We start from the raw sequence: 143695 nt of genomic DNA, 5'->3' as shown, positions 1-143695 counted from the left end.
TGGATGGGCCATTGGCCTGATCCAACATGGCTTCTCTTATGTTCTTATGTTCATTTTATGATTTGGGTTTAATTTGCATCGAAAGGGATGTGGGTTTGTTTTTTTTAAACCTGCTGAAGGGACATGTTGGGGAAACCTCTGCCTTGCTGTTTTAAGAACCCACAGATTCAATCCCTTTCTTTTTGTGTGTGCTTGGTTCCACAGAGGCCTTCACCACGAAGAAGCAACAGCCCTGACAAATTCAAACGCCCCACGCCTCCTCCTTCTCCAAATACGCAGACCCCACTGCAGCCTGCTCCACCCCCTCCACCGCCCCCCGTGCAGCTGCCGGTCCATTCCTCAACCTCCCAGTCAGCCTCTTTCCCACACTCGATGCATCCTTCATCTCAGCCTTAGTGCACGCGCTCAGCAAATCTGTCTTCAGAGTCGGACTCATGACACCCGAGCAGTTTACTACAAGCCAAAGGCTTACAACGGCATATTCGGATTTGACTTATTTGCACTGAAGTTTATCGAGGCTTCACTGTTTAATTGTGTTGTACATGTTTTTTTGGGTGGCGGGGGGTTTCTCCGCAGGCTGCTTCAAAACGGTCACATGTTTCGTACACAGAAAGCACTTGAGTGTCGGTGATAGCGTGAAGCTTACACGTAGAGGATAAAACGTGGCAGCCTGCGTGGCCGTGCTTAGTGTTACACAGATGTGTCTTCCGTGCAAGAAGCGTGTTGTATTTTGAAGCGGTCCTAACATGCAGCCAGTGTTGTGGATCTACAACACTAATTTAAAGAAACAAAGATTCCATCAGTGTTTTACTTGAACTTAACGTGTATGTCCATTCTCTTGGCTGGAACGTTTGCTCCTTTGTTTGATATTACGGCATTTTGTTCTGCTGAGACCCCAAAGCTTTATTCTCCCCCCACCCCGGGCTTCTAGGTTTGTAAGATGAAAGGGACAGCTTTTTATATTTTTTCATGACGATTTGCTTATAAATTTACAGGCATGGGCTGTATATTATGAACTCCCAAGACAGTACAGTTGCATTTTGAGCTTATATGTTATATTAGCACTACATTTTAGTTAAATGACAAAAAGTGCAGCTTTTTAGTGCAAAAGAGAAAGTCAGACAGCTCCATGCCCAAGCTCACTTTTTTTCTTAACATCATCCCTTAATTTTCAGATACATCGTTAAACTTTGAATACTTTTTTTTTTCCTCCAGTGTGTGGTACAGTCGGAAGTTCAGTGTGGGAAGCCTGACTTGTCGAAGTATATAGAATGTATCGATCCATGAACCTTAAGAGTTGATTGTTTTCATTTCTCTTTCATGTTGATCTGTAAAAACTGTCCGTACTGTTGTTTTTTTCCATCACAATGATCTTCTGTGAAGTGTGGTGCTGCCAACAAGATCCTTGTGGCTGATTCAAGTGTGTTCTCTGATTTCTGCCATTAAAAAAAAAACAATTTGCATTAAAAACAAACAAACAAAAAAAGGCTGATCTCTCCCCCGGCCCCCCGGTTTAAAAATATAATAATTGTGTGACACTCCCCATCCTCTCCACTCTGGAAGTCTGAGCAACTGTTGTATGCATTCAAAGAAGAATCAGAAAGAAGATATGATTGAAAGTGCACATTTATAGCAGCGTATTGGTATAACAGCCGAAAAATGTTATATTGCTTGGTAGGAAAAAAAAAAAAAAAAGGACAGATTTACAGAGGAAGTTAAGTGATGATAGCAGATGCATATTTAGCAGCATAAGCCGGTACAATGTATAAAGAAATGTATTCTGAAATACATTCTTTCCATTTAACACAAATAAATTGTTTGGTTTCACTTTGCAGTGGAACAACAAGCGTCACTTTTTATTTTTGCTTGATACGGTGTTCTCTTCAGCAGATCCTTTCCCCAAAAGTTCCTGAGAAGTTATTCGCTTAATGGCTTCATTTCCCATCCTTCGAGGCATGATTAACTGCGATGATGGGGGCGTATATCACAATCCATTCGGAAGAGCCATGTTACAACCCCAAAGTGCGCATGCTTTTGCATCACCACTGACAGATTTAAAATCAGACCTTATTCAACAATAGCTTATTTAACGAGACACCTGTTTTGAACCACACTCAGTTTGTTTGTGAAAGCTTTTGTGGCATACCTTGGCTGCTTGGCCGCTTACATTCTTGAGGACAAAATGTATCCAGTTTTGGAGTCGAATATGATCTTGTCCCTTCTGTGAATCTCTTTGATTTTTATGCCTCTAACTTTCCCGTTAAAACCAACCATGATCGGCAGATTACCCTTGTCTAGTTCCTGTTGATTTCAATGATGTGCTTGACATTCTCCCATTAAAACTGAGAGGGCTTGGACTGGGTTGTTCTTCTGGTATGGAATATCAAATACTAAATCTTTCATGAGAGCCAAAGAAATCAGGATTGCGTCCTGACTTGCTGGATTAGGTTCTACTCTTGGACTGTGATCAAACCAATGCTCGTAGAGGGCTGGTTCCTTGTTGGACCAAGGTTTAAAAAAGGGGGGCCCAAACCCCAGGAAGTTATACATGCTTGCTTCCCACAGTCTCCTACCTCCTTGGAGCAGATTCTTCCCTCATTGCTTGTGTGTGGTTAAACAGTTCTTTAGGACCGTAGTTTAAAAGTTAACAAGGGATCCTGTTAAACCAGGAACTAAAACTAAGATAACACCAACTAATCTGAGGAGGCAATTTTGGCTCTGATTTTTTTAGCCGCCAAGGAAAAAAAGGACACTCTATAGGTGGCAAATGGATCAATATCGACTTCCCACATCCTGAATTTAAACAGTCCTTAGTCAGCGCTGACCGTGCGGTTAAAAGACAGGCAGTTTCTTCCAGAGGTGGAAAGGTCACTGAATAAGAGGCCAGTATTACCTCCATGTCAACCCACATTATTAAACCAATCAAGCACATAATTCTGTTATGTTTGTAGCTTCAGAAAATGTCACAAGTCTACCTTTTGAAAATCCGATCCGTTTTTTTTTCCCTTAGAAGTTATTACTTCATGTCCCCCCTGTCCAGTTAATATAGTTCTGTCAAAATGACTTTTTAAGTAGAATCTGTATTCTGAGCAGGTACTTCTTGGCCTTAATAATTTCAGTTTGTGAATTCTTGGCAGTGGGGTTGAATTTATAGGTTTATTAAATTTATACCCTGCCCTCCCCGCCGCGGCAGGCTCATTATTGGGAAAGTTTACAGGAGTTGCAGGTAACAGATCTCTGATCAGGCTGTTAACAAAATCAACATAAGTTTTGACACTGTGTTGGGGGGAAAACAAATAGAACAGGAGTCTCTACCACAGTGCCTGCTTAACGTCTTTTTCTGGAGCCCGCCAAGTGTTTTTAGAAACTGGGCAGGGTCAGAGGGGGCTTTTGTCCAGCAAGGCTTCTGATTGGCTGTGAAGATTCAAAAAGGCATTGCCTCAGCAGCAGCTGCTGCCCACCACAGCATAAGGTTCTTCAGAAGATTTATTGTATGTGGCTGTTGGCTTTATCATAAAAAGTGGTCAAACAGAAATAAAGAATGATCAAAACAACAGGTTAAGTAGGTTATAATGCAACAATTACAGCCTTAAGTACATTGCGAAAATACCAAATAAAAGCACTTAGGTTTAAGCTGCTAAAATATTAAAATAGTTTAGATAATAGCTAAACTACTAAGTTAAGAGTTAAAAATTCAATAAACCAACTTGTAAGTATCAATATAATATAAAATTATAGACATCTAAGATAACACCAACTAATCTGAGGAGGCAATTTTGGCTCTGATTTTTTTAGCCGCCAAGGCAAAAAGGGGCACTCTATAGGTGACAAATGGATCAATATCCAATAACAAGAAAACCAACTTATCAGCGTCAGAAGAAAATTTACACCCTGCTAACAGATTATCAATAAATTTGGCTCTAGCCTCTCTGTACATGGGGCAAAATAAAATATAATGGATCAAATCCTCTTAAACTGTAGCATCACAGAAACAGAAACGCTGAAGGTTCTTCAGTTCACTACATGACTGAAGATAAGCTTGTGGCTTGCTTCACCACCCACGGCAGCCATTTTGTGGTTGTGGCTGCCATGCTGTGTCAGAATTCCAAAAGTGCCTCAGGCTTTAAAAATTAGGGGACTCCTGAAATAGAAAAACATAAATCCTTAGGAAGGTGTAGCTCATTTTATGTTGCTGATCATTTTAAGATCTAGTTAATATTTCATCGTTTGTCAATGATCTCAAACATTTAGGGGCAGAAAGAGGGCCCTGAATGTTTGGAGTTTTTAAAAATTTGACTTATTCCTCTTGCATGCTGGAAGCTAATATTGATAAAAGAGCATAATAGAAGCATAATATTGCCTAAATGAAATGACAGTACAATTGATCTGAAGTTGCGGCTCTCTCTCAAACAGAGGTTATGTATTCCACTTAGACTGTCCGATGCAAATGTCATAGAGGACTCTCTCCTGTTTGCTTCTCGTTCCCATCTGACAGCAAAACACTGGCAAATTTGTATTTGTTCTCTGGTGGGTCAGAGGTTATGCTGGGAAAATCCCTTCCATCCTGAGCCCTTCACCTCAGTCTGATCTCTGCCCCCAGGGTGTTTTTGAAGGTGTTTGGTGACATTGATTGTGTTTTATGCCAATAGGGATAGCAACCTCATGTTCAGAGGGGAGATGTTCACTCAGAAGAATGCATTTTGCCCTGTTTTTCTTACAGGAGGACATCTTTGTCTGATGCAAGAAGTGCTTCACAGGAAGTACAGCATTGGCTCTTTGTCTACAGTCACCCCTGGGTGAAGCACCTGTTGTATCAGTGTTGACAACATTGTCTTTTCATAAGAAAGGCAACAGAATCATAAAACCATAGAGTTGGAAGGGACCTCCAGGGTCATCTAGTCCAACCCCCTGAAAAATGCAGGGAAATCACAAGAACCTCTCCTGCCCGCCTCCTCATGATCTGCCTAAGTTCACAGGCACCATGATGATGGTGCTCCAAAGAGTCTTTAGAGTAGTTAAGCATCACTTTTGGCGGGAGGCTGATTGCAAATAGTAGGAGTTAATTCCCCACAGTCTTTCCATGCTGTAGAAACCTGCCCCATCCTGAACTGGTTTTCCCGCCCATGATGGGCATATTGGAATATGGAATCTAGGACTGAGTATTGGGTTAGGTTTGATGGGAGATGCTGCATGCATTTTCTGTAGCTCTACACAGTGGGATATCCCGCTTTTTCTTAACTCTGAGGTGTGCCCAGTTGGGCCAGTTTAGGCTAATTATCGGGTAGGGGAGTTTCGAGGATTGGGGATTGTTGGGGAAGCCCCTCCATCGAGGTCATCGAAGCCTGAGAGTCCTGCCTGTTGACTGTGGGAAGAATTTTCCCCACAGTCGCTGACTGACCTCCCCCCGAAACTGCCAAGAATGAAAATTCACAGTAAGTAAGCAACATTGTGCTTTTACATTTGCAAATGTAAATAGGTCCTTCAAGCTGAATGAGCATGCTCTGGAAAGCAGAGAAGAGATTTTTGCATATTCTGGGCCTAATAAACTTCAATATTTTCCCCCTTACAGTTCTGCTTGTAAATTTAGCTTATAACTGTCCTTTTCTCCTCAGCTGTGTGGCTCATGAAAACCATATTCAGTCTTGGCTCATCTATACTGGCTCCCAGTATTTTGTACAAAATCAGAAAGATGGATGGATGGATAATGGATAGAGGATGGATAAACAGAGGATGGATGGATAGATGATTGATAGATAGGAAAAACTGTGTAATACTTCCTGGATTCATTGACCCAGCTGATGGAGCTACAGTCTGCAAGCCAAAGGCTAAAAGTCAAGGGCCAAGAATGCTTTGCTTCATGCTTCTGGCTATACCCAGGCTTAACTACTACCTGCAACAAGGAATGGACAGTAGTTCAGCCCAAATTTCACTCAGCTGGCCAGGGGTGTGCCACGACTGAAGCCTATGGGCTTGTACTGAGCTTCCTGTAGAATCCATTGTAGGCTACAGAAATTCACTCCAAAGACAAGGTTCTCTCCTCTTAAGTTTTGGCTGTCTTCTCATGCCGCTTGGTTTATCATTGCTGTGGGAACAGTCTTGTGAAATGCACAGCCCTAAGGATTTGTGTATCTCCTTCAGTTCACCCTTCCATTTCTGGCCTTGATCCAACATAACCCCACTTAAAATTGCAAAACCGCAGCACCAGCTGTTGCTCAGTTTCCCACAGCATATAAGAAGTTCTGTGAAGGTTCTAGCTTCCTGTTTTCATCGAGATCCTAGAATGAGTCATTGTTCCTTTTTTTCAAAAAACGCTTCAAACTGCTAAGGCAGGTGCCATCTGATGGTCTTTAAAAGGTTTGAATGGAACAGTTCAATGGAAGGAAAGGAAAGGTCCCCTGTGCAAGCACCAGTCGTTTCTGACTCTGGGGTGATGTTGCTTTCACAACGTTTTCATGGCAGACTTTTTACGGGGTGGTTTGCCATTGCCTTCCCCAGTCTTTTACACTTTCCCTCCAGCAAGCTGGGTACTAATTTTACCAACCTCGGAAGGATGGAAGGCTGAGTCAACCTTGGGCCGGCTACCTGAACCCAGCTTCCGCTGGAATCGAACTCAGGTCGTGAGCAGAGAGTTCAGATCACAGTACTGCTGCTTTACCACTCTGGTAAATGGACCAAGACACAAGTTTAGAGAAGCTCACTTTATTTGTTCTCAGTCTGATTGCCTTTCATGGTGGTATTCTTTCTCAGGTAACAGTTTCATGGTTTAATCTTAGCCCTCATCAGAAACTAAAGCAACTTGGGTTGCCAGTTCCCCCTTTGGCCACTAGCAGAGGATTCGGGGTGGGATAGGGTTACCATATCCAGGTTAGAAACTTCTGGAGACTTGGGGGTGGAGCCAGGGGAGGACAGAGACCTCAGGGGATACAATGCCACAGAGTCTACCCTCCAAAACATCCATTTTCTCCAGGAGAACTTATCTCTGCAGGCTGGGGGGTTTATCGGTAATTCCGGGGATCCACAGGACTGGTATCCCTAAAAACAACGTATGACCAGTATTCACTCATGCTTAGTTCCAAGGCGCTACCCTTTCTGTGTTTCCATCTCCTTTGTCGTCTTGGGGCAGGAATTCGTCTTCATCAGCCGAACTTGGACTCCCTGCTGTGTCCCTCCGCCCCCTTGCCTATCCACTTCATCAAGGCCTCCGGAAAAACCTTTACCCTTGCCTTGCTTTGCCTCTGGCTGGAGCAAAAACTGACCTATCCTAATAGGCCTGATAGAGTTGAAGAGCTGATTGGTCAATAGGTCTTGCTGTTGAAGGCCAGTCTTTCCAGAGGACTTCCTAGGGTCTGCAGGAATTGAAGAGCTGATTGGTTGATAGGTCTGGCCTCATCCTACCTGGCCCCATTATTGCTCCCTCCTCTGCCAATCAGCCAGGTAGTAACTACGTTGTTGGTGCCCAGCCGATCCGTGGGCAGTCACATGGCCTTTAAGTCAAAGCAGTAGTCAAGTTTCACCTTTAAGACCAATTTAAGTTTTATTCCGAATGTAAGCTTTCGTGTGGTCTAAGCAGACTGCATGAGACAAAAATGGAATGGCAAGCAGTCCTAAATGTAGAGAAAGCGGGCAGTGGGAATTAGTATGTAGAGTCATGGAAATGTTTTTTAGCAGATTAAAAGAATCACAAATTGACCACTGCTTTGTTCTATTGCTTCAGACCAACACGGCTGCCCACTTGGATCCGTGGCCATTAAGTGTCTCTCGCCCTTTGGCATTTATTCTGCTTATGTTGCTCACGTCCACACCTAGCCTTGTAGGTATAGGTAAAGACAACACCCAGAAAGACGTGTGCTGGCATTGTTTTCAGCTGCCGTGTTGATTCTTTGAGGTGCCCCGTGGCGCAAAGCGGTAAAACTGCAGTCCGAGCTCTCTGCTCATGACTTGAGTTCGATCCCAGCGGAAGCTGGATTCAGGTAGCCGGCTCAAGGTTGACTCAGCCTTCCATCCTTCCGAGGTTGGTAAAATGAGTACCCAGCTTGTTTGCGGGGGGGGGGAGTGTAAATGACTGGGGAAGGCAATGGCAGACCACCCCGTAAAAAAGTCTGCCATGAAAACGTCGTGAGGTGATGTCACCCCAGAGTTGGAAACGACTGGTGCTTGCACAGGGGGCTACCTTTACTTTCTTATTGATTCTTTGTGAATGGCTTTGCAGATGGGAAGGGACTAGGGAGTCCCCAACTCCAAGGTGGGGCCTGGAGATTTAAAGAATTATAACATCTCCAGACAACAGAGAAATCAGTTCCACCAGAGAAAACAGCTGCATTGGAGGACGGACATTATACCCCGCTGAGATCCATCCCCACCCCAAGCTCCATCTCCAACTCTCTAGGAATTTCCCATTTGGGGGGTTGGTGACCCTAAGGGGGTATGAGAATTGATGTGAAGTGGAACAGCCTGGGAATGTTTGCTTTGCATACAGCAGCAACTTCTGGGCTCTTTGGATCCTGGCCAAATGTTACAAAAGTAGTTCGACACTAATTATAATGCTGGAGGAACAGCTTAATAACAGAAGCTGTCAAAAGCATTTCCTTTCTTGGATGAGATGTTGTACGAGTTGTGTCTCCAGGATAAATGCTTTCCAAGAAGCTGTGCAGCACCTCTTTTTGCTTGTTTGGTGCACGTGTTAAGTCTAGAGCAGGGGTGTCAAACATGCAGTTCGGGGGCCAAATTAGGTCTCCGTAGGGCTCCTATCAGGCCCCAGAGCAACTGGCTCTTGCTTCCTTTTTCCTTCTGCATCACAGCTTGCTTTGCAAGGCTTGCTCCGTTGCACAGGAACTACAGAGCAAAACCTCTGTTTTCTCCATTGGCTGAGGCTCCTCCCTTGGGGAAGAAGGTGGGGGAGGGAGAGCTTTCTTTTCCAGGCTCTCTCAATTGCACAGCAGAGCTACTGAGCCAAGCCTCTCTTCCTTCTACTGGCTGAGGCTCCTCCCCCTCCTGGTCCCCTGGGAAAGGAAGGAAAGAGCCAGAGCTTCCTTTGCCCAGTTCACTCAATCTCATGGGAGAAATACAAAGAAAGCATCATTAAGATCAATGAGTGCTAACGTTTTAAGCATGTTTTAAGTTTTTTTTTTTAAAAACATATTTGTGTTTGTCTGTGTTCTTTATAAAATTTATATCTGTGCTACCGATCTTAAATAGGTACACACATGGCCCAGCCTGACATGGCTTGGCCCAACTTGACATGGCCCGGCCTAACAAGGTCTCATTTATGTCAGATCCGGCCCTCATAGAGGTCTGAATCTCCCTTCCCTACAGTAATTCAGCCCCGATGCATTCATTACCCAATGGCCAGCTCCTGAGGATTTCAGTGGAAAAGGGCCATTTCATTGATGTTTGCAAAAAAGACAATTACTGCAGAGGGCTGAAAGTCTGTTTGTATAAGAGGCATTGCACATTTTCAAGGCCTTAAAATAGGGGATGGTTGGAGCTGGAAAAAGATTGAAATGCAGCATCTCCCCCGCCTCTTTTTTTGTAGCTTTTCGCTACAGAGTGCTGGAAAAGACATCTTGCTCTTCCAAATAGTGCAGCAGTATATCTGCTGTTGTTCAAGTTTAACCACATTTCAAAAGGGGTCAAGCGCAGCCTGTAATTTAAAAGATCCCTTGAAGGCAAAAAGAGCCCCGTGGTGCAGAGTGGTAGAGCTGCAGTCCTAAGCTCTGCTCACACCCTGAGTTCGATCCCGGCAGAAGCTGGGTTCAGGTAGCTGGCTCCAGGTTGACTCAGCCTTCCATCCTCCTGAGGTTGACAAAATGAGTACCCAGCTTGCTGGGAGGAAAGTGTAGATGCCTAGGTAAGGCAATGGCAAACCACCCCGTAAAAAGTCTGCTGTGAAACCTTGTGAAAGCAACGTCACCCCAGAGTCAGAAATGACTGGTGCTTGCACGGGGGACTACCTTTACCTTTTGTATAAGGCAGGGGTGTCAAACTCTTTTGTTATGAGGATCGTATCTGACATAAATGACATCTCGTCAAGCCAGGCCACGTGTGTCATAAAATGTAATGCCAGATAGCAGAGATATAAACTTTAGAAAGGACACAGAAAAACACAAAGATTTTTTTTAAAAAATTTAAAACTTGCTCAAAAGATAAGCACATTTTTTAAAAAAATTTTTAACAGTCTCTGATAACTGTCACCTCTCGCTCTGAATTATTGCATCAAAATCTGGAGATAATGTCTGTGCTGTAGAAATCTTGAGTATGCAGTTCAGGTCTTGTATCTGTAAGGTTGCAAACCTTTTGATTTATTGACATTCATTACAGAAATCTCATGGTCAATGCTTTGAGCCTAAGACCCAGAGGAAAACATGAAATGGCTGGGCATTGCAAGCTTTTGTACATAAGTTGCTTTATGTGCTGGTCAGCCAATGGAGAAAATGGAAGCTGTTCTCTGTAGCTTGATCGAGCAAGCCTGGCAAAGCAAACTGCGATGCAATTGGAAGCAAGGGAAGGAAGCAGACGACAGTGAGTTACTCACGGGCCTGATAGGAGCCCTCTGGAGGCCTGATCCGTCCCCTGGGCTGCATGTTTGACACCCCTGCAGTATAAAGGTATTTTTACAAAAATAAGATTATACCCCTTTCCTAAGTAGAGCCTTGGAAAAGGGGTCTACTGTTTAAATTACAAGATGCTGTTGATCTCTATGGAGCGCAAGCCAATTCCTGAGATTCCATGGCACTCTAAGAACAAAAGCCAGTAAGAGCCCATGGAAATGTGTGTGTCAAGTGCTGTCAAATCCCAGCCAGTTTATGGCAACCCCAGCAAGGGGCTTCCAAGGCAAATGAGAAGCGGAGGTGGTTTGCCATTGCTTTCCTCTGCAGAACCTTCCTTGGAGGTCTCCCTTCCAAGTACCGACCCTGCCTCGCTTCCAAGATCTGATGACCTCAGGCCATACCTTGCCAACTTCCCTCCCAGGGACCCGAAATTAGTACAGTGTATGTACGTGAAGTGCCATCAAGTTGCAGCTCTTTGGGGGTGGGTGGAATGCAACAAGGCTGCTTCTTCATTTCCCCTGACAACGGCACAGATCTGCACGTGCAGGAAGACGCAGCTGTGGTAGCCTCTGCGACAGGGTGGCTTGGACGGCATTCCAAGCAGCCTAGGCAAGGAAGCAAGGTCTACCTGGGGGCAGGGGGGTTGTCAGGGCGTGGCTGTGGAGAACAGGAGCTGGCTAAGGCACAGGAAACAGGAAAGAGCTTAACCCAAGAAGCCGGGCTGTGGAGCTAAGGCTATAAGTAGTCAGGAAGAGGAAAGAGCTAGAGTTAAAAGGCCCAGGAGCAAAGGGAAACCAAGGCGGGGGGAGGGGGGGATGAAGAAGAAGCCAGAGAGGGACAAGAGTTGTCTCAGGGGGGTTCCCAGGCAAGGAGGCAGGCTGCTGCGATATTGTGCCTCTTCTCCATTGTAATGCTTTGTAACCTTGAGGTGGGTGAAGATAACCACACCTTCAGGTACCTGGAACAGTCAAATGGAAATAAAAAGAATCTATTCAAGAAAGCAGTGACGGGCAGGCTGGTGCTTTCAAGACTTCCTGGACCCAGGTATGAGGTTCCCTTGCCCCCAGAGGACATCACAGATTGATTGATTGACACCCCTAGGGTTATTATTCCCCAGGTGGGGGTGGCGGAATCCCCCATTTTCATGGGCTCCTACCCACAAGCAGCTGGTGGGAGGAAACTTCCCTACTCCCCCAAACAATGATGTGTGTGATGAGCTGACATCACCCGGAAGTGACACAGGCACGTTGGTGAGGGTGATGCTCTGGTTTGGGGGCAGAACTCTATGGTTTGAAGGCAATTTTATCATAAGAGTTTTGCCCAAAACCCAGAGTGTCGCTCCCATCACTGGCATGCCTATATCACGTAATGTCCCTTCCCACTCCCAAAACACCTCCCATCCCCCACCAGCACAATTATGGGACCTGGCAACCCTACCCCCTCTTCCCAAATATGAATCTCTGAAACAATTAGAAATAAAATTAAAATACATAAATGATATTAAAAACAGCAATTAAAATATTGGCTAGGAAAGAAGGCCCATTGAGGAGAAAGTCTCCAGCCACTGGTGAAGACTGGCCACAGAAGGGGACAGGTGAATTGCCTTGGGCAGAGAATGTTCCAGAGCTTTGGTCCCATGACGGAGAAGGTGGAGCACCCAAAGCATGGCATCCCAAAGATTGGGCAGGTTCATAGGCAGGGTTACCATCCTCCAGGTGGTGGCTGGAAATCTCCAGGTGACAAGGGTGAGTTCCCCTGGAGAAAATGGCTGCTTTGGAAAGTGGGGTCTGTAGCCTTATGCCCCATTAAAATCCCTCCCCTCCCCAAACCCTGCCCTCTTCAGATACCAATCCCCAAGTCTCCAGGTATTTCCCAACTCTGAGCTGGCAACATAGGCTGTCTTTCAGATATGTTGATCCCAAACAGTATAGGCTTTGAAGGTGAACACCCAGGGCTTTTTTATAGTAGGAACTCCTTTGCATATTAGGCCACACCCCCTGACATAGCCAGTCCTCCAAGAGCTTACAGTAGGCCCTGTAAGAAGAGCCCTGTCAGCTCTTGGAGGATTGGCTACATCAGGGATGTGTGGCCTAATATGCAAAGGAGTTTCTGCTACACAAAAAGCTCTGCGAGCTCCAATACCTTGAATTGTTGCCAGAAACCAATTGGGAGCCAGTGTAGATGGGTCAAGACTGGACGGGTATGGTCCACATGACACACCAATCAACATCTTGGTTGCAGCATTCTGTACCAACTGAAGTTTCTGAATGCTTCTCAAGGACAGCCCCAGGTAGAGCACTTTGCATCAATCTAATCTAGAACATTAAACTACATATATCCTGGCCTGCTCTAGTAAGGTAGTTTTTACAAGATGCTGCCTGTTTTATGACCCTTTTACCACCTCTCTTGAACCTGGAAGGTGCAAAAGAGTTTTGGCAGGCATCTCCATCCAGAAGTTTCCAAAGCAGTTTAAAAAATACTGGATACCATGTACAGGTAAAATGTTGTTGGCCTTAAATGGAAGATTAAAAACTTCCCCCTCGTATTTATTAGCAGCTCATTCAGGTTACTTCTGCTTGTCCAAACATATCTTCTGGGAAAGAAATGCCTTCTTTTTGACCCAGGTTTTTTAGCAGTAAAATAATCAACAGGCATTCTCACATTCTGACATGTTACTGTTTTATGGTTTCCCATGCTAATTCAACCCAGATCAAAGGTTTTCTGAATTTGTTAATTTGACTATTCTGCTGTTGGTTTTTAACTTTGTACCACTTGGCATTCCAAAACCCACCAGCTATATGTGGTTCTGCTTACTGTACCTCATTCCTCGTCTGAAGAAGTGTGCATGCACACGAAAGCTGAATAAAACTAAGTTGGTCTTAAAGGTGCAATCGACTCCTGTTTTGTTCTACTACTTCAGACCAACACGGCTGCCTATTTGGATATATCTCCTCTAATGTGAAAGGACAAATTTCCCTCTGTTTATACTGAGCAAGTCTTCGTAGATTTGTCGTGAACTGCAAGCGCCATCCAAGCTTTAGTGAAATAAATGTGTGTTTCTGTTTGGCGCTTTCCAAAACAAGCACTAACCATGACAACATATTAAAGCACGGAGCCCGTTGAAAGGTAGTGCATTCCTCAAACAGTTAAGCAAATCCTAGGATTACTACCTGCTGTTGTCTGGGGACAGCGGTGGGGGGAGTGTGAAATCATGCGCTGCTTACATTTGGCAAGTTCTTTGAATGTAGTTAGGATTTTGTTGAAGAGGCCTACCTGCTGAAAATCATCCTCCAGTAGAGTAGGCATCTGTGTCACGTGTATGTTTATTTTCCAAAGCACAGAGTTAACTTTAGGGTTGATTTATATGACCAGATAAATCCCATGGTGGCATGTTCCCCAAACTGTACCAACTAGGGTTGCCAATCCCTGGGTGAGAAAAGCAAAAACAAAGAGGAAGCCGTGTTCGAAAGCAGGGGAGAAGAAGCACAAGGCTCACGACTCCAACACACCGCAAGATTTATAGAGCAGGAAAAACAGTTGCAAATAAATCACATTTGACTGGCAACACAGTTGCAATGGCAAAACATGAACCTGAAGCCATGAAAACAATGAAAACTGACTCGAGACAGAGTGCAGCGGTTTTGCGTAGGCTGCATCCTAATCGTTAGTTCTTAAAGAGTCCATGCTCAAATTCTCAAGCAGCCATGCAAATGAAACTTCTCGAACTGCAAGTCCTGAGCAATGAAAGGTGAGTCCCAGAGAGGGATAAGAAGTGCAACGGTGGACCAATAAAGGAAGACCGTTTCCCAGATGACTGCTTCGTCAGGCGCTAGTCCGTCAGGTGGGGACCCTCTTGCAAAAGAAAATGTCTGATTTATCATTTATGATTTATAGCTTAAGTGCCGAAGCGGGTTGAGAATATAAACTTTGAAAACAATGGTGGCACAGAATGAGCTTACCATACATAGCAATCACAGTTGCTCATCGAGTCAGCCAAAGTGCTGGCGCTTCTGGAAGCTGCTGCACTCCGTCTCAAGTCAGTTTTCGTTGCTTTCATTGCTTCAAGTTCATGTTTTGCTATTGCAACTGTGCTGTGAGTCAAATGTGATTTATTTACAACTGTTTTTCCTGCTCTATAAATCTTGCAGTGTGCTGGAATCCCCAGGTGGGGGCAAGGAATTCCCCCAGTTTGGAGGCCCTCCTACCCCCCCCCTTCAGGGTCATCAGAAAGTGGGGGGGGAGAGAAGGGAAATGTTTGCTGGGCACTCCATTATTCCCTATGGAGACACATTGCCATAGGATATAATGGTGAATTGATCCGCGGGTATCTGGGGGGGGAGCTGTTTTTTGAGGAAGAGGCACCAAATTTTCAGCATAGCATCCAGTGCTTCTCCCCAAAATGCCCCCCAAGTTTCAATTCTATGAGCCCCCCAAAAGAAGGTGCCCCTATCCTTCATTATTTCTCATGGAAGGAAGGCATTTAAAAGATGTGTGGTCCCTTTAAATGTGATGACCAGAACTCCCCTTGGAGTTCAGTGATGCTTGCACACCCTTGCTCCTGGCTCCACCCCAATGCCTCCTGGCTCCACCCCCAAAGTCTCCTGGCTCCACCCCCAAAGTCCCCAGATATTTCTTGTATTGGACTTGGCAACCCTAGTGCCAGCCCATAGGAGGGATCCACCTTTCACTCCCTGCCCATGGAAATCAAGCATTTCAGGCAAATTGTTATAGCTTAACCATCTAGATTTACTGGGTGGGTGAAAGAGAGTGTGTGTGTAAGAGAGAGAATGGATATAAGAAAGAGTCTGAAATAGTCCAGTCTAAGGAGTTTTGTACCTAGTGATTTATCTGCAGTATATCAGTGATAGGGTTGCCAGCTCCGAGTTGGGAATTACCAGATTTTGGGGGTGGAGACAGGCGTGTGGGGTTTGGAGAGGGAAGGGACTTCAGTGCCATAGAGTCTGGCCTTCAAAGCAGCGGTTTTCTTCAGGTGAACTGATCTCTGTCGCCTGGAGTTCAGTTGAATTGTGGGAGATCTCCAGCCACAACTGGAGGCTGGCAACCCTAAACTGGACCCACCTATGTTGGAACCCCTCACAGTTAGGAATGCCAGCTCTGGGTGGGAAAATACCTTGAGATTTCACCTTGAGGTGGAGCCTGGGGACAGCAGAATTTGGGGAGGGGAGGGATGCCAGTAGGGTAAATACCATAGAGTCTACCCAATAAACCTGCCATTTTCTCCAGGAGAACAGATCTTGGTCATCTGGAGGTGAACCGTACTAGCGGGAAGTCTCCAGGTGCTACCTGGAGGTAGTTAACCCTACCGTGATTATCCCCCTTTCTGGATTTACCAGAATATGCATCCTATGGTGCATGGCTCCTGTTCACCTTGAATCTAAACTTTTCCAGTACCTAAGAAACGTGCAAGCTAATTAAAAAGTTAACCCTACCAAAATGGAGGAGAGCTTTTACATTGGTCACTTGTTAGCAATCCTTGGGAGTCGTTAAAGGCACATTCCATCAAAGGATCGATTCTTGTGGTACGGCTTAGTAGGGCTGCCAGCGTTAGGTTGATCCAATGTCTCCCACAGGTCAAAATGCAGATCACAATGGCTATCAACCATGTAGAACAACAGGATTTAAGCAAGTTGAATACCATATGATGGCTAAGAATAACACAATGAAACCAAAACGAATAAATCACATCAGTATAACATTCTAAAAATATCTGTATCAAACACGGAAAGCCCAATGTCTTTCAGTTGAGGAGCCAGTGATTGCTTAGGGAGAATGGGTAAAAAAAAAATGTAAAGGTATTCCCCTGTGCAATCCCCAGTTGTTTCCGCCTCTGGGGTGATGTCGCATCACACTGTTTTCACGGCAGACTTTTTACGGAGTGATTTGCCATTGCCTTCCCCAGTCATCTACACTTCCCCCCGCCAGCAAGCTGGGTACTCATTTTACCGACTTCAGAAGGATGGAGAAGGCTGAGTCAACCTTGAGCTGGTTACTTGAACCCAGCTTCCGCCAGGATCGAACTCAGATCGTGAGCAGAAAGCTCGGACTGCAGTACTGTAGCTTTACTCCTCTGCACCACAGGGCTTCTTCTGGGAGAATAGTTGCTAATATTTACTCAAATCAAGGAAACTTACAAATGTAGAGAGCAATAAAACCAACCAAATCCATACTTACAGTAATTATCTTGTTGAAGACCATCTCACCCAAATGAAATAAAAATATTTTGAAAACATGTTTGGCATTAAAAATTTAAGAGTTAGTGCAGTTTTGAGTTAATTTGAACTGATGTGTCATTCATAAAATGGCCTAGAACAAAGTAGGAGTCAAATTCACCTTTAAGACCAACGAAGTTTTATTCAGAACGTAATCTTTCGTGTGCTCCAAGCACACTTCATCAGACGAAGAATCAGTCACATTGAACAGAGCTACATATAGCTGGTAGGCAGTGGCTTAGAATGCAAAATGGTACAAATTTAAGATCCAATGACAGAATGGTAAAATGAATAAATTGAGCAAACCTTTGATCTGGGTCGCATGAGTATGAGAAAGCAATAAAACAGTAATAAGCCAAAATGTGAGAATGTCTGTCAATTACTCTATTACATAAGCCTGGGTCAAAAAAAGGGCATTACTTTCTCAGAAGTTTTTCCATCCAACTAATTTGCCTTTTCACATGTAACATACACATAGTTTGGCATTAGAAGAAAAATACATTAAAATATAGTGGAAGATGAGTTTAGTCTACGTAATGAGATAAACATGCTTGCATACAAACATGGGGACTTTTTCTTGAGACAGCATGTTTGTATGCAATGATTCATTGCGAACTTTTTCTTGACTCAGCATGTTTGTATGCAACTGAGTTTGCTATTGGAATGTTTTATATATAGTTTTTTGTAAGTGTGTTATACAATACATTTAGACTGCAGTGTATGGGTCGTGAGCCTTGAGCTTTTGGTTGTTTTCTCTCAATCACACAGAGCTACTGAGCCAAGCCTCTCTTCTTTCTATTGGCTGAGGCTCCTCTCCCTCCTGGTCCCCTAGGGAAGAAAGGAAAGAGCCAGAACTTCCTTTGCACAGTTCCCTGGATCCCATGGGAGAAATACAAATAAACAGCCAATAGCCCTATTTGAATATTTCTCTCGCTAAAAGAGAAATACTTTGCATAGCAATGTTCTTGTCCACCTAATTTACTATTTAACATGTAAACATCATTCTAGTTTGCCATTAGAAAAAAAGAATACAATAAAATATAGTGAAAATGGCCTAGTCTGTGATCCCAAGCTGTCAGAATTCCTTTGAATGTACATTTATTTTTGCACCAATACATGAAAACGAAGTCCTGTTGTGAAAGATTCTGCAACGCCTCTAAAAAAGACTTGTGGAGAGCCTGCCATGTGAGTATTATCCGACCCTCCTCTAGAAGCACAAGTGCAGTATTATCCAGCACTCCTCTAGAAGCACGATATTCTTTTTTTCCTCCAGCTTACCGAAAAAAAAAGACTCCAAGCTGGCAAACATTTTCCAAGTAATTTAGGAAAGATTCACAATGGTTTGTCTTGTTTCATTTCCCATCAGCCAACAGGACGATCTTCAACTTCCCCATCTTGGCACAAGCAAATGCTTGGAACGCAGGGCTACAAGTATCTTTACTCCCCTGGGATGGATTACACTGTAGTGACCGAAACACTACTTTTAGATGTTGCTGAGTAGGAAACGCTTTGCCCATTGCACCCCTGTATGACAATTAATCTTCGTTAGTATTTTATTTATCTTATCTTCCCCTCCTTTAGTTACAATCACTGTTTTTCTTTCAGGAGATCTCAGTTCGTGGACTTGGAACATGATGGACTTTGAGCACACTGCTGGTTCTTCCTTCCGAAAGCTCTTCTGTTCCCTGGGATCCACAAGGTAAGAGACTGCAACAAGCCTCTAAACTACAGATAATTAAAGTCTTGACAAATGGAACTGAAATAACAAGGGATTAAGTGGAACTGACACTTCAGTTGTCATCTTTTTACCTGGCAAGTCTTAACCTGGCTGACTCAGCCATTCCTTGTGTCAGTGGAGGGAAACGGGAAGGGCAGGAAAAGTATAATCTTGTTGCTACTGAACTGTCTTTGAATTGTTAACTACAGACTTGGAAAATTGCTCACTTATCTCCTAATTGTCACCCTCTAAGCCTTTATCCTCCCCTAAACAGCAAATGGGGTTGCCAGAATGTGGCAGCTGACATATTACTGTGGTGGATCTACAAACCAATTTTCTAAATTATTTTTGTAGCATAATTGTTATTGCGCATGGATGCCTTGTAAGTAGGGTTGCCAAGTCCAATTCAAGAAATATCTGGGAACTTTGGGGGTGGAGCTAGGAGACATTAGGGGTGGAGCCAAGATCAAGGCTGTACCAAGCATAATTGAAGTCCAAAGGGAGTTCCAGCCATCACATTTAAAGGGACGGCACACCTTTTCAATGCCTTCCATAGGAAATAATGAAGGATAGGGGCACCTTCTTTTGGGGCTCATAGAATTGGACCCCCTGGTCCAATCTTTTTGAAACTTGGGGGGTATTTTGGGGAGAGGCACTAGATGCTATACTGACAATTTGGTGCCTCTACCCCCAAAAACAGCCCCCCCAGAGCCCCAGATACCTGCAGATCAATTCTCCATGATTTTCTATGGGAATAAATCTCCATAGGGAATAATAGAGTTCCCAGCAGACATTTCCCTCCCCTCCCCCTGCTTTCTGACAACTCTGAAGCGGGAGGAGGGTCTCCAAACCGGGGGATCCCCTGCCCCCACTAGGGATTGGCAACCCTACTTGTAAGCCTTCTCTCACCCCGCCACTCTGTTTTTAAAACCAAAAGTATTTTTTTTTTCACTTTGGAAAGGGGTAGGACTGGATGAAGCACATTCAGGGACTGCAATTCTCTAGTCACAACATAGGAACAGACAAAGACAGAGGTCACTGCTCATAGACAGAGGTCACGCAATATGTACAATCCATATAAAATAATACATAACAAAAATAGGGCTGCCAGTCGCCAGGCGGTGGCTGGGAATCTCTTAGAATGACAGCATCTCCAGCTGACGGAGATCAATTCACCTGGAGAAAACGGCTACTTTGGAAGGTAGACTGTATGGCGGGGGGGGGTCAAACATGCAATCGGGGGGCTGAATCAGGCTCCGGGAGGGCTCCTATCAGACCCTCAAGCAACTGGCTGTCATCTGCTTCCTTCTCCATCTCTCTTGTTTCCTTCTGCATCTCAACTTGCTTTGCAAGGCTTGCTCAATTGCACAGGAGCTACAGAGCAAAGCCTCTATTTTCTCCATTGGCTGAGGCTCCTCCCTGGGGGAGGAAGAAATTGCTTTGCCAGGCTTTCTCAATCGCACCCACTAAAGAGGCAGCCTTGTAAATCAAAACAACCAAAAGCTCAAGGCTCACGAACCATACACTGCAGTCTAAATGCATTGTATAGCATAGCACACAAAAAACTACATACAAAACATTCCAATAGCAAACTCAGTTGCATACAAACATGCTTGCATACAAACATGGGGACTTTTTCTTGAGACAGCATGTTTGTATGCAATGATTCATTGCGAACTTTTTCTTGACTCAGCATGTTTGTATGCAACTGAGTTTGCTATTGGAATTTTTTATATATAGTTTTTTGTGAGTGTGTTATACAATACATTTAGACTGCGGTGTATGGGTCGTGAGCCTTGAGCTTTTGGTTGTTTTCTCTCAATCACACAGAGCTACTGAGCCAAGCCTCTCTTCCTTCTATTGGCTGAGGCTCCTCTCCCTCCTGGTCCCCTAGGGAAGGAAGGAAAGAGCCAGAACTTCCTTTGCCCAGTTCCCTGGATCCCATGGGAGAAATACAAATAAAGCACCTTTAAGATCTACAAGTGCTAATGTTTTAAGCATGTTTCAAGGTTTTTTAAAAATCTGTAGTTAATGTTCGTCTGTGTCCTTTATAAAGCTTATATCTCTGCTACTTAATCTTAAATATGTACACAGATGGCCTGGCCCAACATGACCTAATCCAACAAGGTCTCGTTTATGTCATTTATGTCAGATTCAGCCCTCATGACAGATGAGTTTGACACCCCTGCTCTATGGCATTGTACCCCATTGAAGTCCTCCCCAAATTCCACTATCCTCAGACCCCCCTCCCCCAAAGAAAATCTCCCAGCCCTGTGCTGGCAACCCGAGTTTTTAAGGCTGCTTTGTAAGCCACTAGTGCAGGGGTGGCCAACGGTAGCTCTCCAGATGTTTTTGCCTACAATTCCCATCAGCCCCAGCCATTGCTGGAGTTGACGGGAGTTGTAGGCAAAAAACATCTGGAGAGCTACTGTTGGCCACCCCTGCACTAGTGTGTACATCCTAAGACCATATCCTAAGGAATTCACACTACACGAATCTATGAACAAACAAAAAAGCCCTCCAGTCTCTGCCTGATTCCTGGCTCCTTTAAGTTTGTTGAAAATCAATTGACTGCTGCTATTTATTTGGAAATCACTCATTGACTTCAGTAGAATTTACACCCGAGTAAGTGTTAGGGTTGCCAGGTCTGTGTTGGAAAATTCCTGGAAACTTTGGGGGTGGATCCAGGAAACCACGGGGTATGGGGAGAGGGGGGGGGGGTGCTCAGCATGCTACAATGCCCTAGAGTCCCCTCTTCAAAGTAGCCATTTTCTCCAGGGGAGCTAATCTCTGCCAGTTGGAGATCAGTTGTAAAAATGGGAGAGCTCCAGGCCCCACCTGGAGGCTGGCAACCCAAGTAAGTGAGATCTATATGCAAGCCTGTACTGGAGGGGGGGGGAAGGCTTTGGGGCCTAGGACTCCTGAGTTGACCACAAGTATTTAGATAGACCTTAGGCCAGACTCAAGAAATATCTGGGGACTTTGGGGGTGGAGCCAGGAGACTTTGGTGGTGGAGCCAGGAGCAAGGGTGTGACTAGAATTATTGAACTCCAAAGGGAGTTCTGGCCATCACATTTAAGGGGGCTGCCGCACACCTTTCGAATTCCTTCCCTCTATTTGGAATAATGACACCTTCTTTTGGGGCTCATAGAACTGGACCTCCTGGTCCAATCTTTTTGGAGGGAAAAAACTCTGTGGTTCCTATTGTACAATAGAGTTCCCCCCCCCCCAAATTGCTAGAGTGTCTGGGAGAACCATCGTTTTCCCGGAAACAGCTAGAGCAGCTGGCGCGTGGCATCACTGGGGTGATGTTGTCACTGGTGGGTGACGTCAATGCACCGCTGACGTCAGTTCCCCACAACTGACCAATGTGGGCCGGCGGGTTGGGAACCTCCAGGGCAGGGCCGGCCTGGGGACCTGGCAGCCCTAGCACTCTAGTATAGAGCTGCCCCACTTTGTTTTGCCAGGAAGAAAGGGGAGCTTCTCCTAGGACCCATGAGCAAGCTTGAAGACTCATCCAGCATCTTCACAGGAGGAGTTCCTGCTGTTGCGAGAAGGTCTTCTTGACACCTGGGACTCTGCTCTAGGCTGAGCTGCAGAAAGAACACACAGTGCTGTCTGTGCCTTCTACAGAGTAGATTGTGAGTAGGACTCTGCCCTGGGACTCTGGCCAATGGGCCAGTACTGATATCTTAGGGAATGGTTTCTGCCAGGAGTCATTTAGTAGTAAAAGAGGTGCTGGAGTTCATTAGGACAATCATTGGCATAACTAATTTGCCCTGACATCACCGGGAGGTGTACTAAATTATATCAGCTCAGCATCTACCTTAAAAGGCTTATTGAATTAGAATTGCCATAATAAAACCTTACTCCCATCATATTTTAAAAACTCCTTTCTCCTACATGGCCACAGTGCCGTGATGAAGATTTCCATCTGTCTGCTTTATATGATTTGGTTATTTCCCTTCTTTTCGTGTGTGCGTGTGGGGGAATATCAGAAAGTTTGTCAACTCATAGAGCTCAGCAAAATTCTCACAGGGTGTTTGAACAATGGAGCCCAGGAACAAGCATTTTTTGGGAGAGAGAGGGTAAGAAAGAAAGCACACAATAAAATTTATTTTAGAGGTTCCAGAGCTCCACTCCTGTGAGCTTCTGCCCCAAATGAGGCTTGGTTTCCACAATTGCTTTTTGTTATATTTAAATAAATTAGATTTACACAGGGCTTTTTTTGTAGCAGAAACTCCTTTGCATATTAGGCCACACACCCCTGATGTAGCCAATCCTCCAAGAGCTTACAGGGCTCTTAGTGCAGGGCTTTGTGTAAGCTCCAGGAGGATTGGCTACATCAGAGGTGTGTGGCCTAATATACAATTCTCAATAACCTTTATTGGCATGGGCTAATATGCTCCTGCTACAAAAAAAGCCCTGGATTTTCATTTTGAGTTTATGAGCTTTAGACTTTGAACCTGGCCTGTGGGGCTGAAGGGGTTACATATGGAACTGGTACAGTGGTCGCACAAAACACAAAAAACAACCCCTGAATATTCAGTACTGTGAGGGAGAGCGTCTAGCAATATAAGAGGTTTTAATTAACAGCCGACAATTTATGCCAGCAATCAAAAAACGATTTCCTGCAAGCCGAAGTGTTATCAGGCCTAGGGGAAGTGAATAAGAATAAAGAAAAGACTGAGGGAGTGAGAGACTGAGCGGCAGCTGTAGAATGTTATGTTTCTTTCTGCAAAAACTGCAGAGACTCTAACTACGGCTAACAGTTTGTGTATGCAATTTATAATAAAACAATTAGGTTTGTATTCTACATTTTTGCACGCACTACTGCATGACTGCCTGTTCACCAGTTGCATGACGCTGCACAGAGAAGGTCAGATAAATACGTTTTCTGGAAGTTTTCAAATGGGTTTTCCCTTCAGTGGTTCGGAATGGATTTATATCGCTTTGCAGTCTCTATTAGCATGTTATTTCACACCGCCCCCTCCCCTCAATGAAAACCTTTTTGACATCTACAAAGAAGCCTGCCCAGTGAGGACTCTGTGAGCATCATTTCACATGACATTGTAGACTCTGACTATCTCTTTTAACCATCTCTGTGTTTTGGAACATGTTCTTGGCAAATCATGACCCCAATTTTGACCTGTGGGGAAAGACTGAAAATGAAGTACTATGCACACAACAAGCATCCGTATTGCCAGTCTTCAGTTTTTGTCAGCCCCCCCCCTCCCCCGAGTGTCTGGAAGTAAAATTTCTGAGTGGGGGATGGATGGAGATGTCCTGATTCAAATGCATTTGTCATATAGAGGATGGTGTGGAATTATTTTCTGTGGCCCCAGAAGGTAGGACCAGAACCAATGGGTTGAAATTAAATCCAAAGAGTTTCCGACTCAACATTAGGAAGAACTTCCTGACCGTTAGAGCGGTTCCTCAGTGGAAAAGGCTTCCTCAGGAGGTGGAAGGAGGCTCTCCTTCCTTGGAGGTTTTTAAACAGAGGCTAGTTGGCCATCTGACAGCAATGAGGATCCTGTGAATTTAGGGGGAAGTATTTGTGAGTTTCCTGCATTGTGCAGGGGGTTGGGCTAGGTCCCTTCCAACTCTATGATTCTATGATGGCTTTTTTTGAGAAGGAACGCTGTTCTGGCTGGCTTGGCATCAGGGGGTGTGGCCTAATAGGCAAATAAGTTTTTACTGGGCTTTTTCTACAAAAAAAGCCATGTGAAACAATGGTGATGTTAGGGGGTGTGGCCAATAGACAAATGAGTTTTTGTAGAAAAAGCCCTGTGTGAAACAATGGTGATGTCAGGGGTACGTCCTAGTGAAACAAAAATGCCATGTGAAATAATGGTGATGTCAGGGGGTTTGGCCAATAGGCAAATGAGTTTTTGCTGGGCTTTTTTTTTTACAAAAAAAGCCGTGTGAAACAATGGTGATGTCAGGGGGTGTGACCAATAGGCAAATGAGTTTTTGTAGAAAAAGCCCTGTGTGAAACAATGCTGATGTCAGCAGCATGTCCTAGTATGCAAATGAGTTCCTGCTGGGCTTTCTCTGCAAAAAACAAAAGCCCTGCATTTGCAAACACACAAAATCATCATACAAAACACAGCCTCCCTTTCCACATGCTACAGCTACTGAGGTTCGTTCTGAACTGTTAAATCTTACAGGACAATTATATTTTTCTAGGAGCTAAGAGAGCCAGTTTGGTGTAGTGGTTAAGCGTGCAGACTCTTATTTGGGAGAACCGGGTTTGATTCCCCACTCCTCCACTTGCACCTGCTGGAATGGCCTTGGGTCAGCCATAGCTCTCGTAGGAGTTGTCCTTGAAAGGGCAGCTGCTGTGAGAGCTCTCTCAGCCTCCCCTACCTCACATGGGCCGTTTTCCCACTTACCTTACCCTGGAGCGACGTCCCTCTTCACCGCGCTGCGTCTGCGCGGATTTCGCACAAACTGCTGCGCAGCACCAGGAAGAGCCGTGTAGTCCCGGGGCTTTTGCGTTGCAAATGTAAACCGCCAAAAAGCAGGTTTACATTTGCGACGCAAAAGCCCCGGGACTACACGGCTCTTCCTGGTGCTGCGCAGCAGTTTGTGCGAAATCCACACAGACGCAGCGCGGTGAAGAGGGACGTCGCTCCGGGGTAAGGTAAGTGGGAAAACGGCCATGATGTCTGTTGTGAGCGGGGCGGGGGGCGGGCGGTAGAGGAGATTGTGACCGCTCTGAGACTCTGAGATTCAGAGTATAGGGTGGGATATAAATCCAATATCATCGTCTTCTTCTTCTTCTTTCACAACAGCAAGCACCCTGTTGTTGTTTTTTTAATCATGTGATTAAATCCAGTCATTGAGTGAGCTGAATAAACACAAATATGAATGCACTCCTTGGCTCTTACTGGCTTCTCCTATTCCTAGGCAGTACATGTTGTAGATGTTTAAATTACAGCTGTTCCACCAGGAGTACAGTTGGATTTATTGTAAACTGACACATTCTTGGTGTGCAATTAGAGGAGTTACATGTATTCCAGCGTATCTTTATTTTCATCTGTCAAAAGTTGAAGGGTATGTGACATCCCCTACAAAGAATTTTTTAAAAAAATCCTAATTGCGATGATTTATTTATGTTAGCACTGGTGACTGTTTGCTCCTTCTCTAGCAACATTGTCTGGAATGTTTTCTGGTGGCTTATTTGTAGGAAGCATCACATACCCTTCAACATTTGATAGATGAAAATAAGGACAATCTGGTGCACATGTAACTCCTCTAATTATGTGCCACTGTGGAATGTTTCCACTGACAGTAAATCTGACAGTATTCAGTGTGGAACAGCTATAAATCCCAGAAGCGATGTCCTGCCTTTTTAGGAATTGTCAGAAACTCTGTCGTTTACCACAGAGTTCCCAGCGATTCCCACGGAGGCATGATATCACTTCCACGTTTCCGTTGGAAGTGATGTCACACAACTGTTGATTGGGGAGGGACGGCGGCTCACTGGTAGAGCATCTGCTTGGGAAGCAGAAGGTCCCAGGTTCAATCCCTGGCATTTCCAAAAAAAAAGGGTCCAGGCAAATAGGTGTGAAAAACCTCAGCATGAGACCCTGGAGAACCGCTGCCAGTCTGAGAAGACAATACTGACTTTGATGGACCGAGGGCCTGATTCAGTATAAGGCAGCTTCCTATGTTCATATGCCTCCCATGACCATACCCCACCCATGACTCATGCTGTTTGTGATGATATGGACGCCATGACTCTTGTGGAAGTCATATTGGGGGAACCATCCCCTAAAGGGAACACAGCCATCATTGTGATAGTGGTTTGTAGCTTCTGTCCTGTGGGCTGTAAACTATGATCCTCTTCTCACATCATCAACATTATGGTCTTCAAGCACTAAAGGAAATCACTGCAGATATGCTAGGGAGTTTTGCAGCATCCTAGTGTTTCACTGAAGCATATGTTTTCGTGAACTAAAGGCCATTTTACTTGCCAGGACAGTACCTACAGAGGAGCAGCCCCGTGGCACAGAGTGGTAAAGCTGCAGTTCTGCAGTCGACTGTCTGCTCACGACCCGAGTTCGATCCCAGCAGAAGCTGGGTTCAGGTAGCCGACTCCAGGTTGACTCAGCCTTCCATCCTTCCGAGGTTGGTAAAATGAGTACCCAGCTTGCTGGAGGGAAAGTGTAGATGACTGGGGAAGGCAATGGCAAACCAACCCGTTAAAAGTCTGCTGTGAAAATGTCATGATGTGACGTCACCCCAGAGTCGGAACCGAATGGTGCCTGCTTTACTGAAGCACAAATTTTCGTAAACTAAAGGCCATTTCACTAACCAGTACCTACAGAGGAGCATTTGTGATCAGCGCCCACCCAAAGTAGGCCATACCCCACTTGGAATTCCTAGCTTTCATTTAATAAGAAGTCTCAAGTCCCTTTTGTTATAGAGTTATAAGGAAATATAATGGCAAGGTGCATAAATCTCTCAAAAAATAACCAGTTCTCTAAATGCTGAGACGACAAACCCATCTGGATATGCAAAACAGTGTTTTTCCCCTGTGTACAAAGTAACCATACCCATCTATCTACCTGGTGTAAGAGGATAATTTCTATGTTAGAGGAAATGATTTGCAGGCAGATGCAATTTAGTAATCTTGCAATTCAGCAGTTTTGAAACTAATTGCTCCCTGCCCTCACCCATGCGTCCCTACCTTTCCCAACACAACCTTGAACCCTACAGTGCAGTTGTTATGCCCTTGAGAGCAGTGTTCCCTCTAAGCTGAGTTAGCCTGAGCTAACTCACAGATTTTTAGCCTCCAGCTCACACATTTTCATCTTAGCTCAGGAAAAAATGGCCCCAGGGCAAACGAATTGATGCAGCAGCTCACAACTTTAATGCCAGTAGCTCACAAAGTAGAATTTTTGCTCACTAAACTCTGCAGCTTAGAGGGAACATTGCTTGAGAGTAGAGCGAAGGTATACTAGAGCGAAGGTATACTAGAAAGTAAGGTCCACCTTCCTTAAAAGACAAGAAAATTCAATGTGAAGCGAAGGACTCCTAGGATGAATGTAAGCAAATCATACGGCAGTTCTACAGTTCCTTCTAACACATCTGTGCATGTCTCCCTGTGGCAACCGCTGCCCATAGAAGTTGGAGATGAGAAGCAGCAATCAGCCCTAAATCAATAACTGGGTTTTACATCTGGGACACAGTTCATTTTCAGTGTGTTTTTTATTTTTTAATCTGATGAAACGGCCCCTCTGTTCAAAGTCACACAATTGTGACCAGTGCTGGATTAAACCCTGACGAGGCCCCTAGGCAGTCAAAACCTTGGGGGCCCTCTTGCAAATTATCTCAGAGTCGGAGCACCCACCCTGCCACCCACGGCCCCCACTGCAGCCTGCAGGCACCTTCATAAGAACATAAGAGAAGCCATGTTAGAATTCCACATGTTAATCACCCTTTGGGTGAAGAAGTACCTCCTTTTATCCTTTCTAACCCGACTGCTCAGCAATTTCATTGAATGCCCACGAGTTCTTGTATTGTGAGAAAGGGAGAAAAGTACTTCTTTCTCTACCTTCTCCATCCCATGCATAATCTTGTAAACCTATCATGTCACCCCGTAGTCGACGTTTCTCCAAGCTAAAGAGCCCCAAGCGTTTTAACCTTTCTTCATAGGGAAAGTGTCCCAGCCCTTTAATCATTCTAGTTGCCCTTTTCTGGGCTTTCTCCAATGCTATAATATCCTTTTTGAGGTGCGGCGAACAGAACTGCACACAGTACTCCAAATGAGACCGCACCATCGATTTATACAGGGGCATTATGATACTGGCTGATTTGTTTTCAATTCCCTTCCTAATAATTCCCAGCATGGCGTTGGCCTTTTTTATTGCAAACGCACACTGTCTTGACATTTTCAGTGAGTTATCTACCACGACCCCAAGATCTCTCTCTTGGTCAGTCTCTGCCAGTTCACACCCCATCAACTTGTATTTGTAGCTGGGATTCTTGGCCCCAATGTGCATTACTTTGCACTTGGCCACATTGAACCGCATCTGCCATGTTGACGCCCACTCACCCAGCCTCAACAGATCCCTTTGGAGTTCCTCACAATCCTCTCTGGTTTTCACCATCCTGAACAATTTAGTGTCATCCGTAAACTTGGCCACTTCACTGCTCACTCCCAACTCTAAATCATTTATGAACAAGTTAAAGAGCATGGGACCCAGTACTGAGCCCTGCGGCACCCCACTGCTTACCGTCCTCCACTGCGAAGACTGCCCATTTATACTCACTCTCTGCTTCCTATTACTCAGCCAGTTTTTGATCCACAAGAGGACCTGTCCTTTTACTCCATGACTCTCAAGCTTCCTAAAAGCCCCTTTGACAAAGCAGCAGGGGAGAGGCAGAGAGAGGCAAACTTGGCGACGACACCAGCAGCAGGCAAGCCAGGCAAAAAGCGGCTCAAAGGCTGGCCGTGTGTGCTGGGAGGGCTGCAAGCAAGGGGGGAAATGGGGGGGGGGGGAGCAGCCCAGGGCCCCAAAAGGTGTGGGGCTCATAGGCCAGTGCCTACTTGGCCTAATTATTAATCCAGCCCTGATTGTGACACTATACAGATACGATGTGGCCAGCACCTAGTGAGTGCTATTAATGTAAATATTCAATGCGACATTCAGGCCCACCTGCTGAATGTCAGGAGCCTTGTGAAACCATGCCCCATCGCCATAAAATATTTTAGCTGTTTCCATCCCACTTTCAGTGGCTAAACCCTGCTAGCTCATGAAATATAGAGGGCTGTCACACTCTGGATTGTGCAATTCTTGGAGATTTGTGGGGTGGAGCCTGTGGAGGGAGGAGTTTGGGGAGGAATCTCAGTGGGCTATGATGCCATAGAGCCCACCTTCCAAAGCAGCCATTTTCTCCAGGGGACCAATCTCTTCTACCTGGAGACTAGCTGTAATCCTAGGAAATCTCCATCTACCACCTGGAGACTGGCAGCCGTATTTGTTAGACTTTAAGGTGCTACATGGCTCTGTTCTGTTTTGACAGACTATGAGGGCTACCCCAGTTGAGGTCAGTGGCGGAGCTGTTACGTTCATAACTTGTTCAGCTGTGCACTGAAAAGGAGCAGAGGCAGGGCTTTTTTTGTAGCAGGAACTCATTTGCATATTAAAACACACACCCCTGATGAAGCCAGTCCTCCTGGGGCTTACAGCAGGCCCTGTACTAAGAGCCCTGTAAGCTCTTGGAGGATTGGCTACATCAGGGGTGTGTGGCCTAATATGGCAAATTACAAAAAAAGCCCTGAGCAGAGGTGTTTGATGGGTAAGGTAGACTGTGATCCTGAGTCGGTATGCTTTATCAGAACTGTATGCATAATTGTGACCAATAGGTGTTAGATGTTGCATGCTGTCTCAGAAGCTGACCTGTTAAAATATGAAGGAATTGTTCACTTGTGGCTATGTGCTAGAATAAGTGTGATGCATCCAAAGATGCCAGATGTTACCTTTTTGGCTTAAGCCAAGAGGGTGAATTCCATCTCTAGATATTAAATTCTAAACTACCATTGAGTGATAGTGAAATAAACTCCCTTTTTTCCAATGCTATAATATCTTTTTTGAGGTGCGGTGACCAGAATTGTACACAGTACTCCAAATGAGACCGCACCATAGATTTATACAGGCGCATTATGATACTGGCTGATTTGTTTTCAATTCCCTTCCTAATAATTCCTAGCATGGTGTTGGCCTTTTTTATTGCAAACGCACACTGGCTTGACATTTTCAGTGAGTTATCTACCACGACCCCAAGATCTCTCTCTTGGTCAGTCTCTGCCAGTTCACATCAACTTGTATTTATATTTAGGATTTTTGGCCCCAGTGTGCATTACTTTGCACTTGGCCACATTGAACCTCATTGACGCCCACTCACCCAGCCTTGACAGATCCCTTTGGAGTGCCTCACAATCCTCTCTGGTACTTCTTTTTCTACTTTCTCTATTAATTACTGTTGTTGTTATTTATATTCCGCCCATTCGCCCATTGGGGGCTCAGAGCGGAGTACAGCAAACAGAAATAAAATCATAATAAAACCAATTACAATATCCCATGCATAATCTTGTAAACCTCTATCACAGGGGTGTCAAACTCATTTGTTGCGAGGGCCAGATTTGGCAAAAATGAGACCTTGTTGGGTCTGGCCATGTTGCGTTGGGCCGAACTATGTCAGGCTGGGCCATGTGTGTACTTATTAAGATAAGGCAGCAAAGATACAAATTTTATAAATAACACAGACAAAACACAAATATATATATATATATATTTAAAAACTTAAAACATGCTTAAAATGTTAGCACTCAGTGGTCTTAAAGATGCTTTCTTTGCATTTTTCCAGTGGGATCCAGGGAACTGGACAAAGGAAATGCTGGCTTTTTCCTTCCTTCCCCAGGGGACTGGGAGGGGGGAAGGAGCCTCAGCCAATAGAAGGAAGAGAGGTTTGGCTCAATAGCTCCACTATGCAATTGCAAAGCAAGCCATTCCTCCCCCCTTCCTCCCCTAGGGAGGAGCCTCAGCCAATGGAGAAAATAGAGGTTTTGCTCTGTAGCTCCTGTGCAATTGAGCAAGCCTTGCAAAGCAAGCTATTATGCAGAAGGAAGCAAGAGAGAGGGAGAAGGAAGGAGATGACAGGCAGTTGCTTGGGGGCCTGATAGGAGCCCTCCGGGGGCTTAATTCAGCCCCCAAACTGCATGTTTGACACCCGTGCTCTATCATGTCTCTCTGCAGTCGATGTTTCTCCAAGCTAAAGAGCCCCAAGCGATTTAACCTTTCTTCATAGGGAAAGTGTTCCAAACCTTTAATCATTCTAGTTGCCCTTTTAGCAGCTGAGAGGGTAGCACCCAAGAGGTTTAAATGCTTATTGGTGTACCTGGGGTGTCGTTCCCTCCCCTAGGAAGGAAGGTCCACTTTCCTTAACAGACAAAAAGCTGATGCTTGTGTATGGCAGCACCTGTCCAACGTTAGGCATTGCGCTTTTGTACTATTGCAATCGCTGTATTTTGGGCATGCTGGTTCCTGGTTGGGAAGCAGCTGGAGATTTTGGGGGGCAGGGGTGGAGCCCGAGAAGGGTGGGGCTTGGGGAGGGACTTCAATGGGGTATAATGCCACTTTCCAAAGCAGTTATTTTCTCCAGGTGAATAGATCTCTGTTGCCTGGAGATTGCTTGTAATCCCAGGAGATCTCCAGCCCCTATCTATAGACAGGCCACTTCAGCTGTGAAGCTTGCTCCAGGTAGCACAACCCCTGTCTGTGCATACACAGCCTTAGGACGCCCTGAGGGAAGCAGGGTTGGTAGCTTGTGAACAAGACGTCTTCCTACATGGTCCTTCTAGCACGGGGGGAGGGGAGGTGGACAAATTTGCTTAACGTAAGAGCCACATAGAATAAACATCAGATGTTTGAGAGCTGCAAAACATGAATGTTGGATGTTTGAGAGCTGCAAGGAAGGAGAGAGAGGGGGGAAGAAAGCAACTTTAAATGCATTCCCCAAGCTACCAGCTGGCTTGGCTTAGAGCAGGGGTGGCCAAACTTGCTTCACGTGAGAGCCACACAGAATCAACGTCAGATGTTTGAAAGCTGCAAGACGTGAATTTCAGATGTTTGAGAGCTGCAGGACAGAACAGGAAGAAAGGCAGACGGCAAACAGATGGGTAAGGAGGGAAAGGGAGGTAGAAAGAAAGCAACTTTAAATGTATTCTCCAATCTGCTAGCTGGCTTAGCTTGGAGAAGTGATTTAGCGGGGAAAGCCTTCTCCAAGCCAGCCAGTGGGGTGATGGCGACTTCCAAGGCCACACAATATGTGTGAAAGAGCCACATGTGGCTCCCGAGCCACAGTTTGGCCACCCCAGCTTAGAGTGATTTAAAGAGACAAATGCCTCCTCCAAGCCGGCCAATGGGGGGAGTGGGGGCTTTGAGAGCCACACACAATGTAAATGAAAGAGCCACATGTGGCTCCTGAGCCACAGTTTGGCCACCCCAGCTTAGAGTGATTTAAAGAGACAAATGCCTCCTCCAAGCCGGCCAATGGGGGGAGTGGGGGGTTTGAGAGCCACACACAATGTGCATGAAAGAGCCACATGTGGCTCCTGAGCCACAGTTTGGCCACCCCTGGTTCAAGCAAGCAGCCACCCAGTCTAGAGGAAGGGCCCTCGCCAGTGTTCCCTCTAAGCTGAGTTAGCGTGAGCTGGCTCACAGATTTTTAGCCTCCGGCTCACACCTTTTCCTCTTAGCTCAGGAAGGATGGCCCCTGAGCACGCCAGCTGACGCAGCAGCTCACCGCTTGAATGCCACGAGCTCCCCGCGCTCACGCCAGTAGGTCACCAAGCAAAATGTTTGCTCGCAAGCCTCTGCAGCCGGGAAGGGGACCCGGGCCCCCCTCACCTGCAGCCCCACCGGCTCTGATCCGCCGCGGGAGCGCTCGAGGCCTGCCTCTTGGGCCCTCCCGCTTTGGGCAAATTCCGGCGGGACGAAGCGCTTCCCCGGCGACGCCCCCGGGGGCTGCCAGACTGACCGGCCGGCCGGCCACTCAGAGGGCCGGCGGGAGGCTGCCGAGGGCTGCTTTCTGGCCGCAGGAGAGGCGAGGGCAGCCCGAAGAACCGCAGCAACAGCAGCAGCGCCGCCGCCGCCTCCTCCTCTCCCCTCTCCATAAGAACACACACCCGCACCGCCACCCTCGCGCTTAGTTACAACCGGTTTGCACCGGCCGCCGCTGCCTCTCTCTCTCTCTCTCCCGGCACAACAAGCGCGGGTTCTTCCCCCTCCACCTTGGAGGAGAGCCGGGCGCTGCCTGGCTGGCGAGCTGCAGGCGACCCCTCGCTTCCCTCGGCCTGAGGCGCCAATAGAGCAGGGCCCACCCCGGGCGGGGGTTCCCCTCAGAGAAAGCCGCCTCGCCTCGCCTCTGGGGCGCCCAGCCGGGCAGGGCTGTGGCAGGTAAATGCGTCGTGGGGAGGTGGAGGAGACAGCCGGGGACCCATTTTGGGGGTGGTGGGGAGGGAAAGTTTCTGTCAAGCATCCAAGACCGGGTGAGGAGGGGGGCGACACAACCAGTTCCCCCCTCAGTTGCATTGGAGGGATGCGCTGCAAGAGGTGAGGCGGGCTGCTGCAGACGGTGCTGCTCTCTGCTCCCGTTGCGTTCAAATCGGTTTTCCAAAGCGCAGCATGGGTTGCTGAGCCTGGAGTGATGGTCGCAGACAGTCCAGATGCAGAAATCGGTGTGCTTAGCTGGGAGTGGCTCTGACCAGTGTTCCCTCTGAGCTGAGTTAGTGGGAGTTAGCTCACAGGTTTTTAGCCTCCAGCTAGCACATTTTTTTTGTCTTAGCTCAGGAAGGATGACCCTCCCAGAGCGCAGTAATTTGTGCAGGAGCTCACCACTTTAATGCCAGTAGTTCGCAACTTTAATACTAGTAGCTCACAAAGTAGAATTTTTGCTCACAAGACTTAGAGGGGGACATTGGCTCTGACTGGCATTTGAACGGTCAGTTTACCTTGCCGTCTTCCTGCAGGCTTCTTGATCGCTGCCAAGATCGCAGGCGGGGGTGGCCAAACTTGCTGAAAATAAGAGCCGCGTAGAATAAATGTCAGATGTTTGAGAGCCGCAAGGCATGAACATCAGATGTTGGAAGGAAGGAAGGAAAATAGATGGAGAGGAAGGGAGAGATGTAAAGGAAGCAGCTTTAACTTCACAGGCCTTCTTCAAGCTGCTGGCTAGCTTGACTTGGAGAAGTGATTTGGTGAGACAAATGCTTTTTTCCAAGCCAGCCGACAGAGCAGCGGGGGCTTCAAGAGCCACACAATATGTGTGAAAGAGCCACATGTGGCTCCCGAGCTGCAGTTTGGCCACCCCTGATCGCATTTAAAGGAAGAGGCGGGGGTGGGGTTGCTTCGCTTTTGAATAACTATTTTTGGGGGCGAGGGTGTGTGAAGAGCAGTGAAAGGTCAAGTGTGTTCCTTGATTGCAGACTTTGTGCCTAGGGCAGGGGGGAGGCATGTGGGGATTTCGGGATCCAGAGGCTGATAGTAGTTCATATGCATCAATCGTTGCTCTCTTGTCTTCCCTTGCTTTTATATCTCTCTCTGTTGTCAAATCCTTGGCTGTAAATTCCTTCAGGTGGCTTCACTTGCTGTCTCATAAATCTCTTTGTGTGCTGATGGCCCCTATATAAACAGTAATCTAAAGTAAAAGAGTGTGGGGTGTGTATGCGCTCTTGAGACTGAAGAACTGCTCTCCCTTGTGAAATGGTTTGTTGCAGTAAATCAGCTGGTGGGATTTTGAATCTTTTGTACTCTTATCACTTTGGTTTTTAAAAAGTGTCCATTCTGTCATGGGCAGAGAGACACCTATTTTATGCCACACAGTCACTGAGGGGTATCATGTGGTGAGAGATGTGGGTACGTCAAGATTATACACGGAGGTGCCTCATTAAAACAGGTATTTGGCCTGCATTCTGAAATCTTCACCTGGGTGCATTTCGGATGAGTTTGTTGCTTTGCATCTTGTAAAATATACAGCTTAGTCCAGGGGTGGCCAAACTGTGGCTCTCAAAGCCCCCACTGCCCATTGGCTGGCTCGGAGAAGGCATTTCTCTCTTTAAATCACTTCTCCAAGCCAAGCCAGCTGGTGGCTTAGAAAATGCATTTAAAGTTAAAGTTGCTTTCTTTCTACTTCTTCCCGCCTTTCCATCTACCTTCCTTCCTTGTAGCTCTCAAGCATCAGATGTTTATTCTGTGTGGCTCTTATGTTAAGCAAGTCTGGCCACCCCTGGTGTAGTCAGACTGGAAGGGTAATGCATCTTTCTCTTGTGCTAGTAAAATACTGCACTTTCAGAAGCATATTGGGTAGTCCCCAAAAGTGTGCGTGTGTGTGTGGGAAATCTCAAACCTATTTTCAATCAATACTTTTGCAGGTTAGGTCATAAACTGATGTTGGAATCATTCCGCCAACTTTCAGATTTCTACAATGTGGCAGTGTGGGAAGTGATGTCTGACAGTGCAGTTGTAACAAGATCACAGAGTTTTAGAAGTCTAGTGTTGCAGTGCCATTGGTCTGAAGCTGTCCACTTTCCTCCAGCTTCAGACCTGAAAGACTAAGCACAGTTGGGAGCCACTTTTTACCCAGCACTATATGGGGAAATTATTAGGAGAATTGGGAATGTATCTTACCTCCGCCCATCCCAAGCCTAGAATGTTACAAATCTTTTGCAGGCTGCAAAATCTGGAGAAGCTGAGTGTGATTAATTAGGAATGGTAGAAGCGTTTTTCCTCGAGTCCTAACGAACCTCCTTGCCAAGTTTCTTTCAGCTTCTCACCGATCCGAGCCCATGAAAGCTTTTAGAAATCCTCGGCTATGGTGGGGATTATGGCCTGCCGCACAGCACATATCCCCTGATCTTAATTTTCATCTCCAAGTTACTGTAAATTCTTAGGCGCTAGAACTGCCTAGTTTTCTCTTTCTCCTTTTTTTTCCCCCTGCTATCTTAAAATGGGAAAATGCGGAACTGGACAGCATAGCCCAATCTCGTCCGATCTTGGAAACTAAGCAGGGTGGGTGCTTGGATGGGAGACCACCAAGGAAGACTTTGATGTGATGGAGAACCACCTTTGCTTCTCACATGCTTTGAAAAACCCTATGAGGTTGCTGTACGTCAGCTGTGATTGGACATGCACCCACACCTTGCTATGATGCTCAACTTCTGTCAACATTCTATGCTGCTGTGCACCCTCATTGGCCTGTTTTTCCTCCCTCCCTTTTAGAATTGAGAAATTTGTATTTTTTTGCATATCGGGGAGTCTCCAAATATACAGAAATATGAGCATAACTCGTTAGCATATGCCACCCCACTCCCATCAGCCAACAGCAACCCGACGAAAGAAAGGAGAGTCCCAGGCAAGCGAGGCCTGCTTGGGCTGACTAGAGATCCAGCCAGTCGAAGCAGGCCTCGTTCACTTGGGGCTCTCCTTGGCTGCCTTCCCCCACAGTCTAATGGCCAGCAAGCCACCTGCCACCCGAAATCACATAAGAAATGGAGAAAGGGTGGCGTGGGCTTCTCCAGGGTTAATGAGGATCGCTGAGGGTGTGGCAAATGAGGGCTCCTTGTGGCTGGCTGGCTGCCCGCTCTCCTAATCCAGGGATTGTTATGCAGCTGCACCTGCTATTCAATGGACAAGGTAGGTGGGGAGGAGGAGGGGGAACCCTCAGAAAGGTTCAGGAGCCATGCTCCTGTGAGCTCCTGCTGAATTCAAGGCCTGGTTGAACCTTAGCTACCTAGTGCTGTAGCTAGGGTTGTCAACCTGGACATTCAGGGGTGGAGCCTTCAGAGGAAAGGTTTGGGTAAGGGCAGGAGCTTTGTGTCGCAAAATGCCATAAAGTCCACCCTCTGAAGCAGCTGTTTCCTCCAGGAGAACTGAGTTCTGTTGCTGGAGATCATTCTAATTCTGGAAGATCTCCAGGTCCCACCCAAAGTTGGCTGTAGCATACTGACGTTTGGAGTGAGGTGAGCTTCAAGGTACTACTCACCTAGTCTCAGAATCTGAGTTGGTACAGCATAGGAGGGACTATCCCCTGCCCATTCTTTCTTGTATTGTATGAGATTTGGGAATATGCTGTCACAGCAAGTATTTCCCCATCCTTAATCTCTCTCTTTCTCTCTCTCTCACATGGGCACGCACATGCACACACGCACAAACATGGTGTGGATTCCATAAGCTCTCTGGGACTTGAGCAAGCTCATTTTTCCTCCGAACGGACTCTCCACTTTCCTAGAACAGTGAGGATTCTCTGTACTCATTAGGCAATTTTGCCCTTCCCCCCCCCTGCAAGTTTACAAAAAGATTTTTTTTTTTTTTTGCAGTACTTGGGAAATCCCTCAAAGTATGCAAAAACTGCTGTCTGCTCAAGGTGGCTGTGTTTCCCCACACTGCTTATTGAAACTCAGCCACATAGTTCGCTGTTAGAGGGAACGACAGGAGTATGTTCCATCAAAATACATTTGTCTTATCTTGTCTGCTTTTGCTACATGTTGTTCTCATCTTGACAAAGAGAAACCTGAGAGGTAGTGACTCTCAAGTTCCCCATGCTGAAGAGATTGCAGACTCACAGTTCCGTCCGGAAGACTCTTTCTCAGTCCTGGGTCATCCTTCTAGGTTTACAAAGTAAGCTGTGAAGCGTTTGTCTCAGAATATGCCATCACGATGTTAAAAGTAGTCAGGGCTGGCCCTTCCACTGGGCAAATTAGGCATTGGCCCGGGGGGCTCTGAATTGGATGCCCCCAACTGAAGAGGCCTTCCCCACTTTCCTGCCACCTTTCTCCTGCGCACCCTAGCGCCGGCCCTGAAAGTAGTTGTTCCTTATTTTAAGATATTGCAACAGCCATTGAATAGATGCAGCTGCACAGCTTCGCCCTGACCCTTATTTTTAAACGTTTCGTTCTAAAAAAGTTGGATTCCAATCCAGCAGCCGGTTCGGTGTGGTTAGGAGCGCGGACTCTAATCTGGGAGAACCGGGTTTGATTCCACACTCCTCCACATGCACCTGCTAATGTGACCTTGAGTCAGTCACGTGGTGTTGCAGAGCTGTTCTCTGAAGAGCAGTTCTGGAAAGAGCTCTCTTAGCCCCACCTACCTCACAGGGTGTCTGTTGAGGGGAAGGGAAGGGAAAGGAGATTGGAAGTCACTCTAAGACTCCAAGTGAAGGGCAGGGTATAAATCCAATTGCCTCCTCCTTCCAATGAGAGTTTCAGGGTATAATCTGTCGAGAGTCAAAACTCTCTTTATCAGACATCCTTTGTCCTTGAGAAAGGGAGCTTTGGTTGTGGAAAGCTTACACACCCTGAAACTCTTGTTGGTCTCTGAGATGCTCTGGACTCGAATCTAAGTCTGCGATCACACACACTAAATAATGCACTTTCAGTGCACTTTCCAACTCAGTAAAATCCAGTTGGAAAGTGCATTATTTACTGTGTGTGATCGCAGCCTAACTGCTGTACTGCAGACCGACATGACTCCTCTCTGAAACATTCTGGAAATACGAAGCGATCTCTGACTCTGCAATTGGACTCAAGCTTTGTTCGATTGTAAACATTCCAGCACGAGGGCATGGCTGTCAAACATATCCTTGGCTCACCTCGAGATAGTTTGTGCAAGTGTATATGTATGTCTAGGCTGAAGTGCATACGATCTTATGACATCTTGCAGTACAACGTGTACCCCTTGAGCATCAACATATTTGTGGGAACTGGATTACGTAGTGATCTATTATATTTCAGTTTTTGTTTCAAGCTAGCGCAGAGGTTCTGAGTCCACAACACGTGCTGTGGGGAAAACACTTCCCTCCCTGACGCCCAACCTCTATTACACTGTGATAATCCTCACTTTTGTTTTGTTTTGGTCAGTTATGGACTAAAGGAGGAGGAAGTCTTCAGCGTTAGGAAGACAATATGCCTGACCTTGCTCCATTGACGTTAGCCTTTTCCATGGCACGCTGTGATAACTTATGGTAAGTTACACTTCTTTTGCTTGTTTGCCTACAGTTGCTGCACTTGTGTCTTATTCTTTCTCCATGAACTTCAGAGTAGTGTGCCCTTTTATCCTCCCAAACACTCTGTGGGGGTAGTTTATGCTGAGGATAGGAAGCTTCTCGAGGTTGATAAGTTTCATGCTGAGTGGACATTTGACTACAGTTCTCTTGAATCCAACTCCAAGTCTGCTGTTTGAGAATTCTGGAATGTAGCAGAATTGTGCTGTCCTAAGATTAGAAGTTAGGCTCTGATCCCCAGCGAACTACTGTGCAATTTCTTGGGGACTCTCTCATGCCCACTGGCTGAATACTGGGACAGGTGGGCCTCGGTCTCATCCAAGAAAGCAGGAATGCAATGTTGCAGTCATTTAACAGAGCTGTTACTGCCTCCGAATGTGGAAGTTTCCATCTTGAGTGGGGTTGCCAGTTTGGTGTAGTGGTTAAGTGCGCGGACTCTTATCTGGGAGAACCGGGTTTGATTTCCCACTCCTCCGCTTGCACCTGCTGGAATGGCCTTGGGTCAGCCATAGCTTTTGTAGGAGTTGTCCTTGAAAGAGCAGCTGCTGTAAGAGCTCTCTTAGCCCTACTTACCTCACAGGGTGCCTGTTGTGGAGGGAGAAGATAAAGGAGATTGTGACCGCTCTGAGACTCTGGATTTAGAGTTTAGGCTGGGATATAAATCCAATATCATCTTCTTCTTAAAGGTTAAGTTGATCCTTAATACACAGTCTTGCTGGGTAAATTTAAAACAAATTGGTGGAGTACAGGGATTGTAGTTTGTTTGTTTGTTTTTAAAGCAAAATAAGAGTCAATCTTAGAAGGAGAAATTTATTCCACTATAAGCTATACAATACTTGTTGCCCATGTGATTTTACAATATGTTTGCATGGGTTTTGTTGTTTTTTGTGCTGTCAAATCTCAGCTGACTTATGGCGAACCGTGTAGGGTTTTCAAGGCAAGAGGCATTCAGAGGTGCTTTGCTCCACATCACAACATTGGTATTCCTCAGAGGTCTCCTATCCAAATACTACCCATGGCCACGCTTAGCTTCCAAGATCTGGTTAGCCTAGGCTATCCAAGTCAGGGCTTGTGTAGTATTGTCCAGGGGTGGCCAACAGTAGCTCTCCAGATGTTTTTTTGCCTACAACTCCCATCAGCCTCAGCCGTTGGCCATGCTGGCTGGGGCTGATGGGAGTTGTAGGCAAAAAACATCTGGAGAGCTACCATTGGCCACCCCTGGTATAGTCTGTGTCCCATCCCGACGGTGACAGGTAGTAGGGCCAGATTGGATGACCCGCCTCCGTCCTTGGTGTTATGCAATGCCAGGTCCATTAATAATAAGACCTCTGTCGTTCGAGAGTTTTTACTCGAGCAGGACATGGACCTGGCTTGCGTGACTGAGACCTGGGTTCGAGAGGGAGATACGGTGGCCCTCTCACAAACAGCTCCCCTGGGTTACTCAGTCTTTCACCAATCGTGGACCAGCGGGCGGGGGGGAGGAGTGGCATTGTTCATACGAGAGGCTTACTCCTTTAGGGTGCTCCCGGCCCCAAGGATCAAGGGTATTGAATGTGCCGGTCTGGCGTGGGAGGTTGGAGAGGGGTTGGCGATTTGGCTGGTGTACCGTTCGCCTAGCACACCAGTTGGCGCCTTACTGTCCCTGCTTGAGGCTGTGGCAGGCTGGGCGTTGGAGCACCCAAGGCTGATGATCCTGGGTGACTTCAACGTCCATGCTGATGACCCGGCCTCCAGCTCGGCGACGGACCTAGTGTCATCCATGGCGACACTAGGGCTCTCTCAATTTGTTACATCTCCCACCCACCAGGCCGGGCACATGTTAGACTTGATCTTTGCAGCCGGGGTTACAGTGGACGATATAATTGCGGAAGCGGTGCCATGGACGGACCACCTCGCCCTCAGGGCTCGTGTGGACGCCCCACGCCAAACCTGTGTAGGTGATGAGCGTATTATGGCTCGCCCGCGGAGCCAGATGGATCCGGAACGGTTCCAAATGGCTCTGTGGGATCCCTGGCCCTCCCCTCGATGACCTGGTGGAAACCTGGCATAGCCGGCTCTCCAGGGCTGTTGATGAGATCGCACCTCGACGCCCTCTGCAACCTCGGACTAGTCTGGCGCCGTGGTATACCCCGGAATTACGCCAGCTGAAACAAGGTCTCAGATGGCTAGAGAGGCAATGGCGGCGTACTCGTGACAAAGTGACTAGAGCATCTTATAGGGAGTTTATGAGGTCCTATGAGATGGCAGTCAAGGCCACAAAGAAAATGTACTTTGCGGCTAAGATTGCGTCTGCAAATTCGCGCCCAGCACAATTGTTTAGGACAATTTGGAACCTCACTACATTGCCACAAGGCAAACCAAATGTTAAGGAATTAGAGATAGGCTGTGAGGCTTATGCAAAATTTTTTGCCATATTGGATACAGTATGTGAACTCAAGGCTCCGTGCCTGTCTTCTGGTTTGATCCTGGATCGTTTCGACCTGCTCGGCCTAGAGGAAGTTGACAGAATTCTCTCTACTGCACGCCCAACAACTTGTGATCTGGACCCGTGCCCCTCCTGGCTAATTAAAGCTTGCCAGGAGAAGCTGAGATGTCCTATATGGGAATTCACTGCCACAGGAGGTGGTGGCGGCCACAAGCATGGCCACCTTCAAGAGGGGTTTAGATAAAAATATGGAGCAGAGGTCCATCAGTGGCTATTAGCCACAGTGTGTGTGTGTGTGTGTGTGTGTGTGTGTATATAAAAAATTTTTGGCCACTGTGTGACACAGAGTGTTGGACTGGATGGGCCATTGGCCTGATCCAACATGGCTTCTGTTATGTTCTTCTGTGACAAAGAGTGTTGGACTGGATGGGCCATTGGCCTGATCCAACATAGCTTCTCTTATGTTCTTATGGGACATCATAGATAGATCTCTTTCGGAGGGTCTTTTTCCAACCCCTCTGAAAGAGGCAGTGGTCTGCCCCCTCCTGAAAAAGGCTACATCAGACCCGGCCGAATTGGCTCATTACCGACCGGCTGCACCGGCATTGTGGAACCAGCTTCCGGAGGAGGTGCGGGCCCTGCGGGACCTCGGCCAGTTCCGCAGGGCCTGCAAGACCGCCCTTTTTAGGCAAGCTTATAACGACACTGACTGCTGAGTTGCCTGGTGTAAGAACCGCCATCTATAAGACTACCTAAACTGGCAGAACCAGCGCCATAACAGCTCAATCGCTGCCAGATACACTCATATATATCTAGGCTAACGAAAATCATGTATTTAACTTAACTGACTGGTTTTTATGCTTAATTTTAATTGTTAAATTTAAAGTTTTATCATTTATGTTAATGTCTAAGTTGTTGTTATTTTTTTTTTTTTTTCCATTTTAAATGAAGTTTATTCAAAACACATAAAAAAAATACATACAACACCACTTGGACCAGACAAGACATGTAACAACACAATCCCAGTGAAGAACATACAATAACCCCCACCATTCCACCCACATAAATAAGGAGTTAAACAGGTTCTATCAGATAACAGTATCAATGTCTTACCATCATTCCAATACTTTCAGCCCAAAGATACAATGGTTCCCAAGATTTCATACATTCTTCCCAGTTACCATCTCTTAATCTTACTGTCAAAATGTCCATTTCGGCAATATCTAATACTTTAGCTAAAAATTCTTTCTTATCCGGAATTTGAGGAAGCTTCCAGTACTTCGCATAAAGTATTCTTGCTGCAGTTATCATATGCAACAGTAGCTTTTTTTCCCCCCAGGGCAGATTCTCTTTACAAATACTCAAAAGATAAAGTTCTGGGACATGCTTAATCCTTTTCTTACAAAAAACCTTATGAATCCATATATTTACATAAGTCCAAAATTTTTTGGCGAATTCACAAGTCCACCAGATATGATAAAGTGTCCCCTTAATTTTTTTACATTTCCAGCATTTGTTGTTGTACCTTGGGTTTATTTTAGCTAATCTTTCTGGGGTAATGTACCACCTGTACATCATTTTATATAAGTTCTCTTTTAAAACTATTGCTTTAGTCAACCCGATATTATTTTTCCAAATTTTTTCCCACTCCTCTAACTCAATCGTGTAGCCAAAGTCCTGCAACCACCTTATCCAACTTTCTTTAACTACTTCCTTCTGCATCTCATATTTTAAAAGCCACTCATAAATTTTAGAAATAAGCTTCTGAGGTTCGTAAATTATATTATCAAATTCATTTATCTCTGAGTCTTTCGAGAACCCCCGACCTCTATCTTCCTGGAACATCGATTTGACCTGACACCTCACCCACCAATCCGGGACTATGTTTTCATCAAGTATTAAGTTGTTATCTCTATCTAGTAATGTAGCATAATTATACGACTTTCCCCAATCATAAATATTCGGGTGAGTAACCGCTTCCACCGGGGATAGCCAAAATGGGGTATGTAAATATACTCTCTTTTTAATTTCGATCCAAACCTTATAAATTGCCTTACGTATTCCATGTCTTAAAAAGTCACTATTTCTTTGCGGTGGATGGTACCAGATATATGAGTGCCAGCCCTTAATTAATCCAGCACCTTCCAAAACTAAGAGTCTTTTATTATCCAGCAAAAGCCATTCTCTAGCCCAGGCTAGACACGCTGCCTTATAATATAATGTCCAGTCCGGTAAGGCCATTCCTCCTCTTGATTTAGCTTCCTGCAGGACTTTTAGCTTGATCCTTGGCCTTTTACTTTGCCAAATAAAAGCCAAAACTTTTCTGTTAAGTTTTTGTAAAAACGACTTAGGTAGTTCGATTGGGATCATTTGGAATAAAAATAAAATTCTAGGGAGAATGTTCATCTTAACCGTTGCTATCCTTCCTAAAAGGGAGATTTGCAAACCTTTCCATTTTTCCAAGTCTGAATCAATTTCGTTCAGGATCTTCTCATAATTGTCTTTATAAAGGGATTTCACATCGTTTGTTAAAAATATACCCAAGTATTTAATTCTCTTTTCATGTTTAAATCCTGTTTTGGTCTCTAGTTGCCTTATCTGTTCTATGCTCATATTTTTTGTTAAAAACTTTGTTTTTTCTCTATTAACTTTAAATCCCGATACCTCTCCGAACTGTTGTAGTCTTATTAACAATTTATCAATAGCAAGAATTGGTTCCTCTAGAGTAAACAGTAAATCGTCTGCAAAGGCCTGAATTTTAAATTCTTGTTCTTTTATTTTCAGGCCCCTAATTTCTTCATCCTCTCTTATCTTTTTAATTAAAAGCTCTATTGTCATTACAAATAAAAGGGGCGACAAAGGACAACCCTGCCTCGTCCCCTGTTGTATCTCAACCGCTTCTGATATATTCCCATTTATATTTATTTTCGCTGTTTGTTTAGAATATATCGCTTCTATACATCTTTTAAAATTCTTGTTACAGCCTATCGCTTCCAGTACTTTACCCAGGAAGTTCCAATTAACGTTATCGAACGCTTTTTCTGCGTCGAGGGAAATACCTGCAAATTGCTTTCCTGGGTGTTCTTTATAGTATTCTATAATATTTAAAAAGTATCTTAAATTCCGCTGCATCCTTCTCCCAGGAATGAATCCAGTTTGGTCCTCATGCACAATACTTGTAACAATTTTCTTAAATCTCTCTGTCAGAATTGTCGCAAAGATTTTGTAATCTGCGTTCAGGAGGGAGATAGGTCTATAATTTTTTATATCTGTTGGGTCCGTCCCTTGTTTGTAGATTAAAGAAATTAATGCTTCCCTCCAAGACCTTGGGATTATAGCCGATTGTTGTATTGCCTCTACGACTCTCTTATATGGAATTAAAAGCAGGTCTTCAAAAGTTCTATACACTTCAACCGGTAGGCCGTCCAGCCCCGGTGTCTTATTGGGTTTTTGTTTTTTAATTGCCTCGATTACTTCATGAATCGCGATAGGGCTCTCCAAAATTTCTTGTTGTTCTTTAGATAATTGCTTAATATTGGCGCTTTTAATATATTCCTCTTGTTGCTGTTCAGAGATTTCTTGCTTTCTATAAAGATTTCGATAAAAACTTTGAACAATTTGCCTCATTTGATTTTCCTGTGTAACTTCTAAACCTGCATTATTTTTTAACGAGCTTATAATTCTTTTGTCTCTCTCTTTCTTAAGCTTGTACGCTAACCATCTACTTGTTTTGTTGGCATTTTCGAAATAATTTTGCTTGGCCCATTTGAGTTTCTTTTCTAATTCTTCTGTCAACCATAAATTAATTTGATGTTGCGTTGCTTGTATTTTAGCTTTTATCTCTTCAGTGTTTCTAGTCTTTTGTTGTTTTTCATGTCCCTTCATCTCGTCTACCAAGTCATTATATAGTTTCATTCGCTCTCTGTTTCTTTTAGCTGTGTAGCTAATGGCTAACCCTCTAAAAAAAGCTTTAAAAGTATCCCAAATATTTTGTATACTTGTATCCTTTTCTAAATTGCATTGAAAAAATTCCTTTATTTCTTTTTTCGTTCGTTCCAAGAACTTAGTTTCTTTTAATATCTGGAGATTTAGTGTCCACCGGCTATTTCTTGGTGGGTGTTGCAAAATCACCTGCACTGGATTGTGGTCCGCAAATGTTTTAGGTAAAATATTAGCTTGATTAATTAGAGGGACCAAACCTGTTGACGTCCAACACATATCGATTCTGGACCAGCACCCATATGGATGAGAGTAAAATGTAAACTCTTCTGCTTGGGAATTTTTAACTCTCCAAATATCAACCAAACTTAACTCTTCTGCCATTCTAAAAAAGGACTTAGGTAAGGCGCTACGTAGTGAAAGTTTCTTGTGTTTGTCAAATTTTTTATCTTTTTTAACGTCAAATACTGCGTTATAGTCTCCTATAATACAGCAATCTTGTACTTGCAATTCCACTAACTTGCCATGAAGCTCTTTATAAAAAATTTTTTGCTTATCATTAGGGGCATATATGTTCACAACGTAAATTTTTCTTTTATTAATTGTGGCCTCAATTATTAAAATTCTTCCCAATTCATCTTTGTATATCAATCTGGATTCTATATTTTGCTTGACATATATAGCCACCCCTCTTTTTTTTCCGACATCGCTTGAGTAATATAACTGTCCCAATTTTTTATTCTGTAAAAATTTGATATCATCCTCTTTTATGTGTGTCTCTTGTAGGCAAACTAATTGGGCCTTGGTTTTTTGAAGCTGCAAAAAAATCTTTCTTCTTTTTTTGGGTTCATTTAACCCATTTACGTTTACCGATATAATCTGTAATCCCTTCTTGTCTGTCATCCTAGTGACGCCTTACTACCTGATATATGCCCCTGATCTCTCTTTGTGTGCTGTCTTGTTTTAATTCTTTCTCTTTTAAATTTCTGATTATCCTCTTCCTGCTTCCCAAACGGGTCTGTGCCTTCTTCCTGTTCCTCTTCTGCATCAGAACTTTGGCCACTTAAATCAACAAAACTATTCCAAAAATCCTCCATTTGTGTCAAATTTGTAATATTTTGTCTTTTATTTTGATAGATAAAAAAAACACCCTCTGGGGTCAGCCACCTAAATTGTATTGACTGCTTTACTAACCAGTTCGTTAGCTTTTTGTATTCAAGTCTTCTCTGACGGATTGACCATGGAACATCTTTTAAAACTTTAATAGTCACACCTTGCCAGATCAATCCGTCCTCTCTTGTTTTCCGTTGTATTTTTTCACACGTCACCACTCGGGAAAACCTGATCAATACTTCTCTTGGCAAGTTATGTCTTTTTGTGTACGCTGTTGAAACCCTTTTGATCCAATCAACCTCTCTCAAATCTTCCAATAATGGATCCGTCCCTTCTACATTAAAAATTTCCAAAATTTTTTGTTCCAAGTTCTCCCCCCTCTCTTCCGGGACATTCTGTAGCCGAAGTATATATGCAGCCTTTTCTAACTCTAATCTGACGACTCTGTCCTCTAATTCTGTCAAGTCTGACCTATTTTCCCTTGCCGTCTCAGCTGTCATTTTACTTTGGTCTTCCAGATTTCCCATTTTAGCCGCTAAACTATGCAGCTGCTGGGTGTTAGCTAGAAGCTGCTTTTGCTTCCGGTAAGATGGCGTGGTGAGACACAGGGCATTTGCCGAGCTCCGGCGTGCGCTGCGACTTTGAGGGCTCCAGAGAGGCTCCCCGTTTTAAGAAACGTCAGTACGACGCTTCGAAGCTTGGGGGAGCTGGCAGGGGTTTAGTGGGGCAGCGGAGGCTTCCCTTCTTCCCCCACCTTTCCCCCGCCTGGGGCTTTCCGACGCTTCGGCGTTTTAACCAGGCCACCGGAGTAGGAGTTGACGGGGCAGAAGCGACCCAATAGACTATCCCAAATTAAAGATAACAAAGAGTTAAGCGTGGATAGAAAGAAATATAAAAAAATTTTACCTGAGCAACGGAGAGAGGACGAGCTGGCAACTTTTGTTGCGAGGGAAGGAGAAGCGGCGGCGGCGGCAGTAGCGGCCTGGAGGAGTGGCTGTGTTTGAGTTTGGCCGCGTGGGTGAGAGTTGCTAGCGGCTGCAGCGGGCGAGGCGGTCGGCGGAGCGAGAGGAGCCGAGTCCGAGGCATCGGAGGATCGGAGGCCCGCCGGAGGTGAATCGACTCGTAACAAAGGGCTGAGGCGACGGGAAGCTGGAAAGAGCGAGGATTAAGTTTCCAGAAGATGTGCTTTGCATAACATTGGAGGACTGCCAAATAGTTTGCCGAGGCTTATCAGTCATTGTAAGAACTAAGACGACGAGGAGCGGCGGAGAACACTGTAAGTTAAGAGCGGCAGGAACGAGTGACGGAAGTAAAAGATTATAGACTTGGGTTCTTTTAGTATTTCTTGGAAAGAGTCCCCTGAATTAATAATAGGGGAGAGTACTTAGTATATTTCGTAGGCTTCCTGCTGAACTATAAACTATAAACTGAGACTACCGATACATTGCTTAAGACCCAGCTACAGAGAGTGTGAGACGGTCTCTTAGACCTGGCTAAGATTTTATAGCAGACTGGGTCTCATTGGAAAGGGAGAGAATTGATTGGAATTAGAATTGAACTGAGATGTTTGCTAACTGAAATAATAAGAGGGAAAACACAGAAGAAGAAGGGAAAGAAGAAGAAAGAAGGAGAGGAAAACGGACATAATTGTAAATGAACTTAAATTTACAAATTTAATTAACTTAAAATTAATTGTTTAACTTAATTGTTTAATCGTTGGTGTTGTGAACACTGAATTACTGACATATTGATTTAATGAACTAGGGATTTTTTTTTTTTGATGCTAGAAAACGAATGGTTGACACTGTTGGCAGTACTTTTGCTGATCTTTTAAAATTCTTATGAGTGCCATACCGTACTGAAAAAGAACCTTATTGAAGCTTTGGTTGTAGAGGGAGACTTGGTATTAGTAGTAAGTAGGGTCAGACACCAGTTTGAGTTAAAAAGACTAGGCAGGTGGATATTATTTAATTTGTATTGATTTGTGAATGAGAACTATTTAAAAAATGGGAGATAAGGAGAAGAAAGAGAGACAGCTGGAGGCGAAAGTCAAGAAACTGGGGCAAGGTACATCTCCAGGAGGCCCTAAACCTATACCATTAGGAGAGAATCAAGACCCTATAGAGAAACTGCAGGCCTTGATGATGGCAGGTTTTAAACAAAACCAAGAGGCCTTGGCGGAAATGAAAACTGATCTTTTGGGAGAAATTAAAAAGACCAATGAAAAAGTCTAAGTTGTTGTTAGCCGCCCTGAGCCGCCTAGGCGGGGAGGGCGGGATAGAAATAAAAGTTATTATTATTATTATATTATTCAAACTTGCCCTTTTTGGGCAAAGTCATAGGGCTGTGGCATTGCAGCTACAGAGTTTCCTGGATGACGCTTCCACCTTGGATCCATTCCAGTCCGGCTTCTGCCCAGGCCATGGGACAGAGACAGTGTTGGTCGCCCTCATGGATGATCTCCGGTGATATCTGGATCGAGGTGGTGTGGGAGTATTGCTGTTGTTAGACCTATCGGCTGCGTTCGATATGGTCGATCACCGGCTGCTGACCCACTGCCTCACCGACGCAGGGATTCAGGGGTTAGCCTTACAGTGGCTTTCCTCTTTCCTTGAGGGTCGGGGACAAAGGGTGGCGATTGGGGGAGAGCTGTCCCAGAGACACCTACTTAATTGTGGGGTGCCTCAGGGGGCAGTTCTCTCTCCGATGTTATTTAACATCTATATGCGCCCCCTTGCCCAGATTGCCCGGAGATATGGGCTGGGTTGTCACCAGTATGTGGATAACACCCAGCTCTATCTATTGATGGGCGGCCGAACTGGCGATGTCCCTGCAAATTTGGACCAGGCGTTGCAAGCTGTGGCAGATTGGATTAAGTCGAGTGGACTGAAATTGAATCCAGCGAAGAAAGAGGTCCTTTGCCTAGGTCGCGGCAATCCGGAGGGAGGGAGCTCCCTTCCAGCTTTTGACGGTGCGCCACTGGTACCAGTGTGCAGGGTCAGGAGCTTGGGAGTGCTACTGGAGTCTTCCTTGACAATGGAGGCCCAGATAGCAGCCACTGCCAAATCCACCTTTTTTCATCTTAGGCGGGCGAGGCAGTTGGTTCCCTTCCTGGAACGCGGTGACCTGGCAACAGTGATCCATGCAACGGTCACCTCGAGGTTAGACTACTGTAATGCCCTCTGCATGGGGCTGCCCCTGTGCCGAACTCGGAAACTGCAGCTAGTGCAGAATGCAGCAGCCAGACTGTTAATGGGCCTACCTCGGTGGGAACATGTGTGGCCTAGGCTGCGGGAACTGCACTGGCTGCCAATTGTATACCGAGTTCGTTACAAGGTGCTGGTTATTACCTTTAAAGCCCTATATGGCCGAGGACCTGCCTACCTTAGGGACCGCCTCTCTCCATATGTTCCCCAGAGAGCACTGCAATCTAGTTCAGAAAATCTTCTGAAAGTACCTGGGCTAAAGGAGACCAAATTAAAAACAACTAGAGAACAGGCCTTCTCTATAAAGGCTCCCCAATGGTGGAACCAGCTGCCGGAAGAGGTGCGGGCCCTACGGGATCTTAATCAATTCTGTAGGGCGTGCAAAACCGCCCTCTTCCAACTAGCCTTCTGAGATGGAACCTGGCGTAAGCATCACGCCATCTTTAACACAACTGAGATAGTAGCACCACTAAATTATATTGTATTAGACTGTTTTTAGATTATTTAATGTTTAATTGTGAATTGTATTTAATTGTATTATCCTGTTTTTATTGTTATAACATGGCTTATGCCATGTCCTGTAAGCCACCCTAAGCCTGCCTTGGCGGGGAGGGCGGGGTATAAATAAAAAAAATTATTTATTTATTATTTTAAAAGTACTAAATTGGAATGCCTTAAAAGTACTAAATAGGAACAATCATTTACTCCTACTAAATAATCAGCTTGTCTGACCTCATCAGATCTTGGCTGCTAAGCAGGGTCAGTCCTCTGGTTAGTACTTGGATGGGAGACCACCAAGGAAGTCTGGCTCTGCAGAGGAAGGCAATGGCAACCTTCCCCCCCTGAACATCTCTTGCCTTGAAAACCCTATAGGATTCCCATGAGTTGGCTGTGACTCAGTGGCACTTTACACCCACAAATGATACTTTATTGATGCAGTTTTCTCTAAGAACATCAGAAGAGCCCTGCTGGACCAGACCAGTGGTCCATCTAGTCCAACATTCCATCTCTCACAGTGGCCAGTCGTTTACTGGAGGGGGCTAACAGTAGGATATAGGGGCCAAGGCTTTACCCTGATGTTACCTTTATGGTAGTAGTATTCAGAGGTTTTCTGCCTCTGAATGTGGAAGTTTCCATCTTGAGTAGGGTTGCCAGGTCCAATTCTGGGGACTTTGGGGGTGGAGCCAGGAGCAAGGTTGTGACAAGCATAAATAAATTCCAAAGGGAGTTCTGGCCATCACATTTAAAGGGACCACACAGCTTTTAAATGCCTTCTTTCCATAGGAAATAATGAAGTATAGGGGCACCTTCTTTTGGGGCTCTTAGAATTGGACCCCCAGTCCAGTCTTTTTGAAACTTTGAGGTGGGGGGGGTGTTTTGATGAGAGGCACCAAATGCTATGCTGCAAATATGGCACCTCTACCTTAAAAAGCAGCCCCTCCCCCCCAGAGCCCCGGATACCTGCAGATCAGTTCTCCATTATACCCTATGGGATTCTTTCTCCATAGAAAATAATGGAGTGCGCAGCAGGCATTTCCCTCCTTGCCCTTGCTTTCTAATGACCCTGAAGTGGGGGGGGGGGGAGGCCCTCCAACCCAGGGGATTCCCTGCCCCACCTGGAGATTGGCAACCCTAATTTTGAGTCCATTGCTCATCAGGTTCATTGGGCAGCCTCAAGTTCTAGCATTGTGGAAGATGGAGGGAAAAGTTCACTCTGAGATGTTCTCTTTTGAAACAGCTGTCGTGTGCTGGGAGTGATCCCTATTTACCCAGCATTGCTTATTATTGTGCCATAAAAGGTTTTGTAGTACTTCTGTTTTGCTGCACTGCCATTTTCTCCCAGCGTGATAAAAATTATGCCAGTACTTAATGCGAAAAAAGAAGGGCACACCTGGCGAAAGCCACTGTGACTGAATGGGAATTCCTGAGTACCAGGAGAACATTTGCATAACTAGTGCTGTGATTCTTGCAACAAGACCTGAAATATAAACTGTGAGTTTATCTTAATTCAGGATCATGATATAGCAACCAGCTCTGTTTTGTAAAGTGTTGGGCAACAGATATTCAATCTCTTAACCACAGAGAAAATGAACATATTCTGGGAGCCAGGCAATCTGAAAGGAGATCTGTTTGCAAGTGTCTTTAAGAACATGTATTGTTGGCGTGAACCATCATCTATACTGGTTTGGGGTTAGTAAAGCAATGTGTGTAATTTTGATTTGTTCATCATTTAGAAGACTTGTTCCCAGGGAAAAGGTGTTAACAGAATTGTAATATAAAATAGTTTCTCAGTTCCTCGAAAAACAGAACCTAGATGGCAGACGCTCAGGCATACTGAGAGATGAGTCTTTGAAAGAGGTTGGCATAGATGGTGGCGTGTAAAACTTCATCTTTCAAACTTTCACCTTTGTAGCTAAAACCAGCTTGCGGCTTGATTTAAGGGCCCTCTGGGAATGCTTCACTTGCAAGAATGACTGGGGCTTTTCTTAAGTTCAAAGGCAGTTTCCTGATAGATCCCACCTGGAAACCGTTCCAGAGAAAAGTTATGACTCAACCTTCTGGGTGGGGTTGAGATTTGGGGATGGGACAACAGCACAGTCATGAGTTTGAAGAAAATATAGAACTTTTAAAAGGAGAATTTTGACTCTGCCTCAGGGTACATCAGCTGCCTTTTTCCATGCTGAAGTTGGCTTGCCCTCAGGCACAGTTTACGCCCGCATTGCTTTAGTGAGCTACTGGAGAAAACTGCTAAAGAATTCTCCAACTAGCCACTTGTTGAATCTGTGTTGTACTCAGTTGCTGAAAGATACCCCCTGGGATGCTGGTTATATTAGGATTTTTTTTGTCACTACGATTATCAGTCAGCTCCCAGGGTCCCTTTTTGGATCACTGTAAAACACATGTCCAGATATTTATTGTAGATGGATGTTGATGCTCCAGGCTTTCCCCTTAGTTTAAACTGATCAGACAGGACCACACCAGTGCTTTTGACTTGTCTATCTTCTGTAAACTTTGTGGTGGTGAAAGTGATGTCCAGTCACAGCTGACTTAATGGTGGCCCTGTGGGGGTTTTCAGAGCAAGAGGCATTCAAAAGTTGGGATGTGCAAATTTTTTTTTAAAATCCAATATTTTTCAGGTTTCGGTATATTTGAACTCAGAAAACACAGCTGTTTCCCAATATTCCTGAATCCCAATGCTGGGATGGTGTTTGGATTCTAGAAATATTCAGGAAACACATTTTTCCTTCATTATACCCTATGAGGACCACAGTGAGCCTGAGCTGGCTTGTTTTGCAGCTTGCTGCAAGAGGAGACAGCCCCAGCTGAACTGCTTTGAGTTTGCCTGGAAGGCGTTTAAAGGGACTTAGAATCATGTGACTTGGGGATGGCATTTAAAGGGACCACAGTCCCTTTAAATGCCTTTAAGGTTGTCTATCTGATGGTCCTGAAAATCCCAAATATTTTCAGGAATTTTAGGACATGGCAGTTTCAGGTAGATGACCAAAAGCCAAAATGGCTATTTGGCTGAATCAATATCAATATTGGTATCAATACCAATAAGGTATTTTTCAGGGTTTCTTTGGCTCGGAGTTAGCTGAACACCACCCCCTCCTATTCAAGGGGGTTTGTTATTGCCTGCCGTGACCCTGGTATTCTATGCAGGGATTCTGTAAACTTCAAGAAGCCTTTACTTGTCACCTGATTTCAAACACTGCTAACTACCACGTTAGCCAGCTGTTAGTTGCAAAAATCAGAACTAGAGGATGCTCCACACTATGACCCATTTCGCTGACTTTCTTCAGCTCCCAGATTCAGGTTTCTTGCAGCCATTTTAGTAAGGCTAGCTTTGTGTTCAGGGGTAGACAGGGCTTTTTTGTAGCGGGAACTCCTTTTCATATTAGGCCACACACCCCTGATGTAGCCAATCCTCCAAGAGCTTAGAGTAGGCCCTGTACTAAGAGCCCTGTAAGCTCTTGGAGGATTGGCTACATCAGGGGTGTGTAGTCTAATATGCAAAGGAGTTCCTGCTACAAAAAAAGCCCTGGGGGTAGATAGAACCATCTGTCTTCTTTTTGATGATGACCAGCATGTTACTTCTTTGTTGGCACTTTTACACACAGAGCACTAAGAAAACCTGTCCCTAATTTTTGATTACACAAGAAAAAATGCAAGCTAGTGACCAATTTACTAAGAAATCAGTCCAAATGTCCAAAACATGTATATTCAAGTCCCAAAGTAGTGTGGTGACAAGCCAATCGATTAAGTACTTGTTTCTTTCCAGTCTTCATCAGACCTGGGACCAATATTGATTCAATTATATAGATTCTTTACACAATTAAAAAAAAAAGAGGGACGCAGAGTGTCTCCAGCAGCAATTTCACATCGGCAAGCCACATACTGAGCTGTAGCTGATGTGAAATTGCTGCTGGAGATGCTCTGCGTCCCTCTTTTTTTGAAAATTGTGTAAAGAATCTATATAATTAAATCAATATTGGTCCCAGGTCTGATGAAGACTGGAAAGAAACAAGTACTTAATCGATTGGCTTGTCACCACACTACTTTGGGACTTGAATATACATGTTTTGGACATTTGGACTGATTTCTATATACTTCTTAGTAAATTGGTCACTAGCTTGCATTTTTGTTGTTTAATCCATTATAGTGACCTCTCTCAGATTGTATTCTATTCCTAATTTTTGATATTTAAGGCACTGCTATGTGGAGGAAGGCAGGGGTGGAATTCTAGCAGGAGCTCCTTTGCATATCAGGCCACACACCCCTGATGTAGCCAATCCTCCAAGAGCTTACAAAAAAAACTCTTGGAGGATTGGCTACATCAGGGGTGCGTGACCTAATATGCAAAGGAGCTCTTGCTAGAATTCCACCCCTGGAGGAAAGCAGTGGCGACCCGCTTCTGCTCATCTCTTGCTTAGAATGCCCTGTGGATGTAGTGGTTGTAAGTCGTGTCTCGAGGGCACATTCCTCTTCAATTTATTATACTTTTAATGTTCTTTTACTTATCCCTGCTCAAGCAGTTGTGTTATATTGCAGCGGCCTTGGCCATATTCTTTAAATTTGCACTTACATATGCACATTTATTTTGGAGTTAATGGAATTAGTCATTGAGACCTCCTTTCTGAGTAACCTTGGAAGTAAAAGTTCACATCCAAACTAGCTTTCGAGGATCAAGTCTAAAGGGGCCGAGTGTTTGTTTTTTATGGCTGGCTGAAAGACTGCCAAAAAAAGATAGGCGTACAGAAACAAAGCACGTTTAGCCGGGAAAATAATTAAGAGTTGACACCTGCATGGGCCAGGCTAGCATTTCGTCAGCTTGCATAAGATAGCAGGGTTGGCCCTCGTTGTGTTTTGAATGGGAGACGGCTGGTCCGAAGGCAGTGGGTTATTTCAATGGCTTGTTCGCAGTCAGTTGAATGGGAGACCACCAGGGAATATCAGGGTCATGATGCAGAGACATCTCTGAACGTCTCTTGCCTTGAAGACCTTATAGGGGCACCGTAAGTAGGCTGCAACGTGAAGGCAAAAATACAATAGAAATTCCACCATTACTTTATCATATTATGATTAAAGGCAGAGTTTATACCTTTTTCAGCAGGCACCTTGAAGAATCTTTTGAATGATAGGAACCCCTAGGGTTATACTCAAATTAGCTAAATTTGACTGGCTTGCCACCAGAACTAGAAAGTCACACATAGCTCTGAAGGGAAATAGCTAGGCATTTTCTTTCTCTTTCTCTAGGTTGGTAGTTTTTAAAATGTTTAATCCCATTATTAACTATGTATGTTTTATAATTGATTGTAGCAATTTTACCTTTGTTCTCTCAGCACAATTTATATGAGTTACTGTAACCGGCATTGGTTTTATCTGTATTGTTTTTGCTGGCTTTTGCTGTGAATAAACTTGCTTGCTAACTTGCTTGTTTCAGCAGGCATTGGTTGACAATAAACAATCAGAGCAGTACATTATATGTAATGCATATGTTTAATCTTGATAATGTGTAATACATGCAATGTTTGGCCCTTTTCTGAAACTCCCTTGTAGGTAACACCTGTAATGACCAGGGCTTTTTTTGTAGCAGGAACTCCTTTGCATATTAGGCCACACCCTCCTGATGTAGCCAATTCTCCTGGAGCTCACAATAGGCCCTGTTCTGAGAGCCCTGTAAGCTCTTGGAGGATTGGCTACATCAGGAGTATGTGGCCTAATATGCAAAGGAGTTCCTACTACAAAAAAAGCCTTGGTACTAACACCTTTCTGTAACGTTCTGAAATGACCTATATCCTGCTATCTCCTTATCTGCTATCTTTCCCTTATTAGTTTAACCCAAAAAACAGAATGGCATCATTATATTTGGTTGAATGGCGGAATAGTCAGACCAGGGGGGTGGCTGTGAGTTACAAGGAGATCCTTTATTCTATTTAAAACAGCTGTTTTTACTTAATTAAGTAACTATAGTTTGTTTTATAAGAATTATAAGAGCTTAATTGGTTTCAGAGTGGTTCAAAAGAAGAAGACCGCGGATTTATACCTCACCCTTCTCTCTGAATCAGAGTCTCAAAGCGGCTTACAATCTCCTTTATCTGCTTCCCCCACAACAGACACCCTGTGAGGTGGGTGGGGCTGAGAGAGCTCTCCCAGAAGCTGCCCTTTCAAGGACAACTCCTACAAGAGTTATGGCTGACCCAAGGCCATTCCAGCAGGTGCAGGTGGAGGTGTGGGGAATCAAACCCGGTTCTCCCAGATAATAGTCCATGCACTTAACCATTATGCAAAACTGGCTCTCTCAATGATGATATGAGCTTCTTGATTACAAGATAGGTACAGGTCTTAGACCATAAAATTGTTATGAGCATGAGTATATTAAAGCATGTTTTGGTCTGGTACCTAAAAGACAGTACTCTAGTTGCCAGGTGAGCCTCAAAGGATAGCTATTCCAAAGGCAAGGTGCTGCCACTGAAAGTGCCCTCTCTCTAATCATCAGCTGCCTCACCTCTGAAGGTGAGCACCAAAAGTAGGGCTTGGACAATAGATCTCAATGGGCAGGTTGAACAGTATGGTGACCAGGGGCCCGACCTGTGGACACTGATGTCACTTTAGAGATGAATTTGGCCATTTAAAAATATGCTGTGGGGCCACAGCATGGAAGGACCAGGTGATCTTGTCTCCCCATGCATAACTTTTCAGGTGCCGATAAAAAAGAGAGAGCTGTTTTTGACACTTCAGAAGGCATGGAGGAGGGAGGGATAAGGTCACCTGGTCTCTCTGTACTGAGGTCACAGCAATTTTAAATGGCAGAATTAATCTAGAACGGCATCAAGTTTGGCTCTAAGAGTCAGCACTCTGAATTGCACTCCAAGGTTTAAATTCTGTTTGGCATCTTGGTGGGTAGTGTCAAACTCAAGGGTAGCGACTGCCCTAAATAACCTCACAGGGTAGTTAAGATATAACACACACATCCCGAAAATTACGCTAAGATCCTTAGGAGAAGAACGGGATAAAATGTGCATAATAATCAGAAACCAAATAAAATCTGTAGATTGTTTCACCATGAACTAAACCACCCCATTAAAAGTCTGCTGTGAAAATGTTGTGAAAGTGACACCACCCCAGAGTCAGAAATGAGTGGTGCTTGCACAGGGGACTTACCTATAGCAAGGATTGCAATGAACAAAAAGAAAATCTACTAAGACAGGTGTTAACAAATAAATACCAAACATACTAGAGTATGTTTGATAAAAGCAATGGCTTTCAAAGCTATACAGGGTGGCAGGGTGAAAAGATTCGCACATTTTATGGATAGATCAAAAGCAGAGGCAGTCACACTGGAGGTCTGTAAATCATTCCAGGGTACTGGAATATCATCATGTTTCTTATGTTTATTGTCCTCTTGGCTTTTGCTTTCCTCGCACCCAAGGCTGCTGTCAAGTTTTTGAGCGATGGTGGTGGGAGCTTGTTCCGTTGAGTTAGATAAGTATCTTTGGAGATCCTTGTGCAATAATCTTTCCTGCATCTGAATAACAGATTTCCATGTTCTCTTTTCTGCTGTAGAGTTGAGCTGAGTTGCTTTGGCTCAGGAACTTGATGCTTCTTTCCAGGTTGAGTTGCCAGATTCACCAATAATACGTTCTAGAAGGCTGAATGACTTGGTGCCAGATTCACCAATAATATGTTCTAGAAGACTGAATGACTTGAGACCATCTTCTGTAAGTACTGCACATCGTTTCTTTAATTACACTGCTATATAAATGGAAAGATCCCCCCCCCCGCCCCACCACTCTTTCTTTCCTGAATTTTTAAAAATTTAAGATCCACATTGCTGCTGTGGTTCCCCCTTTTTTTCCTTACGGCAGCTCTCGCAGCACTTTGTTTTACTAAGGAAACAAATAATAAGCATTACAAGGAATCTTTGTCTTTAAATTTCGAATCTTCGTTCTTGTTTCAACATTTGAGTTTGATGGGTTGAACCTTTGAACGGAGAATGCAAGAGCAATTTCAAAACCGGTGTTTTCCCTACCTTCCCTTATCAGCTTTTGATCCCCCAAAAGCTGATTTTGGAGCTTGGGTATTGTAGCCTCTTGAACAAAAGACCTCCAGGGAGCCGGGGTGCAGCGAGGTGGGAGAATTGGGAGAAACGGCCCATACCCTCCTCCTCTAACTGTGGAGCTCTTTTGGCAGAAGAGAAAGGTAGGGCGATTTTGTTTTAATTTCCTGCTCCTCACCATGATTCTTCGCCAGGACCTGTAGCATTCCTTCTAAACCCACAGCATCTGGAGGGCACCGATGCGGTTTCTGCAACCCCGCCTGAAAAAATAAGGCAGACTGCACACCTTGAAGCAAACAGATATATTTTATTCATCGGTTTATACAATGCTTCATGCCTTTTAATGGTCTTTGAGAATTCAGATAAGTGCCAAATTTAGGCTGTTTTGAGTGTTCCTTTTGAACTGATGCCTTGTTCTGACATTATAGTCAAGCCAAGGGTGTCTTCAGAAGTTGCTAAAGGTCCCCTGTGCAAGCACCAGTTGTTTCTGACTCTGGAGTGACGTTGCATCACAACGTTCTCACGGCAGTTTTTACGGGGTGGTTTGCCTTTGCCTTCCCCAGTCATCTACACTTTCCCCCCAGCAAGCTGGGTACTCATTTTACTGACCTCAGAAGGATGGGAGGCTGAGTCAACCTTGAGCAGAAACCACTACAGCATCCTTATACCTTCAGGCAAAGTAGAGAGGATCTGTCTTTGCTTCTCTTATCCAAGAATTTGGCTATGATCTGAGACTAATAGTGCATTATAGGCCCCCTCAGGGGCTGCTTCTGATTTTCAGTGAGGCAGCAGATAATCGCAGCACACCCTTGTTGGGCTTTGTATGCAGACACTCAACAGTCTGGCACCGGCACCAATCAAACTGAGTCTAAAACCGCTTAGGGCATGTGGGGAAAACTTTTGGTCTTCCTGAGCTTGTGTTAAGTGCCGTTGAGGAAGCTTGGCTAACTAACAGAGAGCCAGTTTGGTGTAGTGGTTAAGTGTGCGGACTCTTATCTGGGAGAACCGGGTTTGATTCCCCCCACTCCTCCACTTGCACCTGCTAGTGTGGCCTTGGGTCAGCCATAGCTCTGGCAGAGGTTGTCCTTGAAAGGCAGCTGCTGTGAGAGCCCTCTCAGCCCCACCCACCTCACAGGGTGTCTGTTGTGGGGGAGGAAGGTAAAGGAGATTGTGAGCCGCTCTGAGACTCTTTGGAGTGGAGGGTGGGATATAAATCCAATATCATCTTCTATCTTCATCTAACAGCCAGTATGGACATTGTAAGCTTTGGATGGAAGGATTCAGTCCTCTCAGGAGTGATTTTCATAGGTACCCAAACAGAGGAGTGTGTAGGTGGAATAACCAACACAGCTTACTCCTCCGTAGAGCTGTCTGTGCTCTGGAGGCTGGAACCCACTGCTAAATAGAGAAGCAAATGGTGTGTCCTCCACCATCAGAGATCACTCTTTCATTGCTCTTTGGGTCATTGCTTGAGCTTGCAAAGGGATCCCTTGATTGAAAGCTGTTCTTGAAAAGTTGCTTATGAAGTGAGTAGGCACATGAGTCACGCTGATTTCGCAGAAGGTACAGTAGAATGTTGCACTTGATCTAGAGGCCGGTGTGTGTGTGTGTGCGTGCGTGCCACTGGTGTGTAGTCAGAAACTCCCTGTTGTTTTCAGTAGAGGAGGGCAGTTTAGTGCCCTGCACGATGTGCATGTTAAACTGCTGCTGTTGAAACAATGAGCTATATGAGCACCGTGCAGTTTTCCTGCCTTTGCTATGCTATTCTGGACAGGGATGCTTACTATGGAGGTGTGAGAAGGGGGAGTGGGGCTGCAGTCAGTGGCCATGGAGGGGGCAAGTGCTTTGTACCAAAGGCTGCCATCGGATGGCCATTCCAGATGGGCAGCTATGTTAAGTCTGCAGCAGCAACCTAAGCCAGACGTCCAATGATGCTTTAGAGCAGGGGTGTCAAACACATTTGTCACAAAGAAGAAGAAAAATATTATATTGGTCACAATCTCCTCTACCTCCCCCCACCACAACAGACACCCTGTGAGGTGGGTGGGGCTGAAAGAGCTTTCACAGCAGCTGCCCTTTCAAGGACAACTCCTGCCAGAGCTGTGGCTGACCCAAGGCCATTCCAGCAGCTGCAAGTGGAGGAGTGGGGAATCAAACCCGGTTCTCCCAGATAAGAGTCCGCACACTTAACCACTACACCAAACTGGCTCTGGGTCAGATCTGACATAAATGGGACTTTGTGGGGCCAGGCCATATGTGTCATAAAATGTAAAGTCAGGCAGTGGAGATATAGACTTTATAAAGGACAACAAATGCAATAAAAGATATATTTTTAGAAAACTTTAAAATAAAATATGCTTAAAATATTAGCACTCTTGTAAAATTGTGTTTATTTAACAGTCTCTAATAACTGACAACTCTTGCTGTGATGAGCCTCAGCCAATAGATGGAAGAGAGACTTGGCTCAGTAGCTCTTCTGTGCAATTGAGGGAGCCTGGCAAAGCAAGCTCTCCCTCCCTCTCTCCCTTCCTCCCCCAGGGAGGAGCTTTGGCCAATGGAGAAAATAGAGGCTTTGCTCCGTAGCTCCTTTGTGACTGAGCAAGCCTGGCAAAGCAAGCTGTGATGCAGCAGGAAGCAAGAGAGAGGGAGAAGGAAGCAGATGACAGCTAGTTGCTCACTGGCCTAATAGGAGCCCTCTGGGGGCCTGATCTGGCCCTTGGGCCACGTGTTTGACACCCCTGCCTTTGAGACTAACAAAACCTATTCCCATCCTCGCCTTCTGTGAGTCAGAACTCGCTTCGTCAAATGTGGTGGTGGATGGCATTCAGCTGCACATTAGAGATGCCGCTGGTGAAGCCCATGCAGTGACTGTAGCTCTCATCCAGCCAGTCTCTAATAGCACCATCCTAAGCAAGGTTGCACTCTTTGAAGCGTATTGATTTCAAAGGACATTGTGTAACTCTGTTGAAGACGGCATCACAGACAATATTTGTAGTCTGTGCTGATCATTGCCAGCAAATCTATCATGTTCCAGTGAAGAGGAACACTACAGATTTATACCTCTCTGAACCAGAGTCTCAGAGCGGCTTACAATTGCCTTTATCTCCTTCCCCCACAGCAGACACCCTGTGAACTGGGTGTGGCTGAGAGAGCTCTCAAAGAAGCTGCCCTTTCAAGGACAACTCTTGCGAAAGCTATGGCTGACCCAAGGCAATTCCAGCAGGTGCAAGTGGAGGAGTGGGGAATCAAACCTGATTCTCCCAGATAAGAGTCCACGCACTTAACCACTACACCAAACAGTGCAGCCATGCGAGCTTAAACATTTGGCTTATGTATTTCAAATGTTGAAATCCACATGCGTTTCAACCCTGTTTGTGTCTGTGCATTTTTTTGTTTTTTATACAGACCTTTGAGCTCTTGAACTAGTCCTGGAGAATGGTATTCCAGAAGTCACCCGATGGCGGATGGGGCTGGGTTATCGTACTCGTCTCCTTCTTCACCCAGTTCTTGTGCTATGGATCTCCATTAGCTGTTGGAGTTTTATATCTAGAATGGCTGGACATTTTTGGAGAAGGGAAAGGAAAGACTGCGTGGGTTGGATCCCTTGCAAGTGGTGTCGGTTTACTTGCAAGTAAGTGTCCCCTTTAAAGCTTTTCATTTAAATTTTAGTGTTTATTTATGAAACAATTTTCAGATACTTGTGTGCTTTGAAATTTCTACATAACCAAATTAAATTTGTTAAAAATGGGAAAGATCCTTTGCGTACTTTAGAATAAAGTAACCAAAGCATCCTTGTGGAAACAAGCTGTATCGCTTGGCATTGTCTTTCTTGTAATAGTTGTCTTTTCAGGACCATCCAAATGACTGTTCTCTGTTGTTCTGCTTTGCTATGATCTGTTTTGGAATTATTGCAGTTGCAGTGGTTCTGGAAATGTAGAAGGGAAGGTATGTGCTTTTGAAGGTTCCACCCACATTGGCACCATCTTCTATGCCCCGGCTATTGTGGCAACTTTCCACACACTCACACCCCCCACACACACCAGAGGGCTGTGGGGTTTTTTTAAAAAGTTGGGAATTGCTACATCACTATTGTGTTAAACCAATCTGTTGCCACGATCTATTAGTTCCATTTTTTTTTAAAGTAACTCTCTGCCTCTTTTTGTTGAAATGTTATAAGGGGAAAGGTACAAGCTGTGCATTTCCTCTTATAACTCTACAACAAAAAGGGATTGGGATGTGCTTTCTTTAAAGAAGAAAATGAGAACTAGCAAAACTGTTACAGCACTGTAACACTCTAGGAATTTCTGACACCCCCTCCCATACACTCTGGTGGAGAGGGAGAGTGGTGGCTGTAGGGTATTAAGGCAAGGAAAGTGTGGGGGGAGCTGCTGTGTGGGTGCTCTGTCACCACTGCAAATGCCTTTGAATTCTGAGCAGCAATGAAAGCTACACACAGAATCATCTCCACGTGGAAGCATCCGCAGATAATTATACAGAATTCCTGCTTCTTTAATGTTTTGCTTAAAAAAGCAAGCATGAAACTGCTGCAAAAAAAAAAGGTAAATTGCAGAGCAGCTGGTAATTGTACCCTAGCTGTGTACTCCACCCTGAATTCCTTAGAAGAAGGGCAGAATAGAAATGTCATTCATAAATGGATGCATATGCTTACAACTGCAGCTCTTGTGTGCAAACGTAGGGGCCTTAGAGATGGGTTAAACATTTACTGCATGTGGAACTCTCACATGAGCCATACGGTGTCCAAAATGGCAGCTCATGGAAGGTAGGTGCACCTGCCTTCATTAAGTCCCCCCTTCAGTTCTTAAAACACAAGGATGGTAGTGTGTCTGCATCGGTTCTTGGGTCCAAATTGTACGCAACTCAAGAGATTCATAATTTCCACCCACCCTTTAAAAATGTAAAGGCAAGGACAGTACAAGTATGTGGATCATTTTCTCCTTGTAGAATAAATATTGGGGAAGGGGAAAAAGAGGGATTTGCATCGGGAAAACGGCACAAGGATAAAGGGCTATACTGCCCCAGCCCCGATTGCAGCTCTGCTCTGTGATTGCTTTTGCCTTTCGTAGGAATTGTTGGAGGTGCCAGTCACAGACCTCCCATGTCCCTGTGCAGTTTTGGCCTCTAGTTATTGCAAGTCCAGGACTGGAGTTCCACTGACTGTAAAATCTAATTCTGAAAATTCCTCACCAAAAAAAAAAAATTATAAATTTGAAAACAGTTGAAATTCAGGGCAGTTAGACACTCCTGTTTTCTTGAAATGATTAGAAGAGCTTTAGTTCTTTTAAAACCTCCTTTCTGTACAGAGGAGGAGCAAGGAGGTATTATGCAATACACCAAGCTCTGGCAAAGGTTGTGAAGTTCCAGAGTTATCGGTAGGGTCCTGCCGATCTGTTCTTTTGTTGTTGGTGTGTTCCTCCAATTCAAGGAGCTTTTTTCCAATTCAAGTGTTCTTCTTCTGTTAAAAGAGGCTTTTGTGTCAGTGAAATGCCCCTTGTGCTGGAGGGGTAGAAGTTGAGTCCCATATGAAATTTCTGCTAATGGACAGGGAGGGGGGCATCATTTCCACAGATTTCTTTGTTCTGGTGCAGAGTGTCAACTCCTCCTGTTCTGTGGTGGTGGGGGGGGGAATCCCATGTCCCCTCCAGGAATAGCATTTGGGGGAACATTTTGAGGAGGAAGCAGAATTTGGGAAGGTGAGGAAATCCTGCTGATGGAAATCCCATCGGTAGAGGTTCACGGGAGGGGACTGAAGCCTATATGCATAGCACAAAGCTTGAGAAGTAGCCCGGAAAGACCACTGTCAGAAATATGACTAGGACCAATTTCCCGCTAGCCTTATGCCGCTCTCACTCTCCTCTTCTCCACAGGGGTTCCATCGGATTTCACACTCTCTGCCGCGGGGCTGCAACTCGCTCCACCTCTTTCGCGCAGCAAACAAGATCCTCTAAAAACCAGCTTCGGTTTGCCGCGCAAAAAAAGGCGAAGCTAGTGGCAGCCCTGGGGCAGATAGTGTGAAATCTGACGGAAGCCCCGTGGAGAAGAGGAGCGTGAGAGCAGCATAAGGCTAGTGGGAAATGGGTCTAGTTATTTACTTCAGGCCCTGACCTGGATGGCCCAGGCTAGTCCAGTCTCATGGGATCTCCGAAGCTAAACAGGGTCGGCCCTGCTTAGTATTTGGGCAGAAGACCACCAAAGAAGTCCAAGGTTGTGATGCAGAGGCAGGCAACGGCAAGCCACCTCTGTTCATCTCTTGCCTTGAAAACCCTGTGGAGTTGCCATAGGTCAGCTGTGACTTGACAGCGTGTTCCACTACTGTTTCCTTTAAATCATTGTTATAGGAAATGCTTCTTGCGTCTCATCTTTCTCAGCATTTTAAAAAAATATATATCAGGACACATTTAATGAGATCTACAGGTATGTACAAGGTGAAAGTGGGTTTTTTGGCTCATTTTTGGAGGATTGACTTGGGTTCGAAACGTGGAGACCAGGCCGGCAGTTAGCTAGAAAACCACATTCAGCAAAATAAAATGTGAGGTGTTACAATCAGAATGAGAAGCTGAATGAGTGAGGAGAAAGCACGCTGTGCTGTGTGAGACTTGAATTTATGGTGAACGGCAGATGGCTTTATCACATCCAACTTGTCATATTGAAAGAAATGGAAATGCTGTTTCGAAATAAATTAGCAGGAAGCATTCTGTGTGGGCCACATTGCAGGAAACACGCAGTAGAATAGCGATAAATAACATTGTGGAGAGCAAGCAACACTTTTACCTCTCTGCTTTGCATTAGCCAACCCACAGTTGCTATTTCCATTCAGGGGGCACCATACACATACATACATACATATATACAGTATGTTACAGAAGTGAGTACACCCCCTCACATTTTGTAAATATTTAAGTATATCTTTTCATGTGAACACTGAGGAAATGACACTTGGCTACAATGTAAAGTAGTGAGTCTACAGCTTGTATAACAGTGTAAATGTGCTGTCCCCTCAAAATTACTCAACACACAGCCATTAATGTCTAAACTGCTGGCAACAAAAGTGAGTACACCCCTAAGTGATAATGTCCAGCTTTATCTTGAAATTATTCTGAGAAAGAAACATAGCTAAAATTAAGAACTGTTGTGAGAACAGCTTAAAATGGTGTGTGTGTATATATATAAAACACTTTTAAAATACAAATATTTAAAGTTGAATGAGTCCAGGAGAGGGGCTTATAGCCACTCTGAAGCACAGGTGTTGTCCCAGAGATAGCCACTGTATGTTAGGGTTGCCAGTCTCCAGGTGGGACCTGGCAGTCTCCTGCTATTACAGTTGAGCTCCAGACAACCAAGATCAGCTCCCCTGGAGAAAGTGGCTGCTTTGGAGGGTGGGCTGTATGGCATTATACCCCATTGTGGTCCCTTCTCTCCCCCAAGCCCTGCCCTCTCCAGGCTCCACCCCCAAAATCTCTGGGTGGGGTCACACATGCTAAATAATGCAGTTTCAATCCACTTCAGAAACTGTTAGAAGGTGGATTTTGCCATTTAACTCAGCAAAATCCAGTTGGAAAGTGCCTTGAAAGTGGATTGAAAGTGCATTATTTAGTGTGAGTGACTGCAGACTCTAGGTCAGGGGTGTCAAACATGCAGAGGGCTCCTATCAGCCCCCCTAGCAAATGGCTGTCATCTGCTTCCTTCTTCCTCTCTTTTGCTTCCTTCTGCATCGCAGCTTGCTTTGCAAGGCTTGCTCAATCACACAGGAGCTACAGAGCGAAGCCTCTATTTTCTCCATTGCCTGAGGCTCCTCCCTTGAGGAGGAAGGGGGGGAGGGAGAGCTTGCTTTGCCAGGTTCTCTCAATCGCACAGCAGAGCTACTGAGCGATGCCTCCCTTCCTTCTATTGGCTGAGGCTCCTGCCCCTCCTGGTCCCCAGGGGAAGGAAGAAAAGAGCCAGAGCTTTCTTTGCCCAGTTCCCTGGATCCCGTGGGAGAAATACAAAGAAAGCACCTTTAAGACCAACGAGTGCTAATGTTTTAACCATGTTTTAAGTTTTTTTTTTAAAAAAAACATTCAATTGTGTTTTTTTGTGTCCTTTATAAAGTTTATATCTCTGGTGCCTAATCTTAAATAGGTGCACACATGGCCTGGCCTGACATGGCTCAGCCTGACCTGGCCTGGCCCAGCAAGATCTCATTTATGTCAGATCTGGCCCTCATAACAAATGAGTTCGACGCCCCTGCTCCAGGTGTTTCCCAACCCAAAACTGGCATAAGACACAACAATTTTTCATTGAACAGATGCTTGAATGAGGTTTGTTGAAGTTATTGCTACGTCATTACAGGTTTCTGGAATTGGAATAAGGCTTGTAATAGTAGAAGTTCGATTAAGGAAATGGTTGTAGTTCTGTCTTGTGCAAAGACAGGGGTGAATGCCACGGTTGGTATACAATATTTTTCCATGTTTATATTTGGTTCATGTTTTGCTTCAAAAAACTTTTACTCTGATTCTTTTTTTTGCTATTAAAGCTACTTGTGCTTTCTTTACATTGGCTTCCATGGGAAATGTATTTCTAGCTGCAGCTTCCTCTGTTTTCCATCTAATTGCAGACATTGGGGATTATACCTTTTGTCCCTGTCAAATTTCAGACTGACAGGAGAAAAGGTCATTATTTTATAGGTAATTAGAATCCTGCCTTGCGGAGTTGGCACAGAGAAGAGCGATAAGCTTCATATATGTGTTCCTCCTTTCCTAGTATCTTTTAGCCAGCGAGTGGCATTAAGTCTATTTTTAAACCAAAACCAAACAGATGGGGGGAGCAAAACCTTGTCCTCCCACATCAGGCCTTAACTGCACTCAGTTCATTTCAGCATTTTTCCTTCCATCTCAGCTAACCTATTAGTGCAGGGTAGCCAAACTTGCTTAACATGAGAGCAACATAGAATAAATGTCAGATGTTTGAGAGCTGCAGACGTGAACATCAGATGTTTGAGAGCTGCAAGACAAGGAAGGAAGGAAGGAAGGCACACAGACAGGCAAATAGATGGGGGAAGGAGAGGTGGAAAGCAACTTTAACTTTAAATGCATTCTTCAAGCTGCTTGGAGAAGTGATTTAAAGAGAGAAATGCCATCTCTAAGTGTATGATTAGGGTGGTTGAGGCTTTGAGAGCTGCACAATATGTGTGAAAGAGCTGTATGTGACTCCCAAACTATAGTTTGGCCACCCTGTAGTGGTGTGTAAATTAAACTGAGAAGGAAAAAAATTCTTCAAGCATTGGTGTAAGGGGTAATTAAACTAGGGTGGTTTTGCTTCCTTGACCATATCCTCATGGTTTGTTTAAAAACAGACTGCCCACACTCTGCTTTCTTTATATTTTAGTGGGGGGAAGGACTTCAGGGGCCTAATAGAATGTGGAAGCGTAGCAGATCTGCTTTTACATGAAATTAACTGTTGGGATTAGGGTTACCAACCTGAAGATGAGACCTGGAGTTCTCCCAGAACCTGCTTTCCCCTTCCAAAGCAGTTTTCCCTCCCCTTCCAGCAGAGCTGGATTAACAATTAGGCCAAGTAGGCATTGGCCTATGGGCCCCCACGTCTTTAGGGGGCCCGGGCTGGCTCCCCCCCCCCAAGTTTCCCCCCTGCTTACGACCCTCCCAGCCTCTAGCGGCCAGCAACTGAGCTGCTCTTTGCCTGACTTGCCTGGTGCAGCTGCTGCTGGCGTTGTCACCAAGTTTGTCTCTCTCTGCCTCTCCCCCGCAGCTTAGGAAAAGGGGCTTTTTAAGAAGGTTCCTGCAGCAGTTGGGTGGGCACTCAGACTCAAATAATTTGCGAGGGGGCCCCCAAGATTTCGACTGCCTAAGGGCCTCCATAGGGTTTAATCCGGCACTGCCTTCCAGTTTTCAAGGGATTTTCCCAGCCATAGGTGGCAACCCTGGTTGGGATCTCAAGAATTTGGGGCTTTACTACCCTTCTGTTGGGAGAGGGAGATCTCTGATCTTTCTTCATGATGAACCTCTTGCATATCTTCTGTCTTGGCCTTGCCTTTAGCCTCTGCATCTTCTCCCTTCCTTACATGAAGCCTGTCCTATACCAGCCTTTCAAAGAAGAGGAGCCAAACCTTGAGTGTTTCCTTGCTCTTGCCTCTGGGCTGACAAGGATGCAGAGCACAGGAGCCGAGAATAATAAGCCAGTCTGCTTATGTAAACCCAGAAAAGCCCTCAAGACAGCTTAGTGATTGGAAGGAAGTGGCAATGCCGGGCACAGAGGCCTGATGAAGAAATGGAAAGAAGACGCCTGCTGCCTCATATTAAAAAAGCCTGGCAGAGGAGCTCTGTCTTGCAGGCCCTGCGGAACTGCAAAAGGGGAAAGCTCATTTCCCCAGACTGGAGCCAGAGCTGAGAACACCCTGGCCCTAGACGAGGCTAGTCGGACATCCTTTTGGCCCAAGGATCACCAGAACATGTTGATCTGCTGAGTGCAATGCTCGACGGAGTACATATGGGGAGAGGCGGTTCTGAAGGTATGTCCATCCCCGGCAGGCTTGGGGATATTGTGGGGCCCAAGTAAAATGATAAGCTCCAAGCATCTGATTGTTTGGTGTAGTGGTTAAGTGTGCAGACTCTTATCTGGGAGAACCGGGTATGATTCCCCACTCCTCCACTTGCACCTGCTGGAATGGCCTTGGCTCAGCCATAGCTCTCGCAGGAGTTGTCCTTGAAAGGGCAGCTGCTGTGAGAGTCCTCTCAGCCCCACCCACCTCACAGGGTGTCTGTTGTGGGGGGAGAAGATATAGGAGATTGTAAGCCGCTCTGAGTCTCTGATTCAGAGAGAAGGCGGGGTATAAATCTGCAATTCTTCTTCTTCTTGTGCAAGAGTTCCTTCACAAAGTTCTCCATACAACCTCATACTTTTTCAGCGCTCTTTCTCACGTGGCCAGTTTTCTTGTGATGTTGTTGAGCCAGCAGTTTGGGAAAACTGCGTATTGGGAGGCAGACCTAAGAGAAGATTGTGAACATATAAATAGGCTGGGTTTTGTTTGGCAGAGTGGTGAAGACAGGCCAGCACTGAAATATTTATTGCTGGTGTTTGAAAAGAAATAGGGGATGTCTTTGCACATTACTCAGTCTCAAAGAGCAGGTCACCCATATTTAAGATTCAGAAGTGACGTTGGAGGAGAGAGAAGACTTATCCTTTGGTGTTCTCCATGGCAACTAAGACTCTGCAGAGGTCGATCATCGACTGAAGCTGGGAAGATTTATAGCAAAACACCCAGCCTAATTTCCAAGCATCAATCTGTCTTTACAGCGTTCCCTGCCACTGAACAACTTGATTTTTTTTTTCCGGTCATGAGAGTCAGATCATTCATTGAGTGGTGCCTAGGCTATATTTTTAATAGTATAGCTTGACATAAGGTCTAAGTTGAGATCAACTTACTGGGGATTTTGCTGTGCTGTTCCATCAATTCAATTATTTAAAACTGTATAAAATAAAGTCGCTTTATTGCTCCTTTGGAAATTGATCAGTTTATTCTAAGCATTCTGAAAAACACTTATGCAGGAAGGCTCTTTTGACTATGTTCATTATTACTCCTCAGTTGGTTGAGCTTCCTCCCCCTCCCTTTAGGTGTTGAACTAAGACTGAAAACTTTCGGATTGAGAATAAACTGCAATTTGGGGCGCTTTAACGTATTGCTGTTTTGTTTCTTGCCAACAAAATGGGGTTGAACCTGGGGTTGAACTCTGGTTTAGAATCTGTAGACAAGAAATAAACCACTCTTTGCTAATGTATCTCAGTTTGAACTATTTCTTATTTGCGGTCTCTGGGCGTGCTCTCACCAGTGGTGGCCCCTGGCAAAGCCATACTCAGAACTTTTAAAGGGGAAAACGTAAACTAATTTTTGGTGGCTGGTGCCCGCCTCCTCCATTATAAGGAAGATGGTGCAACATACAAGCTTGAGGGGACACAGATGCACCATCCTCCTGTTATCTGAGCTTAGGTGAGGATCCCAATGCTGAATCCTGTACATACAGCCAGTGTTTCATGAAGTAAGTTCACCAAAACAGCTTTACTCCTGTTTGAGCTGCATTGTGGCTTGAGTGCTTCAGACTCGATGGCCCAGCAGGTACTGGTTGCCCTGGTAACACATAAATTTGTCTGCTGTGTCTCAGCTCTGCTGCTTTCTCTGTTTGTCTCTGACCTCTTGGGTAGTGTAGCTCTGACTCCTAACGGGCTAAACTGGAAATTCTGACCTTCAGAATCCAAACATCGCCATGGCACATCTTCAAAGCTGAAGAAAGCATAAATGTCCATTGGCTGGTTTTCAGGCTGACAAGGCCATCTCTTCACATCTCTGTTCGTTTTCTCTCTGGTTTCATCTTCAGGACTGCTTGCTGTTCTAAAATCCCTCAAAGCATTCTTGAACAGTGTTTCGCCATCCATGTCCATTCCACAGCCTATACTTTTCTAGTACTGGGCATAGTCCAGGGTGAAGCACCTGCTCTGATATACAACTCCTTGGATCCATTTTGGACAGATAGCTTCAGGACACAGGAGGCTTGCCTGGTATCTCCCTGCATCACTACGCTAGGAGATGGACCCTAACAGCCACTCACCTTCACTCAGGCTGCCTGTTTAACAAATTGGGTGTTTTCTTGCTGCTGTTCTTTGTGAGACTGTTACCAAGATCAGCCCTGTGATTCTCAGGGCCACCTCTAGGAACCATGTCCACAAAAAGACTATCAGACCCCCGTCTCCATATGTGAATCACCAGTAAGGCAGGAGAAAAGAAGATCCTAGAAACACAATTGAAAATGCCATTCGTCCTCTCACTTAGGGCCTTTAAACCTTGGTCCAGCTGTCACTTCTGATTCGAACAGCACCCATTTGTGACCTATGTCTTGAAACCCTCCTGGTCCATCTACCTCCATCTCTACAGTTTTCCTCCCAAAACTGAAGTGCCTATTTCCCATACTTCCTGCATCCTCTCCGGTTTGAGCTTCCCATGTAGTCTACAATGATTTTGCCTGCCCCTTCAGTGTCGATGGTTATGGAGTCCATCTGTTCCCTCAAAACTGACAGCCCTCTACTGTTGTCCTTGCTTACAGATGAGCAACCATTCTCTTCCAAGTTGCTTACTTCCAGGGATGGAATTCTAGCAGGAGCTCCTTTGCATATTAGGCCACACACCCCTAATGTAGCCAATCCTCCAAGAGCTTACAAAAAAGAGCCTTGTAAGCTCTTGGAGGATTGGCTACATCAGGGGTGTGTGGCCTAAAATGCAAAGGAGCTCCTGCTAGAATTCTACCCCTGCCTACTTCACAGACTGTTTCTAGGTAATCTGGATCCTGTTCGTCGTCGTTGCTCAGAGGTGAGGGGTTGGAACATCAGCATCATCAGAGGTAGCCTTGGAATCCTCTCATGACTCCTCAATAAGAGGCCAGATACCTACTACGTTTCCTGCTTAAGACATCTGGCTCTGTAGATCCACTCATCCTAGTGGCCACACGACGAGGGCTACATGTCAAACCAATCTACCCCCACCAATTCAAGATCCAGGCTTACAGCACACTTCATGCTTCCTGGGCACAGTTGGTTTAGAAGATTCCAGATGTGGTTCTGGACTGGGACTTGAAAGCCACACTTACAGATAAGCAACCTGTTCTTCTGTCTGAGGATAAACCAGGCTTATTCTTGCTGGTGACAAACTGGTGTTTGTTTACGATGTGAATGCAACCTATATGTTAAAAGATGAATTGGGAGATCCCCCTCACATCTTGGACTATATGTTGATTTACCTTTGCTATCCTTAGCTATATCGTTCATACTTGCTTAGGTGTAAGCTCATATGGCCCGTCGGGAGACTATGCAGTTTTATTCTTCGCTTCTACCTTGCTAGGATCTAAATCTACCAGCTGTTTCTCCACTACATTTAGGCTTATATTCTGTAATCCATAAAAAAGAAGATAATGCTCCTTAAAATATCTTCGCCATGAAATTAATGCCTCCCTAGTACCTTTTGAGCCCCAACTCTTTGGCTGCGAGTGATCAGAATCCCAAACTAAGTGGCTATTGTCAAAAAGGTAGCTTTCTCCTGCCTTCTAGCAGAACTTACCCGTTTCCAAATGAAAGGGCAGCGAAAAAGCTAAAAACGTGATGCCAGCCTGTTAATCTGGGTTTAACTAATTTTACTACACTTTGCCTGGCCCTCTAGTAGTTCCTTACAATATTTTCCATATGCCTTGATAGAGGTTCTTATCAATTTGCTTCTGAAAAATGAATGCTGAGCAGGGCTTTTCCTTTTTAGCAGGAATTCCTTTGCATATTAGGCCACAAACCCCTGATGTAGCCAATCCTCCAAGAGTTTACAGTAGCCCTGTACTAAAAGCCCTGTAAACTCTTGGAGGATTGGCTACATCAGGGGTGTGTGGCCTAATATGCAAAGGAGTTCCTGCTACAAAAAAAGCCCTGATGCTGAGTAAGCGTCACATATGACAGACTCTTTGGGAATGAGAACCTGCTGTCTCATCCTTTTCCTGCCGCATCAACACAGTTAATCTGTTAAACAGATTGGGCATATTGTGGGCCAGGAATAGATAGCTATGCTGTCATGGAGTTCTTGCCCTATGCCATAACGTATCTGCTTTACACTGGATATCAGAACTAGCATCCAGAAAGCGACTTGTTCTTAGATGGTGCTTCCCCAAACAGACGGCAGTTAAAGAGCAGTTTTTAATTTTTTAAATTTAAAATGGCAATTTAAATGTAAAAGCTTTTTACAAGGACACATAACCAGCTAAAGACCCTCTTTTCAATAGATCTCATGTCAAATCCTGAGGAAAAAAAGAAGACGACATTGGATTTATATCCCGCCCTCCACTCTGAAGAGTCAGAGCGGCTCACAATCTTCTTTATCTTCCTCCCCCACAACAAACACCCTGTGAGGTGGGTGGGGCTGAGAGGACTCTCACAGCAGCTACCCTTTCAAGGACAACTCTGCGAGAGCTATGGCTGATCCAAGGCCATTCCAGCTGGTGCAAGTGGAGAAGTTGGTAATCAAACCCGGTTCTCCCAGATAAGAGTCCGCACACTTAACCACTACACCAAACTGGCTTTCCTACACCAAAACGAAAGCAAAGAGGTTCTAGGGAGTGTTTCCTGAGACGAAATTGCTTGCGAATTGACTCCTTTCTGGGCAATCCTGGGAACTCTTCAGTGAGAAGATCAGTAGTGGTGGAAAGGCTTCCCTGAACCGCAGAGTGTGTGCTCTGAGCAGTCCTCCTTTGTGACGCAACAGCTGCAGGGAATTGCTAAGCACATTCTAAAAGGGCTCTTGGTTCATGGAGGACAGCCCTCTTCAACCTATGACTTGTGGGCTGATAACAGATGGACAGTTTGGGGCGCATGGGAGGCATCCCAAATCAGGCAGGCTGAAAAAGAAGTGTCTCAGACCGTCCACACATTCCAGTAGAAGCCGTCCCTGTCCCACCCAGGGGGTCCCTTGGCACAGTCAGATGGTTGTAGCGCACCATTCCCTTGGTGCGGTTTGGGTTTCTTTTTTTCATACATTTTTAGTGGTCGTGCACATGCTCATAAGCACATACACTCATGTGCACTGGGCAGGTTTTTTAAATAAAGAATACTGGTGAGCGCCTAGAGCGGATTGGCGAGTTCACACCACCAAGGTGCCTCACTTGCGTACTTCTGCATTCAGACACCGAAGAGGCGACTGGCTTGTGGCTCAGAAATTTGCTACCTCTTCAAAAGTGGTAGCTTTTTGAGCTGCTCTGAGGACGCCGGAGGATGGGGTGAGCAAGGGACGGGGGCGGGCAGCAAATGTGCTTGCTTGGATGGAGTTTTCTAGTCAGTTTCTAAGGTGTCTCTGGGTCGCCTTAAACTGCCCGTCTGTTAGCAGCCGCGGAGTCTCATCTGCTAGATTGCAAGCGCCATAGAACTACTTTTTTTAAAAGCTGCTTTTTCAAAGGTCCTATTGTAGGACGTTTTGGAAGACATTAATCCATCGGGTCACCATAAGTCAGAAGCGACTTGTAGTGCATGTGGGTGAACAGCAAAGAAGTCCCATGTCTGAACACGTGCAAAGAGAAGGAGCAGGAGTTATTCAGTCATTGAGAGAATTTCTCCATGGCTCTGACACTTGACTAGTTCTTCACTATTCCAGCTGATATTTGGCTTGTGTTTACTCTTCCCGGCTCTCTTGATTTTCTGCCTAGGGCCTTGGTCTTAAAAGTGGTGAGATCGTAACTCTGACTACAGCTCTTTTTGTCACATGACTCATGTTGGTTTGTCATGTTCTTGAATCTCGGTATCCTGAGATTCTGCTGCTGGGTGAGTTCTTGGTCTTGTAAGGAGAGAACTATTCTAGGACACTGGCGAAGCCTGCTATGCCAAACACGAATCCTTGCACTCTAGAATGCGGTCATTGTTTTATATAACTGAAATCACATGGCAGATGGAAACCCTCAGCAGAGGTATTAATGAAGAAATCGTTCTTTGAGAGCATGGATATAGTGGGAGCCACTTTTAAAAGGGAAAAAGCCACAATGTCTCTTTGATAAAGTGTTGCTTATTCTGCAATGGTTTATCGCACAAGTTTTCTGGAACCAGTCACGTTAACTTGATGGTGATTTATTATCAAGAAATTGTGCAACTTGCACTTGAGATTTGCAACTGTTTCTATGTCTGTCTGTCACAGAATAACATACCCTCTTGTGTAACTTTTTGGGAGGAAATATAGGATGAAATGTCAAGAAGAGAAGGAAAGGAACCCTGAGCCATGTAAATGAGAATCCATCTTGATATTACCCTTGAAGGCATTGCTGGTCTTTCAGTTTTGTTTTCCTTTCTGTGTTTGTAATCTTTGGTGGGAGGAAATGCAGCAGCTTTTCCATCTTGTTATGCTTATACATCATGCCTTTATTCTACTGTACAGTTATTTTGCTCCCTGCTTAAAATTTAAAAAATTCTTTGCAGTTGAAAGTGTACACATACTGGCTTCAGAAGCAAATTGTACTGAAATATATGCTAATAATATGCTAAAGTTTAACTGATAATTTGTTTGCACATTCATTGTGTGTATCAGACATTTTTTTTTTTTAATCAAAATAGCACTTTCTGCCCTCTTTACTGATGCTTGCAGACTTCTTGATGAGCTCCTTGCCTTTCAGAAAAGATATTATAGTATTGGAAAAAGTGGAGAAAAGGGCAACTAGAATGATTAAAGGGTTGGAACCTTTTCCCTATGAAGAAAGATTAAAATGCTTGGGGCTCTTTAGCTTGGAGAAACGTCGACGGAGGGGTGACATGATAGAGGTTTACAAGATTATGCATGGGATGGAGAAAGTAGAGAAAGAAGTCCTTTTCTCCCTTTCTCACAATATGAGAACTCGTGGGCATTCAATGAAATTGCTGACCAGTCAGGTTAAAGTGCTTCAAAGGGTGATTAACACATGGAATTCGCTGCCACAGGAGATGGTGGTGGCTACAAGCATAGACAGCTTCAAGAGGGGATTGGATAAACATATGGAGCAAGGTCCATCAGTGGCTATTAGCCACAGCTTATTGTTGGAACTCTCTGTCTGCGGCAGTGATGCTCTGTATTCTTGGTGCTTGGGGGGGGACAGTGGGAGGGCTTCTAGTGTCCTGGCCCCACTGGTGGACCTCCTGATGGCACTTGGAGTTTTTTGGCCACTGTGTGACACAGAGTGTTGGACTGGATAGGCCATTGGCCTGATCCAACATGGCTTCTCTTATGTTCTCATGAGGGAGTGCATGGACATCTGTTTCATCCTGAGACCTGTGGTCAGATGCTGGAAGTAATGGATGTCCTTTCCAGCAGTTCGGTGAAAAAGAAGCATGACCTTGTCTGTATTGCTAATTGTTTATAGTACATATTTCGGGGATAGCAGTGCATTTATTTCTCTCTGTTTATTTTTAGAATTTCAGCATGGTGTGGTATAATACCAAGGGGCAGGGCTTTTTTTTTTTAGCAGGAACACACAGGAACATAATTCCGGCTGGCTTGGTGTCAGGGGGTGTGGCCTAATGTGCAAATGAGTTCCTGCTGGGCTTTGTCCACAAAAAAAAGCCCCGAGTGAAACAAAGGTGATGTCAGGGGATGTGGCCTAATATGCAAATGAGTTCCTGGTGACTTTTTCTTCAAAAAAGCCCTGCTTCGGGGCAATCCATATATTGGTGTATAAATGTAGGGGCAACCCTGTATAGAACATAGTGAAAGAATAGAACAAAGGGTAACATAAATGGAAATTCTCAGACTTTTGTTCCCTGGGATCAAAAAATAAATCTGCTTAAATGTCAGCGAGTTTAGAGACGAAGCAAAGATCAGCACCTCTGCTGTAAGCGCTTCTTCACATCCCAGGTTCTGGGCATGGCAGGTTGCCACCCTCCAGGTGGGGTGTGGACATCTCCATCTGGCAGAGATCAGCTCCCTGGAGAAAATGGCTGCATTGAAGGGTGGACTCTGTGGCATTGTACCATGCTGTGGCCCCTCCCCTGCCCAAACCCCGCCCTCTCCTGGCCCCACCCCCAAAGTCTCCAGGTATTTTCCCTAATACTGGGCTACTGTATTGCCCGTTGAGAACTATCGTATTAAGGGAATGAATCTCTGGAACACTGCCTTACTTAGAGAGCGTGATTTTATATCACCTTTTCTCTCTCTTTTTTTAACCCTTTAAAAACCACATAGGTCCCGTTTGCAGTGTGTGCGTCTCTACGTTTGGCGCAAGACCTGTAACCATCTTCAGTGGCTTGATGGTTGCGGGGGGACTGATGATGAGCAGTTTTGCACCTAACTTCTACTTCCTGTTGTTTTCCTATGGAATTCTTGTTGGTAAGAGAGTTCATGGAGATCCTTTGAAAAAAATACATAAGGTGCATATGTGTTTTAAAGGGGAAGGGAATTTTCAAAACTGACTAATACTTCAGTTCTCCTTTGTGCTTACAAATGCAAGCAACAAAACATTCATCATTTAACTGCTCTGAATTACAAAGAAGCTTGCCAGGAACTGCCTCAAGTAATCCTCTTTTAAGCTGATGGAGGTTTTGTGGCAGGGCTTTCTGGATTTGTACCTGGGGTTGTGAATCTCCAGGTGGGACCTGGAGATCTCCAGGAATTACAACTGATCTCCAGACTGCAGAGATCAGTTCCCCTGGAGGAAATGGAGAATTCTATGGCATTTTACCCCAGTGAATTCCCTTCTCTCCCTAAATTTTATCCTCCTTAGGCACCACCATCCTCCAAATTTCCCAGCCTAGAGTCGACAACCCAATTTATACCTGGAAAATTCTCAGTGTCGTTTTTGGTGCCGCCCCTCATCAAAATTGCTTCTTTGTTAATAATGGATTCTTCATTTGTGATAACATTGCTTCTGCTTTCAGGCCTTGGGTGCGGCTTACTGTACACAGCAACAGTGACTATTACGTGCCAGTATTTTGAGAAACGCAGAGGCCTTGCCCTCGGCCTCATTTCCACAGGTATGGTTTCTAGCACAAATTAATCTTTTCCTGTTCCAAATGGCTCTGTGGAGGTGTAACTCTTCCACACGGTTCAGGAACAATGCAGTACCGTGATTCATTTTAAACTAGGTTAGTTTGTGATGCTTCTAGGTGATCTCTCACATCTTGACTGACCTTGAGAAAGGCTGGGGAGGGGTGGCAGTGCCGGATTAAACCCCGTGCAGAAGAAGAAGAAGACTGCAGGTTTATACCCCGCCCTTCTTTCTGAATCAGAGACTCAGAGCAGCTTACAGTCTCCTATATCTTCTCCCCCCCCACAACAGACACCCTGTGAGGTGGGTGGGGCTGAGAGAGCTCTCACAGAAGCTGCCCTTTCAAGGACAACTCCCAAGAGAGCTATGGCTGACCCAAGGCCATTCTAGCAGGTGCAAGTGGAGGAGTGGGGAATCAAACCCGGTTCTCCCAGATAAGAGAGCTCTGGCTGACCCAAGGCCACTCCAGCAGGTGGAGAGCCAGTTTGGTGTAGTGGTTAAGTGTGCAGACTCTTATGTGGGAGAACCAGGTTTGATTCCCCACTCCTCCACTTGCACCTGCTGGAATGGCCTTGGGTCAGCCATAGCTCTGGCAGAGGTTGTCCTTGAAAGGGCAGCTGCTGTGAGAGCCCTCTCCAGCCCTACCCACCTCACAGGATGTCTGTTGTGGGGAAGGAAGGTAAAGGAGATTGTGAGCCGCTCTGAGACTCTTTGGAGTGGAGGGCGGGATATAAATCCAATATCTTCTTCTTCTTCTTCTTCAGGTGCAAGTGGAGGAGTGGGGAATCAAACCCAGTTCTTCCAGATAAGAGTCTGCACACTTAACCACTTCACCAAGCAGGCCCCTATACAGTCGAAATCTTTGGGGTCGTCTTGCAAACTATCTTCTAATATCTCCTGCAGGCTCCTTCTCAAAAGCCCCTTTGTCAAAGCTGTGGGGGAGGGGCAGAGAGAGGCAAACTGGCCTGAGGCCCGTAAAGGCGTGGGAGTCTATAGGCCAGTGCCTACTTGGTCTGTTTGTTAATTCAACCCGGAAGGGTGGTGTTTTGTAAACAAGCCAGGATATACATGTTCACATATCACACGAGCCTGTAGTTAAGACTAACTGTGGTGAATAAACCAACTTCACACTAGAGTTTTAGAACCTGGTTTGATGGTATGTTTAGCCTAGAAAGGAGACAACTGAGAGGTGTTATGATCACCATCTTCAAGTACTCGAAGGGCTGTCATATAGAGGAAGGTACAGAGTTGTTTTCTGTTGCCCCAGAAGTTCGGATCAGAACCAACGGGTTGAAATTAAATCAAAAAGAGTTTCCATCTAAACACTAGGAAGAACTTTCCTGACAGTTAGAGCATTCCTCAGTGAAATAGGCTTCCTTGGGAGGTGGTGGGCTCTCCTTCCTTGGAGGTTTTTAAACACAGGCTAGATGGCCATCATACAGTAATGCTGATTCTGTGAATTACCAGAAAAAACCCAGATATCTCCCTTGTACAATGAAAACAATGTGCTTAATATCTCCAACACATAAATAATTCACCAAACACTAGTAATAGTTATGAGAAAAATTCAAAATGTTGTAAAACACACACTGTTGCCAATAAATACAATATCAAGAATGACATAAACCAAACCACTGAGTTCCATTACAATTCCAGGCTTCCAAGGAATATGTAAAGACTTGTTCAACACTCAAAAGTGATATGAATATATTCTCAAATTATGTATAAAGAAGGTTCTCAACGGAATTTCGATCGTTATTTTTTCGTTTCGATTAATATCTTTGTCAAGAGATGCACATACGAATAACTTAAGCCTTCAGTCTGAACCATATGTCAGCTTCAAAAATATTTATTTTAATATTTCTTATCTCTGAAGCCTTACAGCTTCTATAATATTCACAACTCCGTGGTACATACTTCCTGCAGGGCCAATAGCTGCACCTACAATTCAATGGACAAGGTTGGTGAGGAGGAAGATCTTTGCATGGTCCACACACAGGAGCCACCCAAATATGTTCAATCACTAGATGTGCATAGTTTTGTAACGCTGTAGGTTGCTCTGTGAAATGGTTCAGGTGTGCATTTTAAAGCGTCTCTCTTCTCTTCCTCCCCTCCCCCTTCAGGATCAAGTGTTGGACTCTTTATATATGCAGCATTGCAAAGAAAACTAATTGAACTTTACGGGTTAGACGGCTGCCTGCTCATTGTTGGTGCATTGTCTCTAAATATACTAGCCTGTGGGTGTCTAATGAGACCTTTGCGCTTGGATGGATCTTCCTTACCAGAGAAATCATGCCTCGAGAAGATTCCAGACCAGTACCTCATTTATAACGAGAAAGAAAAGACTCTTTATGAAGAAAATGTAAATATACTGGAGAAGGCCAGCGCTGAAGAGAAAAAAAGCACAAATAAACCACCCAGCAGTGATTGTAAGCAGGACTTTCTTACGAACAAGAACAGAGTGTCATCAGTAGCATCGAAAGAGACAGATGCTTACAAAATGAAAGTTGCGGAACAGACATATTTCTGTAAACAGCTTGCCAAAAAGAAATGGCACCTGTATTTAGACTACTGGACAGAAACACTAGAGCTTTTTAAAAACAAAGTATTTTCGTCACTTTTTATTGCTATCCTCTTATTTGACATTGGTGTATTTCCTCCTTCATTGCTCATGGAAGACATAGCCAGAAGTTCAAATATTAGTGAAGAAAACTGCATAATTCCGCTTGTTTCAATCATAGGCATTATGACTGCCATTGGTAAACTTGCATTAGGGATATTAGCAGATTTTAAATGGATTAATACTTTATACCTGTACGTTCTAACGTTAATAATGACTTCGGCAGCGCTGCTTTTGATTCCATTTGCCCAAAGTTACATTATGCTGGCAATACTTTCGGGGGTCTTAGGTTTCCTGACGGGCAATTGGTCCATTTTTCCATATGTCACAACAAAGACTGTGGGAATAGAGAAATTAGCACATGCATATGGTATATTGATGTTTTTTGCTGGACTTGGAAATAGTCTGGGACCACCAATTGTAGGTAAGATCACATTTTAAACACGTACATATATTAAGTGCATTTTCCTGATTTTTTTCCCCAAAAAAGGCATCTTGTGTTTTTTTGTTATATATGGTCATGTTGCTTTTGACTATGAATTAATGACCTCCAAAACAGCCTATTATGAACAGCCTTGCTCAACTCTTGCTAAAACTGAAGGCTGTGGCTTCCTCCATGGAGTAAATTCTAGTAACTTGTGGCAACTGCAGAATTTGTTTAAAGAGTCCAGTAGCTCCTTTAAGTAACAAATTTTATTGAAGCATAACCTTGAGAAACACAGCTCTGTTCATCGGATGACGAAGAGAGCTGTATTTCTCAAAAGCTTATGCTACGATGGAATTTGTTAGTCTTAAAGGTGCTACTGAACTTCTTACTATTTTGTAGCAACAGGCAAACGTGGCTAACTCATCTGAATCTGTTGTTTAAATAAGAAATTATGGAAGGAAGTGAATGACATTCCTACTGCTATTCAGACTTCATTGTAAATGTGAAAAGGTACTCATTAGCAGAGGTGGAATTCTAGCAGGAGCTCCTTTGCATATTAGGCCACACCCCCTTGATGAAGTCAATCCTCCAGGAGCTTACAAGGCTCTTTTTTGTAAGCTCTTGAAGGATTGGCTACGTCAGGGGTGTGTGGCCTAATATGCAAAGGAGCTCCTGCTAGAATTCTACCCCTGCTCATTAGATGCTAAAAATGTACAAAATAGGTCCCCCGCCCCCCATTTTCTGTTTTTGTTTGTAGGGTGAGATGTCTTAAGTCAGTAATTTTATGAACACTGGGTAGAACTCTTGAGTCATGAGCAGAGTTCTACTCGGGGCTTTTTTTTGTAGGAAAAAACCAACAGGAACTTATTTTCATATAAGGCCACCCACACCCCCTGATGTCACCATTGTTTCACACAGGGCTTTTTTTTGTAGAAAAAGCCCAGCAGGGACTCATTTGCATATTAGGCCACACCCCCTGATACCAAGCCACCTGGAATTGCGTTTCTGCTCAAAAAAAGCCCTGGTTCTACTTCTGAAAAGGAACTTTCCTGCCTGCTCCCCCTGAGCTTTCTTCAGTTAGGATGCTTTTGGGGTGCAGTATTGGATCTGGTCCATGGGTCTGCATCTGAAGAGAGAATTGGTAGAGACTGAAGGTGGGAAGGGGACACTGCCTGAGAAGAAATGCCCTATTAGAACCAGACTGGTCTTCCTTTCCCTGTAGCCCACTGGGAGAGGACACTAAATGTGATTTGCCAAAGTCCAAGTGCGAGTACCTTTCAGAAGGAGGGGAAAACCTTTATTTTCAGTCTGACTTTTGGGGCTCATACTGAGGGGCGGAGGTGGGGACTGTTAAACATGGTGGATTTTGTTGTTGTTTTGGTCTTGTTTGTGCTCTTGAGCTGTTGTTGCTAGTTCACATCCTTCACAACGGGTATGCCACGAAGAGGGATGTCATAATGTGTTAAGTATTTGCTAGAATGGGAATATCTTTTTTTTTTTTTTTACAATTGCATTACTTTTTAAATGGAAAAATACAAACTAGCTTCACTTGTTTTTATTAAGCATCTGGATGTCTAGTTGAAATATGTAAAATATGGGCCCCCAACCTTTTTGAGCCAGGGAGCAGCTTTAGAAATCTGACACAGAGTGGTGGGCTCAACCACAAAATGGCTGCTGTAGGAGGTGGAGCCAAGTCACAGGATGTTAGGGAGCAATGCTCTGCACACCTGTGACTGTAGCTCTTCAGCACTTTAGGCAGAGGCTCTCTTTAAAGAGATGCTGTTTAAAACGAACATATTTAAAAGTATTTTCTTGCATACCCACAGATATGCATGTTGAGCCACCTTACAAAATACTCATTTGGCAGTATCTGTCAGATCTTCAGTAGCCAATCAGAAGCTCAGCTAGTACTACCTGGCCATACCCACTTTCTTAAAACCCCGAGAAGAATATCAGTGGGCATTGTAGCACTCATGGCCACTGCCTGGGGGACCCGGATATAGAGGATAATAGAATGTATTTTGGAACTGTTTTAATCTTTTCAGTCAAGTTTGTGTGCCTGACCTGTTTTTTCCCCTTATTTCTCTTTTCCAGGTTGGTTTTATGACTGGACAGAGTCCTACGACACAGCATTTTATTTTAGCGGACTTTGTGTCTTGTTTGGAGGGCTGCTTTTGTTGGTAGCCACGCTGCCATGTTGGAACAGCTTAAGCAGCAGCCATCACCCCGAAAAGCCACTTCCAAATATTTACTCCTACAAAATTTCAGCCACTGCTTAGGTGCCAGCAAAGAGCCATTGGTTGCCTTTTATACCGCACAGCAAGGAGTTTTTAGTAAATCCCCCCTTTTTATTTATGAAGCAAGAAACCTCTCTCTCTCTCGCTTTTTTGTATTACTTTGCTTTTAGGTTGGACCCAGAGCCTCTGGCATGCACATGAGACTCTGTTCTAGCAATGGCCAGCAAAGCTCCCTTTTGCAGAAGGACCATTTCACAGGGATAGCCATCTTCATCTGCACTGGAAGAGCAGGTTTTGAATCCAAGAGCTCCTTAGAGACCAACAGGGCTTTATTTTTTGTAGCAGGAACTCCTTTGCATATTAGGCCACACACCCCTGATGTAGCCAACCCTCCAAGAGCTTACAGGGCTTTTAGTACAAGGCCTACTGTAAGCTCTTGGAGGATTTGCTACATCAGGGATGTGTGGCCTAATATGCAAAGGAGTTCCTGCTGCAATAAAAGCCGTCTCTAAAGTCCTACTGGATTCAAATCTAGTTGGCACAATGAGTCTCTTTCCTTCCAATTTCCAGCACTGAGAGAACTTTGCTTGTGCCTGCATAGCTGAATCGCAGCTGGTTTATTGTATCCAGAGTTCTTCATGGGCCCATTAAGAATCTATGAGTTATACTTGGAACTGCTGCATAAATGCTCTCCTTTTGGCTTCAGTATTAGGGGTGGGGGATGCACATGCAGAATACTGAATTAACAGGGAAGGTTTTACATGCACAGAGTTTCTACAGAGACCCATAGAAGTATACTATTCCCTAGATTAAGGCCAGTGCGGGCTCTCTCCTGCCTTTCTTTTCTCCACCCTCTTTCCTTATGGTATATTTTACTACATTTGCACCAGTTTTTTTAAAAAAATGAACAAAATGTATTTTATACAAACTTTCTGTATTGTATAAACGTTTTTGCTTCTGTTTCACAAAGGACAGCACTTGCTTCTCTCAGAAATTTTGATTGCTCTGGTAAGGAGAGAGACTTATTAGAGAAGACCTCATCTTATCAACCTGAATGTAATACAAACTGTTGGTGCTTGCTTCCCAATAAGGTAGATGCTTTCTATTGTAACGTCTCGGTTGCTTATGAAGAGGGATTTTGGGTAGCACCAACGGTGAAGTAAACCATGGGCTTGAGATACCACTGAAGGATGCTGCTCTCCAAATAGTTTACTACTCTCCTTTTCATGAGTCAGTTTTTTTTCTACAACTGATGAACCCAAAGTCATGAAACCAAGGAATAAACACAAATTGTGAAACCAAGTTCCAAAACAGTCTTGTGATCATGAAACTAGTTTGTCACATCCCTGGGGATGGGAAGTTCTGCAGTGCACCACGTTAAAGCCTACCCTATGGACCGGGGGTGTCAAACATGTGACCTGGGGGCCGAATCAGGCCCCCGGAGGGCTCCTATCAGGCCCCTGAGCAACAGGCTCTTGTCTGCTTCCTTCTCTCTCTCTTGCTTTTTTCTGCATCTCAGCTTGCTTTGCAAGGCTTGCTCAATCGCACAAGAGCTACAAAGCAAAACCTCAATTTTCTCCATTGGTTGAGGCTCCTCTTCCTCCTGGGGAGGGAGGGAAAGAGAGCCAGAGCTTCCTTTATCCAGTTCCCTGGATAAAGTGGGAGAAATACAAAAAAAGCACCTTTTAGACTGAGGAGTGCTAACTTTTTAAGCATGTTTTATTTTAAGGGTTTTTTAAAATATATATATATATATTTAGTTGTGTTTGTGTTCTTTAAAAAGTTTATATCTCTGCTAAAAAGGTAAAGGTAGTCCCCTGTGCAAGCACCAGTTGTTTTCGACTCTGGGGCGACATTGCTTTCACAACGTTTTCTCAGCAGCGTTGTTACAGGGTGGTTTGCCATCGCCTTCCCCAGTCATCTACATTTCCCCCCAGCAAGCTGGGTGCTCATTTTACCAACCTCAGAAGGATGGAAGGCTGAGTCAACCTGGAGCCGGCTACCTGAAAACCTAGCTTCCACTGGGGATCGAACTCTGGTCGGGAGCAGAGGGCTCCGACTGCAGTACCGCAGCTTTACCGCTCTGTACCATGGTGCTCTTATATCTCTGCTACCTAATCTTAAATAGGTACATATGTGGCCTGGCCCAACATGGCCCGGCCCGGCCCAACAAGTCTCATTTATTTCAGATGTGGCCCTCATAACAAATGAGTTTGATACCCCTGCTAAAGACTCATCTTTTACCTTCGTTTACTGAGGACAGCTGTGGTTTACATCTGGCACTTCTACTTTCACTCCCCCATGCGATAGTAGCACCACCTAGATTTGACATCATCTTGTTTTTGGGGGAACTGTACTGTCTACTGTTATTTATTTTGTTTTGGAATGTAATGGGACAAAATTGTGGAGGGCCCTTGAGCATTATATTGCATCCAGCCGAACGATTTTTCGATTTATTTTAAGTGCAATTCTGACTGCAGCCACTAGGGGCACAGGGAAGCCTGAGCACAGTAAAAGGCACTCTGCTATTGGATAGGCTTGCCTTTCTCCAAGACCTGGAGGAAAGTTGCTTCATAGACATATGCTAAGCCCATCAAGCAAGACAATGCAATTATGGCTGATACAGTAACCAGGGCTTTTTTGGAGCAGGAACACAGTTCCGGCTGGCTCGGTGTCAGGGTGTGGCCTAATATGCAACTGAGTCCTTGCTGGGCCTTTTCTACAAAAAAGGCTTTCATGAAACAGTGGTGACACCAGGGGGTGTGGCTTAATATGCAAAAGAGTTCCTGCTGGACCTTTTTTGTAAACAAAGCCCTAACAGTAACTACCAGCCTGCTGGTCATTTTCTTCAGTAGTCTAGCCTTTCTCTCTTCCTTTCCTTGCACCCAATTCAGCCAGATCTTGCAGAGTAGCAGTGCAGCTTACCACTCTGCACCAGGCAAATTCTTTCATTACTAGAGATGCATGGTAATAGCAAGCAAAGTGATTTGTTTTGCTATAATACTTAGTTTACATAAGGGTTGGGGGGGAGGCTCAGAAATAATTTTTCAGGGCCCATGGCGGCTCTCAACAGCCCTGCTTAGTTTAAGGGGGAGTTTACTTCTAAGCTTTTAACGCAGCCACCAAACAATAACTTTTCTCATTACATGCTCCGTAGAAATGAAAGGGACGAGCGCATTCAGTTCACACTTCTTTTCTGAGAGTTTTTTTTTTTTAAACCATGGTGACATAGTCTTACCAGCTGAGGATTTCAGAAAACGGTTTTGCAACGCAGTGAACTGGCCAATGCACAGAGTAGAATCCTAAATGTTTCTGGTTAAAACTGCCATCTTGTGGCCAAAGATGAAACTATGTCTTTGTTTAAAGATAGCAACTTTTACTTTACTTTGAATAGCACTGGAAAAGTTTTCTTCTGCAAGGCACATCGAAACGTCTTTCCCTATTGGACTGACTTGTAGTAGTAGTAGAGTGTTGTCTTGTTGCAGCTGACTTACGGCAACCCCTCATGGGACATTCAAGGCAAGAGATGAGCAGAGGTGGTTTGCCATTGCCTTCCTCAGCATAGCAGCCCTCTTCTTCCTTGGTGGTTTCCCATCCATGAGGTAACTGTGGCCATGCCATAAAAAGGTAAAGATAGTCCCCTGTGCAAGCACCAGTCGTTTTCGACTCTGGGGTGACGTTGCTTTCACAACATTTTCGCGGCAGACTTTTTACGAGGTGGTTTGCCATTGCCTTCCCCAGTCATCTACACTTCCCCCCCCCCAGCAAGCTGGATACTCATTTTACCGACTTCAGAAGGATGGAAGGCTGAGTCAACCTGGAGCCGGCTACCTGAACCAGCTTTCCCTGAGATCAAACTCAGGTCGTGAGCAGAGGGCTCCGACTGCAGTACTGCAGCTTTACCACTCTCGCTAGGAAGGGATTTTTAGAAATTCAACCCCTGAGGGGGTGAAAAGGGGTAAAATGTGTTTTCCCTAAGGAGTGAAGCTGTTCTGTGTGGCTGGCAGGCGGCTGCCTGCTTGCGCACCTCCTCTCTGATTGGTCAGCTGCGGAGCTCTGTGTTCTGAGGTAAAAATCACTTAACGGATCCTGCAGACAGCTGAAGACAGCTGGACTTCAGGGAACTTTTATCTTCTGTGTGATAACATTGGTATTGCTGCTGGGAAGGAGATAGGGTTGCCAGCTCCAGGTTGGCAAATTCCTGGAGATTTGAGGGTGGAGCCTGGAGAGGGTGGGGTTTTAGGAGAGATGGGATGTCAGACAGTTACAGTGCCATAGACTCCACCCTCCAAACCATCCACTTCCTCCTGAGGAACCATTGTTGCCACTCTCCAAGTGAAGGCTGGAGATCACTCAGAATTCAGTATTATAACTGGATTAAAGGTAGTTAAATACCATAGTGAAGAAGCATGTGTTTCCAGCTAGTTGTCTGATAAAGTAAGTTTTGGCTTCTCTATTTTTTAAGAATTCTTTGAAGAGCTGGGAACTAAGCAGATACTGATACTTCTTGTTTATGGGTTAAAAGTTGCTTTTTTCCTAGCCTGGAACTCTGCTGGCTGATTGTTCTTTTGTCATGTTGATGTCGTAGAATGTCTTGCTGATAATTCTTCAGTGGTGCTAATTCTTAATAATCCACAGATAATACACCACCCTAACACAAGAACTGTGAATGCAAGCAGTTTTGCCCGTGATCTCATACTGTATAAGGACACACAATGCAGTCAGTTAAAAAACATCAAACCAGGGGTGTTTAACTCATTTATAATGAGGGCTGGTGACACAAGTGTAATGTGGTTGGTCTTGTATACCATAAATTATAAAAAATATTCTAAAAGAACAAATGTACTCCTAATTAATTAAATTAGTATTAGCATTGATGATGGTACTGAAGTTAGTATTTAATGAAAACAGACCAATTAACATAATACTGCCCTGGGCTGGATAGCCATTGCTACTGGAGAAGCCCGCACCACTCTTTCTCCACTTCTTATGTGATTTGGGGCCGCGGGTGGCTTGCTGGCCTTTTGATTGGGGGGAGGTGGGTGGTGGCGGCCAAGGAGAGCTCCAGGCGAGTGAGGCCTGCTTGGGCTGGCTGGATCTCTAGCCAGCCCAAGCAGGCCTCAGTTGCCCGGGGCTCTCCTTTCTTGCATCGGGTTGCTTTTGGCTGGTGTGGGGGGCACATATGCTAATGAGTTATACTAATGAGCTCCGCCACCTATTTTTCTACAAAACGACCCCTGGGGGGTCACCATAAATCAGCTGTGACTTGACAGCACTCCCCACCCCACACCATCCTACTAATTCACTAAATTAGTCCTTTTTTCATTGTGAAAATATAGCGGTTAAGTTAGTATTTAATGAACATGTTAATACTAATTAATGCCAATGCTAATTGAACTATTTACCCAAACAGTTTTATTAAGGGAAGAACGTGCCCTAACTGGTACTTCCCTTAGTTTTTTCCAATATTCAGCCACCAGGGTCTTTGTGTCCTTCTCTTGCCTGGGACCACATTGCTGATTTTTCTTTTGAATGCATGCCCCAGGGAGGGGGGAGCATCCAAGCAAAAATGGATGGAAGCAGGTGGTGGTGGTGGTGGTGGTTAACTTTTCCTTCAGAAGTTTGCAAGTGAAACCTGTTGAGGAGAAGCAGCCGACTTCACCGCCATTTCTCTTGTTCCGTTGAAGATTTCCTGCTGTTTCCTAAATCACGGTCGCCAATTCTTCTTCTGTCCTACTTGAAGCAGCAACGATGGCCCTGTCCAGGGCTCAGCTGCAGCAGTTGGAGAAACTGGGAGCTAGAAGGCCAGGAGGAAGTGCGCGGAAATGAGACATAGACGTGTATGCACAAACCAGAGCTGTTTGACTTCTCTGGGATGCGGAGCCTATTTCTGGCTGCGGTGGCTCTACTGATGCAGGCAGTGGCCACTACCACTAAAGCTGCTGTGCAGCTTTAACCGCTGCAAAGGTAAAGGTAGTCCCCTGTGCAAGCACCAGGTTGTTGCCGACCCATGGGGTGAAAACATCAAGATGTTTTCATGGCAGACTTTTTACAGGGTGGCTTGCCATTGCCTTCCCCAGTCATCTACACTTTACCCCCAGCAAGCTGGGGACTCATTTTACTGTCCTTGGAAGGATGGGAGGGCTGAGTCAACCTTGAGCCAGCTACCTGAACCCAGCTTCCACCAGGATCGAACTCAGGTCGTGAGCAGAGCTTGGACTGCTTACTAAGGCTGAGAAAGGGAGCACAGCACAGCACCTGCTGCTCACTCACCCTAAGCAAATGTGCCTTCACAAAAGGAAAGGAGGCAAGACTCGTGCAGGCTGCTAAGAACAGCAATTGACTCTAATTTTTATAACAAATGTCTAATGATTTTTATCTGATAGAGGGGGTATCTTCCTGCAGATTTTGTTCCTTTACAGCCCAAACAAAACACTGCAATAAGTTTCCACAATTAGAGATGCACTGTCAAGAAGAGAGATAGATGTAGAAGGAGTGATGTTTCATCACCACCTGGTGGCTGGAAGAAGAAACGCATGAATGTTTCCCCCACCTTTTCCGTGCCGTGATTTGCACAGCAGTAGCCTTGGGGTTCTTTTAAAAACACGTATGGCTCAATAGTGTGTATTTTGTGCAGGCTGTCAGGGTGAGAGGAAGTCATTTTTGAACCCAGCAGCAGAGGGATGCAAACCTTGGGAAGGAAACCTGCTGAAAGAAAAGATGCATTCAGATTTGCATATATTTGCTTACTCAACAAAATATATTCTGGATGGCAAGGAGATCAAATCAGTCAGTCCTAAAGGAAATCAACCCTGACTGTTCCTTGGAAGATCAGATACTGAAGCTGAAGCTCAAATACTTTGGCCACCAAATGAGAAGGGAGCACTCCCTGGAGAAGACCCTGATGCTGGGAAAGACAGAGGCAAAAGAAGAAGGGGACGGCAAAAGATGAGATGGCTGGACAGTGATATCGATGCAATGGACATGAATTTGAGCAAACTTAGGAGGACGGTGGAAGATACAAGGGCCTGGTGTGATGTGGTCCGTGGGGTTGCAAAGAGTTGGATTTGACTGTGCAACTCAACAATGACATAATATATTCAGTTTCTTGTTTGTTGTTGGGAGATGCAAGAAAATGACCAGTATTCTTGTAACCCAGATGAGCAAACTTCAGAGAGTACACTGGGGATTGTCTATACACTTTAAAACTTAACTTTCCACCCCTAAGAGATGGTAATCTTATCACGATCCAACATCCCTTAATAAAATCCTATGCTTTTTCGGTGTTAGCCTGTACGGATTGTTCAGCCTTGGTGCAAATGAGTCTGGAAAAGTTAAGAACATAAGAGAAGCCATGTTGGATCAGGCCAATGGCCCATCCAGTCCAACACTCTGTGTCACACAATGGCCAAAAAAACCCCAAGTGCCATCAGGAGGTGCAGCAGTGGGGCCAGAACAGTAGAAGCCCTCCAACTGTGCCCCCCCCAAGCACCACGAATACAGAGCATCACTGCCCCAGACAGAGAGTTCCAACAGTACACTGTGGCTAATAGCCACTGATGGACCTCTGCTCCATATGCTTATCCAATCCCCTCTTGAAGCTGGCTATGCTTGTAACTGCCACCACCTCCTGTGGCAGTGAATTCCAAAGCAATCTGCATTTAGGGCTGAAAAGGTAACAGATAGAGGCTGTGGCTCATTGACAAGAGCATCTGTTTGGCATGCAGAAGGCCCCAGGTTCAATCCCTGGCATCTCTGGTTTAAAGGATCAGGAAGGTGATACAAAAGACCTCTGCCTGAGACCCTGGAGAGCCGCTACCAGTCTGAGTAGACAATACTGCCTCTGATGGACTGAAGATCTAAGGCACCTTCGTGTGTTCAGTGGGTAGCTCTGCTGGGTTTTCCCCCTCCCATGGAATGTACAAGTTAAATGTCAACTAGACAGGCTGGGGAATTGCCGGAAGTAATTGCATACTGTGGTGTGTGTGTGTATTAGACGCTATGGTAACGCCTTGGCTGGAACACCTTGGCGAGTTTTTGTCCTGGAATTCTGTAGACAGGCAGTAAGAGTCTACTAAGCGAAAGTCCGTGGTTGCCAGTCAGAAGTATATATTTTTAGAGCTGCAGCACCAGCGAAGTCAAGATTAAAGTAAGAATGTGTATGCCACTGTATAGCTGCGTATAGCCTCGCTGAGAAGATGTCATGGCTTGACACAGGGACAGGACATCGTAGCGCAGTGCTTGGTCGTTCAGGCTTAAGATGGGAACAGGAGCCTCCATTTCTATCTGTGTAAGTGGAACCTTGCCAGCTCGTTTGTTTCTAATTTATGTCCTTTCTGCTTAAGCAAAAGAGATCTTATTTCTGTGGTTAAAGAAAAGAGGTTCTCACAATGGGCCCTGGAACATTTTATAATTCTTTTTTTCCACATATTATATACTTGCCACACTCTATCTTCATCTTGCAGCCTCATCCAACTTCTTTTCCTGCTCAGCCTTTCCTCTTTAACATCCCCAACCACGAGCCTTTTATCTTCCAAGTCAATCCCCTTAATATGAGTGCGGTTTATTTCTGAATCCCTAGGAAGGCACAATATTCTTGTGGCTTCCCAACTGAGTTCCAGTCTGGATTCAGTCGGTTCTGCTCCACCCCAGTGTCGGGACTGAAACTGGACAGATCTTGATGGATGGATTGATTTTAGTAGATTTATAGTCCGCCCTTTCCCATAACGGACTCAGGGCAGATCACAAACACAATAAAACAGTAAAAATCCAACCGTAAAATCATAAAACCATTAAATAATCAATAAACAACCAAAATATGTGGCATGAATGGTACCGCGCATTTTGTAGATTTAAGATATAAATATCATGGGTGTCATAGATGTCTTAGCTATAAGCCCGATATCTAGCCATCTGATCAGAGCAGGGAGGTCAGTTAAATTATATAAACCAGGGGTGGCCAACGGTAGCTCTCCAGATGTTTTTTGCCTACAATTCCCATCAGCCCCAGCCATTGGCCATGCTGGCTGGGGCTGATGGGAGTTGTAGGCAAAAAAATCTGGAGAGCTACCGTTGGCCACCCCTGATGTAAACAGTAAGGTGAGGACACCCGCTTGCCTCAACCAAAAGCCCAGTGGAATAGCTCCATTTTTCAGACCCTACAGAATGATAGTAAATCCGGTAGGGACAGAATCTCCATAGGGAGCTGATTCCACAAGGTCGGGGCCAAGGCTGAAAAGGCCCTGGCCCTGGTCGAGGCAAGGTGGACGTCCTTTGGGCCAGGGATGGTCAGAAGATGTTTCCGAGCTCAGAATTGCCTCTGACTGGGCGCATGGTTCATGGTCTAATGAGCCCTGTGCCAGATTTCTCTGGATAGAAGCGGCAAAGCCTGCTGGTGACCCTTTGGAGGCCTCCAGCCCAGCCCAGGATCAGTGACATCATCCACAACCTGGCACTACCTCCAAGCAAGTACAAAGGGCAGGGCTTTCCAGTTGCTTCATCCCAGCCTGCGGTCATGCAAAAGAGCATGAGGAAGCAATCTAAGGGGCATGTGAGGGGAAGCTGAATCCCAGCCTAGCTTCTTAAACAGGAAAAATCTTCATTGGTGCAGAGGGACAGTGGCTCAGTGGTAGAGCATCTGTTTGGTAAGCAGAAGGTCCCAGGTTCAATCCCTGGCATCTCCAACTAAAAAGGGCCCAGGCAAATAGGTGTGAAAAACCTCAGCTTGAGACCCTGGAGAGCAGCTGCCAGTCTGAGAAGACAATACTAACTTTGATGGACCGAGGGTCTGATTCAGTATAAGGTAGCTTCATATGTTCATTAAACTAGAGCGCAGAGAAAGTAGCTATCACCAGGCCTCGGATTCAGTGGGAGCTCACAGGAGCGTAGAGTTCCACCTCCTTCTTCTGAAAGTTCCACCTACTTGTCCATTGAATAGTAGGTGCAGCTGCATAGCAATCCCTGCATGAGCTCCACCACCTGTTTTCCTACAAAACGACCCCTGGCTATCACACCCGATCTAATGAAAAGAACAGAAACAATACTAAGATAAGCTTAATGATGCAGAATAATTATCTTCATGGCGTTTTTTGAGCAGGAACGCATGGGAACACAGTTCCGGCTAGCTTGGCATTAAGGGGTGTGGCCTAATATGCAAATGAGTTCCTGATGGGCTTTTTTTCTACCAAAAAAGCCCTGGTTATCTTTGACATCCCTGCCCAGATGTCTGTGGAACCAATGCACCTCCAAATCCCTCCTGTCCCCTAGTAGAGGAATTAGGCTTTTTAGCATTTGAACAAAACATTTGGGGAAAGGCTACCGGGTGTTTCAACCGCCCTGCCCTGTGCTGCCGGGAAGCCTTTCCCAATCCAGATTTAGAGAACTTGCTCCATGTGAGAATGTGCATCCCAATCTCTCCACGGTCAGCCTAGAACCATTCCAGACATCTCAGTGCCCACATCATATTTTACACCAGCTATCTATTTCATTTGATGGCTCTCTGCCTTGGAAAATGAATGGCTGCCAGGGTCCCAGGGACTTCCTGATGCACTTCAAAGCACCTTGCATCTCTGAATCACAAAAGGTGCCGCCACAAAATGGCTGCCATAGGGCTGGGGCCAGTCAGAAATCATAGAATCATAGAGTTGGAAGGGACCTCCAGGGTCATCTAGTCCAACCCCCTGCCTAATGCAGGAAACTCACAAACACCTTCCCCTAAATTCACAGGAGAGAGACGGTTTGGTGTAGAGAGCCGGTTTGGTGTAGTGGTTAAGTGTGCGGACTCTTATCTGGGAGAACCAGGTTTGATTCCCCACTCCTCCACTTGCACCTGCTAGCATGGCCTTGGGTCAGCCATAGCTCTGGCAGAGGTTGTCCTTGAAAGGGCAGCTGCTGTGAGAGCCCTCTCCAGCCCCACCCACCTCACAGGGTGACTGTTGTGGGGGAGGAAGGTAAAGGAGATTGTGAGCAGCTCTGAGACTCTTCGGAGTGGAGGGTGGGATATAAATCCAATATCTTCAACAGGATCAGTGCTGTCAGATGGCCATCTAGCCTCTGTTTAAAAACCTTGAAGGAAGGAGAGCCCGCCACCTCCCGAGGAAGCCTGTTCCACTGAGGAACTGCTCTAGCAGGAAGTTCTTCCTAATGTTGAACTGAAAACTCTTTTGATTTAATTTCAACCCGTTGGTTCTGGTCCTACCTTCTGGGGCCACAGAAAACAATCCCACAACATCCTCTGTATGACAGCCCTTCAAGTACTTGAAGTACTTGAAGATGGTGATCATATCACCTCTCAGCTGCCTCCTCTCCAGGCTAAACAAGCCCAGCTCCTTCAACCTTTCTTCGTAGGACTTGGTCTCCAGACCCCTCACCATCTTTCTCGCCCTCCTCTGGACCCATTCCAGCTTGTCTATATCCTTCTTAAAATGTGGTGCCCAAAACTGAACACAATACTCCAGGTGAGGTCCAACAGTACCATCACTTCACATGATCTGGACACTATTCTGTTGGTACAGCCCCAAATTGCATTTGCCTTTTTAGCCACCGCATCACACTGTTGACTCATGTTCAGCGTACGGTCCACTAAGACCCTGAGATCCTTTTCGCACATACTACTGCTAAGACAGGTTGGGGGGGGGGGGAGAAAGTTAGATTGAGCATACTCCAATGATGAGGGAAACAATTTCAAAACTGGTATTCTCTGCAGATGCAAAAGTCTTGCCTCCTGCTTTTCTTTTTAAGCATCTCCTACTCCAGTGTGACAAAAGAAAACAGGACTGGCTATATGTTTTGGGGGCCACCTTGAAGATCACTGATTCTGGGCTCTGAGTTCCTTCCATAAGAGATGAGCGCTGTCTCTTATGTTGGTGTTGGCAGAAACTCAAGAGTCCCGAATGCTAGATAATTACTAAGAGCCAAATTAGATCATATATTTGGCCACAGGCCTGTTTGGATCCCTCCAGCCCAACTTGCTTTCCCTGAAACCACACGGCAATTGCAGGGGAACTTACCCCAACACCAGGGCTTTTTTCCTGGGGGAATGTGGTGGAACGGTCAGAGTTCCAGAACGTCTTCATGGAAACAGAATTCTCAAAAAGATTTAAAAGTTCATGAGGAGCACCCATGTGTTTCTCCATTTCCCTCTTGAGAGTTCTGGAACCTCTTTTTCCAGAAGAGAAGCCCTGCAGTCGGTTACCTAATGAAGCCCATCGGTTGCATCACTGAGCCGCCTGGTTGTTTAAAGTTGTCTTGTAGCACCAGAGGGCTGCTCACCGTGACTTCCAGTTCAGGGGACGATGCAGCCGGTGACCTTATAATACTCATTGTTCACATCATTGAGCCAAGTGGCCCTACAGTGCTGGCTTGGAACACACAAAGGGCTGTTCAGTTTGCCGTCCCGTTGGCTGGATGATGCGATGGGTTATCTAATAAAGACCATTGTTTGCATCCCTGAACTGCCTGGCCCTACAGTGTGTGTAGTATCAGAGGGCTGCTTAACTTGACTTCCAGTTTGGGGATGATGCAGTGGGTGCCCTAATAATACTGTTTGCTTCATTGATCCTGGTGTCCCTACAACGCTGGCCTGCAACACGGTGAGGGCTGCTCAGCTGGCCGTCCAGTTTGCCGGATGATGCAATGAGCTTTTTTTTTCCCTGGGGGAATGCAGCAGAATGGAATTCCGGGACCTCTTTGTGGAAACAAAATTCTCCCCTCAAAAAATGCTTAAAAGTTCATGAGAAGCACCCATGTCCTTCATTTCCCTCTTCAGAGTTTTTAGAACCTCCTTTTCTGGGGGTTGGGGGAGGGGGGAAGCCTTGCCCAGCACCACAGGGTCCAATTCAGATTGAGACCATGGTGCTAGGAAAGATTGGCTTCAGCCTCCCCTCCCCCCACATTGTTTTCTGAAGTCACAACAGCTCTGGGGCTGGGGGTGTCATTTGCCTCATTGCAGGGCTGCAGGTACGTTCCCTTGACTCAACGTCTGGCCAGACGTATTGTAGTTTGGCCCTAATTCCATCCATGCAGGGGTAGAATTCTAGCAGGAGCTCCTTTGCATATTAAGCCACACACCCCTGATGTAGCCAGTCCTCCAGGAGCTTACAAAAAAGAGCCTTGTAAACTCTTGGAGGATTGGCTACAAAAGGCATGTGTGGCCTAATATGCAAAGGAGCTGCTGCTAGAATTCCACTCCTGTCAGTGAGGATTTGAATGAGTGTTTTGCTTTCAAAGGTTATGTTACTGCTGGTTAGGAGGGGGGGGGGGGGAATTCCATGGAACTCCCACAAGCCTTAACCATGACCGATTCCCCACTAGCCTTGCCCCAGTCTCACGCTTCCCTTCTCTGTGGTGCTTCCACCCAAAGTTGCACAAGCTGCCACGAGGTTGCGACTCACGCCGCCCCTTTCCCGCGGTAAGCAGAAACAGGTTTTCAGAGGATCTTGCTTGCCGCAGGAAAGAGGTGGGGCGAGTTGCAGCCCCGCGGCAGCTTGTGCAAAATTGGACGGAAGTGCCATGGAGAAGAGGAGCACAAGACTGGGACAAGGCTATTGAGGAATCAGCCCATCTTTCAGCTAAAAATTTCTTATGCCTTACAAATTTGGTGCTGACCGAGCCAGAGGTCAGGACATTTGGGGCAGGAGATCACATCTTCGTCTCATCATCTGCGTGTGGAGATGTTGGCAGGGTGCAGAAATGATAATTAGTAAAGCGAAAGAGCTTCTAAAAACTTGAAATTCTTCAGGCAGCAATGTTCTCTTCCATGTAAATTGCTGTCTGGCTGGGTCTCTGAAAAGGCTGGAATTGGAGCGATGGGAGTTTTTGTTTTTGTTCAAATAACAGAACATTGCCAGTTAGAGATCTTTGTAACACCCCCCCCCAGTGTTTTGCATTAATATTGCATGCTACGCAAGCACATGTATTTACATTGCACACAAAAAGTTCTTGAAGTTGGCCGATGAGATCCATATTACAGTTCTGTTATTTCCTGTTTTTAAAGCAATTTATTTGATACGAGCGATACAAAGAGGCCCTGCGAAGGCATTGCAGTAAAGTTGTTTTCTGTTTGTTTTCAGCAATCATTATCTTCCATTGAAATTAAACACTGCACAAATAAAGTTGGACCAAGCCCCCAAAGAACCTTTGGTGTTCCTCTAGGCAGCTGTATTCAGGATGCGGTAGACAGTCAAGTTCCTTTGGTTGTTAAACACCTGGTAGAATATTTAGAAGAATTCGGTAAGTTTTTTTGTTCAGCTTTTATTTGCTCTTCAAACCAAAAACAATAAACTCTAGATACTAAATTTCTGTGGGTTCTCATTGTAGTGCGGAAACGGAAGATTTGGTGAGATTTTAGTGATAGATTTGCATACTTTTGTCAGGAGATATACACGTTCAAATTTAAGTTCTTTCAGAACTCTTGGATGCATGCCATCTGGGCTTGGAGATCTGTCAGTTTTTAATTATGTCACCTCAGTCTGACTCAGCTCTTTTGACACCCTTCCTGAGATCGATGGTTCTGGAGTAGGCATGCACCTCCCACCTTCCACAGTGAAGACTGAGGCAAAAAAAAAAAAAAAGAGGATTAAGCTTCTAACATAAGAACATAAGAGAAGCCATGTTGGATCAGGCCAATGGCCCATCCAGTCCAACGCTTTGTTTCACATAGTGGCCACAAAAAAAAAAAACCAAGTGCCATCAGGAGGCCCACCAGTGGGCTCAGGACACTAGAAGCCCTTCCACTGTGCTCCCCCCCAAGCACCAAGAATACAGAGCATCACTGCCCCAGACAGAGAGTTTCAACAATACGCTGTGGCTAATAGCCACTGATGGACCTCTGCTCCATATGTTTATCCAATCCCCTCTTGAAGCTGGCTAGTAGCTATTCTTGTAGCCGCTGCCACCTCCTGTGGCAGTGAATTCCACGTGTTAATCACCCTTTGGGTGAAGAAGTACTTTCTTTTATCCGTTCTAACCTGACTGCTCAGCAATTTCATTGAATGTCCACGAGTTTTTGTATTGTGGCAAAGGGAGAAAAGGACTTCTTTCTCTACCTTCTCTATCCCATGCATAATCTTGTAAACCTCTATCATAATCTTGTAAACCTCTTATCTGCTATTTTCCTATCAACCTTTAGTAATCCTCTTATACCTGGGTCATCCAACAGTCCCATTGCCTACCTGGCTAATTTTCTGCTTCTTATATATTCAAAGAAATGTTTATTGTTCGTCTTTATGTTTTTTTCCAGGCCCTTAGTCTGACAAACTAACCACCATACTACACTGGCTGGTTTATTGAGCTTTCTCCTATTTGGGGGTGAAATTAGAATTTCGACTGTCATTCCTAACATGAGTATGGGGTTGGCTCCAACAACTCTCTTCTGAAAGAAGAGCCTTTCTTGGGCAGAAGAAGCCCTCATCTTAATGGAAAACAAATTAGATCCAACCCAATGGCTTGCGTCCAGTGTAGTGTTTCCAGGGAAGGGTTTTTGTCCATAGAACATTCCTTTCTTGCCTCCCTCCTCCAGCCCTGAATGTCCCCCTCCGCACCCATGCTGCTTCAAGGGACAGCATTTTGAAGGGCATTTTGTGCTGTGGTGGGAGGAGGGAAGCAAGAAAGTTGCACCCTGCAGTTGGCAGTCTTTCCCATCCATGAAAATGCTCCACTGGATGTCTTCTCTGTATCTCTGCCAATAACCACCACGGTGCTGTAAAACAGGAGGTTTGTATAAAAACAGTGGTTTCGCTGTGAACAGTTGTGGTTTATTAATACGGTTTATGTACAATCAACGCTTTGTGTTTTACCAAACGTGACGGATTTTTACAGAACAGATACAGTCTTTGCAATATTTTTACTTTTCAAGTCAAAATGCTTTAGTGCCGTGTTTTCTTTCCTTCTTCCTTTCAAAACATCTTGTTTACAGATTTAGGCCCGAGCTTCTTAGCATTATGCTCTCTAATAATTTTTTTCCATTGACATGACAAACGCATGCCTAACATAGACAAGTTTAAGGGTGCAGTTTGTTATGTATGGTAACTTAAGATTGTAACTCAGTAAAATATAACTGTAACATAATAATTACTGCTTTTTAGAAGAAGAATAATTGCAGATTTATACCCCGCCCTTCTCTCTGAATCAGAGACTCAGAGTGGCTTACAATCCCCTATATCTTCTCCCCCCACAACAGACACCCTGTGAGGTGGGTGGGGCTGAGAGGGCTCTCACAGCAGCTGCCCTTTCAAGGACAACCTCTGCCAGAGCTATGGCTGACCCAAGGCCATTCCAGCAGGTGCAAGTGGAGGAGTGGGGAATCAAACCTGGTTCTCCCAGATAAGAGTCCACACACTTAACCACTACACCAAACTGGCTTTTATTAAGCTGTGCACCCGCCGGCATTGACTGTTACTAACAAGTGAAGTGATTACTGTTCATTTTAGTGACCTATCCTGTGTGTTCCATCTGCAAGTAATTGACTTTCTTCTTTCAATAGGACTGGATCACAAAGGCCTGTTTCGCACCAGCGGCTCAGCCACCAAAATCAAGGAACTGAAGCAGAAATACGACCGAGGAGAAGAACTGGATCTCGTTAATGAAGGAGATGTAGACTCAGCCGCCAGCCTTCTGAAACTTTTCCTGAATGAACTCCCGGTTGCCGTTTTCCCTGAAGATACATGTGCTGCTGTTTTGGCCACTTTCGAAGGTAAAGTGAGGGAAGTGCATTGTGTTTCTCTCCCCCTTTCTCATTTCAAATGAGTGTGTTGCAATGCCTTGGAAAGATGCCGAGTCAGGTGTCAAACAGGAAGAAGACTGCAGTCAGTGCATCTATATATTTTGCAGTAATCAAAGCCAGTTTGTTCACGACAAAAAGGAGAGTTCGGCTCTGGGCACACGACACAGGAAGAGGAGGGCTTAATAAGCCCAAAGAATCCAAAATGTGTGATGTACATCCCCACAAGATTTCACAATGCATGGTGCCTAGTTGCAGGGGTGGAATTCTAGCAGGAGCTCCTTTGCATATTAGGCCACACACCCCTGATGTAGCCAATCCTCCAAGAGTTTACAAGGCTCTTTTTTGTAAGTTCTTGGAGGATTGGCTGCATCAGGGGCGTGTGGCCTAATATGCAAAGGAGCTCCTGCTAGAATTCCACCCCTGCTGATAAGCATTATGAATATTCTATCTTCTCTAGCATTTTCCCTTCTTAGGAGTCTGGTGTATTCAGGCACACCACTGCCCACATGCTACTGCAGAAGAATGATGAGCGATCTGTGCAGGGCCTTTTTTTTGTAGAAAAAGCCCAGCAGGGACTCATTTGCATATTAGACCACACCTTCTGACATCACCCTTGTTCCCCATGGGGCTTTTTTTGTAGAAAAAGCCCAGCAGGAACTCATTTGCATATTAGACCACACCTTCTGACATCACCCTTGTTCCCCATGGGGCTTTTTTTGTAGAAAAAGCCCAGCAGGAACTCATTTGCATGTTAGGCCACACCCCCTGATGCCAAGCCAGCCGAAACTGCGTTCCTGCGCTTTCCTGCTCAACAAAGGCCCTGAATCTGTGCATCTTCTACATCCTCCTCCTGCATAACATATAAAAAGGAAAAACTCATTTGATTTCCCCCCTGCAGCAAGAGGCATGAATTCCCAGCTGTATGTGCCACTTGTGTACCTTTAAGCACGGGAAATGCTTCTTTGTCTCCCATCTGGACAGGGACCATAGCTTTTCTGCACAACCCCTAGCATGTGCTTGGTGCTCAGTAAATGCACGGCCCTAGCAGTACATTCCTAGTACGATTGGAAACCTGTACTGATCTTAATTAATGACTGAACATTTGCATTTTTTGCAGAGAATATAAACCACATGGCAGAATGTACGAGATGTCTGAAAACCTTACTCAGTGACTTGCCAAAAGCCCACTATCACCTTTTCCATTACCTTGTTACGTTTCTGACCAAGGTGTCGTTGCACAGTGACGTGAACCTCATGACGCTGGAGAACCTGGCCATCGTATTTGGCCCCACCCTTTTTAGGTAAGCCTTTCTGTCAATAGGTTGCTTTAGAATTTCTATGTGTCAATCCAAATGCGAGATCTAAAACGCGAACCTTGCACAACTGAACTACAAATGTATAAACAATCATGTGGATATGTTTTTTTCCTGGTCCCTACCACTTCACTTGGCAGGTGAGAAATTACCTGTTTGAAATATTCCCATGCAAGAAAACCTTTCTTGCATGTACTGTTCCCAGCATGCCAAGACAGAAGGCTATTTTTCAGCAACCACTTTGGGCTGTGCCTCAGCATTCCAAATGTGCCCACAGGCTCAAAAAGGCTGGAGACCCCTGGGGAGCCTTGCTAAGCCCAAGCAGCATAAAGCTCACAGTTTGTTAGTTTTAGTTTTAATTTTGATGGTTTTAATTAGCACATTATATATATTGTACTGAGATAATGTTTTATATTGTAATTTGTATTTGTTATATGTTGTGAGCCGCTCTGAGACTGCTTCGGCGGGGAGGGCAGGATATAAATAAAATATATTATTATTATTATTTTTATAGTCTTCCCATGTCCCACTACTCTCTTGTCAGAGTTCTCCTGCCTACACAAATATCCCCACTCACTTTCTCCCCCTTCTGGCCTATCCAGATGCTGTTTTTACCTAGTAAGGACATCTAGTAATCCTCTGTATAGATATTTGTAGAGGAACCCGAGGCTGTACTGGAGACAGGTCAAGGGCCGGATACATCCTACACCTTTTGTGGGATTACCCTGATACAAAGTAACATCTATGAGATTTAAGATATTGAATTTGTTCGTTTCCTTTTATGTGTTTTTGTTTTTGGCTGCATCACGTTCCCTCTAAGCTGTGGAGTCGTGTAAGCCAAAAATTCTACTTTGCAAGCTACTAGCATTAAAGTTGTGAGCTTCTGCATACATTAGTGTACTCAGAAGTCATCCTTCCTGAGCAGGCTGAGCTAAGACAAAAAATGTGTGAGCCAGAGGCTAAAAAAACTGTGAGCTAGCTCACACGAACTCAGCTTAGAGGAAACAAATGCATTATTACACCAAGGTAGGAAAAAAATGTATTTTTCATTTAATGATCGGTTGAAAAAATCCCCAGAGTCTTTCCAGATGGCTGATTAATCCTTCTCTGGTGCTAGAGTTGCTGATCGCGTGGTTAGAGGCTACGAATGACACTGGGGTTATGTTCATCTCCACTCATCCAAAGGGCAGACTTGGCAGTCCATCTTAGTTTGAAAGAGCTGAGAGGTATTTGTGGGAACCACCACTTTGAAAACAGCCTGCAGTTTTCACCAGGCTACTGAAAACCTGAAGTTATATCAGCCCTGCATCTGAAAAGATGCTTCAGCTTAGAGATGCAGCTGTGCAGAGCTGAATTTGGGATCTGTGACCTTCCATGTTTTGGAAACTCGGGGTGATGACGAGTTGAGCACAAATGTCTTTGAAGATGGGGCTCAATTCATCATTGGTCCTACATCGGTATAGCCTATCACCCCGGGTTGCTCGGTCCCTCCTGGCAACAGGGGGTGGGGCTTACCAGGAGCAGAGGGGAGGCCCAGGCTACATCATAGACAATATGTGATGTTGAGGTGATGCTCTGGTATTTGGGCAAAAGCTCTATGGTAAAAATGGCTTCTACCATAGAGTTTTTGCCTGGAGTGTTGCCATGACTTCATTGACATACTACTTCCAGAACACGGGAAGTGATGTTGCCAGATCACTGGCAACATATCCTGGGCCTCCCTCCTGCTCCTGGTATGTCCCCTCCACCAGTCATCTGTTCAGATCCCCTGCCTCCAGCAGTGTCTGGCAACCCTACCATCACCATAGCCTTCGCTTTGCTTCCCCACTGTCACTTAGTAGCATAGTGTAAAGGCTGCTGCTATGTACCTTGAGTTGGCTAAGACTTCATCTCAGAAGGCTTTTTCATTGCTGGCCAAAAAGGTTTTGAGAAAGAGAAGAAGGCTTCCTCCACGTTCCTCAAGATAGAACTGGAATGTAGCAAAAAAAAAAGACCTGAATAACAGAATGGGCTTGAGGTAAAAAAAAGCCTGAGGTAAAAAAAAGCTTCCTTCACAGGAAGGCTGAGCGCAGAAGAATAGATGCTTTTGAGCTGTGGTGCTGGAGAAGACTCTTGAGAGTCCCTTGGACTGCAAGAAGATCCAATCAGTCAGTCCTAAGGGAAATCAACCCAGACTGTTCCCTGGAAGGTCAGAAGCTGAAGTTCAAATACTTTGGCCACCATATGAGAAGGGGGCACTCACTGGAGAAGACCCTGATGCTGGGAAAGACAGAAGGCAAAAGAAGAAGGAGGTGGTAAAAGATGGGATGGCTGGACAGCATTACTGGTGTAACTAACACAAATTTGAGCAGACTTTGGAGGATGGTGGAAGACAGGAGGACCTGGTGTGACTTGGTCCATGGGGTTGCCAAGTGTCGGACTCGACTGTGTAACTGAACAACAACAACAAAAAAGCTGATTTGGGCCTAATCCCACTCCCCAGCAATCTTATTCCAAATCAAGCTTGAGAACACTCAGACCGATTCCCCACTAGGCTTGTTCCGGTGTTGGAGTTCTTCCCCCCCCCCCACCAAATGCTTCTGTCCGATTTTGAACAAACTGCTTCACTGCAGCAACTTGGCCCGCCTCTTTCCCGTGGCAAGGAAGATCCTCTGAAAACCAATTTCTGCTTGCCACAGGAAAGAGGCGGGCCAAGTTGCAACCGTGGGGCAGCATGTGTGAAATCGGACAGAAGCGTTGGGGGGAAAAGCTCTGACGCTGGAACAAGCCTAGTGGGGAATCGATCTCAGTGATTGCCAGTTTTGCTTTTTACCCTTCCAGCTAGTTTACTCCAACCTCTTAACTTCAGCCACAATTTTGAGGTCTTTGTTTTCAAAATCAGACAGGGCAAGCCACTTTCAAAGGTCTCCCTCCCTATCTGGCTGTGAGCTGACCATCCCAGGCTGGGGCGATCAGTTTTGATTGCCTGTTATAAACAAGACAGGCCAAAACAGGATCTCATGACCCATAACAATAATGTGCAGTATTTATGCCTGAGAGACACATTAACACATGACAGCTAGCTGCAGCAGAAAAAACAACTGTTGACCCCAAAAGCTTTCTGTAATGTGCAAATTTATTTCTGCCCTTTCCCTGTTTTAAGCTGATGCTTCAAGACCATCAGAAAATGGTTTGTGGATGATGATGTATGGGGCTGAAGTCTGATAGCCATTAAATTAATGGCATTCCATTTGTTTTTCAGAATTCCTTGCGGTCCTTTAGCTTGTGAGAAGCAAACATTTTGCAATTCTGTGCTCCTGCATGCTCTCCGGCACTATGAAGAACTGCTTGCCGGTTGTTCTGACAGCCATTTCTCAGTGGCAGAAGACAGAAACCCTCAGGTGAGAAGCTGACGAGAAGGACAGATTTAGCTGATAACCAAAGACTCCTATGTACTTTCTTGTGCTGCAAAGTTACACCAGATTTACAGTGCCATCCTAAACAGAATTTTCCCCTTCTCCAGGGCTATTTTTGTAGGAAAAGCCCAGCGGGAACTCATTTGCATATTACGCCACACCCCCTGACATCACCATTGTTTCACACAGGGCTTTTTTGGCAGAAAAAGCCCAGTAGGAACTCATTTTCATATTAGGCCACACCCCCTGACACCAAGCCAGCCGGAACTGCGTTCTTGTGTGTTCCTGCTTAAAAAAAACACCCTGCCCTTCTCTATCCATGGAAGTCAATGTGTTCAGAAGGACATAACTCAGTTCAAGTGGGTAGCCATGTTGGCCTGAAGCAATGTGGCAAAGTTAAGAGTCCAATAGCATCTTTAAGAGCAACAAAGTTTTATTCAGGCTGTGAGCAAAGCACATGCACACTTTGTCAAACAGTATGAAATCCGACTTGCCTGTCCGTATATATATGAAGCAGAGGCTGAACAGCAAATTAGCATACAAGCATACAATATAATGAAATGTTCCAACAGATGCAAACAGAAATAACAAGCTGAGTTCATAAGGTCATTATAATTTAGATTCAATTATGGGAGAAAACAGGCAAACGCTTCAGTGTCTCAAGAGTGTTAAGAATGTTGAGTGATTATATAAAAGGACAGAGGCAGAAGAGGAAACAGGAAGCAAACCCACAGTTTTGCCTGTCTGTCCGACTATTTTGTAACCCACCCTTTGGAGGTTGAGGCTAAGAGACAGCATCTGGTCCTCCTCCTCCAACAGTTTCCTCCCAAGAATATCAGGGATGACATTTAGAGAGCCAAAAGTAAACATCACGGCAAATCCCCCGGGCCCCAGGGGATTTGGGGGGATCACTTTCCACTCTGTCTTTTTTGTTCTGTCATGATACTGGGCTGCATATTAAAACTTATGGGGTGCAAAGAAAAAGACGCATTCATCACTGAATTGTCACTCTTATATAAACAGCAAAATAATGCTGCTGCTTGCACAGAGAAAGCACGGGAGAACAGCGCTAGTCTTTCCCTTGAAACATTAGTGTTCTCAGGGCTGGCTTGGCTACTAGGTGAACTAAGTGACTGCCTAGAGCGCCAGCCTTCTGGGGTCGCAAAATTGGGCGCCCCCATGTGACATGGTGACATTATCAGTGCGAGCGGGGGGGGGGGGCACCAGAAGTTAGCCTTGCCTAGGGGGCCCAACAGTCCAGGGCTGGCCCTGAGTGTTCTATGTTTAAAGATTTTGTGTCTCTGTCTAGAGTTCAGGAACAGTTTTACCATATACTTGTCTAGACTGAACTTGTTATGCTTTATATTCTTTTGAGTTAAGAAGATGGGGGAGTCTGTGTGTACGTGTGTATCTAATGCACGGAGAACATGATTCCCTGTTTTCTTCTGGCACCCTGCACCATCCTCCCTTTTCCCCCTTCGGTTCTGCCACTGCTTCCCTCGCCAATCATTCTACTCATTTTCTCTGTCTATAGCTATAGCACACCTTTATTGGCATAACCAAAAGAGACTTGTCAGCCAAACAACAATACAATATATCTGTTCAAAGTGCGAAAGGCTAAAATAAGATTAAGAATCACAATAAAACCTGCTTAGAATAAATTTTGACAATTTCAGCCAAGAATTTGGCAACAGCTCTTGTGATATTGGTTATGTTGTCCTTTAGTAGGAAACGGCAACCAATCCTGTTTTCTTGATTATAAGATGGTAAGGAAAGACTATCTAACAGAACCTTCCGGGGATTAGTATACAGTTGGCAGTTCAATAAAATTTGCTGGATGGAATTAAGGCAAGCTTGACCCGCATAGACAATGTCTCTCGCTACAAGGACTCAAAGAAATCTCCCAATAGAGAACACTGGAGGGAAATGTGTTCATCTATTCCCATTTTCTCTTTCAAGTTAGTACATTTTTTAAGAATCCCACCCTTCTTCCAAAGAGCTCCAAGTGGCATACACTGTGATTTTACCCTCTTACCAATCCCGTGAGGTTGTTGTTGGGTGTGTGTGTTGTGATTGGCCCATGTAGATCATCAGCCAGCGTCATGGGCATGACAGAGCAGGGCTTTAAACCTGGGTCTTCAAGAAGCCTAGTCTGACATTCTAACCACTGGGCAACACTGTGGTTTTTGCAGCATTTCTGCCTCACCCGTCCCTGCCAAGAGAAAATGAGTCGCCTGCAAACTATGCAGCAGCCCAAGAGTTGCTGACCACTTCCTTCCACATGATGTCAGTATTGTGCTTAATTTTTTATCTCACTGTTTGTGTTCTGTGGAACCACCGGGTCTGGCTTTAGGTGAATATTTCCGAGGAGGAGTAGGAATGGATCGTATCTTCTTTACAAATTGTTCCTTATTGGGATAACTCTGCCCCTTGAATGCTGTCATCACCTTTTTTTTATTAACGGTCCAAAGTGAGCTTAGCTTCCATTGTGGATGGTGGCTGTTTTGAAATGGCTTTACGCTGCAGTCTTTTGCAATCAGATATCCTGAGACTGGCCTCTGGATGCTCAAATGCAGGGCTTTTTATGTAGCAGGAACTCCTTTGCATATTAAGCCGCACACCCCCGACGTAGCCAATCCTCCTGGAGCTTACAGTAGGCCCTGTAATAAGAGCCCTGTAAGCTTTTGGAGAATTGGCTACATCAAGGGTGTGTGGCCTAATATGCAAAGGAGTTCCTGCTACAGAAAAAGCCCTGCTCAAATGTTTGGATAAATAGAAGCACTATTTAATATAATTATGCAGTCAAATGGGGCATATGAAGGATATGCACTCATGTTTTGGGGAATGGGGAGATATCGTCTAACTGATTCAAAGTCCATTCAAAGCTCCTTCCTTTTGCCATTTAGAAAAACTGTGATTCATTCCCTTGTCCCTCTGTGTTTTGAAATCTGTGACGTGAGTAGTCTTCAGCCAGCTCACTAGCTCTAGGCACAAAAGTGATTAGGATAACAAACAATTAGATAGGACTAACGTGCACATCAAAGGCACAGATTCCCTTGCTTTAAAAAGCAACGGTGGCTATCCTTTGATAATATGGCAATGGCTGTTTTGAATTTTAAAAAATAGCCACAGCTCATGTTACCTACTGTTTTTAATTTCAAGGTCAAATTTCAAGGTGTGATCTTTGGAGCAAAGTGAATCCTGCCCCTCTGCTTGAAATCCCTCTAGGGCAGGGCTGGCCACACTTGCTTAATGTAAGAGCCACATCAGATGTTTGAGAGCCACAAGACATGAATGCCAGATGTTTGAAAGCAGGGAAGGAAGGAAGGAAGGAAGGAAGGAAGGAAGGAAGGAAGGAAGGAAGGAAGGAAGGAAGGAAGGAAGGAAGGAAGGAAGGAAGGAAGGAAGGAAGGAAGGAAGGAAAATTGATGTGAAGGGAGATGTGGAAAGAAAGCAACTTTAAATGCATTCTCCAAGCTGCTGGCTGGCTTGGCTTGGCGATTTAAAGAGACAAATGCCTTCTCTGAGCTAGCCAACAGGGCAGGGGGGGGGCTTTGAGCTATGCAATATCTATAAAAGAGCCACATGTGGCTCCCGAGCCGCAGTTTGGCCACCCCTGATCTAGGAGAACCTCTCTCTGTCATGTATTTGGCTTTAGGAGGGGTAAAGCAATGAGTTTTGATCTTCCTTTAGGAAAGCTAACTGTGGACTGCAGTGCTGTATGGTCTCACTGGGGACAGCTCCCCAGGGCTAATTTTCCTCCCTGTTCTGACCAAAAGCAGTAAGAAAGCCCCCCTCTAGTCCCTCTCATCTCAAAATCCCATGTCCGTCCCATTTTGGGACAACGCACATATGCACATAGTACACTGTGATATTATCTTCCAAGGCCAGGTAAAATAGAGTACATATTCCTATTCATAGGGCTGGCCAGACTGTGAGACAATCAACCAGCTGCTGGAGGCAAGGCTGTAATAGGGTTGCCAACCTCCAGGTTGGACCTGGATATTGCCTGGAAACAATGGGTCTCCAGACTACAGAGATCAGTTCCCTGGAGAAAAATAGATGCCTCAGGAGGGTGAACGGTTGGCATTATACCATGTTGGGGCTTCTTCCCTTCCTAAAATCTGCCTTCCTCAGCCCCCCCCCCCAAATCTCCAGGCATTTTCTAAACTGGAGTTGGCAACTCCCATGTACAGAAGGTGGCTCTAAAGCAATGCTGGCTCACTTCCCTTCCTGTGTTCTGCCCATTTTCTTCCACCCTGCATAACCTATGAGCTGCCTTCTATGGAGTTAGCCCCGTGCTCCACCTGTTACAGTTCTGCCTTCCCTGATTGGCAGCGGCTTTCTTAGGACTGACGTTATTACACATAGGAAACTCCCTTATAATGAAACAGACCATTGGTCCACTGAGATCTGAATAGTCTCTTCAGACTGGCAAGGTCTTAGGTTGAGATCTTTCACATCACCTGATTCTTTTAACTGGAGATGCCGAGGATTGAACCTGGAACCTTCTGCATGCCAAGTAGATGCTGTATCACAGATCCCCTCCCACAGAGCTGTTTCTCCTGGTCTTTCTACCTGAGATTCATATACCGAGAGATGTCAGGGATTGAACTTGGGCCTTCTGCATATGCATGCTTTATTAATAAACTGCGTTCAAATATGGCTTCTTCTCAAAGCCCTGTGCAGACGCAGCCCAATCTGGTGGCTTGAACCCAACCTGCCCATGCCACCTTCTCATTCCATCCTGTTTCTCTTCCCCCAAGTTCTATATTTTTCATTCATTCCACATCTCTTTGTTTATCACGTGGGTGTCATTTTAATGTTCTTCTGCCCAGAGTACTGATCTGTCTTAAGCTCATCCTACAGACACCCACACACCTCTTTCTTGCTTCAGAATAAGAAGCCAAATTGGGAGGATGCCATCTCCAAAGGTAGCCAAAATTAATCTCTTTCTCACTCTTTTTTCCTCCTGCCCACCTCTGGGAACAAAATGAATAGCATTGAGCTTGTAATACTTTTTGCCGGTCAATTGAATAGGCTCATCTAAAAATAACAAACACAAGCAGAAAGTTTTATCAATAGGTTCTGTTCTGCTACTGTAACTCTGGTCTGTGAGATTCTTCTATAAGTACTGTCATGTGTGCATACTTCTCTAGGAGATATTAGACAAATCTATCTAGTGGGGTGATGAGTGAATGTTTTCTCTGTTCAGCCTCTTGATCTGCTGTTTATTTGTGCTGCGAGCCTGACCTTCACATTGTTCAAGATGAAATCCATGCTGGAAAACAAGACTGCTCCTCCAGTTTGGTGTAGTGGTTAAGTGTGCAGACTTTTATCTGGGAGAACCAGGTTTGATTCCCCACTCCTCTACTTGCAGCTGCTGGAATGGCCTTGGGTTAGCCATAGCTATTGTAGGAGTTGTCCTTAAAAGGGCAGCTGCTGTGAGAGCCCTCTCAGTCCCACCTACCTCACAGGCTATCTGTTGTTGGGAGGGGAAGGGAAAGAAGATTGTAAGCCACTCTGGGACTCCTTTGGTTAGCAAAGGGCGGGGTATAAATCCAATCTCTCTTCTCCTCTTCCTCCTCCTCCTTCTCCTCCTCCTCCTTCTCCTCCTCCTCCTTCTCTTTCTCCTTCTCCTCCCCCTTCCTCCTTCTCCTCCTTCTCTTTCTCCTCCTCCTCCTTCGCAGGACTTCCATCAGAAACATTACCTCCATAATGTTTACTTCAACTTCCCTCCTGTTCTGATGTTCTAATGTTTCCCCTCCCCCCATGCACCGCAGCCAGTGCTTTGGACATCAGAACGCACATTGGTGGTGGCGAGTGCTGTCAAGTCCCAGCAGAGAGAGGTGGTTTGCCATTGCTTTCCTCTGCATAGCAATCCCATCCAAGCACTAACCCGTGGCTGACTCTTCCAAGATCGGACAAGATTAGGCCAGCCCGGACTATTAGGATAAGGCAGAACTCACCCTATGTTATAGCCAGGGGTCGTTTTGTAGAAAAATGGGTGGTGGAGCTCATGCAGGGATTGTTATGCAGCTGCACCTACTATTCAATGGGCAAGGTGGGGGGGAGGAGGAGGAGGAACCGTCAGAAAGGTTCAGGAGCCGTGCTCCTGTAAGCTGCTGAATCCGAGACCTGGTTATAGCAAATATTTCTGAGAAGAAGGGAGGAATTTGATCCAGGACTGCTGTTTTTTGGAGCAGCCCCAAATGTTGTCACCTCTAGTTATTTATACAAGATGGAAGGAGGCATGGCATAACTTGATTTCAGGAGCTAAGCAGGGGCAGTACTTATATGGGAGACCACCAAGGAAGACTCTGCAGAGGAAAGCAATGGGAGATCACCTCTTGCTTTGGAAGCCCATTGCTGGGGTCACCATAGGTCAGTCGTGACTTCTTTAAAATTAAATTTTGTAGTTAAGTTTTTTCAACTTACAAATATAATCAGATCACTATATACGTATCTGTTACATATCTGTTACAACTATGTCATCCTTATAACAAAAAAGAAAATCAACTTCATCTACAGCTGAAAGATTAGAGTGCCTATTACAAAACCTAATCATCCTAAAAGAGTGTTATTTTTTTAAATATAGAGGGCTTATTGGATTTGTATCATTTTCCACTGTATATGTCAGGAAAAGAAGCCAAATGGCCACAAATTTAGGTTCATAAGATTCAGTCAGCTGTGACTTGATAGCACTTATGTGCATAGTTATTTATACATATGTAAATGGCAAGACTGGAAATCCCTCCCCTGTGATATTCATCCGTCGCCTTCTGTTACTTTTTTGCCAATTAGTGAAATTTTTTGTTTCATTTGGCTTCTCCTTCCTGCCCCATGTTTAATTGGATATTGGTTTAATTGGCTTGCTGATCTTTTTTTTTTTAAGTAATAATCTGTTTTTAATTATTGGGTACAAAGCGGGATATAAAATTTATGAATAATAATAATATTGGATTTATATCCCACCCTATACTCTGAATCTCAGAGAGGTCACAATCTCCTTTACCTTCCCTCTTCCCCAACAGACACCCTGTGAGGTGGGTGGGGCTGAGAGAGCTCTCTCAGAACCAGCCCTTTCAAGGACAACTCCTGTGATAGCTATGGCTAACCCAAGGCCATTCCAGCAGGTGCAAGTGGAGGAGTGGGATAAGAGTCCTGGTTCTCCCAGATAAGAGTCTTGCATGCCTAAGCACTGCACCAAACTGGCTCTCTCAAATGTATGGGAGGCTACTTCAAGGTATGATCCCAAAAGTTAGTCCCAGTCAGGGCTCTTTTTCTAGCAGGAGCTCCTCTGCATTTTAGGCCACGTCCCCTGATGTAGCCAATCCTGAGCACTGTAAGCTCTTGGAGGATTGGCTACATCAGGGGGGGGGGCATGGCCTAATATGCAGAGGAGCTCCTGCTAGAAAAAGAACTCTGGTCCCAGTAATAGTTCCTGTGTGGAATATCACTGAAACACTAACTAAAATTCAAACTTCAGGCCTGGAAGAAACGTTTAATAGCGGAGAACAAAATGAAGGTGAATTTAACTAGAGTATATCTCTGTGTTGTAAAGGAAGAGGGGGTTGCAAGAGAGGTTATAGAGCAACAAAAGGTTGTTTTTTTTTACTGCCTCCCGTCTTATCCTCGTTGGCTCACTCTGCATTGATGTTGCCTGCAGGAGACAAGCAATTTGCAAACCTGTGAAGGAAGCAATGGGATGGAACTGGACCGCAAATTAATTCCAGGGACGACACTAACTTCTGAGACAAGGCCGGGAGGATTTGTGGATTGTGCAACCCTGAATGTACAGGAAGAGGAGTTCAGTCATGGGACAGACACAGACGTCAGGGATGGACTATTTCAGGTGGGCAGACGATTGTCTCTGTTTAAAAATGTTCTTAGCAGTAACATTTTCCCATTAAAGTTGTGAGTTTGTGATTTTTTAAAAAAAGCCATGTACATACAAAGAAGTTTATTGAAAGAGCATGTTGAGTCTATCTTGGTTTGAGAGATTGCATATCATTCTCCCAAAATTTATTTCTCTTTTACGAACTGTACCAATTGGACTCTCCCATAATTTTTTTTTTTTTACAGAAGTGGCAAAAAAATATTATCATTAGATTTTTTTTTTGGTCTTATTTTTAAAAAGCCATATCATAAGCACACAGCCGGCATTAACTTCTTTTGGTGGATCTTCAGTACATTTTCCTGTCTCAAGTTCAGAGTCTAGTAGCTCATTGACTACATCAGGTATTTTGAATGGGTAAGGATTTTGAATAAATACTCAAAAAATGTATTCCAACCCATCCCCTACCAGTCAACACCAGTGTTCCCTCTAAGCTGAGTTAGTGTGAGCTAGCTCACAGATTTTTAGCCTCCACTCCAGCTCAAACTTTTTTGTCTTAGCTCAGGAAGGATGACTCCAGAGCACACTTATTTATGCAGGAACTTGCAGCTTTAATACCAATAGCTCACAAAGTAGAATTTTTGCTCACAAGACTTTGCAGCTTAGAGGAAACATTGGTCAACACCCACTTGGTGCCATTCCTATGAATTTAAGAAGAGCCCTGTTGGTCACTCTAATGATTAGTCAAGTCCAATATTCTGTAACAATAGCTAGCCAGTCAGCCCCTCACCGGACCTGAATAGCCCAGGCAAGTCTGATCTCAGAAGCCAAGCAGAACTGACTCTGGCAAGTACTTGGGTGGGACATGCTTCTCCAAGTATCTTGTCCATGTCCTTGGGGTAGCTGAAATTCGTCCAAGACATGACAAGGTGAGGTCTGCTATTTTGAGACCTAACTCACAGCATCCACGTTGCAACCACAATTACAGCTGCACCATGTCTGTCAAAACATGTCACTGCAAGCTTCTGATTGTTCAGAGCTTCACCATTATGGGACAGGCAAACAAGGCCCTTCACTCAGCATTAATCCTGGGTGACACATGTCTTTCTGTACAACTAGGTATCCAGACACAGCCATTTTAAATCTGATGGTGTGCTGGCATGCCTATCAAAGGAATGGGGGGAAGGCACCTGATATCACCCCTAGATGTTCTGGCTGCCTCTAGTACTGCTGTTGAATGTGTCTACCCTGGCTGAAGTGTCCTGGGCCAACAGTACTGCGCTGCGTCTAGTGGTAACCAAGAAACTTCGGGCCCTGTGCAGATCACTCATCTGCAAGTTCAAGTTTAGTTTATTACAGTCTCAAGGCCAGGATACAGTGTAACATAATTTAGAAAAGTAAAAGCAAACATAGTATACAGAACTAGCGATCTAAATTTAAGAACTTTTAAAATGCAAATCCTGCAGTCTAAGAATCAATGCGCAAAACTCAGCAAATGAATGTGCAATCTCTGAATTCTTATCTGATAAGAGCCAATGAAGTCTTGCTTTGTTTGTATTAATATAACAAGGTGTCCTATCAATTAATGGAGTAATAATTCTAAAACGAGGGCTCGTTATAATATGGGCAACTGAAAAACATATATTCTACAGATTCGACCTTGTTCAAAGGGCATGAGCATAGCTCTTCTCTTTCTTTCTTTCTTTCTTTCTTTCTTTCTTTTCTTTCTTTTCTTTCTTTCTTCTTCTTTCTTTCTTTCTTTCTTTCTTTCTTTCTTTCTTTCTTTCTTTCTTTCTTTCTTTCTTTCTTTCTTTCTCTCCTTTCTCTCTTTCTTTCTCTCTCTTTCTTTCTCTCTTTCTTTCTCTCTTTCTTTCTTTCTTTCTTCTTTCTTTCTTTCTTCCTTCCTTCCTTCCTTCCTTCCTTCTTCCTTCCTTCCTTCCTTTCTTTCTTTCTTTCTTTCCTTTCTTTCCTTTCTTTTCTTTCTTTCTTTCTTTCTTTCTTTCTTTTTTCTTTCTTTCTTTCTTTCTTTCTTTCTTTCTTTCTTTCTTCTCTTTCTTTCTTTCTTTCTTTTTCTTTCTTTCTTTCTCTCTCTCCTCTTCCCCCCGCCCCATAACCTGGATGTGATCAGAGCCAGGGTCACACTTCTCAAGAAGCTGCCATCAGTGTTGACAAAAGATACCAGCTACTAGTATCCTCACAGCCTTATTAGGAACTCTGTTGACCATCAGCATCTCAGGCTTATTTGGATTGAGCTTTAGTTTATTGGTCACCGTTCAGCCCCCACTGCCACCTCCAGAGTATGTTGAAAGACATCCACTCTCTCACCATATGATGAACTGATTGAATTTGTATGAAAACAGCTTTGGTCTTCACTTGTTGTGGGGGAGGAAGGTAAAGGAGATTGTGAGCCGCTCTGAGACTCTTCGGAGTGGAGGGCGGATATAAATCCCATATCTTCTTCTATCTTCATCTCCTTTTCAGATGTTCTTTCTTGGACAATCTGTTACCCTTCCACCTACCTCCTGTTGTTTACATACCATTAATACAGACAGTGTTGTACAATTTAGTGTTACGCTGAGTCTCCTATCTGACCAATGGCTTTTTCTAACGTAACAAACTAGTAAGAGTCAAATGCAGCATATTTTACCTTACTAAACACTAACACCTATTCACAATGAACAGCTAAATAACAAACACACACCATGAATATATAAGCAAGTAAGTAAACAATTGAATAAAATATTACCATTTTTTCGCTCACCTGGCTATAAACCTAACCCACAAATTGAATATATTATTTGATTAAATGCTTTTGAAAGATTGGCATCTTCAGTCCCCTCTGTAAGCTCTGCTCCTCCATCCGCACTGACTGCTCAGTTAGAAATGAACATATTCAAGCAGCAACTGTGATTATGTCATAACGCATAGCATTGTTGAGTGGACTACATTGTGACCTAAGAGTGGTAGAGGTGAAAGGGGATTGGCTGAGCTGATAGCATCATGTAACTGCTCTTAACTGCTATTTCAATAGGTGAGGTTTCCTGTGAAATACAGTGCTGTAATTGTACTATAGTATTCCGCATTATTAGCTATGGGGTGTGAAAATTGGATTTTGAGGAAAGCTAAGAGGAAGAAAATAGATTCCTTTGAAATGTGGTGTTGGAGGAGAGTTTTACACTGTGGACCGCCAAAAAGACAAATAAGTGGGTTCTAGATCAAGTCAAGCCTGAGCTCAAAGCTAAAATAACTAAAGAAGGAGAAGGAGGAGGAGAAGATATTGTATTTATATCCCGCCCTATACGCTGAATCTCAGAGTCTCAGAGCGGTCACAATCTCCTTTCCCTTTCCTCCTACAACAGACACCCTGTGAGGTGGGGGGGGAGGGGGGGCTGAGAGAGCTCTTGCAGCAGCTCTGCAGCTTTCAAGGGACAACCTCTGCCAGAACTATGGCTGACCCAAGGCCATTCTAGCAGGTGCAAGTGGAGGAATGGGAATCAAACCCAGTTCTCCCAGATAAGAGTCCGCGCACTTAACCACTACACCAAACCGGCTCTCAAAACTGAAACTATTGTGCTTTGATCACATTATAAGAAGACAAGAGTCACTGGAAAAGACAAATAATGCCAGTAGAAGTTGATGGTGGCAGGAAAAGAGGAAGGCCCATCATGAGATGATTGACTGAGTCGGAGAAACCCCAGTCCTCAGTTTGCAAGACCTGAGCAAGGCTGTTAACAATAGGGCCTTTGGGAGGATGTTGATTCATTGGGCCACCATAAGTCCAAGAGCTGATCCAAGGTTGCACAAGTGAGGCAGGTTCAGGAGATATGGTCGCCAAGTCTACCAAAATGGCTTATTGTTTCCCCACACACAGGCTGCCAGAGCTTGATTTTTCTAGGTACTTCCTAACAAGCCATCATTAGCAGCCAGCTGCTTGACAGAGTACTCCAACCACTCAAGCTGCCATACTCAGCAGCTGGCAACAAGCCATGAGACGTCCACTCTGTCTCCTTGCTTTCAGTTCCTTTTGAGCCTCTGTCTTCAGCACTCAAAGGGTGGAGATGAGCCTGGCAGGTTGGTCTCAAACTGAGGATCCTCTGCTGGATCAGGGCTGGGTGCTGGTGGCTCTGTGTCAGCTGCTGATTGCGAGCCTTGATGAGCCTGCAACTCCTCTTCTGCCAGTTCAAGGGCTGGCTACACAAAGCTCCTCTTCTCCCGAGGAGTCCCTGCTGCTGCTGAGCTCTTTAGCCTCTCATTCCAGTTCCTCAAAAGGCTGGCTGTCGCACATTCTCAAGTCTTCCACGAACATCTTACATATTTTAAAAAAGTGTAAGGCTGATCCGACAATGTTCAATTGGTAGTAAGTCTCACAGAGTTCAGTGAGATCCTCTCAAGTAAGTGTGTAGTGGGCCACAGCATTAGAACACTTAGGTGGAGCAGACCAAACTGTCTCTCTATTAAAACAATTTAAATAGATAATTTCCCTAGAGCTAGTTACACAATGTCAGTGCTACGGGTCAAACAGTGGCTTACTATTTCACCTCAGGGAATTGCTTGGGGTGGCCAATTGAGGTATGACTAGTCATGGCTGCTGCTTGCCTGAAGAGGCCAAATCTACTGCAGTCCTGAACTCTGAAGATATGGCCCCGTTACTAAGGAGAAGGCCAGCTGTTCCTGCCCTAAAGAAGGGTTAGCTATGAGGAAGGGGGGGAAAACCCTGATAACAATCTGCCTGTGTGGCTTTCATGTCCCTGAGGTGCTGTGGAAGCTATCATGACCAGTGCACTGAGGAATCCAGCCATTCAAGAGACATAAAAAGAAGACTCTGCCTCTTTCTTGGATAAGTAGATGGCCTATAAAATGAATATGAGGGAAAGTTCCCACCTTGAATCCAGTGCCCCAGATTTCATCTGTCTCTAAATCCAACCCTTCTTCCCCAGATGCTAGAAAAGGTCTGCCCTGCCATTTTCTCTCAATAATGTGTACGTATTGCCAGAGCTTTTTTGTAGAAAAAGCCTAGCAGGAACTCATTTGCATGTTAGGCCATGCTCCCTGTAATCACCATTGTCTCACACAGGCCTTTTTGGTAGAAAAAGCCCAGCAGGAACTCATTTGGATATTAGGCCACACCCCCTGATGCCAAGCCAGTCAGAACTGCATTCCTGTGCGTTCCTCCCCAAAAAACCCCCCTGGAAAGTTCACTTCCCATGGCAAAAGAAAATGCTAAACAAGTATTGCGAGGAACAAAATGACCTTAAGTACTTGGTATTTATTTATGAAAAATGTGATAATTAGGGTGTGTGAGTTTGGGTTTTTTCAAACCATGTTATATCAGTCATAGTGAGAAAATCTTGGTCAAGGAGAAGAAAATGAAAAGATCACAACAGACTCAGGGGGTGTTTTCGCACTGACCTTAATCAGCAGCGACGCCCCTCTTCACCGCGCAGGATCGGCGCGGATTTCGCACTAATTGCCGCGGAGCACCCGGAAGAGCCGGAAAGTCCCACAGCTTTTGCGGGCGCAAATGGAAACTGGTTTTTTGGCGTTTCCGTTTGCGCCGCAAAAGCCGCAGGACTTTCCGGCTCTTCCGGGTGCTCCGCGGCAATTAGTGCGAAATCCACGCCGATCCTGCGCGGTGAAGAGGGCGTCGCTTCTGATTAAGGTCAGTGCGAAAACGCCCAGGGAGTTTCTCTCCATCACTGCTGATGCTGTTGTGAGAAATTTCTCCCCTCTCCTTTTTTTTTTTTGTGTAGGGCTTCTGTCCCTTTACTCCCCTTACCTGTTCTGTTTTTCTTTCCTGTGTTTTGTTTTATCTCTCTCCTCTCCTGTTTTCTTCCCTGTCCAGTTTTTCTCTCGGAGTCTTATTGAGTCCTCTGTGCAAGGAGAGCCCCTGTATTGGCCATGTCGTTGGAATTCAGCAGCCACAGGACCACTGGACATGTACTCCTGAATGGTGTGGGACAGAGAGAAGAACGCAGGGCTTAACTTAGTTTACCCTGAACTGGACTGCCCAGGCTAGCCAGATCTTCTCAATTCTTGGAAACTAAGCAGGGTCAGCACTGGCTAGTGTTTGGATGGGAGACGCAGAGGCAGGCAATGGCAAACCACCTCTGATGTCTCTTTGCAAACCCCATAGCAGGGGTAGCCAAACTTGCTTAACGCAAGAGCTACATAGAATAAATGTCAGGTGTTTGAGAGCTGCAAGACATGAATGTCAGAGGCAGGAAGGAAGGCAAAGAGATGGGGGAGGGAGAGGTGGAAAGAAAACAACTTTAACTTTACATGCATTCTGCAAGTCTCTGGCTGGCTTGGCTTGGATAAATGAAGAGACAACTGCCTTCTCCAAGCTGGCCAACGTGGCAGTGGGGGCTTTGTGAGTCACGCAAGATGTGTGAAAGAGCCACATGTGGCTCCTAAGCCACAGTTTGGCCACCCCTACCCCATGGGGTCACCATAAGTCAGTTGTGACTTAACAACACCCCCCCCACACACACACCAAAAAAAAATCCCGTTAGATCAGCTTAGGTAACTTTATTAACCAGATGGATGGTGATGGGGAAATAAAATTTATTCAGCAGTCAGTGCACTACAGCCATTTGCAGTTATGCTGCTCATTTTTTACATTTTTACTTTCCTTTCCTGAAGGGCATTGTAAATTCATCTCCCTACTATTCATCATTCTTAGTGGTTTTCAGGTTTATATCTCCACTCTTAATGTGTCATCTTCTTTAAATTTACCTTGAGTGTTCAGTCACTTCATTTATCTATCCTAGTGATCCCCAACGTAGTGTCTTGTGGGCGTTGTGGCATCCACCCGTTTGTTACCTGGTGCTCATTTGCAACTTTGTCAAATCATCGCTTCTACGAAGAAAAGAGTAAAGAAAAGTGCATTGCAGTAGAACGTCCTTCGAAGCAACACTGGAGGTAATACTGTTGTGTTTGTAAGGAGCACTCACTTGGAAACACCTACCATAAGAGGATGCTTGGCTTGGAACCCATTGGAGACTCCTGATCCATTCTGTTTGCACTGTGTATTTAGCACTGTTAGGCTTTTCACGTATCTCGTATCTTTATTGTGCTTGAATAAACCACTTTAATTTGTTTAAGTTAAACTATTGAGTCCGTGTCATAAGATCATAAGAGAAGCCATGTTGGAGCAGGCCGGTGGCCCATCCAGTCCAGCACAGTGGCTAAAACTCAGGCGCCATCAAGAGGTCCACCAGCCGGGCCAGTCTTCTTACGGGTTAAGCTGTAGTCTTTGGGGGTTGTAAAGGATCTAGATTTACACACTGCCATGAAAACACAACGTGATTCTGAGAGGTGAGCAGAGTGTTTCTTGTGCTCAGGTTCATCACAGTTTGGGCCAGTGCTGGAGGTCAGGAGGTCACGGGTAGTTATCTAACTAATCTTCTCATGACTGTAGAGCTTTTCCTCATTTTTTGTTATTCCCAAGATGGCCTTAGGTTTTAAGTGTCAGCTTGTGTGATGCAATGAATTATGACATTTTGTTGGGAAATTTCTGTAAATTCAGGGGTGGAGCCTGGGGAGGGCAGAGGTTGGGTAGAAGAAAGAGTTTAGTCTGGGTGTAATTTCATAGACTCCGCCCTCTGAAGCTGCCATTTTCTCTATGAGAAATGATCTCTGTAGTCTGGCGATCAGCTGGAATTCCTGGAGAGCTCCAGCCCTCACCTATCATGAAACTATGTCTACATTCAGGACATTCTTTTGTACAACAGCATGTTGCATTTAATACACAGTTCTGCTTCATAGACCACTGCACTCTCACTCGCCTCTCTCTTTCTTCCTGATGCATCAATTTTAGGGTTTTTCTAAGCCGCTCATCTCTGCTTGCGTGTTTACATCCTTTTTCTCTTACCCCTTTCAGTGTTGTTGGAATTCTCTCTCTTCTCATCCAGGGCATGCAGCCGTGCATTTCTCTTTTAAGTAGCTTCCTGAAATTTTTCTGCTCTCTTTGCTTTTTCCAGTCAGCATGAATTTCCACTCACACATAATGACACTTCTAGTTTAAAAAATTGTAATTGTTGATGTTGTTTAGCCGCACAGTTGAGCCCGACTCTCTGCGACCCCATGGACCAGATCACGGCAGGCCCTCCTGTCTTCCACCATCCTCTGAAGTCTGCTCAAATTTATGGTGGTTATATCATCTGGCAGGCATTTAAAAGGGAAAAAAAGTAGTATAGGATCCAATGCAATATTATAGAATCCTAGAATTGGAAGTAATAGCCCTGTGGCGCAGAGTGGTAAAGTTGCAGTACTGCAGTCTGAACTCTCTGCTCACGACCTGAGTTCGATCCTGGCAGAAGCTGGTCCAGGTAGCCAGCTCAGGTTGACTCAGCCTTCCATCCTTCCGAGGTTGGTAAAATGAGTACCCGGCTTGCTGCGGGGGGGTGGGGAAGTGTAGATGACTGGGGAAGGCAATGGCAAACCACTCCGTAAAAAGTCTGCCATGAAAACATGGTGAAAGCAACGTCACCCCAGAGTTGGAAACGACTGGTGCTTGCACAGGGGGACTATCTTTACCTTTAGAAGAGCACCGTGGCGCAGAGTGGTAAAGTTGCAGTACTGCAGTTGGAGCCCTCTGCTCACGACCTGAGTTCGATCCCAGTGGAAGCTGGTTCAGGTAGCCGGCTCCAGGTTGACTCAGCCTTCCATCTTTCTGAGGTCGATAAAATGAGTACCCGGCTTGCTGGGGGGGAAATGTAGATGACTGGGGAAGGCAATGGCAAACCACTCCGTAAAAAGTCTGCCATGAAAACATGGTGAAAGCAACGTCACCCCAGAGTTGGAAATGACTGGTGCTTGCACAGGGGGACTATCTTTACCTTTAGAAGAGCACCGTGGTGCAGAGTGGTAAAGTTGCAGTACTGCAGTTGGAGCCCTCTGCTCACGACCTGAGTTCGATCCCAGTGGAAGCTGGTTCAGGTAGCCGGCTCCAGGTTGACTCAGCCTTCCATCTTTCTGAGGTCGATAAAATGAGTACCCGGCTTGCTGGGGGGGAAATGTAGATGACTGGGGAAGGCAATGGCAAACCTCCCCATAAAAAGTCTGCCGTGGAAACGTGAAAGCAACATCACCCCAGAGTTGGAAACGACTGGTGCTTGCACAGAGGACTACCTTTACCTTTTAGAATTGGAAGGGGCCATACAGACCATCTGGTCCAAGCCCCTGTTCAATGCAGGATCATCCTAGAGCATCCCTGACAAGCGTTCATCCAGCCACTGCATAAAGACTTCCAATGAGGGGAAGCTCACCGCCTCCCTCGGCAGCCGATTCCACTGTTGAACATCTCTTCCTGCAAAAAAGTTTTTAATTAATGTTATAAATAACTAGTAAGTAGGGACCCTCGCCTGGATAGCTCAGGTTAGCCTGATCTTGTCAGATCTCAGAAGCCAAGTTAGCTCTGCTTAGTATTTAGAAGGGAGACCACTAAGGAACACCAGAATTGCAACATGGAGGCAGGCAATGGCCAAGCCATCTTTGAACGTCTCTTGCCTTGAAAACTCTACAGGGTGGTCTTAAGTCAGTTGTGACTTGATGGCAAAAGGGGAAAAAAAGTCCAAAGGAAACTCTTTGTGGTTGAATTTTATTAAAAAATCTCATCTTTGATTTAAATGTCTATGTTGAACTCAAAGCTAAAAGGTTATTTGTTATTTTCTAACTTTTATTGGCATGCCTTTTGAATTTTTCTGTTCTTATAGTAAACCATTCTGATCATTTTGTTTCTGTAACTGTTAATCGCTCTTTGATGTTTTTATGACGGTTCTTCATTTTGTAGCCAACATTGTAATGTATGTTTGAAAGCTACCTCTGCTTTTCATTTTTTGTCACTTCACATTATTTGTGTGCTACTTCCACTTTTTTGTTTAATGAGATATCTCGCACAAACTGTCCTGAGGCCTCACCATCGTCTGTCTGGTTTCATTTCCCAGGATGTCTAAGAAACCTCAATCTCTCAATCTGCATATTTGCCATTTAGAAGCACAGTGTCCATTCCATCCATTTTCTCTGCATTGAAAAATGCTTTTATGAGTATTTGACTTAGTCTTTATTGTTCATTGTTTCCCAACAACATCATTTGCATTTGTGTCAGTGAATTAGGGTTGCCAACTCTGTGTCAGGAGATTTGTGAGGTGGAGCCTATGAAGGCAATTGTAAGCGGCGTTGAGTCTTCTAAAAAGGTAGAGAAAAGTGGTTCTGTAGAACCAGCCCTTCTTGTTCTCATATTGTATCTATAGGATTAGGTGAGTGTGGCAATAGCTTGAATATCCAGTCACAGCCGGTCAGGATCGGAGATAGCTCAGGGTCCAGTTCAGGGCAATGAACAGGCATTCATGTTGGCCAGCTGCAGATAAAAGTTCTCAGAGTTTTATTTCAGCTGAGGCTTGAAGCCTGGTACTGGGGGCGGGGGGTAGGCAATTCTGTCTGCAATTAATTCTCTTTGAATTCAGAAACTCTTGACAAATTTGTAAAGGAATCCCATATAAACTTTCAGGAAAGCCTTTCCCAGGGCTTATTTGGTAGAAAAAGCCAGCAGGAACTCATTTGCATATTAGGCCACACCCCCTGATATCACCATTATTTCACACAGGGTGGTTTGGGTAGAAAAAGCCCTGCAGGAATTCATTTGCCTATTAGGCCACACCCCATGATATCACCATTGTTTCACACAGGGCTTTTGGGGTAGAGAAAGCCCAGCAGGAACTCATTTGCATATTAGGCCACACACCCCGACACCAAGCCAGCCGGAACTGCATTCCTGTACCTTCCTGCTCAAAAAAAGCCCTGGCTTTTCCCATAAAGTAGCAGGGCAGAGAGGAGAGCGTATTGAATGTATTAAATCGAGTCCCTCACATATCCATGGAATGCCAGCAGCACTACTATTTAAGCCCCTCTGGTGCTACAGGCCCTCATCTGAAGTCACGGGGCAGTAATTTTGTTGGTTTGGGGAAGAAAGGGGCTAAGTTAGGTTGCCAGCCTCCAGGAGATTTTCCAGAATTACAACTGATATCTAGACAACAGGGATTGGTTCCCTTGGAGAAAATGGCTGCTTTTGCTTGGTGGCATTATATCCTGTTGAGGTTCCTCCCCTTCCCAAGACTCCACCCCCAAATCTCCAGGTGGCAGTTGGCAACCCCTAGGATTAAACAACTTGTGGTTGCCATGCAACACCAGGACACCATACAATCCTGTTCTCTTATTTCTTTTAGCAAATTCCACTCTTCCAGCTTCAAGGCTAGCTTAACTGGATCAAAAATAGCTTCATTATGTACCACTGAGACAGTTCTGATTTTTTTTTTCAAGGACTCTGTAAACTGTTAAGCTGAAGTTCCCTTGAATCTGAAATATGTTTTTTCTGGATGAAGTCCTGGACTGTGGAGTGGCTTATTGGAGGAGATAAGTCTATGCCAAACCAGGCATATTTTTCCTTTACAAGGTTCAACTTCTGTGCAAAATCTTTCAAGGGTATTGTCAAGGACCCAAACTTGGGTTTTTCTGAGGCATTGCCCTTTGGACAAGCAAGCAGTACTTAGAGCTGTGGGCCCTCAACCTTGGGAAAATATATGAAGAGTTTTTAAGAAATAGAGCCACTGCCCAGTTGAATCATGAAGTTAGCATGGCTTCCCTATTGCCATCTGGTACCAGGTGGTCTCCCCAGCCCAATCAGGGAGCTCACGTGATGGAACCCTCCAGAAGGAGATAAGGGTGGTGTAGGCAGGGAGGCCCAGTTATGGACACCTGCAAGCTGAAACAGGCCTGCTAATATTCACATTAACCTGGGGGTAGGTGGGTGGGATCAGGGTGTTTTGCCTCATAAATATGAAAGAAAAATTTCACGCTTCCAAACAAATCGGCCACTCCCTCCTCCCAGAACTTCTATACATTGCTATAGATCAGGGTGGCCAAACTGTGCCTCAGAAGCCACATGTGGCTCTTGAAGCTCCCACTGCCCTGTTGGCTGGCTTGGAGAAGACGTTCCTCTCTTTAAATCTCTTCTCCAAGCCAAGCCAGCTGGCAGCTTGGAGAATGCATTTAAAGTTAAAGTTGCTTTCTTTGCACCTGTCCCCCATCTCCTTCCTTCCTTCCTTCCTTCCTTCCTTCCTTCCTTCCTTCCTTCCTTCCTTCCTTCCTTCCTTCCTTCCTTCCTTCCTTCCTTCCTTCCTTCCTTCCTTCCTTCCTTCCTTCCTTCCTTCCTTCCTTCCTATGTTGCTGCCTTGCGGCTCTCAAACCTGATGTTTATATTATGTGGCTCTTACGTTAAGCAAGTTTGGCCACCCCTGTTATAGATAGAGGGTGAATATGTGCCCAGTTCAGAGTTGTTATACCACACTGTCTAAACTTTATAGCTGCTGAGTCATTCCATGCATTTGCAGAAGGGTAAGGGGCGTGCATAGTTTCCAGTGTGACTGCACAGAGGACCAGCTGATGAACATCTATTTCAGGTAAGAGCAACTCAGGTTTGCTCACTATTTTGGGAGGCTCCCATTCTGAGATTGGCCTGGGACCAACATATCATCTGTGGGAACATCACCTTTCTTATGAACTGTCATGCTGGAGAAGTTTAGTTTGATAGGCAGGATTGCTACACTCATGTCGAGCTGAGAAGACTTTTAAATTGTTTCTCAAAAGATTGCATAAAGAACTTCTCAAAAGAACTTCAAATCAGTCACTCAAAGTCAAAGATTATGGACTTTTCTAAAGCCAAATGATTCCTTTGGTCTGGAGAACTGATGATGCTCAATTAGAATAAATTCCCAGATTTAATTATTATAATTAATTAGAATAAGTTCCCAGGTTTTATTTTAGAATTTTAGATGTTTATTTTAGAATTATTCAATTAGAATAAATTCCCAGATTTCCATACCAGGGTGTGGTTTTTTTGTTCTAATCTTAATTGGCAATCCCGTCTTAAATTTGTAACAAACCCTCCATGGAAGCAATCAAACACTTATTTTTCTGCAAGGGAGGTAAATATATTCTGACAGGGGTTGTCTATGTTCAGCTTGAAAATTATTCCGCAGCTCTTCTATGGAGCCTCAATATGGATTCTCCAAGTCAGTGAGTATTTAAGTCATTTCCTATGCCATTTGTTGTGATGTATCACAAGAACCTCAAATAGGGTTGCCAGGTCTGTGTTGGAAAAAACCTGGAGACTTCGGGGGCAGAGCTGGGAGAGGCGGGGTTTGGGGAGGGGAGGGCCTCAGCGGGTACAATGCCCTAGAGTCCACCCTCCAAAGCAGCCATTTTCTTCAGGGGAATTGATCTCTGCCAGCTGGAGATCAGTTGCAAAAACAGGAGATCTCCAGGCCCCACCTGGAGGCTGGCAACCCTAACCCCAAGATGTGTAGCTAGAATAGCTTCAAGATTAGAATTGGGCCAGGGCTCTATCAAAACCAAAGCGTGGCTGCATGCTTTTAAACACAGGCTAAAGATCATTTTCTCCTCAAAGAAGAATGTGCTTAATCAAGACCCGTTCCAATCCTGCAGCTGGATGCAGGAAAAAGACAAGGAATTATTTAGCCATGGCCTAGCGAAGGGTGATATATTGAGACTTCAGAAAAACAAATCTTCACTAACTCTTAAGAAATGTATAAAAGGTTTAGATCACTTTAGCTCAGTTACATGAGCTTGGAGAATATGGCATTTCTCCATCTCCACCCCAGCCTTTGTGAAAAATTTTAACATTTATTTTTCATTGCTCAGGATCATTGGATCAGATCAAAGGAACATGAAAGAAAGGGAAGGAAATGTCGGATTGCCAGCTCTCGGGGACCTGAACGGATCCTTGAAGACTAAGAACTCTCTTCCCTTAAGCTTTACAATCATCACATGTGAGTACAAGTTCCCTGCAGATAAGTATCACCCTCACCACGGGATAGCTGACAACCATGGATCATCAATACAGAGTTGTGGCTGTGTTGCTTTAAGAAACAAGGATCCTAAACATGCATCCAGACTTGATGGCTTGTAATCACACACACAGGGCTTTTTTTGTGTGTGTGGCAGGGACTCCTTTGCATATTTGGCCACACCCCTCTTATGTAGCCAATCCTCCAAGAGCTTACAGGGCTCTTAGTACAGGGTCTACTGTAAGCTCCAAGAGGGTTGGCTACATCAGGGGGGCATGGCCTAATATGCAAAGGAGTTCCTGCTACAAAAAAAAGCCCTGCATATGTATAACTAGGATTGCCAGCCTTCAGGTGGGGCCTGCAGATCCCCTGGAATCACAACTGATTTCCAGGCAACAGAGATCAGTTTCCCTGGAGAAAACGCTTGCTTTGGAGGGTAGAGTCTTTGGCATCACATCCACACTGAGATCCCTTCTCTCCCCAAACCTCGCCCTCCCCAGGCTCCATTCACACATCTCCAAGAGTTTCCCAACTCAGAATTTGACAACTCTATGTATGTGAAAGGAAAGAGAATGAGCAAGGAAGAAAGATCCCTCTCTCTAGCCAAGTTGCTAAGCCCCCTCAGCCTGCATCAAATAGGGCAGGGGTGGCCAACGGTAGCTCTCCAGATGTTTTTTGCCTACAACTCCCATCAGCCCCAGCCATCTATAGGGCAGGCACTGAAAAGCAGCAGTCAGGCCAGAAGTCCCCTCTGTCTTTCAGGTGCTTCAGCACCTGTGCCAGTGATGTCGATTGACATCCTGAGCACATCACAGGCTTTCTTTGTGATGGCATTGCTGCTGTGGAGTAGCATCCATGGGGAAGCTTTCCAGCCAAGCCTCTTCATTGCTTTCGTCTTAGTATGTGGTTAGGACTTTTTTCTGTTTACTCAGGCATTTTAGTTTAATTGAGTTGGGGGTCTCAGCGTTAGCTGATGTTTGTTTCTGTTGATTCAAATGTCATGACAAACCTCTGTTGTTCTTTGCTCTTGATGGCCATGAACACAGCTTGTTACAGCATTATGCTTGCCTACAAGTTTCTCCTTCCACCTGAGGTGTGTGTGGCTATAGTGGGGAGACAGCAAGGTCTTCTGCACATGCCCAGAAGTACGTCCCTCGTTTGAACTTTCTGTACTAGTTGGACAAATCTATTTCAATTTCTCCAATATTTATTTTTATTTGCTGAGAGATACATACCCCTCCGCATACGTTTTGTCCTGTATTCTGGTACAGTGTTTTTCATATAGATTTCCATGTGTGATTTGTTGATTTTCTGCTCTCTGACTGCAGTATTGTGCGTGAAGATATAAAAGTACAAAGTGTATGCTTATCTCTCTGCATGTACACAGATACATACAAAAAAGCAATGTCGTTCATGAGAAGAAAAACTACTTTGGGGTGCTTTCTAAATATCCAGGAAATCATCTTTGGCTGATGTGCAACAAACTCTAAGATAGATCCAGGTGGGTAGCTGCGTTCGACTGAAGCAACAGAACAAAGCTTGAGGCTAGTGGCACTTTTAAGGCCAGCAAAGTTTAACCTTAATCTTATATCCAGTATTCAATTTTGTTGGCCTTAAAGGTGCCACTGGGCTCAGACTTTGTGGAGAGCCGGTTTGGTGTAGTGGTTAAGTGTGCGGACTCTTATCTGGGAGAACCGGGTTTGATTCCCCACTCCTCCACTTGCACCTGCTAGCATGGCCTTGGGTCAGCCATAGCTCTGGCAGAGGTTGTCCTTGAAAGGGCAGCTGCTGTGAGAGCCCTCTCCAGCCCTACCCACCTCACAGGGTGTCTGTTGTGGGGGAGGAAGGTAAAGGAGATTGTGAGCCGCTCTGAGACTCTTCGGAGGGCGGGATATAAATCCAATATCATCATCATCTTCTTCTTCTAATTAGAGATGGAGGAAAATGCAGACAGTTGAATCCAAATGAATAATTTATTTTTAACAATCTGCATTGCAGAGAATGAACTTAGAAAGGCAGGATTTGTGCCAGAGAGTATTAAATATGTGGCCAACCTTGTTCTCAGATTTAAAAGAAATTAGTCTAGAAAGTATTATAACCAGATCGGTCAACTTCTTGTCTCACGCCGAGTGCATAATTTAATCTCTGGTGACTCCTGAGGCATCACTGAGCCCTAATGACTTTAAATCAGCAGAAGTCCAAAGTTCTGCAGTACTCCGATCGTTAGACTCCTGAGGGAATGATCTAATTGACAATCTGAAATTTAAATCAGGTCCTCAGTTAATACAAGTGGGAATAAAAATGACAGCTAATCCAGGACTGGTAAACAAAAAAAATCCAGATGCTGATACCAAAATACCAACTCATGTTATTAAATACTAGGGAAATTACCAGTGCCCCTGCATGCATTTCACTTGCTGATATAGGATGAAACCTGCTGAAAGTCCTGGAACAGTCATAATTCTGAGCCCTCTTAGAAGGTTATTATCTCTTTTAAAAAACAAACAAACCCACAGTGTTCTATAGATGCTGATGTTGGCGAAAAGAACTCTATTCTGGCATGTTTTGCTTCTTCTCTCCAGTACATTGTCTCTGTAGCAGCAGTGGCAGTTAAGCTTATTGTACATCAGTCCAATATTAAATATTGTAAAAACCATATCCGCCATCTTGGAAAATGGTGGCTACAAGAAAAACATTCCAAAATTGGAACATCTACCAAAGGAAATTTTAAAGCAATAGTGTCCTGAAACACACACAAACAATAACATTATCTGAACAAAGCAGGAGTCAGCTTTAAGACCAACAAATTTTTATTCAGAATGTAAGCTTTCGTGTGCTAGAAAGCTTACATTCTGAATAAAAGTTTGTTGGTCTTAAAGGTGCGACTTGACTTCTGCTTTGTTCCACTGCTTCAGACCAACACAGCTGCCCACCTGGATCTAATAAAATTATCTGTACATGTTTGTTTGTTTTTTAGGCTGGGATCTACTGCGGATGTAGGGCTATGTGTTCTTTCAGCTATTTGTGAAATGGCCAGTGGAGTCCTATATTTACCTTCCAAGTTCCCAAATGGCAAATCTAACTATTAAAGAATAGTGTTAGGTGGCTCATGGAGCTTGAGTCAGAGGGTGCATTCACACTACACTAAATAATGTGTTTTGTACGTGGATTTTTGCTATTGCTGTTTTTGCTGTAGTGTGAATGCGCCCACAGTCTGGCTGCATTCACTTCCAGGAGGAGAGCAATTCCATGTGTGGATTCCAGGCTCTGTTGTGGGACATTTGTAGGAAGGACCCCAGTGTTGTATGAAAACAGAGAACAGGTACAAAGAGGATGCTGAGAAATACCTTATTAGAATATGGCTATTCTTTGAGAACTATTGGGCAAAAACCTCTGAATATTACCCGTTATTGGCTGCAGCCTGACATGAAGTAACTGGTGTGTAAACAACACTGGTTGTGCATAACCATGGACCAGACTGCGTCTTTTGTTTTCAGCTTTTTTGATTCATTCCTTAATAAGATCTAGAGGTGCAGAAGATGAGAGCTATTTTTACGTACTTATCTCTCCTCAAGTTAATCTCCTGTTACTAGTCCTGAGCCCTTTGGTTGCCTTGGCAACTGCCACAGCCTCCAACTGTGCCACCCTCAGAGACTTAATTGCATTCCAAGTTTCATAAACTTTCTATTAACCTTCGCCTGGCAGACACAGGCGCGTTAACCGATAATGAGCTGAATTAATAGTCTAACATGATGGATGCGGTTTTCTCTCAGCATTACATTTCCCCCTCAAATATCCTTTTTTCCTGTCAACGAAGCTTATCTGTAAATAACTGCTGTACCACCATGGCTGACATGTTGCTAGTGATTTGCAAAATGTCAAATGTAATGACAACAGTCCCATATGGATTTGAGAAAATGGTTTTGAGTGGCAGTTAGATTTTTTTTTTTTTTAATGCCACTGTGGAGAGAATTTATTACCTATTCTTAAGGCCAGTTTATGCTATAGTTCAAGGGTGGCCAACATTAGCTCTCCAGATGTTTTTTGCCTACAACTCCCATCAGTCCCAGCCAGCATGGCCAATGGCTGGGGCTGATGGGAGTTGTAGGCAAAAAACATTTGGAGAGCTGCTGTTGGCCACGCCTGCTATAGTTGTAATGCTTATGGCTCCCTCTACAGGATGCCTATTCATTATCCCATTGTGGAGATTCGGCACCCTCATAAGACTATGGATTCATCGTTTAGATATGGTGGAGAGTGAGGCCTACAGAGCTGGGAAGTCAAGTCCTAGAGCAGGGGTGTCGAACTCATTTGTTATGAGGGCCGTTTCTGTCACAAATGAGACCTTGTTGAGCCAGGCCACGTGTGTCATAAAATGCAATGCCAGGTAGCGGAGATATAAACTTTAGAAAAGACACAGATAAACACTAAGATTTTTTTTAAAACTTAAAATAAAACATGCTTAAAGCATTAACACACGTTGGTCTTAAAGGTGCTTTCTTTGTATCTCTCCTGTGGGATCCAGGGAACTGGGCAAAGGAAGCTCCGGCTCTTTCCTTCCTTCCCCAAGTGACTAGGAGGGGGAGGAGACTCAGCCACTAGAAGAAGAGAGGCTTAGCTCAGTAGCTCTGCTGTGTGATTGAGAGAGCCTGGCAAAGCAAGCTGGTGGGGGCATATGCTAATGAGTTATGCTAATGAGATCCATCACCTATTTTTCTACACAACGGCCCCTGGGCCTCATTTGTAGCACTGTGTTCAGCTTTGGAAACTGTAGGTTAAGAAGGATGTTGACTCTCATGCTTGTAAATAAAGCAGAAGTCCAGTGATGAAATAGCAAAGCGACCACTTGAGGGAACAAAACGTGTGCAGAAACAAAAAAAATACGGGCACACAAGTGAGAAAATAACGTGTATGGAAAAGTTCCTTTAAAGTATTTGGAGAAAACCCATTAAAAATCACTGAAAAATCCAGGCAGCCCCTGCAGGGAATAAGACATGCAGAGAACAATAAAACAACAACAGTGCAGACATACAAGCAATGAAAATAACGCTGAGTAAAAACAGTCACCTATTGAATGTCGCCTCTGCTGGCGTCTTTTGGAGTGGTTCATGTTTGTATGTGTGCATTTAGGAAGAATGCATATCTTTGCTGAAAACCTACAATTCAGTGCCGACCAGAAAGGCAAGCCGCAGATATTTCAGCCTGGATGCCCTTGCTGACATTGGAAAGGAGCGTGTGGGAAAATTCACATTCAAACAGAGTCCTCCAGCTCAGAAAGTTTTTCACAGTTTGCAGCAAGGGTATTGATGTGCTGTTCAAAAACGACGCTAGCCTTGAATTTCACCCTCTTCGTTCTGCAGCGTGTTAAGCAGCAAAGATTCTTTAATCCTATGTGTTTAATGGGAAATATCAGAATGTAGCATTTTCAAAGGCATTACCCTGTGTCAAGATTTAAAGAACTTAATTCCGACAGCGCTCGGTGGAAAACTTTGCTTCATCGTGCTAACCAGGCAAATTGTTTCGAGCAGGCATGAAAAAGTCAGGGTAGGGACTTGATTGCTATTTATATCTTCCCTTAGATAACCAAAAATAATTCTTCATTTTGTTGGCTTGCGTTGCGAACAGTGGGAACCAGGCTTCACGGCTCTTGAGAATTACTGTATAAGGGGGAAAATACAAATGTTCCTTGGCATAAGCTGTTTACACAATGGGTTAGCTTGGGAACCGCCAGAAGTAACAAGGCCGTCTCATTGAGAGCAGACGTGTGATTGCCAAGGGATGCGGAATACAGCCTTCTGGATAGACTGGAGTCCTGGAGGCAGCAGTAAAAACAAAATGGTCATAGGACTCAGTCTAGCTCATGTCAATCAATGGCCCCAGTGGGGAATACACAGGAGTGGAATTCTAGCAGGAGCTCCTTTGCATATTAGGCCACACACCCCTGATGTAGCCAATCCTTCAAGAGCTTACAAGGCTCGTTTTTGTATGCTCTTGGACTGGCTACATCAGGGGGTGCGACCTAATATGCAAAGGAGTATTTGCTAGAATTCCACCCCGGGAATACATATTCTCATCTGCACCAAGAGACACAGTTGGGAATTCCTAAAAACACTTGTCTCTGCTGCGACTGCGTGTCTCTTTTTGTTGATCAATTCCCCTCGCTGACTTTTCTAGCATCTACATCCCAACTTGATTTAACCCACCAGTAGACTCTCAAAGTGGGCTGGGATGTCTTAAGGGTGGCTCTACACCATCAATCTGCGTATCAAAACTTTGATGAACGCTACAGCTAAAGATAACTATCTCTAGACAGAGACACTGCCTGTCAGAGGTGATCATATACGTCCACAGCTTACCCCAAAAGAGAGCTCCCTGTTAAATAGAAATGAAAGGAAGAACTATAACCTAGAGACATCTACAATTTAATTTTATGTTTTCTGTCTTTGCAGCATGACGGTACAATCTTAGCATCTGGTCCAGAGTCTGACAGCTTGGAAATTTTGGGTTTTTCTGCCTTCAAGCTTCAATCAGTTTTAGAGAACAGTTTTGAAATGTGTGGGTAGAGCTGGAGAAATCTCTGCAAACCCTGAGATTTTCAATGATGGGAGTATGACTGAAATTCCTTGCATGCCTCCCTTCCGACCACCTGCTCCCTGATGTGTCTGCTCTGAATATGTATTCTGTGCTCCTTCAGTAAACAAAACCATTCCTTGCAAAAAAAAAGGTTCTAAATACTTATTGGATGCAGAATTTTAATGTGTTCATTTCTGTTACTTCTAGTCTGCCTTTCTCACTGGGACTCAAGACAGATTACACAGGGTGAGTTGATAAAACCAAAGAATAACATCTTCTGTGCTGCAGTTCTCTACTGCTTAAATGACTCTCTGCTTGCATCTGACTAGCAGCCTAGAGAGCTCCAAGTACAATGACTGTCCCAGTGTATAAGGATTTGAAGTGTCTTACCATTTTTTATTTTTTGGGGGAGGGTGAGTATTCTAGTTGAATGCTTGCAACGGCATCAAAAGCCTTCTCTCCCTGCAGTGGCTAAATTCTGAATATTGCAATCAGAGCTGAAGCATCAATGTGCAAAATATATGAAATCTGCCAGAATGGTTTCTGACTTAGGCTTCCGACGCTGAATGCAAAATTGGGATTCACAGATGAGACTACTGCAGGGGTGGCCAACGGTAGCTCTCCAGATGTTTTTTGCCTACAACTCCCATCAGCCCCAGCCAGCATGGCCAGAAACGTCTGGAGAGCTACCGTTGGCCACCGCTGGACTACTGTACCATATACTTTCTCCTCCTTACTTTCAGGAATGGCTCTGATGTTTTTTGCCTACAACTCCCATCAGCCCCAGCCATTGGCCATGCTGGCTGGGGCTGATGAGAGTGTAGGCAAAAAACGTCTGGAGAGCTACCGTTGGCCACCGCTGGACTACTGTACCATATACTTTCCCCTCCTTACTTTCAGGAATGGCTCTGAAAATGGGAACCAGGCCCATAGACACGGGGGGGGGGTGCACTGTTGGGCCACTGCCCCCTTCCAGGTTGGGCACCCTGATTCCAGGGGGCTCTCTGGAGCGCAGCCTTCTTTTTTTTTTTTTGCCATGTCAAAGCAACAGCAGCTGGAGCTGGAGCTGAGAGAGCTGAGCAGGGCACAGTGAAGTGCAGCAGCAAAAGCAGCAGGTGGAGCGGAGGGAGGTGGAGGAGCGGGAGGTGGAGCGGAGGGAGGTGGAGGAGCGGGAGGTGGAGCGGCGGGAGGTGGAGGAGCGGAAGGTGGAGCGGAGGGAGGTGGAGGAGCGGAAGATGGAGGAGCGGAAGGTGGAGGAGCGGAAGGTGGAGGAAGCCACATGGGATGGGGAGGGAAGGGTGAATGGAGATGTTGGCTGCAAAGTGCCAGGCTGGGGGTGGGGGAGGGGGAAGGAACCCCACTGCTTGCACGTGGTTCCAAAGTTTTGGAAACTCGATTCCAAGGTTTTAGGATTGGCTGCCTCGGCTTGGCTGCTTTCAGAGCCTCCAGCTTTTGCCCCAACCCCAGAAAGCTTCTGAGAAGTGGCAAACCCAGCAGTGGATGGGAAAGGGTGCCCCCTGACCTTTTTAAACTTTGCTTATAGTTCATTCTAAGTGTGGGCACTTGGGACGAATACCTGGAAGGAACCTGTGTCTGTGTTCCCAGGTATAATCCCCCAGTACCCACACCTGGAATGAACCATAAGCAAGACAGTGGGAGGGATCAAGATGCCTGCTGAATTACAATTTATCGGGACTGTCCTGTTAGGGCTCAACGAGAGTTCTGGGTTCCTGTCATGCAAAAGGCATTAAATTAGCTTAGCGAGATTGTGGTATCCACCTGTTAACTCCTGCTGTGCATGGTCACTGCTGACTTCAGAGGTTTGCATAGTGATGTCACAGACTGGACCTCCTCCATGGCAGTGGTCCTACTTGTCATCAGATCTCATCAGATCTTAGTAGCTAAGCAGGCCCTGGTAAGTACTTTGACGGGAGACCACCAAGGAAGGCCAGGGTGGCTGAGAGCAGAAGCAGGCAACAGCAAACCACCTTTGGACATTTCTGGCCTTGAAAACCCTGCAGGGCTGTCATAAGAACTGTGACTTCAGAGCACTTTGTGGTGCTTCAGTTTGGTGGAGTGGTTAAGTGTGCAGACTCTTATCTGGGAGAACCAGGTTTGATTCCCCACTCCTCCACTTGCAGCTGCTCAAAAGCCCTTGGGTCAGCCATAGCTCTTGTAGGAGTTGTCCTTGAAAAAGGACAGCTTCAGGGTGTTTGTGGTGGGGGAGGAAGATAAAGTAGATTGTGAGCCGCTCTGAGACGCTGAGATTAAGAGTGGAGGGCGGGATACAAATCCACTGTCATCGTTGTTATCGATACTTGTCATTTCTGTATTTCTGTATTTCCCCCTTCTGTGTCTACATGAAATATTAGGTTTATATCTCCCAATTGAGAACACTCTATAAGCATCGAATGAAGCAGCTTCTAGTCCGTAAAAGTTTATGCCACGATAAATCTGATGGTCATGAAGGTGCCCCAAGATTCCTTTTTGGTTTTTCAGGGATGTTGCAGTAACTGAGAATTCTAAGTGGTTTGAGTAGAGAGAATCAAGTATTCAGGATCCGCTTCATCATTTTGACCTATGGGAAGAATTTTTACTCTACCTCAAACAGGGCAATCAAGTTTAACGCTGAACATAAAGTAAAACCCAGCTTTCCAAAGGGAAAATTTTTGTCTCCGTTGGCTTTCTGCTCTTAAGAAGATTGCAGCGACTAATAGTTTGAGGTAAGCATTCGAGGATAAAGAAATGCTGTGGCCCAGCCAACACTGCATCTAATTTTATAATATGCAGGTTTGTTTGTCTTGGACTGCTGTTTCCAGGAATCAGTCAATCACACTTTATTATGCGAGCTGCCTTAATGTCCGTGGTGAAACCCGGAACTCCAGCAAATGTGCTGACCTGCCCAATTTAGAGTGGAAAAACTCTCTCGGCAGCTAACTATTTTTCATGTTTTATGCCAGGCGGTGTGTTCACCAAGGTCATTCTGTGCTGAACTTGCACACAGCTACAACGAAAGAAATATTTTTATGTTAAAGAAATGGTTTTTTTTGTGAACAGGAAGCCAACAAAGGAAATGACTACCACATGTGCAAATTAGTGCCCAGAAAACTAAGCCGTGGTCCCCTGTGCTTCAAAAAAATAGATTTGGAAGCTGGTGTGGTGAGTTGGCTTACAAGCCCAAGCATAATAAAGCATTTCATATATTTTTTGTTAATGCCACAATATTGTACCTGGCTACCTGAGAAACCTTCCTTGTGGGTTGGCATGCCGTGGAAGGAAGGCTTAGCAGCACCCATGAAAGAAAAGAAATTGGCACAGAAATGAAATGATAAATTTCAGTCTCAGGCCTCAGATTCAGCAGGAGCTCACAGGAGTGCAGCCCCTGAACCTTTCTGAGGATTTCCCCTCCTCCTCCCCACCTACCTTGTCCATTGAATAGTAGGTGCAGCTGCAAAACAATCCCTGGATTAGGAGAGGGGGCAGCCAGCCAGCCACCAGGAGCTTTGCCATGTCCACAGCAGCCCTCCTTAACCTCTGGAGAAGCCCAAGCTGCCCATTCTCCACTTATGTGATTTTGGGTGGCAGGTGGCTTGCTGGCCTTTTGACTGTGGGGGTGGGGGGTGGGCAAGGAGAGCCCCAGGTGAGCAAGGCCTGCTTGGGCTGGTTGAATCTCTAGCCAGCCCAAGCAGGCCTCGCTTTCCCAGAGCTCTCCTTTTTTTGCATCGGGTTGCTTTAAGCTGGGATATGCATATGCTAATGAGTTATGGTAATGAGCTCCGCCAACGGTTTTTCTACAAAATGACCCCTGTTCAGTTTTATTAGAAAAATAGAGGAATGGCCCATCTGAAGAGGTGCCAGCAGGCAGCTTTGGATGCAAGCGAGAGACAAGGTAAATCTACATTCCCCCCTCTCCATGCAGGGCAAAACCCTATACAAATTGGGGTCTATCCATTTGGTCAAGTTCTGAACGTTTTATTGTTACTGCATTTGTAACCTATTCCCAGGTCTTTCTTTGTAGAAAAAATCCAGCAGGAACTCATGTATTAGGCCACACCCCCTGACACCAAGCCAGCCGGAACTGCGTTCCTGTGCGCTCCTGCTCAAGAAAAGCCCTGCCTGTTCCACAATTTTGACATGTGATTTGTCTTATAATATCTTTTATTTGCATGCTAGGATTTTTCTAAAGCTGTATTTAACCACAAAGAAGAAGAAGCTGCTCTGAGCCTGCTTTGGTGGGGAGGATGGGATATAAATCAGATAGATAGATAGACAGATAGACAGACAGATAGACAGATAGACAGATAGATAGACAGATAGATAGACAGATAGATAGACAGATAGACAGATAGACAGATATTGGATTTATATCCCACCCTCCACTCCATATCTCAGAGGCTCAGAGTGGCTCACAATCTCCTTTATCTTCCTCCACCACAATAGACACCCTGTGAGGTAGGTGGGGCTGAGAGGGCTCTCACAGCAGCTGCCCTTTCAAGGACAACTCCTGCAAGAGCTATGGCTGACCCAAGGCCATTCCAGCAGCTGCAAGTGGAGGAATGGGGAATCAAACCTGGTTCTCTCAGATAAGAGTCCACAAACTTCAGGTTAAAACAATTTTATTTGGTAACATATGGTAACAAATTATATTTCTTGCATCATTAATAACTTCTTTTATCTATCCCATATATTACTTTCTACCCACCCCTCCCCCCGTTACTTGACCCCCACCGGTGTTATTTACTTAAAGTACTAATGTTTAAATAATAATAATAATAATAAGTTTATTTTTGTATCCCGCCCTCCCCCGCCAAAGGCAGGCTCAGAGCGGCTCACAGAGCATGGTGTATACCATGTTTACAGTAGAATACAATCATATAAAAACAGTTAAAATATAATTGACTTTCATTTATAAATTAAGTTAAAAGTTGAATAAACAGTTGTGCCAGATAAATTATTAATTAAGGTGCTACAATTCAGAATACGTACAAGATGGCTAGATGTCATTTAGCCGGGTTCCATCTCAAAAGCGAGCTGAAAGAGGGCGGTTTTGCAAGCCCTGCGAAGCTGATTCAGGTCTCGCAGGGCTCGCACCTCTTCTGGTAGTTGATTCCACCATCGGGGAGCCATTACTGAGAAGGCTTGCTCCCTCGTTGTTTTCAATCTAGCCTCTCTTGGTCCAGGGATTTTTAAAAGATTTTGGGAACTAGATCTCAGTGCTCTCTGAGAAACATATGGGGAGAGGCGGTCCCTAAGGTAGGCAGGTCCTTGGCCATATAGGGCCATAAAGGTACCCTTAACTAATAAAAACAAAAATTAATATTCTTTTTCTATTCTTTTTTCTAAGACTTAATCATTATCAAAAATGGTCCAATGTCCTTTTATTTTCCATTCTTTTTCTACATATCTTCTGAACTTTTTCCACTCCATCTTAAAAACTTCTAAATCATAGTCTCTTAAAGTTCTTGTTAATTCTCCATTTCACTCTATGTCATTTTTTCTTGCTTCCACAACTGTGCATATAATGTACTAGCAGCTGAAAGCAAGTACCAAATTATAGTTCTATCTTCTTTTGGAAATTTTTCCATTTGTAATCCCAACAGAAAAGTCTCTGCAACTTTCTTAAATTCATATCCCAAGATCCTAGAAATTTCTTGTTGAATCATCTGCCAATACTTTTTTTGCTCTTTCACAAGTCCACCACATATGGTGGCATGAACCTTCATGTTTTTTACATGTCTGGCATCTTATTATTCATCTTTGCCAATTTCTTAGGAGTCATATACCATCTATACATCATTTTAAAACAGTTCTCTTTAATACTATGACACGTCGAAAGCTTCATAGAGTTCTTCCACAAATATTCCCAAGTTTCCATCTGTATTTCTTTATTTACATTAATTGCCCACTTAATCAGTTGAGATTTCACTACTTCATCTTCCATAGACCATTTTAAAAGTAATTTATATAATTTTGAAATTAATTTTCGTTGTCTCCAAGCAGAATTTTTTCCATTTCTGTTTGCTCTTTTCTTATTCCTTCAGTTTTAATATCATTCTTCACCAAGCTCTTTATTTGTTGCATTTGAAACCAATCATATTTATTATTCAGCTCTTCAGCAGTTTTCAATTTTATTTTGCCACTTTGTATTTTTAATAGTTGATTATATGACAACTACTTTTCTTCACCCATCTCAGCTGTTATTTTTATCACTTTGGCTGGCGCTATCCATAATGGTTTTCTCTCATCTCCATATTTCTTATATTTCATCCATGTATTTAGCAAGCTGTTTCTTATATAATGGTGAGAGAAAAAGCCGTCTATCTTATTTTTCCCATAATACATATAAGCGTGCCAGCCAAATTTATTTCCATGACCTTCCAACGCTAAGAGTTTTTTGTTTAACAACATTATCCATTCTTTTATCCATACTAAACAAACTGCTTCATGATATAATTTTAAGTCTGGTAATTGAAATCTGCCTCTCTCTTTTGCATCTGTTAAAATTTTCATTTTAATTCTTGGTTTCTTCCCCGTCCACACAAACTCTGAAATTTTTCTTTGCCATCTATTAAATTGTTTACTGTCTTTCACAATCGGAATAGTTTGAAACAAATACATTATTCTTGTTAGAATATTCATTTTAATTGCGGCTATTCTACCCAACAGTGACAAATTAAGTTTATTCCGCTTTATCATATCTTCATCCATTTTACGCCATAGCTTCTCATAATTATTTTTGAACAAATCAATATTCTTCATTGTTATCTCCACACCCAAATATTTTACCTTGGAGGTAACTTCACAGCACGTTAGTCTCTGCAATTCTTGTTGCTTATTTATTTGCATATTTTTACATAGAAGTTTTGATTTTTCTTTATTAATACAAAATCCCGCCAACTCCCCATATTCTAGTATTTTGGCAAACAACAAAGGTGTGACTTGTATGGGGTTTTCATTTATAAACATTATATCATCTGCAAATGCTCTGTATTTGTAAGTAAATCCTTTTAATCCTTCTATTTCTTTATCTTCTTGAATTTGCATCAGTAATATTTCCAGTCATTATAAACAATAGTGGGGAAAGTGGACAACCTTGCCTTGTACCTTTACTAATTATCATGTCTTCTGTAAGATCAGCATTTATACATAGCCTTGCACGTTGTTCAGTATATATTGCTTTTATCTTTCTTATAAAGCTTTCTCCCAGCTCCATTTTCTCCATTATTGCAAACATAAAATCCCAATTTAAATTGTCAAATGCTTTCTCTGCGTCTGCAAAGAATAATGCTACTTCCTTTTCTGGATGTCTTTCATAATATTCTACAGTATTTACAACAGTTCTGATATTGTCTCTTATTTGCCTTTTGGGAAGAAACCCCACTTGATCTTCCTTTAGAAAATTTATCAAATAGTGTTTAAACCATTCTGCCAAGATTTTTGTATATATTTTATAGTCATTATTTAATAATGAAATTGGTGTATAATTTTTTACGTTCGTGACATCTCTATCTTCCTTTGGAATCAACAAAATAACAGCTTCCTTCCACGTATTTGGTATTTTCCCTTTTGTTCTTATCATATTCATCAATTTCTGAAGTTTCGAGATTAACTCCTCTTTGAGGGTTTTAAAAAATTTATCTGTATATCCATCTGGCCCAGGTGCTTTTCCATTTTCCATTGCATTAATTGCTGCTTCAATTTCTATTTTTTCAATTGGATCGTTCAAAACTTCGCATATTTTCTGCTAAGGGTGCTATTTTTATCTTTTGTAAGTACTCATCCATCTTTCCTTTCCTTATTTTAACACCTTTAAATAACTTGGCATAATACTTAAAGAATTCTCTTTTTATTCCTTCTTGATTTACCACCTCTCTTCCATCCATCACAATTTTATTAATAATTTTACTTTCTCTCTTTTTCTTCAGTTGCCAGGCCAAATATTTTCCGGGTTTGTTTGCTCCCTCGAAAGATTTCTGCTGTAGTTTTTTCAGATTCCATTCCAGTTCTTTATTTAACAAATCTCCCTTATAATTTTCTTTTTCCCTGGCCTTTTTTTCAGTTCCCCTTATTTTTTCTTTATTTCATTTTGAATGTCCAACATCTGTTTTTCTTTTGCCCTCTTATCTTTGTTATTCAATGTAATCAATATTCCTCTCATTACTGCTTTATAAGCATCCCAGACCGTCTGAAATTCTATATCCTCTTTATCGTTTATTTGGAAGAAAGTTTTAGTTTCATTTTCTAGAGATGTCACTATTTCTTTATTCTGTAGTAAATCTTCATTCAATCTCCATCTTCTCAATTTATTAGACAATTTTGTAATCCACATTATTGGGTTATGGTCAGCCCCAATTTTAGATAAAATCTCTATTTTCTTTGTTATAAGGCCTAAGTCTTTAGTTCCCCACAACATGTCAATTCTGGAAAAAGTTTTATGTCTTGCTGGAAAAAATGTATAGTCCCACACTTCAGGATTAAATTTCCTCCATATATCCTCCAAATTTTCTTGTTTGACCAATTCAAAGAAAGACTTTGGCAATTTTCCTTCCTTATTTTTTTTACCCCCAGGCCTATCCAGTGTGTTCTTAATTGTTCCATTAAAGTCCCCCATTATCAAAACTTGGTCATAAGTCAGTTCATCAAAATGTTGTATAATGTCTTTTTAAAAAAGCATCCTTTGCACCATTTGGTGCATACAGTCCCAATAACAAAGGGTTTTGTTTTTTTCATTTAATATTATTTCTACCACTACAAATCTTCCATCTTTATCTTTAAACACTAATTTCGGCTCCAATTCTTGTTTAATATAGAAAATCACTCCCCTTTTTTTCTGTTCAGCCAATGAATAAAATTCTAGTCCCAATTTTTTATTCCATAAAAATTTGTAATCCTTTTGTTTGATATGCACTTCTTGTAAACAAACTACATTACAATTTTGCTTTTTAATCCAATGAAACGTTGCCTTTCTTTTTTGTGGTGAATTTAGTCCATTTACATTCCAAGATAATAATTTGTAATCCATCATGGTGCAAATTCTTTATGTTCTTCATAAAACCTATGCAGTTCCTGTGTGCTTGTAATTGCAATCCTTTTTCCTTGCAGCTCAAAGCTCAGACCTTCAGGTATTATCCATCTATACCTCATTTCATTGTCACGTAGTTTTTCTGTCAATTTTTTGTATGCTTTTCTGTCATTTATCACTTGTCTTGGCAATTCTTTCATGATTCTTACTCTGCTGCCTCCCACTATCAATGTCTTTTCAAAATTTTTATTCAAGATTTTTCCCACCATTTCTTTTGTCATATATCTTATAACCACATCCCTTGGTAGATTATTTTTCTTGGCATATAGTGAGTTCACTCTATACATATAGTCATACATGCTTCTAGTTCCTTCAGGATCTTCTTCCAAAAATTCTGCAATTATTCTTATTATATATCCTTTCAAATCAGTCTCTTCATCCTCAGGTACTCCTCTCAGACGTATCTGGGTTTCCATCAATTTGCAGTCATGGATTGCCACCTTTTCTTGCATTTTTAGCAAGGTGGAATCATGTACTTTCACTCTTTCTTCCACCTCTTGCACTTTCTTTGATGTTACCACAGTCTCATTTCTGAGATCTTCTATATCTTTCCTTAGCTCTTCAATGTCTTTTCTAATTTCTTTTTTAGAAACAGTTATCATGTCTCTTACCCCTTTCATCATCCTGGCTTCCATTGCTTCTAATTGCTCTTGCATTTTCTCCATTGAGGCAGTCCTTGCACGGGTTAACATGCTCTGACATTTAAAAAAACACTGGAAATTTTAACCTCTCCAAATTAAATTTAAACTATCAGGTTTGATAGAGTAAGGCTTGCCCTTTTCAATAAGCCTAATTTCGCCGTCCTCAGAGCCTCCTGGGCTCAGATATTAATTTTTAAAGTTTTTATTTCTTCCAAAATGGCGGTCGCGACTTTCTGCTTCTCTAAAAAAAACTTTTTCCTTCAAAAAGAATTATCAGCGATAATGTCCAATAGTATTTAAGAGTCCAGAAACTTAACCACTACACCAAACTGGCTCTCAAAAGCAAATTCAAAAACCCAGATGTGTCCCCTATAATCTTACAGAATTTTTTTTTGAAAGCATTTTAGGAATATTAAATTGTGCACCAACCTTGGGTGAAAGTTATAATTGTATGAGTCAAGTGTTGCCAGTTTTACAAATAATTGTTTGTTTCAGATGTTAATTTTTTTGAGATGATGAGGGATTACAATAGTAAGCCTTTATTCCGCTGATCATGCTCCCACTCAATGGAAACCCTGGCTCTTTTGCTCAGTGATGAGGGTCCTAGATCAGTCCAGCGACTACAGAATTTGTCATAATCCTTTTAGCCCTTGCATCTAAAAAATAAGAAGTGTTGCTTCTGCTGCTCAAGATTTGTGAATCAATTTGCTTGTAAGCAGGGCCGGCTGGCCCTAGACTAGGCAAGGCTGACTTCTGGCGCCACCCCTCATTCTGATGATGTCACTGAGTTGCATGGGGAGCACCCAATTTGGTGCCCCTAGAAGGCCGGCGCCCTACGCAATTGCCTAGTTTGCTCAGTGGCAGCGCTGGCCCTGCTTCTAAGGGTACAAAAGGAAAGGAAATATGTTAAATGGATAGATGAGTAAGCAGACTGTGACAGGCCCACCCTGAATCCAGTGCCCGTGATTTCCATCTGTCTCTAAATCCAACCCTTCTTCCCCAGATACTAGAAAAGGTCTGTCATGCCATTTTCTCTCAATAATGTATATGCAGGGCTTTCTCTTTTTTTAGCAGGAACGCACAGGAACACAGTTCCAGTTGGTTTGACATAGGGGTTGTGGCCTAATATGCAAATGAGACCCTGCTGAGCTTTT

General features: G+C 44.5%; 3 protein-coding genes across 4 annotated transcripts in view; all 3 read left to right on the top strand.

Moving 5' to 3' along the window:
* The window catches only part of CCDC6 (coiled-coil domain containing 6), a 79760-nt gene extending 77914 nt beyond the window's left edge, over positions 1–1846 (top strand). Inside the window, exon 9 of the mRNA XM_060241092.1 lies at positions 205–1846. Within this exon, the coding sequence (XP_060097075.1) occupies positions 205–396 (192 nt within the window). The 3' untranslated portion in view covers positions 397–1846. The remainder of the gene's footprint in view (positions 1–204) is intronic.
* Positions 1847–33042: 31196 nt separating this feature from the next.
* Positions 33043–84426, top strand: SLC16A9 (solute carrier family 16 member 9). 2 transcript variants are annotated; one of them, XR_009555548.1, is made up of 9 exons: positions 33122–33466; positions 38923–39026; positions 57816–57970; positions 61714–61939; positions 77030–77173; positions 77722–77817; positions 79955–80875; positions 82973–83453; positions 83573–84426. XR_009555548.1 is itself a non-coding variant. In XM_060241091.1 (8 exons), the coding sequence occupies exons 4-8, from the start codon at positions 61744–61746 to the stop codon at positions 83155–83157; spliced, it is 1542 nt and encodes a 513-aa protein (XP_060097074.1). In that variant the 5' UTR covers positions 33043–33466; positions 38923–39026; positions 57816–57970; positions 61714–61743; the 3' UTR covers positions 83158–84426. The 2 variants fall into 2 exon arrangements, 1 of the variants encoding a protein (XP_060097074.1); XM_060241091.1 differs by having other exon boundaries at positions 33043–33466; positions 82973–84426.
* Positions 84427–91272: 6846 nt separating this feature from the next.
* Positions 91273–105891, top strand: LOC132574279 (protein FAM13A-like). Its single transcript, XM_060242641.1, has 6 exons — positions 91273–91405; positions 97185–97344; positions 99596–99805; positions 100953–101136; positions 104390–104528; positions 105853–105891. Exons 1-6 carry the CDS (start codon positions 91376–91378, stop codon positions 105889–105891), a joined length of 762 nt encoding a protein of 253 aa, XP_060098624.1. The 5' UTR covers positions 91273–91375.
* The last annotated feature ends 37804 nt before the right edge of the window (positions 105892–143695 follow it).

This window comes from Heteronotia binoei, chromosome 6 (assembly GCF_032191835.1).
Source record: "Heteronotia binoei isolate CCM8104 ecotype False Entrance Well chromosome 6, APGP_CSIRO_Hbin_v1, whole genome shotgun sequence".
In the NCBI taxonomy this organism is placed as follows: Eukaryota; Metazoa; Chordata; class Lepidosauria; order Squamata; family Gekkonidae; genus Heteronotia; species Heteronotia binoei.
The sequence above is the reverse complement of the archived record's forward strand: the minus strand, read 5'-3'. Positions and strand labels throughout refer to the sequence as shown.

Excerpts from the sequence above, each read along its gene's own strand:
- SLC16A9 (XM_060241091.1), top strand. The coding sequence starts at position 61,744 with ATGGTATTCCAGAAGTCACCCGATGGCGGATGGGGCTGGGTTATCGTA. Across the intron at positions 61,940-77,029 it reads TGGTGTCGGTTTACTTGCAA|GTCCCGTTTGCAGTGTGTGC; the intron begins GTAAGTGTCCCC and ends AAAACCACATAG. Across the intron at positions 80,876-82,972 it reads TCTGGGACCACCAATTGTAG|GTTGGTTTTATGACTGGACA; the intron begins GTAAGATCACAT and ends TCTCTTTTCCAG.
- LOC132574279 (XM_060242641.1), top strand. The coding sequence starts at position 91,376 with ATGGGAACAGGAGCCTCCATTTCTATCTGT. Across the intron at positions 91,406-97,184 it reads GAGCCTCCATTTCTATCTGT|CAATCATTATCTTCCATTGA; the intron begins GTAAGTGGAACC and ends GTTTGTTTTCAG. Across the intron at positions 97,345-99,595 it reads AGAATATTTAGAAGAATTCG|GACTGGATCACAAAGGCCTG; the intron begins GTAAGTTTTTTT and ends TTCTTTCAATAG.